The 121,896-nt window shown below is 41.0% G+C and overlaps 1 protein-coding gene across 1 annotated transcript; it reads right to left on the bottom strand.

Annotated features, from left to right (window-relative positions):
* Positions 1–1,400: 1,400 nt before the first annotated feature.
* Positions 1,401–76,467, bottom strand: LOC122865520 (ephrin-A5b-like). Its single transcript, XM_044174051.1, has 5 exons — positions 75,535–76,467; positions 16,608–16,900; positions 8,885–8,950; positions 8,667–8,747; positions 1,401–6,881 (listed from the first exon to the last, which is right to left on the bottom strand). Exons 1-5 carry the CDS (start codon positions 75,657–75,659, stop codon positions 6,757–6,759), a joined length of 690 nt encoding a protein of 229 aa, XP_044029986.1. The 5' UTR covers positions 75,660–76,467; the 3' UTR covers positions 1,401–6,756.
* Between the last annotated feature and the right edge of the window lie 45,429 nt (positions 76,468–121,896).

The raw sequence follows: 121,896 nt of genomic DNA, 5'->3' as shown, positions 1-121,896 counted from the left end.
ATTTGCCTCATTGTTCACAGTGGAAAAATACACTTTTACTCTCTCTACTCCGTGTTCCTCACAGAGCAGAGACATGGCTGCAGGATAATCAAAATATCTAACATCAGTGCTGCAGAGGTGGAAAGGAACTTAAAGTGCCTTTACTCAAGTACTGTCACTGGAGTAGTTTTGAGATTTTGGTATTTTTTTATTTGAAGTTTTTCTCTCTCGTGTTTTTCTTCCTCTACATCTCAGAGAGAAAGTGTTTCTTTCTTTCTTTCTTTCAGCCCACCTGCTTTCACCTGACAGTGAAATTCTTCTCCACTATCAGTACTTTCGCTTTTGATACTGAAGCGCAGTTTTACTCTCATACTTCTCTTCTTTTACTTGAGTAAAATGTCCAGTGAAATTGAAATTTGGTGTTTTTTTACAGTGTGGTACTGATTGTAAGGGACACTCATGACGATCAGTTTACTCATCATGAGCAGTGCTACTCGGCCTGTGAAAACAGCTGTATAATGTCTTCTGCAGCTCTGGAGGAGACTACAGATTTCTAACAGAATGTCAAACTGGGGCTGTGAAGTTTGAAAGGCATTTTTTCCAGTCAGGGAGGGTCTAGTGAAAGATGATTTCAAGTTGCATTAAGGGAAATGTAGGATCCTCCTTTTGAGGGGAAAAAACCCCATTATTTTATCATTCTGTCTGTGGTGAGTCCCTATATTTTATGATGTGCAAATACTACATCATTAAAGTACCCCCTAAGAGTGGAAAGGGTTTCTTCCACCACTGAGAGTTCACGGCTCCAAACCATCCAAGGCAGAACTCAGAGATTTCCACCAGCAGCACCCTTTGATTCAGACACCTCAGCTGCACCTTCATTACTCTTGATAAAACAGGTTGTTCCACTGGACCAAAGAAGGACTCAATGGAAATTTCCCATTGTGTTTGTGACAACACAGTCTGAATGCTATGATAGGATGTCGTAAAGTTTTCGCAGCAGGTTGGTGAAAGGTGGCAAAGTCACCGGAGAGACGAAGGGAGGAAGAGAAAGAGAGAAAGACAGAAAGTGAGAAATTGAAGCAGACAACAGGAGAGGCAGAGCGAAGCGAGGAGCAAAAGACTGTGAGACAAGAGTTTTCTTGGCAGAGCTCCCTGAAGTGCTGCACATTCCCGCAAGATGAACTGAAGCTGTTTCTGTTTTTTCAGTCTGTGAATTACCTCCAGATTATAGAGAAACAGCTGTTCGCCCACTTCTCCCGGACGCAGCCTGTGTGATTATGCATCGAGTGACAACCAAAACAAACATCCAGCACTCGCTCGAGCTACTCCGCCGAAGTCTTCACGCCTTTTTGATGTTCTTTCCATTTCACAAACTGTCACTCGTTTGCATAACGATTAATAAAACAAATCAGACACGATAATTACAACGACAAAGAAATATTTATTAAATCTTTTTTTCTTGTTTGTTTTAGTTAGTCATAGCTGCTCCAACACGTGTATTTACAAAGAAAGAAATGGCCTTTTTGTAGAAAATTCTAGTGAGGGATTGAGCAGGAAACAGACATTAGAATAGTTTAGATGAGTACAGGAGAGGATGGGGCTCATATAGGCACAAGGTACAGTTACTACAATGTTAAAAGAAATGTGCAGTTTTGTGGCACATCCATTTCTAGTTTGGGAAAGAAAAGCACAGTTGTGGCTAAAGTAACAAAAGCCTTCCCAATGCTAGATGCACTGACAAAAGCCCACATCCTTTTTTAAGATACAGAGGATGGAGAACAGACGCTGCAAACCATGGACACAGTGGTGTTAGCTTTAGGCTACATGGTACCAAAATCAGGTGAAGAAGAAGTCCTTATAGCACAGTTTGCTCAATAAAACATGTAACATCAAAATTCGAGGTGGAAAACAGACTTTCTCCCGCTGCCACAAACAAACACATTGAGCTTCTACACCAATAAAAGTCAATCGCATCTCCTGAATTCTCCAAAATCGTCGTCACGGGCGATCTTAACCGCAGTTTGGCTTGGAAACAGCTGGAGGTGAAGATTAGCAAAAGACCACAAACAGAAACAAAGAACATCCTGCACCTTAAAGACAATTTGGATGCAACAATACAATGAACAAGAGCAGTTTTGAAAAAAAAAGGAGGGAAAACAGATTTATCTGTTCTTTCTTCAGGCCCTTTTGATTCATGATTGTAACCTGACCGCACTGCATGTTTGATATGTGCCATGTTTACACACACACATTTAAAGATAGAGGGTGCAATGTTGATCCTGTTCCATATAAAAGACATATAAAATGAAACAAAGCATTTTTTAATATCAAACATTGAACTTTTTTTTTCTTGCTAAGAACATTAATGTGTCCGTTAAATCACCCTTCAAAAGAGGTGTGAAAAAAAGAGAAAGTTTCTAATACAGTATGTTACAACAGACTAATTGTTGGATACACAGTATCCACAGAACTAACTGATTGGTTTTTCTCATCGTGGCGTGGCTAGAGGCAATGATTACAGTGACTGTCAATGTTGGCCGCACTAAAATGCATGGAGGCTGGTAGGTGTGAGGAGGGAAAGATTTTTGATGAAGTGGTAATTTGTGCCCTCAAATTAAAAATTGTACTGAGAATGTGAATGTTCTTGTGAATGTCTGAAACAGAATAGAGAAGAGCATATGAAGCAATCTGAGATTATGTAATACAAATTTAGTGATTCAAAGGAATGAATTCATGTAAGAAATAACACAGAGTATTGAGTGGTAAAGGTAATAATGCTACTAATTTGAAATAAATAAACAGAAATACAGAATTCTGTACTTTTATGGAATTATTTGTAAATTGAGAGCATTAATGACTATTTAAAGGGGCACTCTACCGATTTTACACATCAACTTCAGTTTACTCGTCACAGAGAGTACTACTCAGTCAGTGAAAAAGTTGTATAATGTCTTCTGTGGCTCTGGAGGAACCTTTTTATAAAGTCCTAAAAAATAACCCCGATAATGTCATTAGGCTTGGGTTTAAAAACTGCAAATTTATAACAGGAAGCCTGTGTAACAAACTGGTGGTGTGGAGTTTGAAAGATGTGGGCATTTGCCAGGAAGGAACGGCATTGAGTTGCATTATGGTATTTGTAGGATCCAGAGTTTGTTTGAAAATAAAACACATCATATCTTGGCCTCTGTTACTTAGATTTGACCATTCTTTTTTTAAATCTGTCTCTCTGTGGCCCTTTAAGCGAGTAAAAACGTTCCTCTCTGACCTCAAGCAGTCTCTGTGCTATGATGGGGTATTAGGGCCACTGTTAATATTACTGTTGTAACATTTCAAAGTTCAAGTTCAAACAACATTGTTATGTTGAGCACACAGCTATAATTTTTTCATATTACTTTTTCTTGTAAAATGACAACTTTATTGTCATATTATGACTTTTTATTAAAGTCATTACTTTATTCTCACTATGTTTTGACTTTTTTTTAAATAAAATTACGCTTGACTGATCCTAAGTCCCGCCTCCCTTAGTTACTGTTGCTGGGTCGGACATGCTTGACAAAAAGAAACATGGCAACGCCAGTTCTCTTTAGCCGGGTGCTGCAGTGTGTATTAGTTTCTGGGCGTCAAGTAATATAGCTTCAAGAAGCCAACAGCAAGGACTACGGTATGCGATGGAAGGATATATATTCACGATGTTAACTTTTATGAACAAGGTAAAACGACGCAAATTGAGACTCAGCAACATCTTTTAACCATCTTCAAAATGTGTTTTTCTTTTCAACATAGCATATCTAAGTACAGGAAAGGGGAAAGCTGATTGAGGTTCTGTCGGGTACCTAGCTTGCTCAACTCTCTTAAGGGGCAGGATTAGGATTGGTCAATTATATTCTTGTAATATGACTTGTTCTTGTAAAATTACAACTTTGCTTTCATAATTTCGTGACTTTTCTTAAAAAATTACAATTTTATTCTTGTATTATCATTATTATTCTTAGAGAGTCTTACGACTCAAATTTACTCTTTTTTTTATTCTCCTGAAATCAAAAAATTTTTCTTGTAAAATTACATTTTATTCTACTAATGTTGCCTTTTTTTTTAAAATTATCACTTTCATAATTCTCATTCTCATAATTATGACTGTTTTATGTTTTAATTATGAGTGTTTTCTTACTTTGCAGCATTTTGTCTAAATGCTGTGCATGTGTTTTCAAATTGGTGAAGATGCTTTCTTAATTTGCTTGTGTTTTGTCTATATGCATTTGTTTTCTTAAGTTACAGAGTTGAGCTCTCAGGGCCACCGTACTTTTATCTCAAAATGACAACTTTAATGTCCGTCTCAGATTTTTTTAAATTTCCCCAAGAGTGGCCCTAATACGCCTTCATACCGGGTCAGTGAGCAGGTGCTACAGGTCTTTTTCAGCAGTAAAACTAGCAGGGCTGTGGCTTCATTAGGCAGTGAGTGAATGTGGAGGGTATCAGTGCTGCTGAGAGTGAGGGGTGGAAAATAAGATTGGGCAATCATCTGTTTTTTCATATCGTCATATTGTCATTACTAGAGATCGCTGATAGATAATCTGATCTGACAACCCAGGGGGGGTTCCTTCCCTCCCTCCTTCTCTCAGTTTCTCTAATTACAAACACGAAAAACTAGTTTTGCTGTATATGACTTCAGACATGACTAGCAAATAAAATAATTCAAAACTGATTTAAAGTCAACTGTCAATAATTACAGGCATTTATATACATTCACAAGTGAATTTCACACTTCAGAGACGCGAGCCAGTCCGGCAAAAATAGACCCGGCGCATAAAGATAGAAGAAGAAAGAAGCGGGGAAAAGAGTTTTCGAAATCCCGTGGCTCACGGACCCAGAGGGCGCACACACACACACACACACACATACACTGGCCAGAATGGCAGCAGATCATCTCTGCTGGCCGCAACAGAGCCGGAAAATGATGGATTCGGATGCTATGGACATTGGTGTGCACAGCAAAGCTTTGGTGGGCAGGCATATGGAGAATGGAGATGCGGGGGGGGGGAAACGGCCATCATCTCTTTAATCATCAATAGTGGATTTGGATTTGTGCCAATCGGCACAAGTCTAGTGGAATAGATATGTTTACCGCATGTTCCTGCTTTAAAACTATTGACTATTGATCTCAGCAGGAGAGCTACAAAGCTTCACATCTTCCTCTCCTTCTCTTTCCCCTCTCAGGTCCACTAGAGTTTCAGTTTGCCCCGAGAGAACAGGACACCTCGCTCTGTTTATTCCATCTCTCCTGGTGGTCGATTTTTCATTCCAGAAATAACAGGTACGAGGGTGCCCCCGGTGTATTTTCTGTACAGACGCCACTTTACACGACATCAAAGAGGGCAACTGAACCCACACAACCCCCTGCCCCCCACACACCACTACCAGCTGCTCTGTAACTCAGTCGCTGTCTCACTGAAACATCTTTTTTACCTCATGTTAGGTATGGACACATCCCTGAACTTTGTAGGAAATTCGCCTCTTTGTACAATAGTTATGACAGTGATTCACAAAAGCAATAGTGTAATAGTAAAACTACATTTGTGACATTTTTAATGACAAATTCGAAAACACAAGTATTCTACGATTTCTACACCCTGATAGCACATCAGACTTTTTTTTTCTTCCTGGACTTTGTTAAAAACTATTTAAAAAAACCATCATCAGCGATCAAGCAAAGCAGATACATAAACTGTACTCAGTGTTTTTGTATGATTGTATCAAATAAACTGTGTGTAATATGAACTAACTTAGTAAGTGTAGTTGCTTTTTATTGCCTTTCTACTGTACTTACAGACTCAACCAGAACAGAAAAAAGCACAAGGACTTCACAATAAATAGGAAAATACATTTTTGCCTGGCAAAATACCGTATTGACTCCTACGCTCCGTTCAAATATTTTACTGTACACCCGTGTTGGCTGCTACAATTGAATTACGTGATTTATTAAAAAACAATACATCAATCAATCATTAAGTCGTCCCTATCCAAACACTAACAGATGAGTGCTTCTTTAAATTTTCTTTTTTCACTCTGAACAAGGGTCCTCCACAGTCTGAGACGATGCATCCGACTCCTTTTTAACCTGAGAGGAAGGTTAAGTCATCAAAGACCCGTCCCATACCCCTGCGCCCTTGGCAACAGTCTCCTAGCAACAACATCCTTCTTGTTTTTCTTTCCATTGGCCCATATGTGATGTGTCGCTCCTGGATCTTTTTAGAAACCTCTTCCACTTTGACGTGAGGTTTAATCATGTTACATGTCGGGGGTTACGTGATGTTTTCCTGAACACCAAAAATGTTAAAGTCTGTAAACTTTTGAGGGATCCCGCTGTGCTTCTTTGCCATTCAAGCTAAAGATTGTACTGATTGTGTAGTTTGTGTTGTGTGTATGTATATGTTTAAAAGCATGTATGTGTGCTTATCTTTAACACAAAGAAATGTTTAATATCTGCATACTGTGAATGGTTGCGAGGCGAACAGGTAAGAGACTCCGCCTCTTTCACCTCGAGGCGCCTCGACCATCAGCACCCACCAGAAAGTCAAGAATCACACTAGTTGGCAAGTCAAAAAACAACAAAGGCTTCAGTGTTGAAGTCCCTTCTTCTCTCTTTTAACCTAGAGAGATTGTCAGTGTTTTTTTTTTTTGTTTTTTTAAAAGTGCTCCTTGAGGGGAGGGGTTGCAGGGTAGAGCGGCCTGTGGTCCAATCAGGACAGTCCATTCCTGGGGGATTCCTCAAACCGGGCGCTATAAAGACAAGATGGCAGCCAGGAGTATGAGGGCGGAGCTGAGCAGGAGGACTGAAGTCTGGCACCGACCGACGGAGTTCACATCCCTTCGAGCCGGCTCTGGCGACTCGTGACCGATGCCGTCTGAAGGGAAAGAGATGGAAATGATCATTCACAAGCAAAACAGCTCAAATTTTAAGAAACAAAGTGGTGCTTTTGTTTTCTCTCTGCGTTAAAATGATGAGGAAGTCAGACACTGTGAGCAGGGCTGTTGGTCACACTCTGGTAAATGAATAATGGTTCAGACAGGAATAAATGAACACAAACAAACACAGACAATACAACAAGGCTGGATTACCAACCAGGCAAAACTGGCAACTGCCTCAGGTCCCAGACTTTCAGTGGCCCCATATTAATCTTGTGTCTGTTGGTTTGTGGTAAATTGAATGACGGCAAATTTGCTTGGGCATATGCACCACTAAAGCACAGCATCAACTGAAATGAAAAGGGCCTTAAAGAGCACCTTAACACCCATTATTAAGCTTTAACACTTCACATATTCATTAAATGGATCCAAACCCAAGCCCTGTGTCAAAATTTACATCATGATTATTCCTAAATAACATTTAGTTTAAAGGAATGGTTAAACACTTTGGGGAAATATACTTCTTGCTGGGAGTTAGATGAATAGATCCGATACCAGTTTCATATCTCTTTGTTAAATATGAAGCTATGCCTCAGGAAATGGTTAGCTTAGTTTAGCAGAAAGACTGGAAACAGTAACAAGTTGGGGTTATGTGGGGGCTATTTTTTGGCTGGGCACAGTGACTTCCTGGAGTCTTGTCGTCACAGTGAGGTTGCCAGGCAACCTACTCATAACCCCCCTTAAAACCATAACTTGTTATTTTTTACACTTTGGTTTTTGTACAGATTAAACAACGAGATAACCTGTTTATAAATGAGCTGTAGAAGTGCTCTGTTTCCACTCTTTATGCTAAGCTAACCATCTCTTGGCTGTAGCTTCATATTTAGCATGCAGACATTGGAGTGGCATTGATCGTCTCAACTTCCTCTCAGCAAAAAAAGCAAATAAGTGTATTTCCCAAAATTTCAAACTATTACTTTAACCAAATTACCACAAGGGGTCAACAGGGGCCCAAAGCTAATTTTTGACCCAGGCGCCCTAGTGTGTTAATCCGGCCATGATGTACAAGCATAATCCTACTTACTGTAGACAAAAACAAAAGCCATGGAGACAGAGAAATACAAATGCATACCCACACAGGGGACAGATAATTTATAGGTTTATTGATCTATCAGCTGATAATGACTGAGGCGTGGACTTGTGCTGAGTAGTAGAGATGATTCACCTAGTTGATCCAGGACATGCGATAGCTAAGCACTTATTTATGTATCAGTAAATACAAATGTGTAAGTAATTTTGTCTGCATTTAAGAAATACTGTTCTATTACAGTATTAAAGTTCATGATAACATGATTATATACTAATACAGTATGTGCTCTATACTAAATGTCATTTGTATAACAATAGGAATAGTGTCCATTATCAGCACAATGAAAAATCAGTCCAATTTAGTCTGTATACTTTTCTTTTTCTTTTCATTTTGCCACTGCGAGCACACTAACTACTCAAAACCTGGTTAGATTTAGTATAGAGTATGGAATTGAGACATATCATGACATTTTGGCTATCTAGGCAACAAGTAAAGAAAATAAACTTTCATTATTTGATTCTTAAGTTCATGAACTCTTCTTAATGTGTATTCATGAATCATGATGTACAAAATGAAAGAAAATTCTAAAGGTAATGAAAAGAAAAGGATATTATCAGCAGACGCAGTAGTTATGGGAAGTTCTGTCTCTAATACACACACACACATAAACATTATGTACTGTTTTCCCACCAACCTCTGGGTTCTAGGGAGTTGTGACTGTTGTCGTCAAAATCGACCCCTTCCTGCACGCTCCCAGAGTTTTTCACACAATTGTCTTCGAAAAAAACAAAGAGGAGAGAGGATATGTGAAGATTAGAGAACTCGAACGTCACTCGTCCACAGCCTGAACACAAGCTGGTGCACAGCAGATTGGAAAACTGGGCAGAGTAGACACAACAATCTGCAACTCACTTGGAGGCCTGACGAAGACTTTGAGTCGAAGGCAGCTCCTTCTTCCCTTGTCGTCAGTGATGGAGGCTGTGGAAAAATCAGGCAGAGTTGAGAACAAAACACTTTAAACACATTACCTACACATTTCCATCCAAAATATCCCAAATACCTTCCTTGATCTAATCTGGGGCTGCATGATTATTGTTTAAAATGGCAGTCCTCATTTTGCTCAATAATGAGATCATGAGTCATCCATCCTCGGAAACAAAACAGTTTTGTTTGAACAAATTAAATTAGAACATTTTATTTTCGCAAAATTGCCTTCACTTCCATATTTTACTTTATAAACATACAGTATAAAAGGAATAGCTTTAAATGTACAAGCATTTAAATTTAACTAGGGACACAAATCAAACTTTCTAAAGTGTCAGCATTGCATCTTATCACCTTACCAATGATTCTTATACCTTTTGTAGCCCAAATCCTCGTATTAATTTCATTTTATTTACCTTTTATTTAACCAGGAGAAAGTCTCACTGAGATTAAAATCTCTTTTAAAGAGAGATCGAAATGTGTCCAAAGCAAACTGTAAGTACCGGGAGCTTGCCTACTTGTTCTTTGATCGGATAGCTCCTGATTGAAATCAGTTTAATTTGTATTTTGTATTTTTGCTTTGGCAAAGTTCTTGTACAGCTGCATGTGTTTAGACATTTAACGTTTGAGAACTTAAAAGAAAGGGTTCTTTAAAAAACGAGGTACGGTAAGGTATCAAAATAAAGTGTTGTTTTGGTATTGATACCAAAACTCAGATACGAGTACCAAACAGTGACACCCAGCCCTACCAAGATGTACACAATTACGTGTCCAAAGTCTCTAAAATCTCTCTGATATTTTTGTATGCATCGATAATCCAGAATCACAGGTATTGTTAATTCACTATGTAATAAGATGAACTTGAACTGAACGCAGCTACTGATGGGATCAGACTTCGCGATATTAGCCATAGTGGAAGACAACTGACGCAGTATCTGGGATATTTCACCTTTTTTAGGCCTTTTCTGGCCTAACTTCTTAAATCGGTCCCTGGCACCTCCTTCCCGTTTAACTACAGCATGTATATATAATGTATATAATGCAAGCCTTGAAGGACTGCACACTACTTGTTGAACTCTAAACTGGTGATCGTAGATTGCCATGTCTCTAGGACAAGTCATGGCAAGAATTTATGACACTGTGATCACATAATCTGCAACACGAAAGGCAAAATATTGTTTAGTCTGATTGCAGCATAGGTTTTGTGGTCCTACTTCTGCAAACCCACTCAGCATTCTCCATTCACTTCACAGCTTTACCTGAGACCTCTTCACTCTCTAGAATCTTCCTTAATTCATAAACATCAGCTACGCAGTAGAAACGACCAATCTGACAAGGTCGATTGTTTCTTCATCAGAGGTATTCCACACTTATCTCCTTTAAATACAGTCTGAAGAGCTTTATCTCGCCTTCTGAACTTCGCTCTCATCCTAATGCTCCATATTTTATGATATGAAACAACTCAATGTCACCCTCATATTTCCAAGTCTAATCTGGCCAGGGGCAGTCATTTCTGCAGTTGCGTTGCATGCTGTTATGCTCACCTACAAAATCTAATTTCCTCTGATTCCTGATTGTGAAAGGCTACGATTAAAAAAAACATTTTTTTGTGTGGCTGCTGTGATAGTTTTGCAGAGCCAACAAAACTAATTAGTTTTCAAGTAGTGCTGGGGACCTAGTCGTTAATAGAGTGCTGAGGGTGTCTCCAGCTGTGACGAATGACTTCAACTTCTGTCTGCACTTTTGTCAAGAATATTTTTATGTTTTGTCTGGCTATTTTTCATCCCACAATAGTTTTTCTCTCGTCTTTTTCCGCATGGGCCTCGATACTCTGACCTCTGTCATTTCCTGCTGCCTGCCAAGCCTCTCAAACACACACACAACCTTGAGTGTGTTTGGATATTGATGACCGTGTGTTGGGTATGTATGCATGCATGTATGTAATTATGGTTTTCCCAAGTATGTGCATCTGTGCACAGACGTGTCCATAGTTTGTCCACAGACACTCTTCTATCCTTTCACCCAGACACTCCGTGTGATGGATTCTGTCCCAGCGGTGAATTCTTGATAAAAGTAAACCATGTCAGTGTTTCCACTGTCGCCGATGATTCTGGCTCTTATTTCAAAAGGCACTTTATCAGATACCGTGCGGTTGTGAGAGGAGATAAAAATCATTTTTAAAACTTCAGCATGAGAGGAATATTGGAAGCGAAGCAGCAGAGGGAGGAAATAAACGAGAGAGGAACGGTGTCAATCACGCTGCTTCTGTCTGTGTCAGCGGATATCGAGTAACTTACCTCACACCCTGGCTGGCTGGAACAGACAGGATAACTCACTGTCTCAGTTTTTGTCTCTGAACTCGAGTGGCCAAAACCCTCTTTTTCTCTTTCTTTATGCTCCTTCTGTCTGTTTCCTTGGCTGTCATTATCTCTCTCTAACTTTGTTTGACTCCTATAAAAAGTGTACTTCTGCCCTCTTGCACGAACGTGTTGAGGGACAGATATATCAAGACACATTATAGGAAAAAGGGAGAAACCATTGTCCCAAGTTCCCATCTAGGACGTTTTATTAATCTCATGAAATTATTCGGAATAGGGCTGCAACTAACAATTACTTTGATTATCAAATAATCTCTTGATTATTTCTCAATTAAATGATTAATCGTTTAGTCTATAAAATGTCAGGAAGTAGCGAAAAAGTCCAAGGGGACGTCTTCAAATTGCTTAATTTGTCTGACCAATGGTCCGTGAGCCAAATATATTTAATTTAGACTGATATAAAACAGAGAAAAGCAGCAAATTCTCACACTTCAAAAGGTAGAACTAGCAAATGTTAGGAATTTTGGCTTGATAAATGACTAAATAACTGTTTAATTTTCTGTTTTTTGATTAATCGAATCAGTTGATCATTTCAGCACTAACACAGATCAATTTGTTTTTTGGATGAACATTTCCATTTCTAATGTTTTTTTCTAGAACTATTTTACTGTAGATTCAGCCAGGGAATGTTCTTTTTTTTTTTTTTACCACAGTCTCTAAATCAGTGACCAAGATATATTAAACTGCAGGTAACCATAGCAACAATACATATGCCTCACACTGCACTACAATTTATACAGCTGAAACAGACACTGTAAACTGATTACATATGTTAGATGGAAACCTATTAAAATCGCAGTTTTCAGCCGCTGTGGCAAACAAGCTGTTTTCAATATTTTTTAGGAATAACTCATTGCTCTGAAAGATGGAGTTATCTCTGGAATTTTGGTGAAAGATCAGCGTTGTGTGTAAAATCCTGCTATGCACAATTAAGTTCATTGACAAAAACAGAATTGTAACTTGTCCAAAGTGCAGATTCCAGACTTCCCGTAGGTGCACCACACAAATCTGTTGGCCAATCAGCAGTGGACATCCACAAAAAGGACAAAGAAGTAGCCATACAGCTGAGTGCGTGCTGCAAAAAGAGCCATAATGCATTAGCAGTAACAGTAGCTGCAGTTGTTTTTAGATGGTGAAAAGGCCAAATTAAAAGTATAAAACCCTTGTAAAACTGTAAAAAAAACCTCAGCCGCCAGGAATGCAGCATGTTTTCCTTTGGTCCGAGACCATGGTATAAGCAAGATATATCAGGAGTCCTCGTCTTATGTGTTATGGACAACTTGTTATGGCTTTGATGGGGTATTTTGTGAAGTATTTCATGTGAAGACTGACAATAGTGCTTTAATGTGTTTTTAGTACTTTTGGCTAGTTATTTGTGGTCATTATACATTTTAGTATTTGTCAGGTGACCATTCCTGATGGCCATTCCTGTGATGTTTTTTTAGATCTGAGGAAGATCTTTCATCCCCCAAAATGCTGTCTTGTCTGTTAATAAAATGTCCTAAAACGTGCAGAATCTTTTCTTCCTTCTTTCTGTTTTTCTACTATTTCTCACTCTCATTCTTTATCTTTCTCTGAAATTGTGTCACACTGTCTCTCTCTCATCTCACTTTCTCACCCTCTTTCTCTCCCCATACCACCATCCCTTCGCAGATTCCAACACACGCACAAATACCCAACTGTCTCTCTTCCTTTCTCTCATGTCTGACACTGAGGTCAGAGTCTGGGTTTTCTATCCTCAAGCAACACAGCCGTGCTTCACCGTGACTGTAACTCCAGCTCTGCCTGCAACTCTAAACCCAGCGTTAGTCAGGTCATCCAGCCGCCGCCTCACCATGACAACGGGACGACGGTAAACCTCCCGGTCACGCGCCCAGGCACATGTTATACGTTCAGTCATGTGCTGTGGGACTTGTGATCGTCGCGTTCGCACATTCGGAACTGGCAACACCTTTCAAAGATCCCTCAACAGGCTGGTATGCCGTGTAAGGTCAAGCTTTGGTGTGACTGTGAAGTGAATTAGGCAGAGCCTGATATTAATACTGCGCGATCAGATGTTTTTCTTGTGATGATTGGTTTATCTTGGGGAACAAAGCCTCTTGTCTTTGCTTCAGCCGCGAGAAGCTAAAAGGAAACTGTCGCGGCGCTGTGCTCGCAGGGTTCATGTCATTATCGATGTAGATCTGTGCTGGCTGTACGGAGCGGGACCCGGGCGTTTGAAGCGAGAGGGCTTTACAGGGAGACAGTCATCTCTCTCACACAGGGAGAACCAGACTCTCAACTGTCTCCTCTGAAAATTGGATTTCTATCCCCTGAGATTAGGATCAGGCTTCCCCTGCTCCACTGAGGCTCTATTAGAAAAACATGCCGCCTTCTGAGGCCACGAGAAGCTCGCAGCACAGACCTTGTCGTCATCTCAGTGACCTTTGACCTTCTAGGACCAGCTGCAATACTGATCCCACACCAGGGCGACTTTCCTCTGGGTTTTTGTCTGTCTGCCAGATGGGCAGGCCCTTAGCCAACTGCAGGTGTCATCTTTTTGACATAGCCTCACCCTCTTCCACCCTGCCTGGGGCGAATGATGAGCACCACAAAGGAGGACAAAGGAGTGTCTGTCTTCACTGAGACAAGCAGATATGAACTCACCTTCAATGTGTCATTTACATGGCCACTGAATAGATTCCCAAACCATATTATATGTACAACATGCAATTGGACACTGACACCAGCAGCTGATAAAACAAACTTTACTGTAACGTAACCGGCATTTCTGGTCTGGAAAAATATGTTTTTCATGTATGACAGCAATAGGCTACTTCTTTTCTTACTGATGTCAATATAAGTTTCCAAGGCTTTCCATAAGGCTCCAAGAAAGACTCATGAAGAAAGTCTTTGAGTGAATGAATTATGATATACTGTAAGCATTCAATTAGAAGAAAGACAAACAATTCTTTGTTAGCTGACTGACAGTTGGAGCACCTCGTGGCTTGCATGGACATGAAACTCAAGCACAAAAGATAAGAAACTGCATTAGAAATTACTTTGTACTTTGCTAAAAATAAGTCAAAGGTACAGGCCTGTGGACATCACGATATGAATTACGAATCAATACTTGTATATCAGTATGTCTAAAGTGAAAAGGGGCCACTTGAAATGAGGATCCTACAAATGATTACCACCTACTGTACGGTTCCCCTCAGCTCTTTTGAGCTGATATATATATATATATATATAAACTATTAGCTAAAAGAGACTAAAATGCCTAAAATATCTATATATCAGTATGTCAGTACTATCAATGCTGTGTTTTTAGCTTTTTTTGGCCAAAAACGTCAGTCATTGACTACTGTCAGTGCTGCTTAAAATCATTTGGCTTTCAGAGTAGTCTCTGGTAGTTGAATTCAGCAACTGTGGTGCAGAGGTTTGTTCACAATTGTAACGATGAAGCGTTCTGAATTTGCTACAACTACTGAGTCTGACTAGCTTCTTCTCCACAGCAATGGCAGCTGCGAGTCATGGATGTTGTAGTTTTACGAGCCATCATACCAAGACAGGTGAATCACGTGTTTCTGTGTGGAGGAACAGCATAGCATTTAGCATTTAAATGAGAATTTATCGGTATACTACATAATTCCGGAAGCAGCTCTTTCTGACTACACAACTCCATACAATGTGAGGACAAATATCGGTATTATGTTAAATGTTCTGACTATAGGGCCTTGGTATTTTCCCGGAGGTGTCTTTGTCTTTTCCTATTTCATCCGGTGGAACAAGGATCTGATGGATGAGTCATGAATCTGAGTCAGCGAGAGATAGTCCATATGGCCTGAAACTGCTCGAAGCCATATGGACTGTCTCTCTGCCTTTCTCTCTCTTTCTCTCTCTCTCTCTGGATGATCAGTCATCATCAACGTCTACATGAATCATCTTCATTCAGTTTCACATCAACCAGAGCCAACTAAACAAATGAAGCAGAATTAGGCAATCTATGCTTTTTCTTATCGACATCCAAGGAATTGCAACAACATCAACAATTCTCTGGCACAGCTAACAGTAGACCACAATTTCCCTAAACAATACAGTCACATTTATGCAACAGAGTCGAGAAGACTAGCCAAAGGACACAGAGATCCAACAGAAACATCTAGCTAAGGGTAATACATCACAATGCAAAATACTGCAACAAAACTACAGATTTAGATTTGGTTTAACTCGCATGACGACAATCTTGATGATGTTGGGATCCCAGATGCTCGCTTGTAGCCCAATCCAAGATAAGTAAGGTGAAGACGAAGTTGTTGAAAGACATGAGAACAAATTCTCCAGTAACTGATATTTTATCATCAACCTAACTACTTAATTATAAAAATATCTTCCTTGTGATCTTAAACGCTTCATCTGCATCACAAACCCACCAAACTTCCTTTTAGCTTCTCGTGGAGTGGAGTTTTCAAAGATACAAAATGTGATACAAAAAATTCTAAAGGGGGTTAATCAGTGACCAGCTATCAGATACCAAATCTGATTTGCATTTCAACAGAAAAAAATGTCCTCTGAGATTGGCCAAACTGTGTATTTCTTTAATGAACTCAGACTTTCAGGCAGCATTCCAAAACACCTGCTCTGGGCCTGGAGGCAAGGCTAAAAAGCTGCACCAACACTACCCAGTCACTAGTCTGCTTGTATTTGATATCTGTATTTGAACTTTCTTGAAATGCCAAGATGGTGCTCTCTTTTCACCGCCTCTTGCACTTCATACCATCTCTTCCTCTTAACTACGAAGTTCCTCTGACCGATGTAATGTAAATACCAAAACTCCACCATGGAGAGCATTGTATCACATGTAGTCCCTCTCCTCTGCCCCTGCAGGGCACAGCTGTTTGTTTTGCAGAGTCTTCTCACGTGGAGGAGAAAGCTGACCTCAGCCAGTCAGCAACAAAAGACACTTCAGACAAGAACTCAACAGTAGAGATGTTTTGCTCCCTCTGGCTCATATTTTGGCTTGCCCTTATTCCAATGAGAAACAAAACCCAAACATTGTTGCTGTCTTTTTGAAAGATTTCAAGATGAAATTAATATCGATCTTCTGATATAACTCCCAGTTAAAGCTGGGTGTCATTTTAAATCTTTCTATACTAGTGCTGATACGATACCTGAGTTTCAGTACTGATATCAAAACAATACTTTTTGGGTACCTTATTTGAGAAATATCTAATTATTTTTCTACAAAAGCCTTTTTTTTTCATTTAACTGAAGTTAAAGCGTATACTCACAGATATAATAATACTCTCTGCCAGGGCGAAACTCGAAGCCTAAGGAGAAGGGAGTGAAGAGCTGGAACTTCTCTGAGAACTTCAGCGGTCCGTTCGGCGACAGAGGCCTGTTGCACTCCCAGCGTTTGAAGCCCTTGGCGGTGTGGTCGCAGGAGCTGTAGCCGTCGTAGTTCACCATGTAGAGGACGTAGCGCTCGGCCCGCTCGTCAGAGACCGGGCCGATGTAGTGTGGACAGTAGACATCAAGGTAGTCGTTGATGCAGACATCGATGTGGTAATCACCCCGGTAAAACCTGGAGGAGAGAGAGCGAGAAAATAGGGAAATGTGAGTGGTTTTGTGCAGAAAAACATCAAATCTGCATGAAAATACCAAAGCTGTTTTTAGGTATTTTGGGGCAAGTGTCAAATCTTCATAAGCAATTACAAGCCAGCTGGAAGTCTTTCAGGTCTGTGAATGCTGACTGTTAAAATGAAAGTTAAAACTTGTTAAAAGGTTCTTTTTACACAACTGAGAGCAAGTTACTTCAATACACATGCCTTATAATTAAATATTCTGCCTCTCAGTGTCACTTTTTTTTATTGTTATGGGGTTTTACCAGGTCGAAACTTGCAACTTGACCACTAGTAGCGCTATGGAGCAGTGTTTTTATGTGTGGGTCCCCATTTTGTTTTGCACACACACACACACACACGTGGGTGACACGATACACATTCCTACCAATGGTTTCACACTATTCCACTGATTGACAGGTGGTGGTAACGCGCCAAGAAACGCAGCAATGTGCTAGCAAAAGGCAGGGAAGCAGAAGACTACTAGCAAGGACAGCGTGGATGTAAACAATGCAGGTTTCAAAATGATCAAAAGGAATGGAAAGAAATGAATTCGCATTTGTTAGACCTCAAAGATACAAAGTGCATTTTGGTGAATAACACTGAAAGTAAACAGGGCACCTTTAAGCCTTGAGACTTAAATCCAAATTTCATGTCTGCACCTCTGAAAGATACATTAATAAAATCATGCTTGCATTTACACCAAAGAAGCATGTGAGCACTTATGCTTAACTGGATTTAACTGTGTTTATAATCCACAGTGAGGTTTTTTGGAGTGAGGCAGTTTTTTGTATGTCAGCAATAATATCAATATGTTCTGTTGTTTACATGCGAGCATGATTCCTGCAAGAGCATCATACAAGACCATGTGATCCCTGATCTTGACCTTTTTAATGAACAGAAGATTTGCTGAACATGCATGCTCTCTCTGTTTTGCACACATTTAACATTCGGATCCCCGAAGCAGTGCTTTGCTCAAGGGTACATTGGTAACAGCTGTTTAAATGGGAAGATAGTTACTCATTGATTTGTTTGGGGAGTCTCTCGCCATCATGCTCCTTGATGATGAGTTCTCCAAAGAGTTATAATACTCAAAACAGCTGCTGAAAAGATATGATACTTTTGGTGTCTTAGTGAGGCCACAGCTGAAGAAAAAGTTACCATATGTGCTCGGAAACTGAGGTCGGACTGTAAAAGACACATCCAGGCTAGGGCTCCGGTTTTGTTTACAGAATCTCACCATGTCAGTCTCAATCATCCCGAGCCTCTTGTGAGACTCCACCGAATCCCCCTGCAACACATCTGCCCTGGCAGAAACCTCTTACGACACACGCTAGTCAGTCCTAAGCCATATATCAATGTTAGTGCTCAGCAGCAATAACTTATGCTGGTGCTGAAATTAAAGTCCCCTAGCATTACAGGGCTAATCCCCCTGGTTAGCATGGACCTTTAGCAGCTTTAAGAGGATCCCTCTGTAGAATGAGATTTTCATTAGCCCAATATGACAGCTTGATGTAGGAGGCCCTTGTGGAATCTCAGAGTCTGGGAAAATGAGGCCTGCTCTCAAGCCTTGAAACAGCCCCAAGATTTTTCGCCTGGTGTTTACTGTAAACCGAGTGGACAGGAGAAAGGGAGAAAAAGTGCAGCGGCAAGATATGCCAGGTATTCATTCCTGAGGAGAGTGATTGGAAACCCATATTCCCATAGGCGTCGTATAAGGTTGCATTTCTGAGGCTTTTTGCGGAGACAGATTAGGCTTGGACAGCCGGCTGGTTGCATCTCTATAGCTGCTAATGGCCCGCGGTTCAGTATCACTGACATAGTGCGGATGTCTTCAATACTCCACCTCTGTTCATTGACACAGTGAGGGCCGTCAGGGGAGTCAGGCCAGAGACCGTGTTGGAGCATGCAGCAGGCTGATGATCTGATACGGGTGAACTCACCAGAGCACCGCGGGGTTTTTACCCTGAGGTTTCACAGGGCCTCGCTGCCCACAGATCGGATATTACGCCTACTCCTGCTCCTCGCCGAGGGAATGGGAGTACCAGTCAGCTGATCTGAGGCCAGGTGAGACAGGGAGGGAGGGGTTGAGACGCAGCTGTTGCCGCTGACATGTACATGTTGGGGCTTCGGGAGGCGTGAGTAGCATAAAGGGAGGTGTGTGCTCGCCGTCGGCTTGCTGGGTGTATCAGGTTGTCGTTACACAGATTGTAAATGTGCTGCAGGATTAGTGGCTGTCCTACTGGGTTTGTAGGGGCCACAAATGAGCAGATGTGTGTGTGTGTGTATACGTGATAGTGGGGTGTGTGGGTGTCTTATGGCATCAGCAGTCATATTCAAAGCTTTTTCTCTCTCTAATTATAGTCTGGTCAAACGTGAAACCAAAGCCCTTGTTTTCTCTCCCAGGTTTGTCTTCTTTTCCCCCTTCAGCACCAGCTGAGCGCTTTGGCTCCAGGCAGGCACAGCTTGGCCTCCCTTAGCCTCAGTTTCAGATCTGCTCGCTGATATTATGACTACCAGGGGTCAACCGGCTCCACAGTATCATGTCCTCAGCCAGAAGCACTGTGGGATAGCCTGCTTTGTCCTCCCGTGTCTTTACAAAGCCTTGAATGTTAGCTGCAACCTTGCAAGTGTCAGTGGCTGTCAATCAAACCTGACCCAGGAGTAACAGCTAAGATCAGTCAGGATTAGGAAGACTTTCTAACTAATGCCTTTGTGAGAGAGAGGTGGGAAAAAGTTTGCAAAAGTGATGATGAACCTGTTCAGACCTGGATAGTTGTTTTCAGATACATCCAGATTGTGTCTGGAGTGGGGGCAGCGTTTAGTCCCGGCATCAACAAACATCTCAAAATCAGTCTCCAGTGACCGCTTCTGATTGGATTTCACTTCTGCACTCAATAGAAATCAATACATTCTTCACTACTCAATGCTTCAGTGCAGAAACATCTACAGTAAGTCAGCGGCCATCTTGGCCTCTAGCAGGCAAAACATGTTTAGTTGGAAGTTTCATAATTTTGTTATTGTAGCCATTGTACTTTCTGCCATAGAAATAATTCCTATAAACATTGTTGACATTGAGCTCTGAGGATTATCCAGAGAAGTGGGGGGGGGGTTATGAAAGGACAAGTGGATCTTGAATTTGAAATGTAATTTTTCAACAAAATTCCATACACCGCAGTGTATTGGGGTGGAGGCAAAAATCTGACAGATGAAAATCTTAAAACCTATGCAAACTGACAGTGTGCCATGTGTGGGGACTGCACCCCCTGCCCCCGCTTAGCAGCACGCACGGAAACAATGTGCATCCCTGTCTGCCTGCAAATGTGGTTTGGGTGATCAGTTTCTCATTCTTGCATATTTTTTTTGCTATCCATTTATGATCAGATCACCAGAGAAGGATTTAGATGGCAGTTATGAATAGGGTCAAATGTGACCAAACATGTGCAGCAAACAGGCTGTGTACTAAAATATGGACTGTGAGGTGTTTATTACAAAAGACGATAAAATGCACAGTGAGAGTAGTAAGAGTGCCAACAGATGATCCAGATGTTTGCCAGATGGAGGCTATAAGGAGGTTTTTGAGTGGCAGAAATGAAATATTGACAAGACACAGTCATAGACACACAGCCTGACTCAAGATGTGGTCAAACGGATGACATTTCAGCTCTCAATGTCTTCTGGTTTCTTCGTTTGAGGAAGTTGACCAGATAGTTTCTCCTGCTGATCTCCACTCTGCTCTCTACAATCTCTACCCTGAGACTCTGACGGTATCCGTCACCCATCCCACCCCCCACCCCCACCCCACCCCTTCTGTGGGCTGGACTGAATCGTAAGAAACCTTCATTCATTTACCGAGCTATAAACCTTCGGCAGTATTTGCAATCTTCAGCATCAGGGTTTCTTCACTTTCATTACCAGAAAGATTTATTCATCTGTTTTTCTAAATGACTTTGTTGTTATAGGCTATTTAGTGAGTCATTAAGCCTTCACAGGGCTGATCAAGCCAATTTCAACAGTTGTGTTTTCCTTTTCTCGTTCTGAGCAGCAGGAAGGCTGATGGGTTTGGAGGTTTGATAGTAGGAAAACGGAACAAAAAACCCCAAGCAGCACGGTTTAGCAGTTCAGTGTCAGTTATAAATGTGTCATAATGATCCATTAACAAAATAAAAGCACCTAAATCCATTTGTCTTGGGGATTAATGATCCCTGATTGGCTGAATTACTCACGGCCAGTTGGAGGGGCTTATCAATGAATCAGTAACTGGAGCTCTTAACAAAGCACACACATCGATGGATAATCCCTCTTTTCAGTGAGCTCCCCCACTTGTTTGCTTTCTTTATCCCCTTCTGTTGTGTTATTGTCACTCTGTGGCCTGGCACAGGTAAGGTATGGCAGAGCCAATACAGAGAGAAACAGACAGAGTTTGCTGATGGTAGATTTGTGTCCATTTAGAGTGGTAGACGGAAAGTGAAAAAACTGAGTTAATAAGAAGGAGAGGAGAGAAGAGAGAAGTGTGTAGAGGTGAGAGTGGGAGTACGCAGAAGAAAAAGAGGAGAAGGGAGAGAAAGAGAAGAATGTAGAAGACAAGAGGGTATAAGAAAGTAAAAGGCAGGGAGGGAACTAGAGGAAAGGAGGAGGAAGAAAGGATGGCTGTAGAGTTCAGAAATACTGAATTCAAGGGTCAGAGTCCCCTTTAGACCTCCCCCTTAAATTCATTTTTAAGCATTTTGATTTTCCATATTAAATTTATTCAGTTAGCTGTTCAATTATATTTACTACAAGTTTCTTCGGGTCCTCATATTTCTTCTAATATTTTGTTGCCATTAAAGTAAAATTCAGTCAAGTCAAATTTAAATATTTCTAAAACCACCAAACTTTCAGAAAAAAATACAGAGGACATGACCTCAGTGTGCTCAATGGTATCTGAGAGTGTAACTGAAGAAATGTTAGCTAGTTAGTTATAATGGTGTGGTCCTTTCAGAAATAAAGATAATAAAAACAAATGTTATCAAAAACAAATAGCTTTTAGGTTCTAGGAGCCACCGAGAGCAGAGAGAATGAGAAGAAGAAGGGAGGGAGAAAAGAAAAGAGAAGAAAACAGGAGAGTAAACAGGAGAGTAGAGAATGAACGAAATAGAGAGATGTGAGGAGCAAAGAGAGGAGTGTAGCACACAAGCTGGTAGAAGAAAGTAGAAAAGAGGAGCGGAAAAGAGTTCAGAGGAATGAGGAAGAGGTAGAAGAGAGGAAAGGCTGAGAAAAGAGAATAGTGGAGGAAGAGGAAAGGGGGAGATTAGACAAACAAAAAGAAGAGAAGCAAAACAAGAAGCGAGAAGGAGAGGAGAAGAAGAATCAAAAGAGCAGAGGAGGGAGGGAGAAATGAATGAAGAGAGTAGAACAGAGCAGAGAGGAGAAGTAAGAAGAGGAGCAAAAAAGAGATAGAAGAAGAAGAAGAATGTGGACAAAACAGGAGGGTAGAAGAAAGAAAGCAGAAGGGAGGAAGAAAAGAGGATAAAGCCCTCCTGTTGTTTTCCTCATGAAAGTTGGGTCAGACAAGGGGCAGCTTCCCAGGGTTATTCCACAAAGAAAGAAAAGAGGAGATGCTTACAGCCCTGCAGAAACACATGAAGCTGTCACACACACACACACACACACACACACACACACAAACACACGCACACAGTGATAATGTCTGTACTGAAAGACAAGAGAGCACACAAACCACAGACTGCAGACCTCACGCTGCTTCTATATCAAGTCCCTCAATTTACTCCTCCACAAACTGATGTGTACCTACTCTTTAAACAACACAACGTCGAAATCTGTAGTTCCTGATTACAGCCTCTAGGGGGAACTCTTTATGGGGCCAAAAAAGGGCAATCAGGCCCTGAACATGTGATGTGATGTCACCAGATGGGGTCTGTCCGTCCAGTTGCCCTCGGGGTTGGGAGGTCTCGATCACCCTCCCTCCACCTGTCCCATCATTCATAGCTTTTCGCCGCTGGGAAGTTAAAGCCATTATTACTTTGTTGGCTAATTATATACACACATCTGTCCGTGGACTCACAAACACACACGTACACACTGAATGTATTTAAACACATAATGTGTCTGCCAGGGGGGCTCAGTCCGACTGGGCGTTGACAGCAGAGAGATGGGAAAAATGGAGCCTGTAAAGTAGAGACAGTTTCTGTTTTTTCCTGCTGGGAACAAAACCAAGGGAGGTGAATAATTGGCCTCAGATTGAAAACACATTGCTGCTTGTGGGAAGGCACCTCGGATACTTAAAACATAAAACAGAGGAGCTGGGGAGAGAGAGAGAGACTTGAAGCAGAGACAGGAAGAATGAGAGCGGACGGTCTGTTTGTGGATCCTGGTGGTCCTGACTGTGCCAATCGCTAACTCGTCCTTCAGTGCAGCTGCAGCCACACTGTGCGCCAGGCTAAGTGAGTCCACACAGGCAGAGAATGTGTTATGTAAAGCTCCATGTATATTCTAATCTCTGTTCTTTTTGCAAATTAGGCCCTGTTGTCTTTGTACCTCGTGTGCCAGTGTGAAAAACTGGAAACTGACAAAACCGATGAACAATACTTTTTTCAATAGCTTACTATGAGATATATGTTATGCTATATGTTTTTCTACAAAACCCCTTTTTTTTTCATTTCAACACAAGCAATCTAGGTAAGGCTTTATTTTTTCAGGTCTATAATTTCCTAATTGTTTCTGAGGAAGTATTATAGAAAATAGGAATTTCCTTAAAAGAAGAGGAACTCCAGCGATACAGCATTGCATATAAAGGAGGGGGGACTGGTGAAAAATGAAGCAGCAGAGGCGTAAATATCCTGACTTTTTAATTTCTGGCATGGGTCATGCTCCAAAAACACTGGATCCTGCTTTTACCATAATGCAACCAAATAGTGTCTTTGACCCCCTTTACTCGGTAAATGCCCACTTCTTTCGATGCTCCCGGTTTATACAGTAAGACCTGCAACTGCATACAGCTGTAGTATTACTAACCGTGACAAATAAACTGAGTGGAGTGCCCCTTTAAATCCAAGTAAATATGAATTCATTATTAATTTATTATTGGAAACTTCATCATTCACCATATACAGTATTAAAGTGAATGCTAACCTGTAGACAAATTTTGCATGTCCAGCTGACATGCTGTTCACTGAATAATAGGTTTCTCAGGCTGAGTACTAAAAAGTATTAAAGCTCAGACTAAAGTGGAAGGAAAAAAATGCAAAAAAGTAAAGAGTCCTAGTGAAAACTTACTTACTTTGCGACTATAAAATAACTGATATGTTGATTCACACTGGACTAATATTATCAGCTGACTGCGTATTTCCACAAAACTAAATTTGAGTGACCTGACCCTTTAAGATGAATATTTCTGACTGGGTACAGATAAGTGAGACAAGAGATTCTCTTCTGGATGATTACCGACAACACTATTCTGGTGTCAAGGAGGTCAAAGCAGCAACATCAGCATGGGGTTAGTGTCAGTCAACACACATAAACACACACACACACACACACACATACACAGCAGGGCTCCGTCATTCAGTCAGTGTAAAACCCCAAGGGGCTGACAGAGCGAGTTATAAACCCCCTCTGTGCTAAATTATGGTTGTTCAGGTTGCCATGACGCCAGTTTACAACAACGCAATGTTCCGACCACAGAATCAGCGCTTCTGACAAACACATAGTGTTCATACCTGCATGCGGGCGTGCATATACATGGGCCCCGACACAGGAACACGAACCTCCGCTACCTCCCTTAATGCCACATAACTCCAGGAGGCCCAGAGCGGGTCCTGTTAAAATAACCCCACTAAAATATGTCCCATCAGCACCTGCTGGACATGTGTACTGAGGAACAATCTGCAGGATGCTACAGATCACTGTATACACATGTTGTGATAATTATACAGTATAGTAAATGAACAAATTTTTTATTAAACTTAATGTGGACACTGCTGCAGAGCACACAGCCAGTGTAACCTCTGAGAGCAGCTGAACATCCCGGGATGCCTCCTATCAGACGAGCTGCTCATCGTGCTCGGCTGATATCGATCTGACACCTTAGACTCTGAGCTGAGGTCAGGGGTTAGTGACAGCCCATTATTCAGCCTGAGAGCCAGTGTTTGGTCAGTGTCTGGACCCAGGTGACGGACTGACCTCACTGTCGTCCATCTTAGGAGCTACTGAGGGATGGAAGGTGAAGTTTAAATAGTCTCTTAAAAAAAAAACTCAATTCCCCATGAAATGCTTCATGCTTCATTCACTTCTGTATTTTCTTCTTAAACGTAAACTGGATTCCTACTCTCTCTCTCTGTCTCCCTACTCAGCAGGCATCTCATCATCCTCTTCTTGCTAATTTGCTAAAAGTTATTTGCTGTCTCTACGGTATCTATAAAGTTCTTTGGTTTCAACTTAACTTTCCCCTAGGAATGGGAGTTATGGATTAAGCCTTCCATCGCATATAGGTCATTTTATTTCCCAATATCAATAAATATAGTGATAGCATGGATTTTCTAGAAAATTAGCTTAAAAACTGTTTACGGATAAAATAACCACATGGGGATGTCTGTTTTTGGCTAATCCAGCAAATTAAATACCTGACAAACCAAGATACTTCATCACATTGATGCAAAAATCCAATCAAATACTGCCATAAAACAGTCCCGCTCAGTGATTAGCAACATTACCTACAATGGTCCAATACAACCAGAGATATTAAAGTGAGAGCTATGGAAAAGTCTCTGGCAGTTGACAAATATTGACAAATTATTATCGTCTCATTGCATTGCATCATGTCACCCAACCCTACATTCCCATGCACCAATTCTGATTCCTGTTGCAAGAGATTGTTAACTGCATAGAATAATAATAATAATAATGTTGCAGTCTTTTGGTCTTTCATATTTTTCGTTGCCACTGATAATGTTCAGTTGGCTCTTGCTGTACTGTTGCACACATGTTAAATGAGCACAACTGCATGTTGCTCTGAGTGACTTGAATGCCCTGGTATACTCCAAAACGGACGCAAACACTGGACATGAATGCGGTTGTATTTATACTACATTGTCTGTATAAGTGGACATGTTCACATATGTGTAGTTGCCGGGCACGGTCTGTGTAGACCCCCGTGGACATGGGCTGTTGATGGGCAAACACAAAGTATAATTTGAGCTTTAAGTACATATGGTTGATTGACTGGCTGAAACTGCGGTCACCCTTTCCTCAACTCTTTTCAGGAGGAAAAAGCTAAAAGAAAAGGAAAAAAGATTAAAAAGATGTGTCACAAAAAAAGAATACGAGGAGGAATACATTAACACACAGAGGCAAGACAAATCCCCCCCACACACACACACACACAGAAACCCCGATGCGAGCTAGCCTAAGCTGCAGTGAATTCTACAGGAAGGCCCCACCTGAAGCATGCTTGACTAACATGGCCCTGCTCCTTGGTCAGTAGAGCCGAGAATCCGACCTCTGACCCCCCCCCAGGGGCACTGAGCCCCCCGCACTGCCCTATCACTTTACTGCACCCCAGGGAGCCGTGGCCCCGCCCGCCCCAGGGCCAACACACTATGAACACACAACCGGGGGGGAGGGGACAGCGGTGAAGAGTGGAACACACAACGTCTGGACTGAATCACCCGTCCATGACAAGCTTGCAAAGCGCTCACACACACCACCACTGCATGCACACATTCGCACACACCAACACCAGCACTTATCCACCAGTGAGGTCTCACACACATCAAAGTGCGGTGGAGCTGACTTGGTTGAGTAATAGGCGTTCTGTGGGGAGATGGTGAAATGCTAAAAACTCAGGCTTGGAAAATTTGTTGTGTTCATGGTTCTGAGAAGAGAGGGGGAGAGAGAAAGGGTGAGAGAGGATTATAGTCAAGGTTTGAAAGCGAGAGAGGGGGGAGGGGCAGAAGTGGCAGAGTGAAAGATTGACTAGTGAGAGAAATGTGAAGCCAAAATGATGTGAGAAAATTTGAGGGACGTGAAAGAGGGGAGTGGGAAAGAGCACATCCTTGATTTAAAACTCCCAAAGGTCCTGTATAAGACTTAGGAGGTCTGTGTGTGTGTGTTTGTTTATGTTTGTTTGTGTGTGTGTGTGTGTGCGCGCGAGACAGTTTTTTGTATGGCCCAATATCACATACCAAGTCTTAACGGTTTCTATAGGCCCATAAAATCTACGGCTCCCAACCCAGTACAACCTCTTAAACTTGAAAGACAAAAAAAGAACGGAAACCTTGGTGTCCATTCACGCAGAGAGAGACGTGTCACTCAAGAGAAATGCTGTTCTGTGTATTTCACTGGAAAAATGCAACTCCTAACTTTCAGGCAGCGCTCCAACATGGCAGCACAGGTTGACAACAGGGGGTCTCTGAAGGGTCATGTAACCAAAGCAGGCAGCTAAAGACATCAGCAGGCTACTTGTAATATAGAAAAGTAATAAGTGGAGAAGTGGACATAAAAACTGTCCTTGGAATTCAACATGTAAAACACTGACTACATCTCACATCAAAGGGAAAATAAGAGAAAGGTTTGTTAAACAACCTGTCATGTTTCTCTGTTCTTAAACCTCTATAATTTGTCTATGATTACAATGATTACTATGACTCACACGTCAATGGTGGCCCCTCGAGATTCTCCTGATGAAAACACTTTAACTTCTCAGGAGATGCAGTGTGGACCTCTTGTCAGATCGCCAGCTCGGTGACAACAGATCAGAGAAAACCAAACTGTATTCCCTCCTACTTCTCTGTCCCCCCTCTTATAACGCCCCTAACATCTTATAGCACACCTTGTAGTGTGTCAAAAAAAGATAAGAAGTTATGTCAGCGTAAGCATGTTAATACAGGTACAGGTGATAGGATGACCCTGCTGTGCTGCTCCCACTGAAATGAATGAGGGGGCTTTTATTGGTGGCATACAGCTGACTCCGCTGCTGTTGGAGCCACTTCTGCACCAGAGCTGGTACAAAGACATTACGTTAGGCTGCACCCTGTAACTTTGTTTAATTACAGGTGTTTATGGGGGTAGGGACTGAAGTGGATACTAACCTCCCTCATGGCTCACATTTACTATCAGAGGAAATCACCACGACTTAGCTTAATATGTATTAAAGACACACACTGTAATTTCATAACATATGTTTTCTTGAAACTATAAAAAAAAGAGGGGTCTCTGGAGAGTTTTAGCCCTCAAACTCTCTGCAGCGCATTCATTCAACTGATCATTTCAAGTCAAAAGTCAGGTGAACTCATGTTATAAATGTGTCTGAAAATGAAACTAGAAATCTACAATGAATGAGCTTGAAATTAACAAAACGTGCGTATTTACATTAAGTTCATAAAAAAACATGTGTATTTATGTGTTTACATTAAGTTAATGATACATTCCAGTATGAGGTTTTACAGTGTAGGATTAAAGTGTGACACTTAAGTAAAACTAATACTAATGGTGTAAATCTACGTGCCCATTGTAAAGGGCTACAGTGGGAGAACCACCTAGGAGGCACAGCTCTGTCCCCTTTATATCCCACAACAGGCCCAGAAAAAACAGCACATGTAACATCATGTAAGTGCTAAACATAGAAGCGCCCTCCGAGTGCCCCGCATGCCAGCGCTGAGCGGTACCACCTGGTCCGCTCAATCTGCCCCTGCAGGGCCCCATCACGCCCCCTGCCCCTTCCCCTTGACACAGAATGTCTGTCAAAGTCTCGTCCATCAGCTCGCAAACCAGAGACTATCTCAGATCTGCGCATACCGCCTTAAGAGGGGTCTGGCTCGGATTCACACACGGCGCCTTTAGAAGTCCAGGGCTCAGATTCACGCGCTCCACCTTAAGAGGCTGTATTTCATATTCACACCCGCTGTGGCATTCCAGTGTCAGCGCCGGCGGAAGCCATGTTCCTCATTCACATATTCTGCGCAGTGCAAGGCGTACAGTCAGTGAGGTAATGGCCCATCGTTTGGGACTTCCAGTGGGCAAATTTCAATGCATATAAAACGGTTTCCCACTGCGACAGCGCATTAAATGGATCTGAGAGGTGCTCCAAAATTTCAAGCACATGTGAATATATGCAGAACCTGCAGACACGCACACCCACACAGAGGCAGCAGAAGCTAAAAGTTTAGGAGGGTGGGCTTATGACTGAGATGGTGCTAGTTTGAATCCCTGACTGAATAGGATAATATGTGATATGGAGGAAGAAGAATAAGAGAATAATGCCATCAGCAAGACAGTTAATTCATTTTATTGCATGTGAATCCAGTATTAAATGTAGTTATATAATCTGAATCCTCCTGAATCCCTTTATCCAATCTAGAAGGATGTAATGTTTCAAATATTCAAAGCAAAAAAAGTTAATAATTAAGTTAAATAGCTAAAACTTACAGACATTCAATGTACTAAAACTTGTTTTGCGAGAAAGATTATAAAGTGACTAAATTTTGTAAGTCGCTCATTTTGTACCTCTGTATTTATAGGGACTATTTCTTTGGGAAAAGTTCTAGTCAAATCTGTTCTGTGTGCTCTGTGGATTATCCTGAGTAACTGTGATATTGTTCCTGGAGATTTTCAAATGAAATGTTTTGAGCCTCACAAATAAATTCCATCCACCGCCATTTTATTGGGGTGGAGGCGGACATCACAGGTATCTCAAAACGTGGAGAAACAAAACCAAAACTATCTGTGTGGCTAGATACCACTAGAGGTAAGAAAATAAACATATTTTTGTTATTTGGGTGAACGGACCCTTTAATGAATCAGAGTATTTAGCCAATTTCGAACCAGATCCAAAGTAAACCCACCTCTCAGCACCCAACACTATGTGCAACACTAGAATGTAGTGTAGAAGGTGGTAATGTGGCTAACTTTGTGAGCCTAAAGCAGGGCGTTGCCAAAAAAAAAAGCCTTCCTGGATAAATAAAAGTTAAGAAAAAACACACACATACAAATCCATCCGCTCACATGTACATGCACTTTGCAGCTCATATGATTTTGAGCAAAAGGCCACAGAGAGCAGCAGAAATCTGGTCCGGGAAAAAGCAGACCGGTCCGACAGGGTGGACTGGCCAAAAAAAATATCACCAGCTGTTGTCCAACAGCTGATCAGCATTAAACCAAACCGAGCCCACTCATACAGAAACACGCCTTTCAAATGTTTGAAAAAACTCACATCCAAGAAACATCATGGACACGTCTTCCTCCTAGTATGATTTGCAACACCTGACACACATCTAGTCTATCTGCCGCTCTCTGAACTTCACAACTGACCCCAGATCAGCTATCAGCGCGTTCCTCGCCGCGAGGAGCGTCACCTCGGCTGAATCCAGGCCAGTTGCGAAATCACTAGATAGGAACCACATGTCAGCAGCTGCATGTCAGTTTGAGGAAGGATTTACTGCTTCAATGTGATGATGGAGAGGGCCATAAAGGAGAGATAGAGCCGCTGTTGATAGATCACCTCACTGCGGGCCGGTTTCCATCTCTCTGAGAGCACAAGCAGGCGGCTTCTTTGCCTCCACACCTCGCCGAAGGGAAGGAGACATAAGACAGATGTGTATCTATTTTCTGACAATCTCAGTGTCGGAAACTTCCTTTTCCCCTTTTTTTTTCCATTTGCCGTCTGCCGCATTATGTGTTTTTACATGTACAGCATGTGCCTGGGTTAAAGTAAGCATTTTGCGGCAACCGAATCCTCCCCTCTGCCCGTCATTATTGCTGTGTTTTAGGGAGCAGACTGCAGTGATTAGCCCCAGCCGCTGAACCGTGGGCCACCTCATTTAACACACCACTTGATGTAATTGTTATTGGAGTGGAGATACAGATACTAGCCTGCTGTTCAGACTGCAACGCGCAACAACGCTTCTCCCCTCTCTGTCTCACTCTGACAGTTGCTGGCGACACCTTCACCGCCAGGAAGAAAAAAGAGAAATCAAGATTTGGCAAAGGCGACAGTGCTCTAACAGCATATGAAATGTATGAATGGGGGACAAAAATACAGTTAGAGAGACAATTTGTTGAGCCAAAAACATGGAGAGGGAGAGATCGATACAAGCGACTTGTGTGATTTGTCAAAATGTGTTAAAACGGTTTAAAAGTTTGGTTGAAAAGTTACGTTTTTTTTTAGATGCCTAGGTTACATATATCTGTTATTGTGATACTGATATTATATATTACTATAAGAAAAATACTCAATCAAATAATTGATTTCATTACACTTGCAAATCACCAAATCAGGGCTTCCTGGGCTGGGACGGGTTCAAAGTCAAAGGGAGATATGAGGGTGGAAAAAAAGAGGAAAAAATGAAGGAAGAAAATTGAAAATGAAAGATTTAAAAGAGGAAAGAGAGGAAAGGAAAGAGCTCAAGCAGGGATAGAGACATATTCAGTGGGAGTCAGTGGAGATGGTGGGGTGGAGGGTTGGATAAATATACTCCCTATCGCTGAATGACAGACATTCTCATCTCTCATCTCCCCCCTGGGGAGACAGAAAGAGCGGAGCAGGGCTGGACCTGCCATCTTAACCCTTCCTTTCTGCTCATTTTACACTACTATCTCTTCCTTCATCTCTCTGCCTGCTCTTCTTCCACTCGCGCTCAGGGCTGCCATCTTAACCCTGCATCTAATCCTTTTAATACAACCCCTAACCCTCTGTCTCTTTCTCCCTCTCTCTGTCCCTTCATTGCCATTACTAACCTCTCCCTCCCGTCCTAAATGGCATGTGACCACCATTATCGCCTTGTGGAAAGAGCGGCGTCATCATGTGTGCCATCATTTTCATCCATAACCATTAGGAACATTGTAAAAAGATACGACCACTCACACAGCGTCTTCAAATAATGGACTGTAGGCACACATTTGGACTGTAGCTGCTCACCAACATCAGCAGATGCTGTCATTATTTTTTACGACTTTGAGTACTTTAGCCCTTAATGTACATCCTTCCTGTCCTTCAGAGTTTGAACCTGAAGGGGGAGGGCAGATTAGCGGTGGGAGAGACCGCTCGGTTATCACAACAGGCCACAGGTTCGATCTGTGCACCAATTAGCAGAGCTCTGTTTTTGAGCTGAATCCATGCCGACATTATTTGACCAGGGCGTGGCAGCAATTCAATAAACTGGTGATCATGTTTCAGTAGAATCACATCATGATGTAGTACGGGTGTCAACTTGTCATGATGCATGATTCTCTTGCGGAATTGATATAAATACAAAAGCAATACTGTAAGAAGAGTCCGTATGAATCTTCTACTGTAACGTTATTCATAACATGGAAGTTGGAAATTTTGCAGTGGCACAGAGTTCACTGAATGTGATGGAGCCTGTGGACGTTTGTTACCTTTGTCATCTACTCTTTTTTTAAGGGAGCACCAAAGTTTGGGGAAGTTAAAGTGGGAAGTAAAGGGTTAAGGTGAAAATGAATGTCTGTACCAAATTCCATGACAATAGATCCAGTAGTTGCCCCGCCATTTCACTTAAAACCACAAATGTCAACCTTGAGGTGGTGCTAAGGTAAGTAGCATTCATCCTCTGGGGGCCATGAACGTCGGTACAGAAAAAATCATGTTCATTGTTCCAATTTTGAGATTCTGATTCAGTTTTTGAGATATAGCAGTAGCGACCGACAAGGCCAACTTCTACATCCATAGAGCCACACTGCTAGCATGACTAAAAACAATTAAAATCTGTCACTGTTTTGGAAAACAAGGTAGTGTACCTTTTGTCATCAGTTGCCAAACTTATTACTTCCATTTGAACAGCATAAAACCTCTAAAGACTATTAAAACTTGAGTTTAGGTGTACCTCATATTTCCATCCTGCTCAGTGCAATTACTTAAATTACCTATTATTACATCAGGCACATATCGGCAAATTTTGATGAATGTCAATATCAAAATTATTTTGTGCCCATGGCGCCCAAACATAGCTCTGATCACCGAAGCCTCTGTGAAGCTTTTAATTTTCAGTTTTAGTTCAGTTGCCGAGGTGGGCTGGAATGCCTTTCAAAATAAGGCCCAATAATAAACACCTCAAAAATGTCCTCAAACATCAGCGCAGAGTTAAATCAACATAAGTGAAACACCATTTAAAAATCAGAAAAGTCAAAGATATCCCTGATAAGGAAATACCCAGAAAATACACAGCAAAGTCGAGAAGAACACTCAAACGTATGGAATTAAATGAAAGCAATAATCCTAAAAAGTCAAGAATAACTGTCGCTTTTCCTAGGCTAATATATAAATGCAGCCACATCCCATGTGTTTCTGCTGATTGGTTGACGTTCAGTTACCCAAAACCTCCAAGTGAACTACGACCATTGAAAGAAAACGTCTGTGTGAGACAGTTTAGGTAGGAGGGCCAGAGTTTGAAATCATTCTGAACCAGCATCAGTCAGCACACACACACACACACTGTTGAATACACAGTACACACACTGTACTCAGCACTCACCATGTACACTTGACAGGCTCAGCACTTCTCAGATAGTGTTTACCCTCTGAACAACAGCCAATTACATGGACAGGGAGGCTTTGAGTCTAAACCAGAGCCATTATAATCCCAGAGACGCAAACATTTGGACATATTTCATGTTATTCTACACAATACTGTCTGGGTTAAATTAAATAAAATCAAAGTGAACAACATAACTCAGTGTCTACATAAATACACTGTCAAAAACATTTTTCCACTGAGGCTTACGTACACTTAACTGTTAAACATTCTGAACTCTGTTAGTGTTGTCATTTATCAAATCTACTATTTTCTCGTATTTTTACACAATTTGTAAGGCAATCTGTTGAAAACTATCATACAAACAAGACTGGAATACTGGCCAGCTTAACCTGTGGGGGCTTTGGTGGTGTAGATTCCTAAACAAAATTTCAGTTAAATTAGCACAGACCAGTTGACACACAGTAAACCTGTCGCTTTCAGGGCCCCTGAAGTTCTTGGGTCCTGCGACAGTTGCCTGCTTTGCTCGGTTGGTAATGTAGCCTTAGAGTTTACAAATTACTTTTACACACGTCACTGCAACACTTTAGCTTTAATGCGTTCTTTTATCTGATGGATTTTTTTTTGCAGTTAGTACATTTTTGCTGATGTACTGTAGTTAACTGACAGTTGAAATGATATCCTTTTCTGTGTTGTCAGGTCTCCCGTAAAATGGACAACTGGCAAAGCTAACAAGGGTAATCAGGATCTATTTTGTTGGGGCATTTTATTTTGTGCACTGACTTTCTATGTTATGATAGCACGTAATTGGGGACTTTGGGACCCCTAAAATAAAGTGTTACCTTATGGCCCCATTCACAGATGAATCTCTTAAAATCTAGTTTTCCTGTAATGACTATTGACTAATAGCTCATTCCCCTTAAAGACCATAAAAAAACGACTAATTGTCTGAAGGTTTCTTGGTCGAGCGACGATCCTAATGACTAATTAGTTGAGTAATCGACCAAGAGGAAGCAGCCCTAGAGTTCAGTTTAAATAAACCTCTTTATATTTTTGCTTACATGGGTATAAACTACTTTTTCTACTTATTCTTGAGAAAAGAATCACAAAGGAGGAATTCTGAGTCTTTCCATCACTGCATTCATATCGACTTACTAGTATTACTGCTGTTGCTTGAGGTCATTCACATGGGAAATCAGTTAAGACGTCACCTCGCACATTCAACCGATCACAGAGCCAGGTCATCACAGTTGAGAAGAGGTCTCAGTTTAACACCTACAAGTCACAGAGTGCACCTTTCCTATGTCATTAGGCGCTAGCTGAGCCTAACCCATGGAGTAACCCGAGCCCGGTCTTGCAGGCGGCTAATCCACCTCAACAAAGCCTTTCTGCTGCTCTGACAGCCTGAGCGATCATCAGTCAGGTAAAGCAAACTGCTCCGGCCTGACCACTATACACACAGGTGGCTGTACTAGCCACTCTGTATGTTTGAGTAGGCATATTTGTGTGTGTGCTGGGGTGGTATGAGGTCGCAAGAAACACATTTGATAAACAATGTGTCCCTGCCTAACTGCGTGTGTGTATATGTATGTGTGTGTGTGTGTGTGGGATTCGTTCAGACTGTGTGACATGTCTGGACCTGTTTCACACGACGTGAGACGGCCCGACGCTGCAACCAAGGCTGCAGCCGTCACATGCAGGCAAACTGATTCGGTTGCCTTTTCTCACGGCAGGTAAAGACTCAAATCCCCATAATCCCTCAGATGATTACGCTCAGGTCAGGAATGACAGCAACACACAGGCACTCCAGAAAAAAATTCAGCTTTTTTAATGAGAGCTCATTCGTAATAGAGATGGAAATTTCATGTAAATTAGCATTTAGATCAGCATTTAATGACTACATTGTTTCTAATTGTTTGGCAGGTGTCCATTAAAATTGTATAGGCTTATTGATCAATAGTGTGATCATTCTAAATCATGGTGTAAAGAAACTGCTTTTTGAAAAAAGTATTGATTGTCTGCTGCTGCAAGATGGAAATAAGTCCGAGACTTTATCATTGATCCCTGACAAAGTGTGATATGTTAGATAAATATATTAGAATCTTGTCAATAAACCAAACCAAACCAAAAAAGAGGGGAGATATTAAACTGCAGATCTTCAAGATATGTTACAAGCGAGCCCGATGGCACAGAGGAATAAGCTAATACTTGTTAGTAGGATCAATCAGTTGTTTTTTTTGTCTTTTCGTGGAATATCACCAGCCAATGGTTTAAACAAAGCCTCTCAATTTTCCTTTGATATAAGCTTGAAAATGAACTGTGAGGTGTTCTGATGTAGAATATGACGGGATTCTTAACCTCTACGGCGTCCATTATTTTCTTATGTCGATACACCCTTTTATGCATCATCTCTTACTTTAATTACATTTAGCTAACTGACTACCTAATTAGCAGTCAAAAACTGTACTTCATTTGCTTCTACTTCCATTATTTTTCCTTTAAAAAAGTTAAGTTCATTAAACATCTAGTGTTTTTGACATGAACTAGAGTGACTTTAAACAAGTTGTAAATACTAAAACCCTTCCATAATAAATAATAATTAAGATGCTTAAGGAGGAATTGGCAACAGGGCAACTGGTGTGACATAAAAAGGAAGTGAAAGGCTTTTTCTTAGCAAGCTGGTTGAGATTCTTGACGAGACACAGGTTAGCCAGAGGCAAACAAACTAAGAAAACAACATGAATAGCCTTCAACAAGCTAGTGAGAGCAATTCTTCCATTCTTAACACGTACAGTGAATGAGAGAAACACACACACACACACACACACACACACAGAGTGTCTGCTGCATTCCTGTGTGCCTTCTGGCTCTCGTCCCTCCACACTTGTCACCGGACAGCGCGGCAGGGCCCTGCAGTGTGTGTCGGCCGGCCTGAAGAGGCTCTCACAGGCCTGTTAGCATGCAGATGGTGTCAGGTGACAAGAGCCGGAGCTGCAGGACGCAGGTGGAGGCTGGTGGCTGCCGCAGCCTGAGGACTCAAGAGCTTGTTTCCAAAATGCTGCACCAACATCTTGAGGGGGGGAAACTAAGTCACTTAAACTCAAGATACAACATCACCAGGATCCAGCTCGGGTTTCAAATTGTTTTAAATTAGACAACAAAGGCCTTAACTGAACTTTTGTTCTTTACTAAATAATCTATTTTTGAATTTGAGCTTTAAATTGTTTTGCAATAAAATCGTTGTAGCCGGAGGTGGAAAGTAACTGGGTACATTTACTCAAGTTCTATACCATATCCTGGATTTTTGAGGCCAAAACTGATATCAGTATTTGAGAGTTTAAAAATTGATATTCGTTTTTAACATAACAAAGAAACATTTTTGACGTGGATTCCTTAAATTTGCTTCTTAAATTAAATTATGCACTGAGTGGGACATTTTACAGTTGAAATGCAGGTGAAAATAAACATTAAGAAATCTCTTTTTTTAATATAAAACTGATGTGATTATAAAAGCTTTTAAATCATGAAAAAATGTCCAAAAAACCCCAAAACAACCAGTGCTGTTTTTGTTCACGTGTTGGATTGGGACATTTTTTTAATTCTACAGAAGTGGCTTTAAAGAATAATGTTTTGTAGCATAGTGCTCCTTCAGAAGAAAAAAACTAAATTATGCCCTTCTATTTAAAAGATACAAGGCTTTACAATGACAATAGAGTGTGTAATTGGACGAATAAGTCCTAAATTCAGGGTTTGATCAGGATTTCTGAGCAAAATCTGGCAGTAATAAAAATGTATTCACACTGGGTGGACGAGGACAAAGCCAGACAGACGAACACACAGTGGTCAGCGGCAGCCGTGGTGGTGGTGGTGGTGGTGGTGTGTGTGTTGAAGGGGTCTTAATTGGAAGGAACAACATTGCTCTTTTCAGCTCAGCAGCAGATGTGAAGCAGGTTTCAGACAGACAGCACATGAGGGGAATGTAAATGACCTTTCTGACCTTTTTCACCGATCAGACTGGGATCTCAGTCTCCTCTCTTTTTTAATGGTAGATCATTTTTGAAAAAAAACCAAAACAAAACAAAAAACAAGATTATATTCCCCAAATGATGGTATCAAAACAGACACTGTTTCGCTGTCAGCACTGAATCTCAGGTATTGTACTGGCACAGATACCAAGCCCTTGTTTTCTATACAGTATGATTTTCTGTTAAATCAAAGTCACATCACATATTTAAGAGACCAAACTTCCTCTTGTCGAAATTCTGGCACCTGCACACGAGTGTCTGCCTTCATGTCCAAGTACTGTACTCACTCTCAGATTGTCTCCCCAGCCGAGCCGAGGTACAATCAGAGGAGGAACGGAGAGGGGTTTGGGGGATTTCAGGAGGAGACAGAGACCCTACTGAAGGGTCGCAAACCAGCTGGGCTCACTTGGCTTCATCACTCCTTAGTAGGACAGAATGGGGGCAGACGTAATTGACTTAAGGGTGGTTTATGCACGCAAAAACTTGTCAACTAAAATGTTTACACAATCTGTAATAAGCTCAAAATCCACACTGTTACAGAATATTGAATATTTATATGTAGCAGTGTATGTATAGTCTACTCTGCATGGTACAGTATGTCTTGTCATGTCTTTGTATATTGTATGAGCGATCCTGTTTATAATTTACCATATGTTTCAGTATAAACTGTTGTCAGAAAGGCAGCGTCATTAAGACGAATTCTTGCCTATTTAATGTTTCCTGGTGATTAATTGTTTCTTTAATCATAAAATGCTCTCTTGTCAGACAGTTTGTACGCATTTCATTGTTCTCAAATGTAACACAAATCAAATAAGATAGAAGATCGCGACACAGATGATTAAAACGGGAAAACTACATCTTAATAACTGCTAATGAACCTTTGAGACTATTATGAAATTCTTTCCGGCGATGTCTCATCCTGTATTTGTCTTCATAAAGAGGAATTTCCCCTGTTTGGAATAAATATTCACCTCTCCGCTTCCTCTCTTTGCGGCAATGATCTGACACCGGAGATGAGTGCTCATACTCGTACACACACACACACACACACACACACACACACACACCTTCTGGTTGTTCTGCTTCTCATTAACACTGCTGTGAAGTTCACAGATGTATGCATACAAAGGCACACACATACATTCACACACATCCCGAGACATTTGCATGCACACACACACACTGAAAGCTTGCGAGTCGCAAATGAGGCTTCTTTCAGCAGAATCAGTCAGCGTGCACATCGCCCAATAGTTGACACAATTCTCTGCTTCTGACACACACATCACAGGCGGCTGCGTTCAATCACTCACTAACCTACTCTCACAAACACTCCTGGGCTCTGCCAGCTCTGCCTCTGGGCCTCTCGTCATGACTGAAGCACTCACTGCCTCGCCGTAAATGGATGAGAGCATCGGGGTGGCCCGGCGGTCAGCGGGACCGGCCCACAAATGACATGTCACAGATTTGGTGCCAGCGACGGCCGATATGCGCATCTGTGGCCGTGTTAAGTGGATGGTGTTGACAGTGAACGCTGCACAATAGGATGATATTACAGTCGATGAGTTTTTAAATGGCCCCGAGTGGATTTCTCAGCACAGAGCATCAGTGTTTGTCCGAAGGTTGCTCTGACACCGCGGACAGTGGTAAAAGAACGCACATGTGCCTGAGAGGAACGAACGAACTGAAACAATGAAAACCAATGACGTACTGAAAAGTATCCAAAAACTTAAAGAGGAGGTAATATGGAATTAGAACCATGTGGTGGATTTTAAGATCAAAAGAGCTTTTAGTGCAAGTTCAAGCGGGAAGACAAATATCTGCCTATTTCGTCATTCAATTCAATTTTATTTATATAGCGCCAATTCATAACAGCAGTTATCTCATTGCACTTTTCCTGTAGAGCAGATCTAGACCGTACTCTTTCATGTCATCACACTGAGACTCTACTTCTCAATTGTTATCCAATGATGTCACTGGGTTCTGTGCGTGGGCTTTCCTATCATCCGATGATCACCTTAGCTGAAGAATATTTAAACCACCTTAGCTGTTTTGTCCCTCTCTGCTGTCGTTGCAAATTGAAAATGCAGATGAAAACAAGGAAATGGGAAAAAAAATTCCCCTAAAGGCTGCTAATTCACCAATCTGAATGGTGTAAGTCAAAAAAAAGTCTGAGACACATTTTCTGGGGAGGGGGCAACCGTCTTTAATTTAAGCCATGAAGTGCCAGCTTCCGTTTCCATTCAGCTGAAAATCGGCAGAATGCCAGGCAGAAGGTTTTTAGTCTGACAGCTGCGATGCGTCCTGCTACCCATAAAAGTAAAGAATGGTGGCTGGTTTAAGGCAGAAGAGGTCGGGTGGCTGGGAGGGTAGGAGTCATGGAAGGGGGGCCTCCTTCACTGAGGCTCTAATCCGCCTGGGCTCAGGAGAAGGTGCCAGCGTGAAGAGCAGGCCTGTCAGCACCCAGGGACTCCATCCTTTCCCCTTTATCCTTCCCCTCCCTCCATCCCTCCTTCTCTTCCCCTCCTTCCCTAGCCTCACTGCATTCCCACATTCCACTGATAAAATGGCAGGTAGAGAGGAAGAGGAGGAAGGGAGAAAGTTGAAGGGGCAGCTGTGGCTCAGGGCAGCGGGTAAAGCCCACCACTGAAGCCCTGATAAGCGTATCTCCCTCCCTCATGTGTGCCAGACAAAACCCATTTGTTTCTCATCTGTTCCCCTGATTTGGGCCTGACAGCTCGGGGTGAGCTGTAGAGGACCTGCGACAGAGTGATGGAGCTAGAAGATGGGGGGAAAAAAGACGGGGGGAAAACGAGAACGTGCCTTTCATTTCCCATTCCTTGTTTGGCATGTTGGCAGTGTCTTTTTGTCCGTCCATCACACGCAGTATCAGACACCACTGACAGGACTTAGATAAGGGTAAAAGTCCAGTTTTATGTTGATATGGTGAACTTATTAGCAAACAGTTGCCTATTTACATATCCAGATGTCACCGAGCAGTCGTGTTTCTGGCCACCAAGTGAATGAGGGAAATATCGATCTCTTGAGCTGCTAAATGTTCTACTTTCTTCACCAGCTAGCCGTTGTCTTTTCTGTCGTTTGGTGCTGCGCAGATTTTTGCTTGCTCTTTTTTTGCTGAAAACAGCTGCCACAAAGGCTATGAGAGCAGTGAGACTGAACCAGTAAGCACTAAAGGTACGAACCGGAAAACCAAAACATTGAGCTGAAAGACGCTAAAATGCTCTGTAGAGCTGAAGGGAACTACAGTCAGGGGATTATTCTCTGTCAACACCTTTCACATTACACATTACACACAGTCATTTGATCCATTATTATTATAGACATTTTAAAATACCCTGCTATGAATATTTTGTCCAGTATGTTTTTCCCTACCAAAGAAATATTCAACAAACTGCTGAAAGCTTTCTGAGTCTAAAACTCAGACTTGGTTTTTCACCAAACAGCAGCCCTCCACAGTGTGTACAGTCCACACACACACACAAAAGGCATGTGGTGCAACCGTGACTGAGACAGCTGTCACGAAAAGCAGAATGTTACTCTAATAATTTACAGAAGCGACTGCAGAGAATAAGGGCTAACAAGGAGGAAAGAAGTGTGTGGTCCTGCATAGCTCAACTGGCAGAGCATGGCACCGCCTCCACCAGGGTGGCGGTGGTGAGAGGGGGCGGGTGCTGCATACCCAGTGGAGCCACCAATGCTAAAAATGTATGCACGCATGGCACGGTGAGGCACTTTGGATAAAAGCGCTCGCTAAATGGCGCAGGAGAACAAAAGAGAAGAAGAGACAGGAGGAGAAGACGTCTGCTGTTTGTAAATGGACTCTCTCTCTCTCTCTAGTTCCTCCCTTCATCCTGTTTTGTGTGGATGTAGGTCTCTCATCCCTCATAATCCCTTCCCCAAACACCGATGAGTAAGTCCTGACACACAGCCACATCGCCTGCTGCTGGGGATTTACTACCTAAATAAACACTCCACACACACAGAAACACACACGCCTAAAAAATAAATTGAAGCAATAAATTCACACTGTCATCTGTTACTAGGGCTGGGTATCGTTGGAAATTTTCTGATTATAGTGCCGATACCATCAAGACAATATCAAGACAATACTTTTTGGGATTCCTGCACTCAAGGGATATAAACGTGTTTTTTTTTACAAATCCCTTTTTTTCCAGTTAACTAATGAAGCCAGAGTTCTGAAATGGTAAATGTTCTCCGGACCCGCTAAGCTTTGATGCTGTATTTTATTAGCAAAGAGTGATGTACAAAACATTAATGTGAACAGGATTCTCGATTTTAACGCTAGCTAAAATGAAAAATAGAAACGGCAGCAGATTATATCAGCTGTAGCTAACTAACGTTAATTCTGTATCAGCTAAAATGCAACTTTGAGTGTTGTCTGGTTAATGTGTTTGGAAGGTGCGTTTTTAGTTCAACAAGACCGACAGAGTGCAGACTCTTCACTAGAGCAATGACGTAGCTCAGCACATCGCCTGAATTTTTAGACCTCCGATTATTTGGAACAAGCATTTCATATCTTCTTCTCTTACTGTATCTACTCATTTCCAGGTTGTGAACAAGAATTAGGCTACCAATCAAAACGGCAAAGTTATTTATAGTTCCTTGCATATGTTAAAAGCTAAACCGCATTAGATTTGATAAGAGGATTTGAATTCAATAAGTGGAAATTGATACATGCAAACCCCAATAAAGCCCAATCCTACAAAAAATATGCAAACAAGATTACAAATCTGACTAGACGTGCGATGCCAGCTTTTTGTACTTGACAGTTTTGGATAATTTGTGTCTCAGACACATCTTTCTGAGGTTCAGTACCATCCATTATTCTTACAGATGAAATAGCTGTTGTCAGAAAACCTGCATTCACTCCAGCATCCCTCAGTGTTTAGCAGTCTGCACCTGAGATGTCACATTGCCTGAAAGAATTTAATTAGCATCGGTCTCAGTGGAGATTTTTAGTGGTGCATCAGCTCAATGCGTGTCCAGAGGCCAACATTAATTCTGGGGCGAGACCCAGTCTAAAACAAAGTTAAAATCTCATCTCAGACAATATAAAGTTTTATGTTCCTCCTAATGTGATACACAGAGCCGGAGAAACGAATGGCTCCCAGGAGGTTTAGGTTTCCCTTGCAGTTTGACTTCCTTCTTTCTCCCTCGTCTTTTCTCCTCCCTGTAATAACCGTGCTGCTTGCTGGCACATGGCCCATGTCGATCTCTAACCACCCATCTGGCCTGTATGTGCTATCTGTGTGGGTTTGGGATGAGCCTATGATGAAACTGAAGGTTCACATGAGGAGTGAATGAATGAATGTGCGTGTGTGCATGTGTTTAACGTTTTTCCGGCACACCTGCTCAACGTACAACCGGCGCACGGCCTGTTAGCTCCTCTCAACACTCTGCATTGTGCCGATAGCCAGTGTGGCGTTGCTAATCTGTAATGTTCAGGGTTAGCTGGAGGCTACCAAGCTGCTGTCTTTATACTTGTGTGAATGGGAGAGGAATGTGGCACAGATGTTTGCTGTGTGGACCTGGCTGTTGGACTGCATGTGCACTTGGCTCAGACATGGACTGTCAGTGTACTAACCTGTGTCACCACATTAAAGAGTAATGAATTTCTAACATGGTATTGTTACACTGTCCATTTGTGCTGTGTATGAACAGAAGCCATGATTTCATTGTTAGTTGTGTATCAAGATACACTGTAAAAGTTGTCACTAGGTTTCAGTACTCATGCTACTTCTACAAGTAGCCTGTGTCTGTTGTATCAGCAGTACTAAATGTTTTATCGACTACTTGTTAATGTCTTTAATAATTTATGTTTTAATGAGTTTCTTTGTAATGGTTTAATTTCTATGGAAGATACTGTTCAAACTACTGTCAGCTTATCTACTGTTGCAGTGATCTTTGATAGTAAAGTTTGTTACAATGTATTATTATATCGTAAATATGTTAAGTGTTTAAGAAAAAAAAGAACATTGGCTGATATCATTATCAAATCTTTTACACACGTGTGTACGTCTGGTGAGCTCAGTTTTCCAAAGTCAATCACCTCTCAAAACTTCCTGAAGATCATTTAAACTAACTGCACGACATGGTCAGTTCTTCGCCTTCATTCAATTTATTCAGATATTTACTTCGGTCAATAAATTAGGAAACATTGAATGTTTCTGGAACAGCTGCCATGTTTTTTCCAGCTTGAATTACATGACAGTAAAATACAAGCACCTACTCGTTTCAAATAATAATAATAATAAAACAATGATTATGTTGTTAGTATTCATACGCATTATGTCCCATGACTTAAGGGCAACACACACCAGCAGTATATGACATGAATCTGAACACCAGTGCCTGTTGTTTCTCTGTAAGCCCACTCACCAGGCGCTGTCAACAACTTTATCACATTCGTACTTTGACTACTTCTTCTGTCTGAATGGCACATCTGGTGTGTGCTATGGGCGTCAAATGACATGACACAACGTGACACGGCTGGTGTGTTTTGCCCTTTAGCTACTGGCATGTTGTGAAAGCCTTATGGGAGCTGTAGTTGCTAAATGCTAACGAAATGTTTTTTTCTTGGTTAAAATGACTTGTAATTTTGTGTAATTTTATACTGTAGCAGATACTCAATTTCTTAGAACAGATGCTAGTTGAACAGAGGCTAGCTAGAAGAGATGGAGGGATTTCGACTCTGTAAAAAGAATATTGTTTCTTCTTTGCATATCCCTTGAAAACACACATATTTTCACCAGAGGATTATATTACAGCCAGTTAGTAGGCCCAGTGTCTCCAGTGTCTTGGTCCAGGACACTGACACATTAACACCAGGACACATGAATGGACAGGAATCAAACCACATGATGTGACATTGAAGCCACAGGCCAACAGGCCATCCCAAACCTGCAGCTCCCATGCTTTCCAAGAAGAAAACACACAAACCACTTCAGCAGGAAGACAGTGAGGCAATGACTCTTCCTCCCTGAAAGGATGGTTATTATGACAGCAGGCCCATTAGCTAAATGGAGAAAGAGCATGTGCAGCATGTAGCTCTGGCTATATAAATCTGCATCCCTCACCCTGACCTCTAACACTCGCTCCCTGGAGGAGTCAACCTGGGATAATTCCAGACACCACATGATGGCCTTCCCTGGGTCAGGTCACCGTAAATCTCAGGCTCATCAAGACCAAGTGACACGTGGGAACATCCCTTTTCTCCACAGCAACGCAGTGTCAGCGGTCGTGAGGTATGTCAAGGACTTTGTCATGACCAAAAAGTGCTTAGCTGGACAGCTGGTTGTCAGGAAGCGACCAAAGTCACATGTCCTCACTTTTGGTTTTCCACTCAGGATATTTATGCGTCTCTCGGTAGGCCTTCAGCAAGAAGAGAGAAAGGAATTAACTGTGGCTAATAGCCATGTTAGCTAATGAGTCACACGTGTGTAGGGGTTACAGAATGACTTCCCCTCCGTGCTTTGAAACAGATGAGGGCCATGACCGCACAGTCGCACAGTAAAAAACAGGACGTAAATTAAGGCCTTCTCCTTCTCCTCTGGTGGAGAAGTGTTGGGCGAAAATAACGGTCTTAAATCAAACGCTCCAACAGGCTTCATCCAGCTCTGGGAAGCTAGACCTAAAAAATCCTTAAGTAATGGCACAGAGATTCATACCACAGACATACCAGGTTTATGGACAACACATGCCGGCACAGTGATGATAAGAGCCGATCTGATCAGTTTCTTTTTAAAAAAGTATAGATTTACAAGGGTTTCAGAGGGGAAAAGGCAGTGCTAACATTTGCTCTGACTTTGACTTCTGTACATATGATGTATTTAATATAATTAGGCAGAAATCTTCAGATGTTTGCAGTAAGCTTTAGGGCACAGACCCTTTATTTGCTCAGTGAGCAGAGAGTTGTAACTATTCACTGTAACCATTTAATCAAACAGTGATTTGATTTAAAGTCTCTCAACAAATATTCAAAGAAACATTATACTCATAATGTGATTCAGTTTATTTGTTAAATATTTATTTTGATATTTCTAAAAAAAAGCAAATGTATAACAGGTCTGCAAATGTAAATTGTAAAAAGTAGCTAAACTGGTTCAATGAAGAACATTTGAAAAGTAGGTAAACTTTGTACCAAGGCACTGGAATGACATGTCTGATGACGGCAGCTTAGTTTGTGGTTCTATCTGTCAGGGATGGGAGTTGAACAAGAAAAAGGAAACATGTCAAAGTTAGCAATAAATATAATGATGCATCAGGATGAGCCAATACTTTTTATACACCTATATTCACATTCCTTATCCAGATGATTGATGGTTGCAATCAGGTTTCAGGTTGTCAGTGCAAAACAGCTTTTCATGAGGTGTAACGTGAAATGAAGAAAGATTAAATCAGCCTTTACGTCACCATTACTGTGAAGCATGATGAAACTAACAGCAAATTTGAATAACTACAAAATACCAACGCTGTGTGAAACTTTATGGAATCTAACATGATTTTGCCTGAGCTGCAGATTTTAGCTTCCTGTCTGGCTATAAATACAAAAAGACATCAACGCGTAAACCATCCACTATCATCCACAGCGACACAACACATGTGACTCGTTTTTTTTTTTTTTTTGGATTGACTCGTTGAATACTTGTAGTACTTCACCGATCATGAGTCACATCCAAGATCTAAGATCTTATTATCTCGTAATTTAGATCAGTAAGTCAAACATTTGAAATCCTTTAAATCCAATATTACTATAAATCAGTCCTGCTGATTGATTTGCAACATTGTCCAAAATGTCTTAATACAAGCAGACATATTAAAGGGAGATACACCTCTGTATGTAAAGTTTAACAAAATCTCTGATATCTGAAAAACGTATATTGCCTCACAGTATATAACGCCATATTGCCCAATTCTAGGAGAGATTATGCCTTAATGTACTACTAAGCCTAATGTACCACCCTGAGATGTTGACTGATCTTCCAGTGTGCCCACTGTTATTGTTGTTGTTGTTGACAAGATGTAATATATGTTCGGTAAATGGAAAATGGCTTCAGATGAATCATTTCAAAGCGGGCCTTCACCCTTACATTTGCAGTACAGTACTGACCTGTACAGCACCACAAGACTCTAACAACATACAAACCCAGCACCACTGGGCTCTCCTCTCTGTGTAACCACAGGTCACTGGTGGGACCATCCCACTAACTCCACCATATTGACGTCCAGTGTTTTTATTGATATCAGCTGTCTGGACGGGTCACCACACACTGGCAGGAATCCTGTCCTTTCAAAGAGCGTCACTGACGGATGTATTGAACTGTTTGGAGCATTTCCTCTGATCTGCTTTGTTTGGGTGTGTGTGTGTGTGTGTTTATATTGACAATCTCAAGAGCAGAAGGGGAGGAGGCAGACACACCGTGATAAGGTCAGGCCCCCTTACATCTCTGTGTGCTGATAAAGCAGGGCACACACTCACACGCACTCAGACAGCCAAACCAAAGCATCAAAGACTGATAACACACCTCGGCGTTATCTTCCTGTGGCTTTGTCTCCGGCTACAACACTATACTCCTTTTTTGTTGTTTTTTAAAACCAGAGCAGGGCAGTGCGGGGCTCCAACAGAGCAAAATCCATCTCAAAGCGTTTACAGGAGATCAAACACGTGCTTCATTCTGATGAAAAGCAGAATAATACAGATTACTGATATCAATAGCAGAAGAAAAAAAAAAGATAATGGTGACTTTCTAAGAATTTGAACTCTTCAATTCAATCTGACAATATAAAGAAATACAAAACTATTAGATACATGGCTTGTACCTGACAGCAATGCCCCACCCTGTTGCAGTTTGGAGCCTCTACATGTTGGAAATAATGATTTTCTTCCCCCATATTGGACATTTTGTTTGCAAATGACCTCTTTAAATGCATCCTGTAGTTTAAAACTGCAGCTGATAAAGGAACACCAAGTCAGACTGTTTGGCTCCGTGGTGGAAACCCAGCAACTGAAACACAGACAAGGTAAACTTTCCTTGGGCATTTTGACAAAAGCCCAATCCAGACAATAGTCTTATCCCTCATCCAGTACAAAGCCCATTCAGTCAGCCCTTTCATCTGCACAAACAGGGCAGGGGGGAACAGAAAACATTTGATCAGTCAAAGTTAATCTTCCAACAGTTTGAACTCACCGAGCTTTGTTACAATGGGACCCGGCAAGATTTTGCCTGAAAGTCTGATGAAGAGAAAAAAAGTCTTTTCTGTGTCGTTACCTGGTGTCCCTGGGTGTTGTCTAATGCATTTTTGTGCAGTTTTATATCAAAGTCTCAGCATTTCCTCTTCTTTTCAAGTGTTTAATCTTTCCTTATCAACAGACACATCTTGCACTTGGGGGCTTATAGGAATATTCCATCTATAAAAAATGACATAATAGATTTTGGAGTGATCTAACCAACCTCTCCCATCATACACTGTAAAAATAGTGCAGGTCAATCTTTGAATTTCAAATTTAGGTTCAGGTTTACTGTCATCAAACTACCACATTTATAAGAAGTTGCAAAGAAGTTCAAGAATTATTTATTTTTGCGGTGGTCACATATGTACAGTATGTATGGAGCCCACAGATGTTAGGCCCTTCAGTCCTCTGTTAAGTTGTGAACACATCTCTGTACCTTTGGAAAACAAATTCCTCATGACTCAAACTCCTCTTACTTCCTCTCAACAGCTAAAATTATTTTTCATTCTGAACATGAATGAAACAAGTTTGTACCTGTGAAAATAACTTGTGTTTACAGTTTTCTTATCACCCTTGACTTACAGAAGACTATCTTTAACCCCACTTCGATGGAAAAAAAGAGGGAATGATCAGTGAAAATTGCATTGTAAATTTGTAATAAGTCTTTTGGGTAATACAACTGTTATCTGAGTAACTCAAACACTTTCTTGAATAAAAGTCAAGAGAGACCCTCAGGTACCGTTGGGAAATCCTACCCTCAGCTGCATGATAAAAAAAAAACTGGCCCTGGACCAGTCGATAAGGACATAAACTTTAAGTTATTAAAAGGCATAAAGTAAACAATCGGGCTGAACTCGACTCCTCGGGCCCCTGGCTGGCACACTGGGCAGCAGCGCCACCCGATCCTGGAGCCGTGGGGCCTCGCCACCGTAAATCAAGAGGCATCCGAGACGCTGAGTTCGCGGGTGAGACGAAGACGAGACCGCAACCAGACAGGCAGGAACGCTGATGTGTGTCTCTGATAACACACTCATACGGTCGACACGCATACACACGCACACACACACACACACACACACACACAGATCACTGCATTTCCCTCAGCGTTCCCACTCGGCTCACAATAGAGCCCCACAAACAGTCGAACAAGAGGAGATCACAGGACGACTGACATAGTTGTGTACACACTAATTAGGCACACTGGCACAACCACAATGGGCTTTTTCATAGCAAGCATGCACAAATCACACACTCTCACACACACAGTGGATGGGTATCAGGGTCGGGCTCTCTGCCATGTTTGCTATGATACCCTCTTTGATGTGGGGTGAGAAGTTCTCTGCCCCCGATAATAAAAAAAAGAGAAACGAGACAGCCAGGTTTTTGAGAAGGTGGCAGCGTTTGTTTGGCGTGTTTGACAGTCACAGTGTGAATGGAGGATGCTGCGTTTTGTTCCGGCTCTGTATGAACAGGCGTTTTGTTTGCCAGATGACATTTAGACAATGGCTGCAGGACGGGTGGGAGGAGGGATGGGGGGTGTCGGCGGCAATCATATGAGCGACGTCTGAAGCTTTTGTGGACCGCTGAAGAACAGAGGGTCAGCGGGTCAAGACCGAGTGACCTCTGCTGACATCAAGACACAAAATAACACGGGGAGAGAGGAACCAGTAATGCCTCGATGTTGGTTTTTGCCATCGACCAGCCATATTTCCTGCTGTCACTGCTGCTCTGACCCTCGCAAGACTCACTACTGGTGTGTTGTTAAATGTAAGAAAGTTTGCTGTTCCTGCAGAGTTTTCCGTATTCTAAGTCGTAAGTCTGTACAGGAGCATGAGCTCATGCCTTAAATGTGAACGAAAGTTACAAAACATACATTTGCTGAATTAATAGCGCCATGACATAACAAACTTCCATAACCGGAAATGTATAGAACTTCATTTGCATTTCCATTACATTTTACAAATCAGGTTGCTTTGGAAATAGAAGCCATCAGTGGTCTAGAAAGGCATCAAGTGCATCAAATCACTTTGGTGTTTTGCAAGTCGTTGCCGTCTTTAATTGTTCTATGATCTTGTTAAAAGGAATTGTTCGACATTTTGGGAAATACGCTTTTTGCTTTCGTGTAGGGAGTTAAATGAGAAGAGCTACGCTAGCCTTATGTCTGAACAGTAAACTTGAAGCTAGGAGGCTCGTCGTCGCCGTGAGGTTGCCAGGCAGTCAGCGGCGACTCCAGGAAGTCACTGTGCCTGGCGATGAAACAGTCTAGCACATGCACATAAAATAAAAAAACAACATGTTATTTGTATGGGGGGGGGTTTTTGTATGGATTAAACAAACAAGATAGAAAGTGTTAAGTAGCAAGCTTTAGAAATGCTGATCACCAGATTTTCTTACCTTTGAGCAAAACCAGGCTAGCTGTTTTCCAGTCCTTGAGCCAAGCTAAGCTAACAGCTGCTGGCTGTAGCTTCGTATTTACCATACAGACATGAAAGTGGTATACATTTTCTCATCCAACTCTTGGCAAGAAAGAGGATTAGCACATTTTGCAAAATGTGATATTATTCCTTTTATTTATTTAATCATTTCCTTACAAATTATCATCATGTTGTATATTCACAAAAGTTGCAAATTTCTCTAGTCCACCTTCCAGCTTCCTTTTCTTGTGTCAATTTTATTCATATAACCCGATATCACAATTTGCCCCAAAGGGCTTTACAATCTGTATAGCATGCGACACCCTCTGTCCTTAGACACAAGAGTCAGCCTCCGGCTGTGTGTGTTGACTGACTTCCTGCTGGCTGTTTGTCTTATCTCTGAACCAGAGGCTGATCACTGTGATAAACACGCACAGGGTCACTGCACACACGCACATGTGCAAACATTCAGGTAACTACTATCAGGACAGTTTTGTTGTGTCGAAGTTATTCACCACAGGTGGTGACTCAGGTAGGGCCACCGCTGATATCAACAAATGCACTTCAGTCAGATCTCCCAACACACACACGCACACACACACACACACACAGACACACACAGGCTGAGCAGCTTGGGTGAAGTGGTGGCAGACATGAGATTAGGTCTCGATTCGGTGCACATAGCGGGACCTCGGACTCCCTCCACTGAGAGTGACTCAGCGTCTCAATCGGAATGTTGACAAAGAGACAGAGATGAAGATGAAGATCAGAGTGGATTCACTCTGCTCTGCTATCTCCAGGTGCTGCTCTACCTGTGTCCCTCCTTCCTCTTCCACACCCCCACCATTCCCTCTCTGCTTTCCTTCTCCATGCACCTCTTCATTTCCTCATGTTTAAATGCACGTCAAAACAATGGTTGTCTTTTCGTGTGTGCAACCAAGTGCAACACTATAGAGACACTGTCTGAAAATGTACACCATTGTCCCCATATTTAAACGATTATTGCATCTCACCCTCTATGATGACCGGCTTTTCACCGCACCTTTGAGTGAGGCCGTCCAGAACAACTATAAATCCTTTAGCATTTCATCATGGTCGCACAACACGCCTTATGAACTCTCTATTTCCTTTTCAAAACAGACTGTTGGGGCAGGATATCAGACAATCAAATGGGCAATTAGTTGTGGAGAAAAAGGTAGTTTAGTTTAATCACTTATTTTCTTTCCACATCTGTTCGATCGGGCCATTCTGACGTCTTTATTTCAGGGCTGCAACGATTAGTTGATTAATCAATTAGTTGATCGATAGAAAAAGAATCAGCTGTTATTTTGATAATGGATTGTTTAAGTTATTTCAAGCAAAAATGCTACACATTTAATTCTCAAATGTGAGAAATTGTTACTTTTCCTTGTCCTACATTATAGTAAACTGAATATCTGTTTTGGACAGTTGCTCGGACAAAACAAGACATTTGATGGCATCACCTTGGGCTCTATAAAATGATGAAGTGCATTTTTCACTGAGGTTTCATAGACCAAATTAATTAAGGGGATTAATTAAGAAAACACTTGCCAAATTAACTGAAAATGAAAAGAATTGTAAGTTGTAGCCCTACTTCAATGATTTTACCAGCGCTACATTGTCCTTTCATCCTGCCACACTGGTGTCCCAAGTGGTACTGTCCCTGTCTGGAGCATTTGTCCCCCCGCATGTACCCATGTGAAAACCCCATCAGAAACCTCTCTTTTCCAGTAGAAATGTGACTGCTTTTCACTTGCTCTGACCTCTCTCTTCGGTCTTTCATTCTCCCTAATGGAGAAAAGTTAAATCGAGTCCATCAAGGGTACAGAGAGGCCATCGCAGAGCCCTAAGCTTGGCCTTTATCCCCCCCGATTTAAACACCTCATCAAGCTGGCCTTACACCTCCCTCAGAAATAGACACTTTCTATAGATAGAAAATAAAATAAACAGTTGTGTCTGTCTGCCTCCACTGCTGACTGGCCTGAGAGAAGATTTTTGGGCTATCAGCTGCTCCAGGGCAGCGGTTAAAGGGAATCATATGTTTGGCCTGATATGAAATAGCTCTGTCAAATGAGGAAAAAGAAAGGCATTGAGAAATAAGTGAGAGAGAATAGGAGTGACTGGTTGCACTGGTTACCTTCCAGCCCGACTTCAACTTCCAGCTCTGTAAGCTCTGACCAGATACGTGAGGTAAAGAGAAACAGATCTTTATGGGAGGTTTTACTGTGTGTAAAATATTGGGTGTTGATAAGGCGCCGTGCTGTTCGGAGCCTGAGAAAAGAGCAGAAAAGAAAAGAGCCTCGGTTTTATTTTTGGGGTTAGTTTCCCCATCAATTTCACTTGAGTCTCTAAAAGGTCCATTAAGGCGAGTCAAGTAGAACACTGACAGAGGGCAACCTGACATCCATCACCTCTGCTGCTTCAGAGCCTGGCAACGCACACCCCAAAGGAAGCTAAGGAAAGAAAGTTCATGAAGTTGTGTGTGTTGGTGCGCACACAAGCAAAGCGCCTTCTTTTGTGTACAATCCTATCAATGTCACAAAGGTTACGCTCTCTCAAGATAACCCGCGGAGATCGCTGTGGGCTCCGGTCGAATTTTTTTCACTCCTCTCTTTTTGTGATTAGGTGTCAGCAGAATTTCCTTGGTGTGCAGACGACGGCTTTTATGTCGGGGGTTTCTCATGGTCTCATGGCCTATCGAGCTGCCCATTCAAACACCATGTAAAGCAGCTGCAATGCAAAGTACACAATGTCTGTTTGTATTCTGGCCGCACAAGCATGAATCCATATTTATCTGAGCACAATGACGTTCACTCCTGCCCTTTTTGATGGCGTTTGGCAAACCGCCATCAAAAAGGGCCATAAAGCGCCATAAAGTGTGGACCCTCGGGGTTCTGAAATGTCAAAACTGCAAAAGGTATTTTTCGCATACAGTAGTCACATAACTTGAGAAAGCTGAATTTAAGAGACAATTTAACAGATTAGAGAGAAAAATGTTAAATCATGACCTTAATGCCTTTGAGCTCAAGATCCTCTGATTGAAAACATATCTACATATTTTGTGGAGAGGAATATAGAAGAAATACTTTGAGTAGGCACAGATGTGGCAGAACTGGCAGAGTGGTGTTTGGCAATGACACAGAGTCTCTGGAAACGGGATTTGTTTCTCAGCCACCACTTGGGTGGACTGTGGTTTGGTTGGTATGTACTTTCTTTTTTACATAAACTTGTCATTTAGTGCAGTAAACATCCTGAAAAGACCAGTGCAACTGCAGGGCTCGAGAAACTGGGCTCAGTATGCTTCGTGCTTCCACCTGCACCAGTGATTAAAATCTTGTTAGCTTGTATAGCATTGTGTAGCATTTTTATTTAAGTGAAATTAATTTATTAATTCTATTGTTAGAGACAATTACATTGAAGCTCTCTTAAATCATGAAATAGTTCTTCTACTTATCTCACAAACACTAAGAAAATGATGAAAAAATGACTGTTTCTGTAACTTTCCAGAGTTGTACAATCGTGCCTCAAAGGAGTACAAACAGTTGTAAAATGTGTTGGTGTTTGATATACCTTCAAACTGTACTTCCTGGTTTGTTTTTACACCAGTGTGGGCCGTTATGTTTTTTTTTTAATGCAGTGCCATTGTGGATCTGAACACAGCCTCTCCTCTATAGTATTCGTTGTATTCTGGATGAGGCCTAAAATGGAAATGTGAATGTGATTTACCCTGGGAACTTCACGGCATTCTTCTTGTTTTGGAGGACTGTGAAAGGAACCGTACTTGAGCCAGCTGAAAAGAACAGTGAGGTCTAACAGCCAAGAAGCGGCTGCAGTGAAGCTAAATTGAGAACGGCATATAAATCTTGGCTTTTTAGAGGGCAACACGTAATGATACACACACACACACACACACACACACACACACACACACGCAGATACACGCATGCACAGCAGCTCTGCAGCGACAACTGTTTACAGCTGATATGTGAATGGTTCAACCAAGGCCGGTTTAGTGCCCACACTGGCCTCCGAAAAGTTCTAATGAAGACGAGTTCACAAAACTCGTTTGCACATCTAGGACACAGGAGAAACACTGAAGGGCGTCCTGTAACTGAACACTAGCCTGCCAGCTAGCCAGTGTGTGTGCGAGCATGTGTGAAATGTGTGTGCGCAGCATGTGCAAAAGAGAGAGGAGAGGGAGGTGGTGGTAGACGGTGAGAAACAATGAGTATGAGAGAGAGAGAGAGAGCAGTACGAGTGTCGTCCGAGCGCTAATACGCACCTTGGGCAGAAATGTCAGAGGAAAATGGGGGAGGAAGGAGTACGGTGAACACTGTGGGAGGGTGCTAAGAGCAGTGCAAGGTCCAGGTCCAGAGTGAAAATGGACTGAGCGAGGTGAATAGACTTAACAAGCAGTGGAGGAGACAGCAGAGAGGGAGAGCAGCTAATCTCATGGATGGAGGAGGAGTGTGTAGCAGTGGGTGTCGAGGAGGTGTGTGTGTGTGTGTGTGGGGTACTGGATTGTGGTGACCCATAATTGCCTAGTCCTCCCTGATCCTTATCTCCATCACTCCAGATCGGTCCTGTCTGAATTCAGACAGTCTCTTAGGCCCTGTTTACACCTGACATTAACATGCATCTAAGTGGACAGCTCTAAGTACAGGTGTGAATGCACCCGAGATGCATTGAGGAGGCATTTAGATCTGATCGCTCAGACCACATTCGGAGGAGGTCACATTCTTTTAGCAGTGCGCGTTGAAGGGCCGCCTACTCAACTGACGTCCTCTGCGTAAGCGGAAGTACGTACTCGTTTGCGCGCCAGTGGCTTCATATTAAAGAAGCCACAACAACAACAGGCAAAATGGATTCTCGTTGATAGAATACGCACGAAACACGCTGTCTGCAGCCTCCTCGTTGTAATGACGAGTCAGAGATGCGAGATGAGAGATTTTCCACTCAGCGAAAAACAGCAGGAGTATCAACAAACTGGTGACCAAAATAAAGAAATAAAATCCACTACTAACACTTTCAGTTCAGCACACACTTAGCATCACCGGATGTGCATAAATTGATGCCCATAGCGCACTCCAGACACACTGCACGGACAGAAGAAGTAGTCAAGGTACAGTGGCCGAGATGTGCCGATCTGTGGGGCAGATGTGATAAAATAGCTGCTTTTTTGGAGCACTGACACATGCCGACACTGGGAAATAGGATAGTATCGCATCCTGATGTGTCGATGTGCGTCGAGCCACAGTAGCATGCATCGAGACACTGGGCTTATATAGAAAACAGTGCCCACGGGCATTTTAACGCGTGTCATGTGTTGCCAATGTGTGTTACCTTTAATATAACTGCTAATTAAAAAGGAGCGATTTCATTTTCTCATTTCAGCTACTTTTCCATCTACATGGTGTGACTACAGGTCACTCCCCGCAGAGGTGGGAACCTTCTTGGAATAATGTGTGAAACCAACATACTAAACTCGAACAGAATAAACCTAAGAACAAGCCCAGGTACTTTTGGGACTCATTAAATAGTTTAATGATCTTATACACCCATCATTAAAATATTTGTGTGTTTAGTTCATTGGATCAGCAGAAGGCTGTGTTAGAAACTTCGAGGCTGAAGTAATGGCCAAACACAAACATGTGAAACTCTGTTGCCACTTGTTTATTTATTTCATTCTCTGGGTTTTCCCTCAAGCTCAGGCTCAGTCAGCATATGCTAACTCTAGGCCAAGGCCAAACACCCACAGGGAGCGACCCTGTCCTCGACACCGCTGCCTAACACATCATGCGGCTTCTTTCTGCCTCCCACTTAACCCGCGCCACGCACACAAATATGCTTCCCGCTGCCCAAAGACACAAACTATGCCGAGACCAAATAAACATGCAGAGCTGGTGAGGAAATGCGAATAAATGCTAAGATGTAGAACAAAAATTGTTCGCAGAAGCCAGGCAGGCTGAAGCAATGCTGGCGATGCACCAACACACACACTCAGGTCTGCAGCAGAGCGAGGTGTCAGAGCACGTTAGAGGCCTTTGGCTGGACGCAGCTCCAGAACAAGCTGGACAAAAGCGTTGCCTGTCTCCCCTCATTAAGTGATTTAAGATCCCGTGTTCCCTCGACTTCTTTCATCGCCGTCCAAAGTGAACACACTCAAAAAGCCCAACAAGACTGCCAGGACTTGCTGACATGAATGGGGTGAAGAGAGGCAGGAAAGCCAAGTTCGTGGCGGAGGACCAGGGTCTAAAGCTGAGCTACGCTAGCCATGCCTATTAGCCTGCAACACAGATGGAGGGGGGACATCTAGCTTGAATAAACTGGGGTACGATCGAGGCTTGGCCCCCGGGTGGGAAACAGCAGCCACTTAATCCATTAACAGTTCTTCCTCCACAGAAGAAGCAACCTTTTCCCATGAAGGTTTAGTTTAGCAGAAATGTGCCGTTTCCACATTCCTGGCTGACAAGGCAGCCCTATCTGGGGAGGTGGGAGACGACGGAAAGACATCAGAGCTGGATGGAACATCAGAGCTGCATCCAAAATCAACCTCATAAGAGCTCCGGTTTGGTTGAGTCGTGTCATAATTATGAGTGATTAAAGCAGACGATCATATATCACACAGTTACCAGGATCTGCTATGAAAACTCCCTTACCGCCTGTGGTCCGGGTTGGGTCTGGATTTGTCAGCAGTGGGGAGTGAACCAAAGGTTTTAGCTGCTGCTGCAAAAAAGAATCTCAGTCTTTGCAAGCCCTCTTGTTTATTATTGTATTATTGTTTTGTTCAAAAGATGTTGAAAAAAATCGTGTTGTTTCAACAGTTCTGTAGAAATTAGTATCAGTATCCTGAAACAAGTTAGTAAAAGATAGAAGGGCTATGAGCCAAAGGATTTTGCAGTAGTAGTAGTTTTTTGTCTACTGACCCCTAAAAGTCTTGTTTTGTCAAAACAAGTAAAAGTTCTTGATGTTAATAAAGAATAAAGGAAAATGATACTTGTATATAGCAAATTCAGCTGATTTGTACATGAAACCAGTTATACTCTTTTACTTATTTTAACAAAATAAAGATTGGTAGATGTGTAGGGGTGAATTTATGGGGAAAAGTCAGATACACACACACATATATAAACATACCACACACAGCTTCAATTAACACCTGAAAGGCAGCAGGCTCCTCTGGGTCATCATGTCATCTGTTAGCGTTCAGTTTGAAGCTTTGAGAACGCCTCCACAGAGCCACCACCGCGCATGATCTGCACTTAAGAAACGACTTTCTACTGCCGCTTTGATGAACAGAGAAATGTGTTTGATGTTGGTCAACTCTTTGAGAGATGTGACAAGCAGAGGAGAGCCCCTGACTGAGCTGACGTCAAGAAACCTATAATTCAGACTTGTCTGACACTGCACAGCGCTGCATCAGAGAGATCGTGGCATGGAAGAAATCTTTAACATGTCCGTTAAAAGAAGGTGCCTAATTGGAGAGCGAGTGTGGTCTGAAGTGGACAGTATACAGAATGCAGAAAATGCACTATTTGGATTTGGGGAAAAAAAAGATCCTCTGAGCAGCCAAGGTCCAATTAGTGTGGTATACTATGTGGGATCCAAACATTTGTTTACAAGAGGCTGTTTTTTTCCCTCAGCTCCCTCTCAGCGACGGGGAACCCTGGTCGGATTCCACGGCGGCTCCACAACAGAGTGGGTGTGGCTACACCACACAAACCTCGGGGCCTTTTGACATTACACTGCGCAACCATGAGGTCAGAGGAAGGCTCTTTCTTCCAAGGCACAAAGGAGTGATTTTTCACTCGCCCCGTGAGAACAGCGGCGAATAATGAACTCTCGGGCCCCTGGTATCACGTTCGGTTTCACACGCGTCAACTCCATTCTGGAGCGGAACAAAAGGGCAGTAGGAGAAACATTTGTGGGGAGGGAACAGTGTGCCCAGGGCATGCCATGCAGGGTGAGTTGGATGCAATTTAAGGCATTTTAATGGCAATGATTCTCATGAGACTAGTAGGAAATTGTTTACAGAGAAACCTGCACGATTAAAGCTACCAGGCAGACATATGCAGATATATGTGACGGCGTTGTTGAACCTGCAACTTCTGGCAGCAATACAGTATGAAGTTGCACAAGCGTTTGTCCAACATGTCGCTCTAAGCAAATATCTGGATCCTAACTGTGACTTGACGCTCTGCCAGACGGGGGAGCTTTCAAATCACCGGATAGAAGAAGACTCTGCCTGCGCGGTCTTATCGTAAGTGAGTCCAGCCCTGTGCAGACTCATCTTAGAAATTAAAGAAAGAAAAAGAAACAATTTATTGTAAACAAAAAAAAAAACCTCATGGCTGGAAGGTTAGGCTCGGCGTTTGTGGTTTTTACTGATTTTTCACAAAAACAAAAAAAAAACACCCAGATTTTTATCCGGAACAGAATGCGTTACATCTGATTTTCACCTCAGATCTCCTTACATTATGTCCCCGCGCACCCAAAGTTTATTTCTTCTGCTTCAATATGACGCAGTTTACAATAAAACAACGTCGTCGTAGGCATCCAATGTTCAGTTGGATTTTTGTGGTATTGGTTGTTTTTTTTTCACCCGATTTTCACTCATCTTTTAAAATTCATCAATAAATTCTTGGATTTTTCTTAAAAACAAAGGCTGAAAATAATGAACTAAAGGATGAACATAAAGAGCACACCAATCACTGACCATATGCAAGTGATGATTCGGTGGAGAGCAGCAAACAAAGCCGAGCAAACATTTTGGCAATCCGGACTGCAGCGATTAAAGCCAATGTGGCTCTTTATTTCGATTGCAAACTGAGCAGCTTTCTTTAACCAGCGGGACAAACAGCTAGCAATGTTAGCGACATGTTAGTGTTTTTGGTTCATGTTAGACTGCTGCAGTATATGTGGAGGAAAAGCGGCATAATCAGCCCAATTGATGACGCTGACCAATCAGCTGGCACACCTGGTATTTATTAGCTGCTGTTGTCTCCTCCTGACACCTCTACCAGCTCTGGATGATAGTTTTAAAGTAAAACTGAAAGCTTGAAACAGGAAGCACGCCTCTGCCTGGTTATGGAGTAACTCTACTCTTTCTAAATATGTGTGGATCTTTTGACACTTTTTCTTTCTTACACTGTTTTGTCCCTTTCAGCATCTACGTGAAACAATGTTTCGCAGACTTTAGCCAGGGAATCATTTCCTTTTGGTGTTTTCCTGCTGCAGATCTTTGAAGCTACACACCTGAGACATTTATTATAGACAAAAGAGAGTGCAGATTCCTCATCTAAACTGTCTGAATGTGGAAAAAGTAAAATATCCTCCTAGATACACATTTAATCAGTGGGGCAAGAACTTATCGCGCTCAAGACACGACTGGGACTAAAACCTGCGACTTTCCAGTTCTAAGATATTCTATAACCAGCACCCAGCCGCCCCGCTCTGTGTCATCTGCTCTGCTAAACTATAAAGCATTTGGGAAAGGCCAGACGGATTAGGCTGCAGTTACTCTGACATGAAAAGCTGCACTTAATTCAAAAGCTCTCATGGCTGATTAATCACAATTTATGATCAAACAGCTGACTTACAGGATAAATATGACACCCTGCTCACAAGTGTGTTTGCCTGTTTGTGTAGGCATGCATGGCCTGTGCGTGCATGTGTGTGTGTGTGTGTGTGTGTGTGTGTGTGTGTAAAAGTACGTGTGTGCGCGATCACACTGTCTCCCCAAAGTCTGCAGACTCATTTTCCACAGCAGATTAAATGTGTATCTGCACCCACACAGCACACCGCCAAATTAAAGTCACCAATGCACTGACATTCATCTGTGCAGCATCTGAACCTTTTTAGGTACAGGATCACAACCAAAACGATTTTCTCTAAAAAAAAAAAATAAATGGTCCACATTCACAAAACCGATCTAAATTCTGAAGAAGACTTGAAACATTTGTGTTGTCTGGAGGCTGACTGAACACTTCAGTTCATAAACAAGTACAGAAGAGTTTACACTAATGTCAGCCTACAACGAATGCTCGGTGGTTGCATGTTGCCCACATGGAGGAAGTGAATTCAACTCAAACCTGGCAGAGAGTGAAAGAGTCACCGAGTGGTCAGGAGTGAAGCTGGATTTTTTTTTTTAGGTTGCAGAACAAAGCGTTGAAGTCTGAGACGCTTTAATCGCCCTTCTCATATCAGATAGCAGAGCAGCAGGAGTCAGCAGCTGGATGAAAAACATCTGGACACCAGGGTTAGCAGGGCTGAATCAGGAGGCAGCTCAGGGCACCGCGGCCTGTTTCTGGGTTTCCCTGTTAATTGTTTGTCATTGATAAAATATTTAAAGATAATAATATGAAACATATAGGCTACTGCTTACCTTTTGGTTTACTTTCAGTGGGAGTCTGTGTTACTATAACAAATTTAGGTTTCATACAAATTTTGAATAACAATTTTTGGGGCCCAACCGCAAATATTTAGTGAGTGTACAACAACCAATTTTTACATTTTTGTGGTGCTATAACAAATTTTGTGAGTATCACAGATAACACATTTTTGGGGCACTGCGCCATATTTGGAGATTTGTGTGCACTAAAACATATTTTTCGATCATGACAAGAAATCTTTGACAAATTTTGGACCCCATAAAAACTGCGTTGTATACAACAGTTTTTGGGGTTACTACACTATGTTTTGGAAGTCTGGTGCTTTAACAGGTTTTGGGAGCATCCCAAATAAAAAACGTTGAGAGCATTACTCCAAATTTGGGGGATTTGTGAGTACTACGACATACAGTATTATGGCATTTGGACAGCAATATCTGGGGATGATGAACAGTTTGGGGGGGCACAACACTAGAGTAATAGCATAATAGAGTTTGGGTATTGTGGTGCTATAACAAATTTCATGATCACTATTGTTGGGGGGGCCGAGTTTTGGGGATTTGCGTGTGCTAAAACAAAATCAGGGAGTGTCTAATTAACAGCCTATGTTTTGTATGTAATTGTTGTGTATTGCTATATTAGAAAGACACTGTACAGAACAGGTATTGTTCAAGTTTAAACAGGTAGATTTTATTGTCTTATTTTACGTAGGCTAACTGTTGGGGGATAAACAGGCTTGAGCTTCCTTGAAAGGAAAGGAAGGGGAAAGAGAGAGAGAGAGAGAGAGAGAGAGGAATGAGAAGCACTGGAAGAGATAATGAGCAAGCAAGAAGCATGAAAGGGAGAAAGCAAACTCAGCTCCCTGTAACCTTCTAACATTTATACAGTGGTGGACTCTGCAACAGCGTGTGTGTGTGTGTGTGTGTGTGTGTGTGTGTGTGCGTCCTTGCCACGATGAATAGAGACCATACAGATAGTGATTTATTCAGATAGTTGTTGGCATTTCAGTTTACATCCCCCAGAAATCAGCAGGCTGCTGCAGCATGAATTCAACATGCTGCATTAAGCGCATTGCTCCCTTCAGGCAACAAGAATTCTGGGTTATTTCTACCCTGGTGTATCTGGCACAGTTTTGGTTATCTGTGCTCAACGGGCCAATGAAAGCACAGCTGCTCCACGGCTCATTGGCTGCCGCAGGGTTATGGGTTAATCCTGATTGGCGACTTTCAGAGAGGACACGCCCCTGTTTTGGGTTGGGTTTTTTTGGGGGGGGCTTGGAACAAATTTGCATATTTATCCATTTTTACTGTAGTCTGGAGGATTTGTAACCTCGTTTTTGAAAACATTTTTGGCTCCAAATGACAAAGACGTTATATCACCAAATGTATAAAAAAGACCTCTCAGCTGGTGCTTCGGGCCTCCAGAGTTGCTCTTAAAACTCTTAATTGAACACGGGAATAATTATTTAAACCATTGTAATCATCTCAACACAAACTTTATACTCATGCCGTACTTTAAAAAACTGATCAGAAAATAATGTGATTTCTGATTGGAAAAGTCAAGAGGTGTGTCAAACAGTGGTGCTGCGCCATAGAACCACATTTCCCACTACACTGCCGGGTTGCTGGGCAAAATTTAGAACAGGCCTGCCTCTATACAGGAGTGGCTTGGTGGATGGTAAATGTGTGTGACGTCTTAGTCGGCGTGTTTCTCTAACCCCCCTGTGTATCGCGTGTCTAGACCTCACCAGCACTACTTCTGGAAGGACCATGTGACCCAGAGGAGCAGTCACAGGACTTCAACATCCACAATTAAGGCCCTTTTTTTTTTCTTCTTCTTCGATCAATTCTTCCCTTTTACTCCAGCCTATAATCAGACAGGCTCAAATAAGTGAAAGTGAGGGAAAGTGACAGAAGTGGAACCCAGCGCCAACGACACATGGCTGCATTAAAGCAAGGTTCAAACCCTGCAAATACCAGCTCGCTTATGAAAAGATTTTTTTTTTTTTTCAGTTATTTAGGTACAACGCCAGTCACAAGACTTAATATCAGATTAATTTTCAAAACTATGGCAAGAAACCACGCAAACATTTTATACATTTTTTAAAAATAAATAAATAAAATCACGACGGATGTAAAATTAATAAAATTACTGATTTTTTTATTTTGAAATATTTTTTTCTTAATGTGAAAATGCTGTTGAATTAATAAATTCTGTACATTTTAACACAATATTCAAGATGGAATTCATTTTAGGTTGAACTAAGTGTAACTGTAACGTCAGATTACACACTGAAAAAACATTACAATATTAGATATTCATGCAAATACAGATATGCATAATACAAAGCATACATGTAAAAATAATATATGTATATTTGTACTATATACAACTATATTTTGTGATAAATTAAAAACTATGATTTTGGGTGTGGTGTATTTTCATTCCAAAGAAAAGCATGATCTAAAATTATAACAATTAAATTCAATATTTGTTTTAAACAAATTTTACTTGTATCGTTGTAATGTTTAGAAGTCACTATGAAAATAATACTGTTAAAAATTGTGCATAAGCTATGACATGAATAATAATAGAATGTAGATGCAGGCAAAGATAATCTGATGACATTGATAAAAAGCATACTTTCTGGGGGGGGATTTACGTAACATTGCTGATTTAAATATTAAGCTATAAATTGAAATAAATTCTTCTTGCATTTGAAGGTGATGTAGATATTAGAACACCTGTCATAAAATCCCACTGTATAACAGAGATATTCACTCCAAAGCCTCACATTGCAGTTAAAAAAAAAAAAAAAAGTCCATTAACGAAAAGAAAAAAATAATTAGTGAACTTTTGGTGACCAGGCTTTTGCTACTTACAAAAGTCCACTAAAACTTAATAGTCACCTCCATCCAGAGACAGAAATATGAGCACTGGGCCATAAAGACTTCTGATGGAAACCTAAGCAGCCGGCACACTCAGGAAACAAATAAAACATCTTTATGAGTGGGATTTTATGATCTTAATAGGCACAGTCCCGGTCCAGTGGCCTCTAAGTGCTCTGCTGGACAGGTCGGTGTTTCAGAGTCGACTTCAGACACTGCCACACACAAAACTCTTCACAACTTACTGTTTTCATTACGCTGGCTGGTGGATAATTAAAAGAACACTTTCAGTGCCCGTGAAATTACAATAAATTCCTATTAGCTGGGTCTAATGTACATTTTGCATATTAAGACACAGAAACTAAATGATACACAACAAACACTCTATGCAGGAGTCATATGGTCTGTGTAATATGAGACCAAATGCAATTTTTAAGCATTTTTGTTTGAAGGTGTGGTGATTACAGTGCAAAAAACCTCCACATTTTCCAACTCACTGAATTCCAAAACCACATTTTCTTAAAAACAAGTGAAAATAATCTGATAATGAGGTATAATTATTTCTCGTTCCAGCACAAACGAACATGTTTTAAGCATTTTCTAGATTATAAAGTCATTTTCTTGACTTAATTCTGTGTTATTCCACGATAGTGACTCTTTTTTCCGAAGAAAATTCCTAAATTAAGTGAGCTTTTACTGAAAACAAGTGCTCATCTCACCACCACTGGCATATTTTCTTCTTGTTTTTAGGATTTTGAAGGTTCAGTATATTATATTGTATTAAACAACTGGTTAACATTAGTTTTTCATTTGCTTTTTTTTGCAGCGGTCTGTATTGTAAGTTCTAAGAAATGATTACTACTAAAAAGTGATCAATTCAGTACCAGAGTAATATGAGATTTATTTGGTGCATTAAATCATAAATATTTACATAAAGTACTAACTAATGGGCATTTTTGTTTCTTTTCTTTTCATGTATTATTGTTTTTATATTCTTTGCTTTAAAAAAAATAACCTTATGACATTAAATCAGAGTCAAATTTTGGGCGAGGTTGAGGGATGAAACCCGTCTCTTCTCCTGCATTTTATTTCTCCCCTCGTCTCTTTGAAGCCGGACGGAGCAGGTTATCTGTAACCTTGTCCCTTTTGTTAAACAGACAATACAGGCTTGTTGGGCCATTAGTTTCTCTTTGTAGGTGCTCGTCTAGGTGTGCCATCCACCCTGTCACTGCTGATACCGCAAAGTTGACCTCAGAATCCACTACAGGGATAAAGAATGCCTTCTGAGGCCGAAAAAACCCCGAGGTGATTTACAACATTCCTTTCCAGTCAAAGTGGAATGTCCAGTAAAATCTAATTATCACAATTATACATCAGAATCAACTTGAAGCTTTAATACCACAAATAAGAAGGAATAGAAGAACTCTGAGACGCACTGAATACCGAAGAGTCTCTTGTTCGATTCATGAGAACGTAGTACTCTGCTCAAGTGGAGACATCTGATTGGCGGGGGAGAGGAGAGCTGCGATTGGCTGCGGTGGTGACATATTCTGTGTCGACTCAGCGCTGGGACTTCTTACGCCAGATGCCCTCCTCTCGTCCCCTGCAATGTTTGCAGCCCCACGCACGCGATCCCTCGCTCCGCTTGGCTGCACCCTCTCATCGCATTACTTCTGCTATTCTAACTCCTCCATCAATTATGCACTAGAATAACTCAGGGCCCTGATGGAGCCAAGACATAAAAGGGGATCATCAGCGCGAGCGCTCACAGCGTCTCCCCGCGTGTTCCCACCGTGCTGCTGTTGCGGCCAGTGATATGAGCGCCAACATACCAGCTCGTATAGGGCAGCAGTGATGGCACACACCAACGGGTTTGTGCAGAAACAAACACATCGCAGCTTGTACAGTCATCATTGTGTTAGAAGGTCAATCAGGCTGCGAGACTCACCTCACTGCAAAAAGGCAGAGTCCACCCAGTCACAAAACCTTATTCTAGGATAATCAAATCAGATTTTTTTCTTATCCAAGATAAATAATCTTGTCACGCAAAATTTGCCTTAGATTCTTAAGCTTTTTTCAGGGTAAGTGGTCTTGATTTTTGATTTTTCACAAGAAGAAAAGTCTAAACAGTGAATTGTGTCGTCGCACTCATATCTCAAACATCTGTGAAGAGAGCACTAGACTGGATTTACTTAGTTCAAGAGTCAGACCAATCTCAAGGCTAGACAAGACAAAAACAGTAGCAGCTGTCTCATTAACTACTGAAGTGAGTTGAATTAGAATACGGTGTAGTTTAAAGAACCTTTAGCTTGATTTTCTGAAGTCTGATTGCTCATAAAGTGTTTTTGACTAGTTTTAAGATAAGATTGTCTTTTGTAGTGGCTGGAATTTTATGCTAGTTTCAGGAAATCTTGAAAATGAAATCATTTTGTTTACCTCCCTGGTAGAATTTTTTTTGTTTGATACTAGCAAAACCAGAATATTTTGCTTGTTTGTAGAAGGGGATTTCTTTGCGGTGCTGCCCCTTGCCTGCCCCCAAATTCAGCCTTTATCAGTCAACCTGCACAGATAGTACTAAGTGATAAATGAGGCTGCAAAGTTAGGATGATCCTTTTGATCTTCAGCAATGCAAAATCATATAATTCCCTGCTGTAACTGAGTCTTAAAAACTAAACTTTTCTTCAAACACGTGAAAACTGTCAGCACAGAAAGAATATTTCACCTGTTTCCAATAGAAATCAATAAAAATATCAAGATTTTCTAGAAATGCATCTGTATCTTGAAACTAGAAAGGAGTAAAGCAGGTCACTGCACTAGAATCAAGAAATACATGATATTAAAAAAATACTTAAAATAAGCTGATCTGCATTGATAACAGTTAGTTATATTTTAACTTCACTTACAATTTTCTTCATGTTTTAGGAAAATCTGACTTTAAGAACTCGATAACAAAAATTACTTCTTTTACAGACGTGTAAAATGACTTCATAAGATGGAGATTTTTTTGTAGTAGTTGAGTGTCGGATCAGAAAAGATCAGAAAATTCTCAAGTGACATCCCAGGATTCGTAACCTACTTTTATTCCTTGAATCAAAATGGAGTCGAATTTGGAAAATGGCTGCCTGTGCTCCCCGCTCCGCCACACACCACAGAGAGAAGGCGAAGAGGAGGAGAAGTCGGCCAAGTCTATGGAAAGTGTACAGATCTTGGCAGTCTGAGATTTCAATTAATGACCCTGCAACTCAAGTTGTGTGATGATAAAATACCAAAAACAATTTAATCGCAGTCATTCATCAGCAAAGAAACACAGGCCAGGAAAGAATTTGTGAAAAAGAAAAAGAAAAGCCGACATAATGTCGACCCCTCTATTAAAGTCATGGCAGTGCTGACCTGGATTTCTCCTGGTTGCGTGTGAAGGTTTGACCAGGCTCTATCGTGAGATCACAAACAGCTTTTTTAATATTTCATGGGTCCCAAAGCACCAAGTGTGCTGAAATCCAACAGGAGGAAACACTTTGAGTCTCAGCGGACCATAGAGCCACACGAAAGGTCCACCAAAGTCACACCAAGTTCATGAAACAACAACTGTTCTTCACACGCTGATAAATAACATTTGTTCTTTCAATATTTTTCACCACGGGAGTCTGAAAACGGCGAAACAAAACTTCTTCTCTGTTGTGGTATGTAAAGCACAGCTCCAAACCACCATCAGATAAACCCTCATACCCAAATGATTACATGAGACATTTGAACCGGAGAAACAAAAGCAATTAGACAGCAGCAGTGTCTCCCACTAAAGCATATTTTGCTCCATCAGAGATGTTTGGGTTTGTCTTTGTGGCTGAAAGAAAAACTGGCTATCGTACGTGCCACTCAGAGCGCTTCATCACTTGTGATTCTCAAAACCTCAGCTGGAAAAGTAATGCGCTCACACATCAGCTTTGTCTAATTTCTTCCAAGATATACAAAAAGCTAAAAGTCAGCAGCCATTTAAAAATCAGGAAATATCGCCCTGATGAGGAGGTACACATACTTTTTGTTTCAGGCCTCCCTCCAAAGCCGCAGTGACCTAAATATAGTTCCAGAAACATTTACTTGGAGGTTTGGCCCCTGCTGTCAAAATGATCACATTTGCTTTTTATCAAGCATATATTTCCAGCCAATTTACATTTTAGCTCTGATTGTATATGATTTCAATCTCCTGATGTGCCAATTTTCTCATTACCTCAATTTGTCTTAAACCAGAAGAGACAGCGAAGCCTTCCCTGTCAGGATACCAACGTCATCTAATAAAACTACTGACATCACAGCTAACAAGTCAAAACCACAGTTTTTAGACCAAAATTAAGCTTAATGTTCACTACAAGAGTTATACACTTCTAAATTATCCAAATATCCATCAAGTGAAATCACTCCTGGTACCGCTTTCACTCAGTCCTATTGAATCGATTCATCCTCTATATTTATTCTACTTTGAAGAATGGAGTATAAATGCACCTTAAATACCCTGCAAAAAATCTTCCTATCATCAAGTCATTTTGTCTATTATGACTCCTAAAAGTGTAGTTTTAAAAAGAAAATACCAGTGATGTAACAGTATTCCAACCTGTTTCCAATACAAATCAACTCGTTTCAAGATTGTTCTGGTGAGAAACATAGGATAAGGCCAATTGTTGCACTGGAATCAAGAAACGTCATTGTAGAAAATGCTTGAAACAAGTCGATTTGTGTTGGAAACAGGTTGAAATAATCTTAATGCACTATAAAAAAGAAAATAAGATTTTTTTGATTAAGAATAATACACAAATACGTCTTGGCCAGATGGAGATTTCTACAGTGCAAACATTTAACCGCATAGGACAGAACATAAGAAGCACATTCTTGCAGCTGCAGGGTTCTCAGACAAACATTCACTGTGTTTTTTGGACTAGTTTACACAGCAAGTCTGCATAAACTCATGTTTCATTATTTTTGGTGTTGATCAGACTTTAAAGGGACACTAGGATGGCCAAGCACCCACCCTGCTATCTTTGATACTGTGTGATAGCCTACAAATCCCAATCCCCAATCTGTTAGCAGTTTAGTGGCTCTTTAGGACCTTTTTGGAAGCAGTTTTTAGAAGCTTTGCTGCAGTCATTAGGAGCTAAGGCTGATTAATGTGAATGGTCAGGCAGGGCCTGGCTTTCTAAGAGAAGAACAGAGAGGGGTGAAGGGTCCCACAGGAAGTGTTTTGTGTCTCCACACAAAGGGAGGGCTGACCTCTTAAGCCCCTTAGAGCCTCTTTGCTAATACCCTCACCGGTGCCTACAAAGACACGGGGGATGCCATTTCACCACTCACATTTAAACAGCGTACACAAAAAAAAAAAAAAGCCCCACCAAGATTAAAACGGCAGAAAAGTGAACCTCTGTGCAGCGGAGTGAGACTGTGAGATTAGGCCTGAAGAGTCCCCCCGCTAATCCACTGACTGTCGCGCATATCAAACACAGGATGTCAGACTCCCACAGTATCTGATCTGGACACAGTGAATCTTATCAAGTCATTTTTGTCTACTGTTGAGTCATAAATGTTTTATTTTCTTAAACAAGTGGGGGATACACCCCGCCAGCAGAGGAAGATTATTTCAACCTGTCTCCAATAGCTCTCAACATGTTTAGTGAATTTTCTAGATTCAAGTGTCAATTTCCTTTATTCTATTGCATCTTCTTTCAAGTTAATGACTCAGGATCAATTCTAGAAAAAGTCCTGAAACAAGTTTATCATTGTATTGAAAACAGGTTGAAATAATCATACTGCTGACAGATTTTCTAGATCAAGAAAGGATTCTATTGCTGCGATTCACCTTATTCTGTCTTCTCTCAAGATACTGACACTCAATTCTGGAAAACAAGACGAATTGTATCGGAAACTGGCTGAAATTATCATACTAAGATTTTTTTTCACCTATTTTAAGCTTATTTTAATTTTCTAATTTTCAAGAGGACACTTAGTTCCAGAATATTCTTGGAACAAGTCGATTTGTATTGAAGTTACTGTGCTGCATGGGCAGATTTTTGTCACTTACAAATAGAATTTTCTAGATTTAAGAGTGATTTTTCCTGATTCAAGACAATCAATTCTAGAAAATTTGTGTAACAAGTTGACCTCTATTGAAATCCAGTAAGTTTGCTTCACTGGCAGATTCTTTTCACATATTTTAAGCAACAATTTCTTGATTCGAGTGTGATTTTTCTTGATCCTAGTCCTCTTTCAAGACGTTTAAATTATCATGCTACGTGGGCAGACTTTTTCACTTCTGCTAAGCTTAACTATCTAAATTAAAGTCTGATTTTTCCTGATTCCAGTTCAGCGACCTTATTCAATCTTACTTAAGATACTGAGACTCAGTTCTAGAAAATTCTTGAAACAAGTTGACTTCTATTAGAACCTGGTTGAAGTAATAATGCTGCACTGGCCAATGTGTTGCTCTTATTATAGGAAAACAAGAATTTAGGGACAATGAAAGACTTTTTTAAGATGGAAATTCTTGCGATGAAAAATAAAAATAGCAAAAGAAAAGAAAATCCACCAACTTGCAATACAGTTATTGTAACCACAATGCATTTGCTGTGCCACAATTTGAGAAAAATCTTGCCATAAACCAATAAACCTGCCACACTAGTCACTAGTTCCTGTCAATCACGCCCTGGCAGCCTGAGGGCCTCGCCTTATTAGTCCGGGCGTAAAGGGAGGACTGGGGCAGCTTCTCTCTGCAGGCAGGGTCGTAGAGAGCAGGAGGAATGACGGCCGTCTCCACAGGACGACTGTTACCTCTCTGCAGAAAGCATAGTATATGAAACTCACAGCTTAATTGACCTAAAGGTTCAGTCTTATTACATTCTGTAAGGTAGAACTGATTAAAGTACACCGAGTGGTAGGACACTGACATGATATGAGAAACTGAATAAGGGAGATTTCCTCTCTGTGATGTGACACTCTTTCATTTCATGCACTGAGAGCCTGAAGTGCTGTGAGGACGCTTAATGCTCATGCACTTTGTAATAACATGGAAGGTAAACCTCAGATAAGAAGCCTCTCGTCCTCAGTTTATTGATAGTTTATGAACCTTCTCTGCAGGAAAACACATTTGGTCAGCTCTCTTTGAAGCCTTTTGAGATTGACACTTCCTCAGGGTGGAAACACTGGTTCTGACCCCACCCCGGGACTCCGCGGCCTGGACACTGTTCCCCTGTCGTAGCCTCTGGCCTCTTATGCGGAAGTTCCTCTCACCCCCGCAACTGTGCTGTCCCTCCTGTTTTAATCCCCTTGCCCCACCTCAGATAATTTATGTAGACTCTCCACAACCACCTCTCCCTCTCCCCCTGCGCTCAGTCTGTCTCTCTGCACAGCTAAAAGCCGGCTATGGGCCGCTGAGTACAAGCGGAACAATAGCGGCCTTTCAGGCGCTCTGTGCCGGTGCTGGGAGAGGGCTGCGGTCCTGAGACCCAGTCAATATTTGGACGTGGTTGCCTTTTTGTGTCCGTTTTTAATCCAAGCGGAACCGAGCGGCAGGGAGCCGGGAAAAGGCTGAGAGGGGAAAGCGAGGGTAAACACTGGGAACAATGCAAACGGGGCAACTCACAATGCCACTGGGAAACTATCACAACATCAGCTCGCCACCAAGTGAAAAATGGAGCATTGTTTCTTTAAGTGGAGATTAAAAAGAGAGCAGCGTAAGAAAAACAAATGGCAGAGGTCATTCTGCTATGAGAAGAAATGTGCGCAAGTGTCAAGTCAAAGAGCTTACTCCCATTTCTAAGGTAATACCTCAAACGAAAACAATCAAGTATGTCCAGAAACTGAGAGGGAAAAGGCTATTTAGATAGTCAGAGTGGTCTTTTAAGTCAATAACCACATTTATAACAAACATGAAAGCAGGTCACTGAAAAGATTCTCTCATTGTTTTATGGAGAAATATGTTGCATCTGCTGGGGAAAGCTTTGGATGGGCATTATCAGGGATTAAAGGAAACCCCTGGGGGTGACAGTGCTGGGAATCCCTCTCTCCCCAGCTGTCAGGTCGTTAGTCCCACCCAATGAGGTTCTTTGATGACGAGGGGTATCAGTTTCCATGGCGTCCGAGACACAAACAGCTTGGGAGATTAGGGACGGAACTCGGCCCTGATTCTCCGTTGATCCCACCTATCAGCAACAAATAAACACCTTGGGCTACGGCAACGCCTGCGTGCGGACCATATGGACCCGGGTGGGTTTTAATGAAGCAGCTAAATAGCTGGTGAGCAGGGAATTCACTAATAGCTCCTTGTCAGAGCAGCAGTAAATACCCCACTCATACACTTTATTCCATCATTTGTTACCGACACAGACGACAAAGCTGACAAGGAACATCTGTGGCTCATTTTTCTTACATGAGCTTTTCCACCACAACATGCTACAGTTTATATTTGCTAGGTTTTGATTTCTTGTCTTCACTGGGACGCTTTTGTCTTGATGCCACCTTCTAATGACTTTAATGGTTAATACATGTGTTAATAACACTTTATTGATACTTAATACTATAGATCTTTAACAAGGTATTAATAAGAACTATGTCCTTACCAAAATCCATTTATTAACAATTTAACATTTACAACTTTCTAATGAGGCAAGATTTATAAAGGGTTTAAAAGTTGTAACTAATGTTTAATAATGGTTAATAAATCAGTTATTAATGCTTTATAGATCAGACATTAGCAACTAGCTAATGCCACCACAACCTCTGAGTATTTCTAAATTATTTATTAACCATTTGTTAGAACTTGTTAGCTATCCTACTAATGACAGGGGCTACAGTATAACAGCAGTTACACATTATTCTTCATTATTCTTTAATCACAATATCTGAAACCACAACTAAGTTTGTATTTTGCTACATGCAGAATTTTCTGTTCAATTTCAACATTTTTTTTGCTTTTGATAATAAGTTTCTCACTTTGTAATAAGCAATCAGGTGTGTAATTATAATGTTAGTAAGTCATTAATAAAGGCTACTTCCACTACAATAATCCATCAAGCCTGCAGTTGTAAATGTCAATAAGTTGTTAATAAATGGGGGTTTGATCTACATGTTCTGCAGCCCCTTTTCAGAAGGTAGGAGGTGGAACTGTCCATTGGAGGGTCTACTTTTTCACAACCTGGCAACACAAAAGTTGTTCCGACAAAAGGCTTCTTACTGATTTATAAACATTAGCAAATTATTTATTAACATTAATAAATCCATTAGGAACTACTTATAGTACTACTTATAAGTATGCCTTATTAGAAAGTGGAACCAAGTACTTACTCTCTCTACTACTACTCTAAACTATACTGATACTGCTAATGATACCTTGTCAATATGACCCGCAAATTATAGGACAGCCGCTATGCATTACTCTTCATCATTGTTTTATGACAATGTCTGAAACCACTCTGGGTCTACAACTAGTCACAATAGTGTTTAGCCACTTACTCTTAACAGATTTTTGTTAAAAAAAAAATTCGGCTACATCCAAATTACATCCTCTACACCGAGTGAATTACATTTGACTGATAAATACCAAAATGGCACAATTATCTGAAGCGTTTTTGGTTCTTTTTGGGGGAGATCTGGCATTTTTTTAAAAAACAACCTAGAGTCATTACATCAATTGCGTCTCACCAGTGTCTTTCTAACAAGGCTCCCTGATTCTGGAGTTTCATTTGATTTCATTATGTAGCTTCTACGACCACAGCTACTTGCTGTCACTGTGGAAGCTTTTCAAACTCCAGGCAAAGCCGAACCATCCTCAGGGCTGGAAAACGCTCGTCCAACGCTCAAGAGTCCTGCTCGTCTGAGCCTAATCAGCAACAAGCATCAGTGCAGGAAGATGTTTCCCTGAGATGAAAGCATAGCAGACATGGACGCATGTTTATCTAAATTACAAAAAAAAGGTTCCTTTCAGCCCCTTTGAAACAATAGAAAAACATGAAAATGTCATCGTATTTCTATTTTTCACAACTCACTTCCCATTTCAATTCCAGTGCTCCTGTAGGGGATTTCATGAATGGCTGAGTATGGACTGCTGCTCCGGATGCCATTTTTTCCCACTTTGGTCAAATATGCAGCAGAGAAGGCAGAAGAGGGGGGTAAGAAAGCTCATCTGGAAGTTGGGACTGTACCGCAGCAGGTTCCCAGGGCTGCAATACTGAGTATGGTTACATTAAACAGCAGGGATCCGGGGCCCGCGAGCTTGTATGGAATACTGTTAGGTTCTGCTGCAGGTCAGGGGGCCCCATGCTTTAAGCACGGCCCTCTCTTACATTATACAGCCCGGGTCAGGTTTAGATTAAAGTCATGAATGAGAAAAGGAGACAGTCATTTAGAGTTACTCATTTATTTAGCCTCCATTCGGCAGAGACAAAGCCCAGGCGGGGTGCCATGCCGGGGCCGTCACCAGGCCCCATGGCCGGCGGTACTGCCCCGGTTTTGACCCTGACAACGGTCCCCTCTGTGCTGCTTAACCCGCAACTCGCCTGGTTACTACCAAGTGTGTGACCTCAGCATGTGTGGATCTCTCACAAGACCAAGCACCACGCTGTGCCTTGGCCGCAGCTGAAATACCCCTGTGTACCCCCTTATTGTCTGCCCCAGCGTGGACTGGGAGGGGGTGGGGGAGACACTTGGACGGGGGAGCATGGCAACCAAGAAACTAGACTTGGGAACTGGGAATTGTTTGAAGGCCAAGAGAAAGAAAAAAAAAAACAACCTGCAGCCTGTGAGTGGGACAGAAAGCTGTTATCAGACTCAGATATCTGTCTGTTAGCAGAGCAGGATGTCCATCAGCCTTTGATGTCACCACCACAACATTTGCATTTGTATCATCAACATCATGTCAGTTCAACGCCTCTGAAGCCCAACAAACCAGTTTCTTGTTCCTGAGCAAACGCTGATATAAATTTCTTAATTTTTTGACTCATGCCGAAACTGTAGCCTGCTAATACCAGAGCTAAGTGTAATTATTCCTGTCCAACTGAAACAAAGCGACACACACTCATTATATCACTATGAGCTCAAGTGCCAAGAGTGAGGCACTGAGTCACCAGGGAGGTGCCCTGACACACACACAGGAGCGAGTTTGAGAAGAGAAATGTCACTTTAGTATTTAAACTAGAAGACTCTGGGCTCATATGAAAATACTTTTTGTGCAAACTTGTAATAATTAAAACCAGGAAGCAACCTAAAGTTTTAAACTGCAGGTTTTGAGTCACCCAACAGACTCATTACACTTTATCAGCACTTTCTGAGAAAAGCAGTGTGTCACTGTGATAGTCAGACGAATAATAAACCACATTAACTCTAACTTGACAAAAATATACCCAATGCCTCCTAGGATGAGTCTCCATTTGGCACAAAAAAATAATAATAATTCTGTCAATTGTAATCGATGGCAGCAGACTGGAAGCGACTCAGCATTATTTCAGCGCAGCAGGCGCAGCTCAGCCGAATACGTTTCTCCCAGCGATTGTAACACTCCTCGCGTGTTTCATTTTGACCCGAACGTGGAGCAAACACTGAACATTAATGCGTAATAGCGCGTAATGGCGCGTAATAGCAGACAGCCTGCGTGAAATGCCTTGTTGTTCCTCTGTCAAGTATGATTTATGCTGCTCAGTGTGCACCGTAGATTACAGAGATGATTCAGAGGATTATTAAACTGTAATCATCGCAACAATTCATCAATGAGGACAACAAATAAAGGTTGTAGTAGTAGAGTGAACCTAACAGACACTCAATGTATCACCCTTGTGTGTGTGCCGAAGAAGAGTTCGCAATGGTGGTAATTAATGTTACATCATAATAGGCAGTGTTACAAATTGATGGAGCCTAATAACAGATCACTTTTTACATTTTTGATTTGCTTCTCTAAGTGGATTACTTTGATTTTTTTTTAGCACGTGTGATGTCTGAAATGGGGCTCAGAGTGTACAGACTGTCCATCCATTCACTCAACAATGAAACTACTGTAAACGGGTGAAGTCCGCCGCCTCCTGCGGGCTGAGGGAGCCCCTGTGCGCCGGTGCGTCGCTGCGGGAAAGCGGGCTACTTACTTGGGGTTGGTCCGGTTCCAGTAGACGGCATAGCGGTCAGACACCACCTTGGAAGCCGGGTCCTGGCTGTACACACACATCCCAATGATGAGGATGAGGAAGAGGATCATTTCCACCTGCGGCATATTTGCTCTGGAACCCAGCCGAAGCCAAATTGATTACAGTCCCTCTTCTGGTTCAGGTTTAAAGAGTCTGATGGAGAAGTGTTGTGTTGAGAAGGGATGAGAGTCCACTTCACGCTTTTTATTCCCGCACGAGGTAGCTCCCTCTTCGGTGTTTAGAACTAAATTAAAGCTTAAATGTCTTTCTCTTCTCTGAAAACAGCGGTTTCTTGATAAGTGTGCGTCTCGACAGTCAGATAAATTACTTTGCACCAAACGCTCACTCTTCACTCACTTGGATGAAAACCAGTTCTACTTAAAGAAGTGAATAGACGCTGCAAATCCACAATAATTCTGCCCGAGCCACGAACAGTCTTCCTCACGGAACAGTTTCTCCAACTCGCATTGAATTTCCAAGAGAGGAGGCAACGTTGTGTACGCACTGGGAAAATATCAGCGGATAAATGTTCCACAATGCAAAGATAAAGAGAGCAGGAACGCAGTCCTTGTGCCGTCGCTCTCTCCAGCTCGGGATTTCTCCTCCTGCTCGCTGCGAATCACCAAGACGCCAAAGAGAAGACGCAAACCAGCAGCTTCAGCTCCGGCTGAACCCGCAGCTGCCCGAGCGCTTCTGCCCTGCAGAACAGCAACGCACGCAGCAAATCAAACCTCTCCGCCACGCGCAAACGCACAAAATCTCCGGGTTAAATGTTAAATGTGCCCTGACGCGCGGCACCAGAAGCGGTGTTATCAATGTGGAGGAACCAAACCAAGTCAGCGCTGTGGCTCCTTCGGCCATGCTCTCCCGGACCAACCCCCCCTCCTCCTCCTCCTCCCCAATCTCTCTCTCTCTCTCTCTCTCTCTCTCTCTCTCTCTCTCTCTCTCTCTCTCCAGTCCTCCCTCCTACTGTGCCAGCCGGGGCACACTGCAAAAAAAAAAAAAAAAGTCCCAGAGACTGTTGAATCTGCTGCGGCTCGTTTTCTCAAATTACATGAAGTATTATGCAAATTGTTGGAAAGAGCTCTGCTTTGTTTCCGTGTTGCGATGCTTCACGTTTTCACAGGTTTCAAAAAATATACATATATATTTATCCTTGCATAGCAGATCAGTCCACTCAGTGAGAGGCAATGCAGTCTGACCTGCCTACTCTATCTGTGTAGAAACTGACATATCTGTTGGCTGTCATAATCAACTTCATTCACATGGGAGTGAGCGCAGCCGCCGCAGCACTGTTTGTTTTTGCAGATATTTCTTGCAGTGTACAGTTTCACGGTCGCTCAGTCTCATTGGCTTGGATTTAGAATGACGGGCGTTTCGTTTACAATAACAACGTCCCTCCTCCTGGGGGGGGGGCATGTGCTTCCCAGGCCGGCAGACAGATCCCGGATCATTTCGGAAACGCGCCGCACAACAAGCTCCTTTCACTGAATAGACTTTATTTTCACTTAGTACTCATGATTTCAGTCTGTCCAAGTTTCACTTTCTAACATCTGTCCAGTTAAAATGCTATAAATGAGCTTTTATTCAAATGTGCCATAATCAACGCTAAGCCGCTACTGACATTTATTATCTTGTCAGTAAACGCAGTGCTCTTCTGTCCTGCCCGGGTCCTGCCTCCAGACAGGCCGCAACTGGTTTCAGTTCTCTAACTGGCAACATTGCTTTGAAACCAGTGAAAGTAGCTCAGCTGGCAGAGTTCTTGTTTTTGGGGGAAAACAAAATTTCCATTCAGCAGTAAATAACCAGAGAATAACCACACATTTTATTTTCAGCACAAAAGCAAAACAGTTTTCATTTCATCTATATATATTGGGGGGTACATCTTCAGTGTGCTGTGCAGTGCTTTGGGTTCCTGACTCAGTGCGCCACATACTGGTGGCCATGGGAAAACCACCATGAACTGTCTGAGAATCCACTGCTCATTAAAGAAGGGGACATTTTTTTTAACTGCTTCTCTGTTTGGATGGAAGTATTAAAAGTATTTAGACTACATAAACATCACCAGGTGGAGTTTGCAGATTGTCCATTAGTGAGTCACTGCAGATACAGACAAACTTCAGCCTGCTAGTTGAACTAATCCTGCTCATAACAACAGTGCCACTGAGGAAGCTCTGAGGGCCGCTGGGCTCAGACAGGAGTATTGTAAAGTTTACAAAGACACTGAACAGTCGCCGCCGCTCCTCAAACTGTGGCCTGATTTATTCCACCTGAACAGGCTTGTTGAACTCCACCTCGCCTGGTTCAGAGTTCCTCTCCATCTGTTTAGCCCCCGACGCCACAGTGTGTACACTTATTCAAAAACTACAGAGTTTCTCAGAGCACAAAATGAAATTGCTTCTACAGAAGCAAGAGTTAAATGGCTGTATAGAAACACTTCAATACTTCATGAGGTTTTTTTTATATTTACCAGGACACAAGCTCTGGGGTGATCACCTGCAAAATGAAGTGAATTAGAAAGGGCATTGGGTAAATAACACATCAAATGCTTTATATATGTCATATCAAATGCTTTATATATGTCATATCAAATGCTTTATATATGTCATATCAAATGCTTTATTGCCTGTGATTGAGTGGCACAGTGGCTAACTGGTTCACACTGCTACCTCAGAGCAAAACAACTTCAGTAGGTTTGTATCCAACAGGGACCTTTGTAGATAAAATATACATGTTAGCTTCATGTGTGGCTTTTTCTCCAAGTGCTCCTGTTGCATGGTCGAGGCCTTTAGCTGCTAGATAGTTCGCTAACTCTGTCTGCAGTTTGGTGCTGGGATTGGAAGTGTACAGTTGGTTTATCAGAGCTTCATTAAATGTCAATATGAGAAATAAATAAATAAAAAAAGATCCACCGAGTTTAACAGACACACAAAATGTGTTCTGGTGAGAAACCTTGAAGGTAAAAAATGTTTGTTTACAATGAAAGCCGAGGGGTTAAACTGTTTCAGAAAGCCAAGTTAGAGCGGATGAGATCAGATTAAGTCAAGTCTGGTTTATTTCATGTCTTTGAAACTCAGACCTGAGACATCAATTCACAGTGAAGAAAACTGACATGACATGAGTATAAAGCAAGAAAACAAACAAACAAAACAACAGTGCAATTAACAATGCAAAAGTGAACTTTTAGTGCATGCTGCAGACCAGTGGTGAGCTCAGGCCTTGACACAAGTAGAGGTGAATTCAACCCCACTGATCTCCTCCGTTAGCTCAGTCTGTTGCAGGACTCTGCTTGTAGTCATGACATTGGTGGTCCAAGTCTCGCATGGATGTAGGTGCAAGATGACTTTAGACAGCTTTGATGTACGCAATAGGACTCCAGTCAGGTGATTTATTAGCAAGAAAATAAGATAATTAGCATTTTTCAAGTTCTCCAGTTGGATTGTGCCACTCATATGGTGGCATAACAGCCTCCTGATGGTTTAAATAACTCAGACTGGCCACCTTGTATTTTTAATTAACCAGTTTCAGGGTGTCTGTTTCTTTAATTGTATTTAAGTGACATTTAAAGAGAGAACACATGGTGAAATAGCCATGGGGCTGTTTTGTATTAGCTTTAAAGGTTCTATGAGATTTTGAACATTAATATAGCAGCAAACAACTATTTGCTATGTAAAGATATAGTGGAGTAATAGCGTCCTGAACAGAAAATGACGTCACACTCCCTCTGAGCATGTTGTCGTCCGAGCTTCTCTGTTCTTTGTCATGTGTGTTCCTCCCTGTGAAACTGTTGGCTTTGAGGAGAGCGATGTAATGGCTGGTTCTAATCTAACAGTAAATAAAGAATTTATTTTAACCAAACCAGAGTTGGAGATTTTTGGAACAGTGGAAAGACTAACAAAGACGGTTTTGGTAAGTTTTATTTTGTTTCTGTCCAGTTTGAATAATGTAAAAAGTAACAGGTAAAATGATTGTTTTTATCAATGGAGTCTGGTGGCGAGCGAGAGCGATATAACAGCTGATCTGGTTAAACAAAAGGGATCTTACTCTTTAACAAAAAGGTCTATCTCTATAGTGATCCTTTCCATGATGTTGTCAGACACTTAGAATAACAAACTGAGCCTGTCAGTGGCAAAAACAAGCACTTTTAGTGGACATACTTTGACGGCGCATTTGTCTCCAAAGATTACACTGCAGCCACTGCAGCCCGTTTCGCAGCAACCTTTTCACATCTAACTTGGTGAATTAGGGGGTTTATTTCGACCAAACCAGAGTTGACGATTGTTGGAACAGTCGAATTTCTAACAAAGATGGTTTTTCTGTCCAGTTTGAATGAAGTGTGTTTTCCGATGATCTGCCAGGTAAAATTACTGCTTTTCCCAATGGAGTCTGGTGGGCTGTAGCGCCCATTTGTTTTGGTCTGAGATGCTGGTTCTCTAGTGCGACATTTAATGACAGTGAATGTCGCACACAGCTCCTTGTCTATTTAAAAATCACACATTTGACTCAAATACTGTACAGATACAGTACTTAAGATACAGATTTTTATTGCACACTAAGCCCAGTTCATGTCAAAATGTGATCAACTTGACATGTACTGCAAACTGACTCATGTTCACAGTTAAGCTGTAAAGATGAACCATCAAGGAGGAACTTTGGAAAAACACTGTGTTTCAGTCTGACAGATTGATTGTAACACTGGTTAATCCTGAGGTGAAGCTAAACCTGAAAACCAACCTGACCTGGACCAGGCTAGTCTGGAGGGATACCTTTCTAAGATACTTTAGGTCAGATTTATATAAACCTCCTTTATGAAAGTGGATTTCCTGAAAATGAGCCTTATTGTCCTGAAATAAGCCTGGTTTCACTGGTAATCTGGCTTCATGAAACACCTCTCTGTACCTGTAACTGCCCCCGGAACCCGCCTAAAAAACAACAACAACATGTAAACCACAGTGACATGCACCTGCTGTGCACCATGAATCTTAAAATCAAACTGAACCCAAACTCGACAGCATCACGATTATCTTCCTGTGGGCTTTGTTTACAGTAAATCCACCTCACACTGTGTTTGTTTGGCTGTCGTGGTGAGGTCATTGCATGCGTGTGTGTGTGTGTGTCCTGTAAATACCTGAATGTGTATACACGAAACCTGCAGGTCTGAGTGTTTTGCGTGTGCGCTTGTGAGCTTGAGTGCACACTTCTTTTGTGCGTGTGTGTGTGTGTGCGCGCGCACGTGTGCGTGCACGTCAGACTGATCATCCACCTCACCCAGACTAATCCATGAGCTATAATCACCTCATCTCCCCAGCTAAAGTGCCTGTCCTACTTCATTTACGCCTGATATACATCTGTGTTCCCCAAGACAATGAAGTCATTATAAATTAGGGTCAGTGGGGCTGCCAGCACAACACACAGCAGTGCATCCTAATGTTTCTCATGGCCTTATGAGTCAACTGTCACATACATGGAGGAATGAGATCTCTATATGAAGTATATATCACACACCGTTTTACCGCAGGACACCTAATCACGGACGTGCTCCACGGCGAGCAGAGCGAGGCCAGCGACAAGAGCTGCAGATTGTTCCGATTTTTTTTTTTTCTCCTGTTGTTTATGAATGCAATCTGTAATAAACCAGCGCCATCAAAGTGCCACTGAGTATTTATGTTGTGACACAGGCATTACAGCCCCTCAGTCCTCTTCCATTAGCAGCTGGTAAACAGACTGTAATCACGTTCTGCACGAAAAATCCATTTCAATATTCCCATCTTGTACTGAGAAGTAAATACAATTGTTTCTTTTTCCTTTACACAAGTTACATATCTGCTATAACCACTTGAGTCGTTTATATTTTGTTGATTAATTTATGTTTTGTCAAGATTTCACCATAGATCTTTTAGTGCCACACACACACACACACACACACACACTTGGTATTAATATGATCTTTAGAAAGCATTTTTGTATGAAGACCTACATGAACCCTCGGTCCAGTTGGGGTTGAAGTAGTTAGTTTCAGTTTATTGTAAAAACACAAGGAGGAACCAGAGTGTGGAGGTAATCGCTGTGAGCCGGGGGGCTGGGTGAAGACAGCGGGCTGGCGAGGGACTGGTGAGAGCAGGCAGGCAGAGCGAGGACAGTGGGCTGAGGTGGAGCAGCGGGGGGGAGCCGTGGTGAGATCTCATGGAAATCCAGTGAGTAACTTGGAGGCAGGTGAGAGGAACCTGAACACAGGGAGTCAGAGAGTTAATCAGGGGTTCAGATAACATGAAGGTGAGTCTTCTAGAACGGTACGTCACTTTGGTAAACGGACGATCTGGCAAAGACTGGTGAGAAGAGCCGGGTAGATATACTGCCAGATGGGTAGCAGGTGTGTCAGTCTCTGATTGGAAGTTCACCGGAGGTCGCGCCCTGCAGCACACACACACACACACACACACACACACACACACACACACACACACACACACACACAATCAGACATACAGGAAAAAAAGGGGGAAAAAGCTTTACAGCTTTACTTTAAGCTTTTGTTTACATTTTCATGAGGTTTGTTATAGAAGTTGGGATCGGAATGGGCCTTAAAGGGGCAATATGTAAAATTTGGCCAGAATTTTTGTTTAAAACATAAAAAAAAATGAACTAACTGTTTCAACAGAATGTGAAGAAGTAACAGTTCTGACGTTATGTCAAATACGTCTATGTATTGTGTTGCAGAGATATCTGCTGAAATTAGCATTCTAACCTGCTAGCCCTGGCCCGTCCTGTGTTGTAATACCACTTGTGCCTCAAGGGCCGATAACTAGTCCGATAGTATAGCTCAGGTAGTGCCAGCTGGGAGATGCGTGCGGGTGCCGAGTTCGCTACGTTACACAAGCTCTCTTAGCTCTATTAGTCTAATAAATAAACAAAATAAACTCACAAAACGTCAAGAAAGGAAATATTCTTACACGTATTTTCAAAGAGCAAAATACAACTGTACACCTTCTGAATTCACGTTTCTCTCTTTCACCAAACCACTACCAGCTTAACTGCCTTGTTAACTCATCATAAAACACACTTCATTCAAACTCCAACAAAAACAAAATAAAACTCACCAAAAGTGTTAACTTGGTTAGTCTTTAAACTGTTCCAACAATCACCAACTCTGGTTTGGTCAAAATAAATCTTTTTTAGACGTTAGAACGTTAAAAATATTTACACCCTCGCCCAAAACATAGCTATTCAATAAATTTACAATTAATTTCAATAAAGTGTGCCGAAGCTTATTTTGTTACTTTGACTTAACAGAATTTAAAATTCTATGATAATGCCAGATTTTTTGTTTATTCTCTGGCATTTTATCAAGATTTTCGAATTAAGTGACATTAATTAAATTGGGCCCCATAGAATACTAAATACTGATACTAACTGGAAGAAGACATGTTTGGAGGGGGACTACAGGCGGGGGTAAGTAGGGTGCGAACTACAGGGGAGCCACGGGGAGCTTGGCTCCCCTTAATAAGACATGAGCTCCCCTAAAAACACAATTGGTGAAATTTTGGGGGGGTCTCTAAAATATTAACAATATGCTGTTTTTGCCATGCATTTCTATTTTTCTGTATCTTCATAATCATGGATCATGCGTAAAATTAGGCTATTGATGTATGGTTCATGCATGAGGGGGATTCAACACTAATTAACTCTAATAAAAACACCGGCATGCATGGTATTCTTGTCATCACCATCGAAGCGTGGCGGGCGCAATATCATAAACTTCACTAACTTTAACTCAAAGATAAGGATTTAAGCCAGGCCTCTGTGGTCGCTTCTGTTTTACGGTAAGGGCTATTCCCAGTTAACTGCATTATTCACTGTAACTGTAGCCTATTGTACGTGATGGGTGTTGATGAGGACTGGATCCCTTGTAGGCAGCCTGGACTATTTCTGTTGGTATTTACAATGCTCATGCATGTGTGTGTTGTTATAGGCTGGTTTGTTGATACGTGACCCTCGCATTTGATGTCTTAATTGTACCGAGAAATTATTGTGCTCATCTGTGTGTGATGGTTAACTTTAACCGTTGTTTATAGTACAACACTGCAGAGTAGACCGTGCCCCCCTCCCCCCGAGTAGAAGACGTGAGCTCCCCCCGAAAGCCACAGTATAGTTGGCACACTTTTGGTACACTTGCCCGACCACATCTGAAGGCAAAAGTATTCAGAGATGTTTCGAACGAGAGGGTGGAAAGCCTGCTGTCACAGAGAGGAGCAAGATGCAATAATCCTTCAAATGGGGTGAAGGGTGCACTCTTTAGGAAAATCTTTTCTTAAATTAATTTATAGTGTTGCACTTTTTGTATATTCAAAAGTGGCAGTAGCAGTCGTGTGAAGAATGCAAGAGCACCTGAGAGAGTTTAAACCCTGCCTACTGTCTCACCTCTGCACACTGGGCCAATCAGAGTGTCGCTTTCAGAAAGTGACAGAAAGAAATTGTCGAACGCGGGCCCCCCAATTCCATCATCTGAATCGGGTGGAGGGAGGGGGTTCAAGATGAAGCACACTGATGCCTTTAGTCACATGATATGATTACATACAACAGCATATCTAACCCTGTCTCCTACAGGAGACTTTTATTTGCAACTAAAGCGTGATTAACATTTATTTGGTTCTGTTAAGGAAATTACTAAGGAAGCTCTTGGTCAAGTTTAGGCCAAGGTTTTTGTCCTGGTTAAAAAACTTGGTTGGTTTAAAAGGTCACCACTGTCTTGAACAGTAGGCTATTATTTTCATTAGCGCAAATGTGGGAGAAAAAACCTTCAGCTGGGCCAGATGTCTTCAGGTCTTCTCACACACTGTTTAATTCTTCTTCAATAGAACACTTGAGTCGAATAGAGTCAAATGCAATATACATTTTACTGTAATATCAAAACAAAGTACACGTAAAAACAGAGTTGGTTCATGAAGCAACTGAACAGTCTCAGTTGTGCATTCACTTATATTTTCAAAACATGCTCATCCTGGCAGGTTGTTGGGATGTTCCCTATTGGTCCATAATCAGAACACGGAAATCAATGACAGTCTCTGATTGGTTATGAATTATTGTTCCATTACGCTTTTACCCGCGTAAGGGTGCCATTACACAAGGAAACTTCTGATTAAAGATACGAAAACATGATTACCTCAACTGTCCTTGAATAAATTGGATAAAGATAAAGATACTGTTGTTTTTGAGAAACTGAAACAGGAGGATCCGGGCAGAGAGAGATGACTCCTGGAAAGAGTGTCTTTTTCTGTCTCTTAATTAGACAGAAAGAGTTTATCACAAAACTTCCCAGGCTCTGTTAAGCAAAATACAAACTTTCGTGTGTTGCTTCTGGATCATAAATCCAATGTTTCTTTGATTAAAATGGAGCATATCATAACCCTCCAACCTTTGGTAAAACACATCAAAGCCCACAGCAGTTGGTACTACGAGTGTACAGAGAGCATGCACATTTTCTTCTCTCAACTCTCATTTATGTCCATCAACTGTAAACACTTATTATAATCTATGTTCTAAAATACATTTAAAAAAAAGTAGGAACACAGGGAAGGGGAAGGTCACTCTGCCCTGTTTGCTCCAGAGTGTATACTCAAATAGGAATGTCATTGCACCCTTCCACAGGAATGTAGGTGCAGTACAAGCAGGCCGGTGCTTTCACTTCAGCAACACAACCTGAGTGATTATTGAACTTGATTGTCTATTTGTGTCTAGATCAAGGAAAATATTTTCCACACAAACTATGACAAAAAATATTAGTTTCACAACCTTTTTTCACAATGAAAACAAGACTAAAACTAAATAAAAAGTCACTTTTGAAAACGAGAACTAGGACAAAATGTGGACAAATTAACTAATTATTGTTGCAAAGTCTTCCTGAATGACCTGCATGCATCTACAGAAACACACACTGAAGCCTAGCTCCTGATTGGTAAAACATTACCTTCCACCGCTCCAAAATATCACTTGTTTTCTGAAGTTGATTTAGCCGTTTGACCTGTTGCACTGCTGTTGTGTTATCTGATGTTACCAGTTCTCAATCAACAGATTTATTGACTAAATTCATCTACAATCCCACCGACAATTAGTCAAGAAGCAGGTAAAAAAACAGCTGGGACAAACTATGAAAACATGCAGGCAGCACACCAACATTTATAAAAAGGTAAGCTAACGTAACATTATCAAGTGCTGTGAATGTGGATGTAACGTTAACGTTATAATGTTACTTTCAGTCGGCTATCTTTTGTTCTGCTATAAGAAGAAACAAGTACAAGGATATCTGCTAAAGAAATAGCACTACATTAATGTTATCTGACGTTTTAGCTTCTCCTCTCAAGCTGAACCCAGACAACAAACTGTATTTTAATGAACAATAGAGTGAATCAGCTTCTGAATAATCAGCTGCTCTGCAGTTGAGAGAGAAGGTAGCTGTGGTAATGCAAGAAACGACGGAAAGAGAGAGTGACACACTGGGCTTGAAGCACGAGACAATATTACCAGCCTTACCCAAAGTATTTAGGTAGCCTAAACCTAACCGCATGCAGGACGCAGACACAAACCCCAGTCTCTCGTGTCACCTGCGCCCGCCATCCAGGGAACAGAATTGTTGTCTGGATTTCATTCACTGGCAATGTTTTTTCCAGTGAACTTCATCCATAATCTTCTATTGGCTGATATCACCACTTGTTTTTATAGGTCTTGAAGTTGTAGACACCTAGTGAGCAAAGCAATGTGTGATTCATTACTTCTTCCATTCTGAAATGAACTGCTTTCACGTGTATTACATTAACATATTTTAGTATACAGCCATAATGAGCATCTTTTTACCTACCTCAGCCACTAAATATTGATCTATAAATACATTTATAAATGTGACATTAGTGATAGCCTGGCTATGTTGCAGTTTGTACATATTAAAAAACATCACATCATTTTCACATCATACCCTAAACAAAGTGACAGTTGTACTTTTGGTGGCATAACAATGAATTTCCATTTCCATCTAATAAAAAGGACACCACACCTACTTGGTCAGATTTTTGGGGAGTTAAATATAGTTTAAATGTCAAGGATAGATTAAGGTTACACCTGCTCTGGTTAAGGTTTTACAGGCTAGCAGGCAGTTTTTGGTGCATATCAGATACAAACATTGCAATAATTTTCCTTCAAATGCAATTACTGGAGATCAGGCTGGGTTGCCATTTCAATTTTGGATTTTAAATAAATCAAAGCTTGCTATGCTTCTTCTTCCTTCCTCAGAGCCCACAGTGTGTTCTGGTAATCCGTTTGCATTGAAAATTAATGCCTGGTAATGGTTATGGTCACTTAACATTCGACAAGCCCTTTTAGAAATAACAATATACAGGTCAGCCATTGTTATTGGAATAAACTGTGCATTAGATACAGATCGATGAGTCATGTACTTCCCTTTCTGTCTATCTCTTCTACTCTCACTGTCCATTTGACTTCCTTTTACTTTCACCTCTTTTCTCTTTCGCTCGTTTTCAGACTGCTCGTAATGCTATCGCCATCTCCTCATCGAAAAGTAAATGTTTATCTCTCCCCCAAGGGAGCAGTTTATTCCTCTGTCACTCCTTCTTCATCGCTCTGTCTAAAACTCAAGTGTGAACGTTCCCAGCTGGCCTTGAATGCAGCCCCACACAGGACGTAGATGTTGGAAGAACAGCTTCTAATAAAAGATTTGGCCATGGTGAAAAATATACAAATTAAGGGGCAATAGGAGTTGAGAGAAGAGGGGTGTGAGGAAGATGCACGATGACAGGCTGATTTAGACCCAGAAAGACGTGGGAGGTCTGAGTTATTCCTGTCAAATATGCATTTGTAGGTCTGTGTGTGGCACCTGGTTGAACTCTTTTTGTATACATGACCCCTACAAACACAAATACACAACTCACACTTGCACACAAAAGCCTGAGAGTGTGTGTAGGCTCACACAAAGACAGGCATGCACACACACACACACACCTCACATTTTTATGTAGAAAAAATGTCTCTCCATCGATGTTTTCATAGTGATGTTTCCCTGCATGTAGGTAAGTAATGTCTGTGACCCATGGAGCCTGCCCTGCTTAAAGTCATTCAAACTGAGGGCTGCTGACACTGGAATGCTAGCTATGTTGGTGGGGGGAGGTGCTAACCAGATTTGTACATTGGCGTGCACAGAGATTGGTGGTGGGGTGATGTGCCCCTTTTTTTGTAGCCTTTGTACCTGGCGCATATGTCTTTATCATAATGGGATTGTTTCATGCTGCACTTTGTTTTTGCCCTGTTGTCACACCAAAACTGTACTTGGGTGGTCAACCATAATGTCTCTATAGTTGATTAAAGTGCCACGCAGTGCCTTTGTGGTAAGATCACCTAAACCTGTGCAAGGAAGAAGAGGTGTCCCTTTTTCATTCCCCCTTGGCCCAGTTATGTTTGAATCTTTAGCCATGTTTCCACCAAAGACTTTCAGTATAGTACCCTTGACACCCAAACCAGTACCTACATGTACCTAAATCCTAGATCTGTTTTGCATTTTCACCGTAGACAGTACTCTTAAATGTAGGTGGGGTTGTTACCGCATGGTAATAGCCACGTCATCCACGTAAGTAGAGTGACATCATACCAAGCGCGACACAGTAAACAAAAGGAACACAAGAACACAATGGAGGACATTGAATGTTTCATGTTCTTTCTTCTCTGTATGTGGCTGTTTATTACAACAAGGAGACAAGCTTTGTTTGAGAAAAGACTTTTAAATAAATAAAAATAGTTTGCGTGGAGTGTTTAGAGTCTTCTTCATAATCAATGGGGTATTTAAAAATGGCGGCTTTGGGCATTGAGTCCTTTGCCGCGGAAGAAGTGATGATTCCGTTGACCAACCAACAGACTGCAGTGGTTCTAGCTCCACCTTTAAGTCCCGGGTCAGTGTACTTGGCACCTCAACAGAGGGGTAACGGAAAAAACAAACAAACGGGACAGATTGGAGTGTTCTATTGGTACCATCCACCACTTTTGCCAATGGAAACGCAAAAATAACTGTTCCATTATGTAACAAACTGAATTAAACTGGAATGCTTGGTTGAAACAAAGCTTTAGTCACAGAATCTGTGCACAGCACTGATTCATACCGTTCATGTGGAGGCGACTGTTGCCAACCCAGGATCAGATCTCTTCAACCTCAATCGAGAGCTAGGAAGAGTCACAGCTGTGGGTGACCACCCCAAAGACTAAATGGATGTTATCCGAATCGAAGCCGAACGTGCCTCGGGGAGCCATACACTGTGGAGGCGAAGGTCCAGCGCTCATCTGCTCATTGATCGGCCCTTATTGCCCTTTCAATCAATCCACTTACTCCCATTCTCATAACACAATTTTGTCTGCCTGAAATTCGCTTATTTCTAAAACTGTAGACGTCGAGATTAGATTTGGGGAGAGGAAAAAAGACAGAATGGAAAATTGCTAGAGAAATTTTACATATATTGAGTCGTATTTTGTAGCCAGTGCCCAGGTCTTAGCCCTTCTTGAAAAACAGAAAAACATCCTGTACAGTATGTTGGACCTGTAAACAAAAGCAGAAATCAGCTTGGCAAGAAATGGCCCTTTAAAGTAGCTATTTGAGTTAATCTGATTAATTATACACACAGCACTTGCACCTTTTAGTTTTTCAAATTAAAAGGTCTGGAAATTAGCTTAGCCAGCTTTTATTAATTAGCCTTTGATCTGAGGCATTTCAAGCTGAAGTGGGCACTTCATAACAGGAAATCGGGGATCTGTTAATCTGACTGGTAAAAATCAGTCACTCCAAGCACAGTGAAATTGATCTGAAGCCAATGATCGAAAGGACTCACCAGCTCATGTGTCTCTGCCGGATAAATGAGGCAAGGGGATCATACGTTGGTGGGTCAAGATCCTGACAGGGTCATGGAGGGGAGGGGGGGACCAGGGCTGCAGGGAATACATTGTCTGGCTCTGCTTCCGACATATCTGATCCCCCTCTGGGAAGATCTGTGTGAAAATAAAACAGACACTTTTCAATAAAGCATGTGGCCTTTAATACTGTGGTCAGCCTGGGAAAGAACACCCAAAATCAAAATGGAAACCACTAATAATTTGAAGAGCGATTTCAGGGTAGAGCATGCAAAGACACTCAATAACACAAATAAACTATTGAGATATGGAGTGTTGATATATGTATGTGATACTTTTCATTTAAGTTACTTTAGATTAAAAAATAATCAGGGCAACAATTGGGAAACAAACATATTTTCCCTACAATACTATTCTTAAAGCCCAAGCTGACATATTCAAACAACTTATTTTGTTTGACCAACAGTCCAAAACCCAAAGATATTTGGTTCACTATCATAAAAGATTAAGAAAACTAGAATATATTCTTGATGGTGATTCGTCTTCAAGAATCTGGACACAGCAAATATTCACATTTGAGAAGCTGGAACCTGTGAATTTTTGTCATTTTGTTACTAATTTGTTACACACAGAAACTTTGCACACTGATTTACAGAAACATTGCACAGCTTTTGCAGCTGCTAAACCTGCATAAATAAGATAAAAAGAAACCATGTAATTCTCAAAGCACCCGCAAAGGCTGAACTGCACCTCTAACTGCGCTGCAAGGCAAATAGCGTCTCGGTGTTCCGGTGCTATTTCCAGGTATGTCAATTAGGTAATATGCATACAGTTGGCGCAAAATTGGCCGCTTTCTATGCAAATGAGTCTCATTGCAAAAACAAGTCCAATTCACAAACACCAGCCACACGCAGTTAGAGTGAAATTATTAGCATCTTCAGAGAGTTGGTGGTAACTGAAGCGCATTTATAAGGGGTGTCATGCCCAGACTTTCCAGTGATCAGGGCAGCGGTGATTGTAGCCAGGCGAAGCAATAACACATCACAGTTCATCATATGCGCACAGGTGGCACAGAGACAGTACAATACCTGATATTCACCATGGAATGGTATGGAAGCATATATGGGATGATAATGTAAACTTGAAAATTAAAATGTAATTCCACAATAGCATTTTAATTTGATTTGAGCTAGGCCCCTTAGTTCCAATGACGGAAAATCTTAATTCTACAGTATACAATGATATTTTAGACAACAGTGTTCTTTAAACTTTGTGGCATCAGTTTGGGGAAGGACCTTTCCTGTTTCAACATGACAATGCCCCCATGCACAAAGCCAGCTCCATGAAGAAATGGTTTTCCCAGTTTGGTGTTAAAGAACTTGACTGGCCTGCACAGCAGCTGGCAGTATCATGTACACACACAGTGCATGTTGCCTCAAGAGAAAGTACATCTCCTCCAAGAACGTTGAGATAGTATTGTTTCTGTCATGTAAACTTGCTCAATTGCTCAGTTGCTAAATACATCAGTGCACTACCTCTGAGTGCTAAATGCTTAATGAAGAATAGAAATGCTTGCAGCTATTTTTCCCACAGGACATTATTAAATTTCAACATTTAGACCTAACAAAGACCCTTATGTGGATTGAAACAATATTTAATCAAATCCAAGGAGCAACAAATATGACTTATTAGTGCTACTCTTTCTCATTTATATATCCATGGCTTTCAAAGTTTGGCTCAGGACCAAGAATTTCTGCACAGCATCCTGCAAGCAACCAAATCATCATGAAACTGTCAAACAGCCAACAGGAACCAGCAGCCAGTTGAAGCAGCGATTGGTGGAACATGTGGTAACACTGGTATGTGGGTGACAATGTCACTTCAAAGATCACCTGAGAGCAGTCATCAACATTTACTGACATTTCTCTGCTCTATGGAAAAATATATGGATAACTGGCAGGTGGTTTGTTGAGATGTAGCCTATACCCAGACGTCAAACAAAAACACAGCCTCATAGTGTTAATCTGTACATTTTCACAAATACGAAGAGCTGGATACAAATATGAAACATACTTAAAAAGAAGTATTTGTTTTTGTCTTATACCTGATGGTGCTTGGACCCCTCAAAAATGAACATTATGTGTCATCAATGTCCTTAAATTTCAGCTCAAGTTATTTCCTGGACTGAACTTAAATGTTTAATTTTTACTTTGTGCTTTTTCCATTGGAAGTTATCTCATTTTAGGACAAAACTTTTGATATAACGACATATTTAAACATCCCCTCACTGAGATAAATCTAAAATATCACTGCTCCATGTTGGGCACGCATGCATAACTTGTAGATGTTATTACACCGCAGCTACTTCACAACTCTCTGCTTCTCCTAATTAGCAGAAAGCCTGTGGAGAAGTGTGGGGCTGAGGTGACTCTGCATTGGCTGTGGCTGGTAATGATGGATCACAGGCGTCTGTGCCAGCCCAGCAGAGCGGCACAGCCAGGACTCATTGGAGAGAGAACTGCAAAATATCTGCATGTTAGCCACAGATTCCATCTTGTTGTGAGTTGAGGAATCTCTATCATCTTAGACTTCTCAAAGAGAGTTTTAAAAACTCATTCAATGCAAGATGTGAGTGATGGTGAGAGATTTGACTTGTTGTTTGTAGGCTTCTTGAAACAAGTAAACTGTTGCACCACAATCTAGCGCTGAAAAAGTAGCATATTTAGCCATTTCTTGGCACAGCATCAATTGTTTAGAACATACTGAACATACAGATCATTGGTGCAGTAAAATCTGCTACAGGAGGGGTTTGACAAGTTTTCTATGGATGTTTTGATACCTTATTTTTTGTCATAAATTTGGGTCTGTATTAGAATCCAATTTAAAGCCCTTGTCACACTACAAAGAGGTACAGGGAAGTTAATCTGCATGTTTTTTTTGAAACAGGTGGTATAGAAGCCTGGTGACGTGGTGACTGCTCGCAGGACTAGTTGGTGAACTACTGTACCTGGCCAGCAAATACAGCTACCACACTAGCTAGCTGGGAACATGCTAGTGCTAGTCAGTCACAGTAGCTCTCCAAAGCTGGCTAGCTTGCTACAGTGACCGGCTTGCTAACAAGCTAGCTTGCTTATTCAAGAGACGGTCAGAGATGTCCATGAGTCGCAAAATGCAAGTCCGAGTCCAGTCTGTCTTTGAGTTAGAGTCCAAATCAAGTTTCAAGTCTCTAATTTTTCCAACTTAATGTCTATTCCAAGAGCATTTTCTCATTTTGAACTGTATACAGTGCAATAACTAATAAGGGTTTATAGTGTAGGAACCATAATTACGATATCCTTTAAGCACAATGCCCTAATTCAAATTAAAGAAAAAAAGCAGTTATCTTTAAAGAGAAACTGTATTTTTCACTTAAACAGATACTGGCATCAACTCAAACATTGCCTCATTGAACAGCAAAGGCTTTATGCTAACAACACATATAAACACAACTCTGTTTATCTTGCCTGTTACTTGAGACATTTTAAACAATACTGTCTGTGTAGAATACACAGGTTTCTTATCATTTCAAAAACAAAATAGGCCTATGCAAAATAAAGAATACTGCATGTGCACCTTAACAGTGTTCTGGTCTTTGTTTAGAAGAGAAATACACAGTGTGTTTATCTACAACCCAAAAGATTCCCAATGAGGTGGGATCATTTGTCAAGCAAATGTAATTTAAAGCAATGCAACTTTTCAGGCTTTGGATATATAGTTAAAATAACATTTTTCAGACCTACTACCTCAAATATTTTGAGTGGACTATTTTGTATTGTATCATTTCAACTAAATTTCTTAGTCTAAATGGATTTTCCAGACAAAACTGCAATTCTAAACTCAAAGGCATATTAGTGTGAACTCAAACACTACCTTATGTAAAGATAAAGGCTTGAAGCCAATAAGTAATCACTGAGGGAAAACATCTTGGGTATGGCAATGAAGTTTTGATCACCAGGCTTCTTCATTTCAGTATCTGGCAGGCAAGCAACAAGCTAACGCTGGTGGCATCATACTGTCTATCTGCCTGCTGCTTTCGGGGGACATTCACCAAACAACTCACAGGTGAAATATGGGAATGATGCCAACCGGGTGGTTACTACCCTAACTGTGGGAAGGTGGTGAGAGCTAATGCTAAAGCATTTGCTTGTGATTTTTGTGATATATTTGTTCACATAAAATGTAGAAATATCACATCAAAAACATATGATCTGGCCGTGAGGAGTGACTCTGAAATTCCCCTGGTGTGCAATGCATGCTGCTTGAAGGAAATGTGTCCTGCGGATGTGTTTGACGGTAGCCTACCCTGGAGAATGCGTTGCTCTGAAGAAGGGTCGCTAGATATGTGGAAAGACCCTGGGTCCGGTTGCACAAAGCACCTTAAGTTTTCTCCTTAAGTATTACACTTAACAGACAGAGAGAGGGAGGGGGCCGCATGGTGCTATCAATTATTATCAATTACATTTAATCAATTCTAATTTAAGGTCAATCATGTGCTACAACATTGGCCATTTTATTTTCATGATTGCAAACTAACTTTTCAAAGTTCTGTAAATTGTCCGTGTTGGCTTCAGAGTGTGAAAAGATCTCCCAATCGTGCGTCCTTGATATTGCCGTAAGTGATCACAAAGTAATTTTTTGCACTTAAGATAAGATATCGAAATCACAGATAAATACTGTAAATCACCGTTCTATCAGGTTCAGATGTTCAAAACATTACACAATTGAAGCGATTGAACATAGGCTTTCTGGGAGGAATTGGGCTGATGATGTGGGTAGTAAGGATGTGGATGAGGCTTGGTTTCTTTTTAAAGAGAATTTTATAGCTGCACTTGATGCTGTTGCTCCAAGGAAGGAGACTATAATTAAACAGGGAAGTGCAAATTTGATGACTACAGAGATTTTAGAGTTTATTAGACAGCAAGACTTACATTTTAGAAAGTTTAAGAAGTTAAAATTGTCTACTGATTATGATAAATATATTTATTCCAGAAATCAAGCCAGATATAAGACAGAGAAATCAAAGTCCCAATTTTATGCAGATGCTATTACTGAAAATTCACACCAGCCCAAAAAATTATAGAAAGTACTTAACCAAATGGGCAAAGCAAAATCTCGCAACACTGAACTAGTCATTGGGGAAGTTGTGTTTTGATAAATGGAAGGTTGCTAATTATATTATTTTCATTTTTTTACAACCATTGCTGCTAGTGTGGTTGCTAAATAACCTTGTGGCTCAGGAAGATCATTTGTGATCATTTTTACAAAGACAAAGATGTTGCTCCTCATGTATTTGAGATAAGTCCTGTTTCAGTGGAAAGGATAAGAGGCGTGTCTATCCGCATTACCCACAAACAAAGCAACTGGCTTGGATCTTATTCCAGCCAGATTTCTGAGGCATGGTCCCAGTGTAATTTCTAGTGAAATTACCCATTTAGTAAATCTGTCTATAAGTCAGGGTAAATTCCCATGTGAACTGAAAAGGGCTAGGGTTGTTCCCCTGTTTAAGAAGAATTGTAAATCAGGTGCTGGGAATTACAGGCCAGTATCAATTTTAACAACCATGTCTAAGGTTTTAGAGTATCTTGTGTTTGAGCAGGTTGAGGAGTATTTAGTCAGACAAAATTTGCTTTCAGTCTGGCTTCAGAGCAGCATACTTTTGAAACCTGTCTTATTCATCTGTTTGACTTTGTTAGACAAAACTATGATGAAAGAAAGGATGTTGGCATGATCTTGCTCGATTTGCAAAAAGCTTTTGACAGTCATACTATACTGTTGTCAAAGCTGCAGTGCATGGGTTTTAGCCATGCTGCTGTAAAATGGTTCACTTCTTACCTTACAGGAAGAACTCAAGTCTGTGATGTTGAAAGCGTTATATCAGAACTTCAGGATATTACATGTGTAGTGCCGCAAGGATCTATTCTCGGGCCTCTTTTGTTTCTTATGTATATAAACGATATGTCAGAGGCTGTGAAATGCAAGCTCTTGTTGTATGCTGATGATTCTGCGTTACTGCTATCTGGGAATGATGTCAGTGAGATTGAGAACACGCTTAGTAATGAATTATAAAATGTGAGAGAGTGGCTCACAGATAACAAGCTTTCAATACATTTGGGTAAAACTGAGTCAGTCCTGATTGGAACAAAGAAGAAGCTGTCAAGAACAAATGCGTTGAAAATCTCTTGTAATGGAGCTGAAATCATATCTCAGACAAGTGTCTCATATTTAGGAATAATAAATATCAAATATTAATAAAATATTATTTCCGTGTGCCAGCAAGCTTAAGTTCCTGTTTCGCAGAACAAGGTTTTTCAAATTTTCTGTTAAGAAACTTCTTGTGTCATTTTTGATACAGTGTCATTTCGATTATGCATGTTCTGCTTGGTGCAGTGGTGTGACAGCTAAACTCAGGAACAAACTGCAGGTGATGCAAAATAATATTATTCAGTATTTATTAAATGCATCCCCTTGAACCCATGTTGGTAGTGATGAATTCAGAAGGGTAGGACTGCTGCCAGTACAGCTCAGAGTAAAACAACAGAAGATGCATCATATGTACAATATTATCAGTGGGTATGCTCCTCAATATTTGTCTTCTCAGATAAATATACTCCATACTCAGCATAACTAACTAGCATGTAAAGTGCCTCGAGTGATGTAATCAAGTTTGCTGTTTATTTCATAGTTATCAAAGCTGTGTTCACATTTGTCACTTATTCTATCTCCAGTGTAAGATCCTGTATATCTGTCACAGCTTAGAAGAACAGACTTTTGGGCTGGTCTTTTCTTCATCTTCTAAAAATCCACGCATGTTCTTGTCAGTCAAAATGTCTACTCTATCTACTGTGACAGATACAGTAGCTGCCTTCTCTAAAGTCAACTTTATCTTGGCCTCCTTTCCCATTGCCAGCTCACTTACGCACTTAGTTACTGTGCTCGGACTGACAGGGCTGTATCTCACATCCACAACTGACATGAAAGTTCTGAAACTAAGATTCTCAACCAAAGACAGGGGCAGGTTGCAAGAAATTATGAGGTCCTTTTATTATTGTCTCTGTTATAGCTTTCTGCCTTGGATTACTCAAGATGTAAACCTGCACATTTTTGTCCTGACTCAATAAAGACTCAAAGGTGCTGTGTCCCTCTGAGCTGCCACAGACCACTCTAACTTTGCCCTTGTTGAATTCTGCGACCTTGCAGATAAATATAAAGACTTAATCAAAATATAGTTACTGTATACTTCCAGGGCAAACTGGAGGCAGAATCTGTTAGATACGTCTCTTAGCTTTTTACAACCCTGTCATGTGAAACATGGTTTCTGGAAAGAGACATTACGTTATCAACACCGCATTATTTGACATTGTGCAAGCTAACAGATTTGCATTTACACTCACGGAGTGTGGTAAAGTTACCCTGAAGAACTGCAACTAGTTACATTTCAAAGTTAACAAGTGTAATGCTAGCCAACACACCTGGCATTACATTAACAACACCTATCTGGGTGCGTTTTCAAGTGTCTTATTAAAGGGACAGTTCACCCCAAAATCAAAAATACATATTTTTCTCTTACCTGTAGTGCTATTTATCCATCTAGATTGTTTTAGTGTGAGTTGCTGAGTTTTGGAGATGTATTTTCTTTTTACTGATAGTTCCTACATAAAGTTGCTCACAACAAGGTCTGTGGATTATCTTGAGTAACCAGGTCATGGTTTCTGGAAAGAGACATTGCTGTTGAGTTTTTCAAATGTATTTTTTTGGCACTTTTGATCATCTAATTCCATTATATTCCAAAAAGGCAGACATCTCTACGGCCGATATCTCCAAAACTCGACTACGAGTTGCCAACTCGAGTGCCCATCTCTGCAAGAGACGTATTTTGTACTATCAATTCATCATCATCGTATTTGTGTACCTGTTTTGATTAAGGTTTCGAATTATAAAATGTCAGTGAAACTTTTGAAAAGACACATTATGTATGTTGGCTCCTCTGAATTTTCCATACAATGTAATTATACATTGTATAATAAGCAAGCACTAAGTTCCCCAGTTAGTGCCCTAGCACTAATAGCACTGATTTTCAATTACCTCAAACAGTAGATTAAACCAAATCCAAGTATTATTAGACTATGGATATAATTTTCTGAAGCAAAAAAGCAGACACAGACAGACTTTACTGCCGGTACATTGGCAATCACCGGCTGGTGGGTGCCCCCAAGTTGTGCCTCCAGATATTTCATGAACAAAATTGCCCCGTTAAGACAAAAGCAGACAATTCCAGCTTACTGTGCACCTGTGAGGGACCATTCAAGACAAATCAATGTGGCAGTTGACGGCAGAGTTTCTTATAACACTTTCCACCACAAAAATGAAACACATTTATCTGAGTGAGGCAGGGAAAAAAACATAAGGAGGAGGAAATCACAAAGCAAATTGCTAAACTCCCTAAGGAAACATCTTTTGTGCCTCTACAGTCAACTCTGCTTGGAAAAAACAACATAAAAAAACAACTGCCTTTGAAAAGATGTGATACAAGTAGGTGTGATTGTGAAAAGAAACAAGGATAGAAATGGGGGACAATAGAAGGTAAGAAAGCCAAGGTAACTGTTGCGTTTGCCTTAAGCCTCCAAAATATGTTGGCTCCTTCTAGTAGGGAAGGGCCAAAAACCTTGGCTTTACTTTCTTTAATAGTGTTGGTTCTTCAGATTTATGAAGCCCCTTTTAGACCTGCACCTTGTTACACAAAGACATACACTGATCATTTTCCTCAAGTGATGTCTCTTGAGTCGGCGTCAGTTCGTGCTGAAGACTAGAAGTTTGAAAATGAAAAAATCTGGGGGGATATTTTGGAAATACGCTTATTCTCTTTACCTTCGAGAGTTATATGAGAAGCTCAATACCACTCTCATGTCTGTCCGTTAAATATGAAGCTACAGGCAGCAGCCAGTTAGCTTAGCGGATTTTGGTACCTTTGGGCAGAGCCAGGCTAGCTGTTTCACCCGGTTTCGAGTCTTTCCACTAAGATAACCGGCTGCTGGCTGTAGCGTCATATTTAATGGACAGATATGAGTGTGGTATTGAGCTTCTCATGTAACTCTCCACCAGGAAGCGACTAAGCTTATTTCTCAGAATGTCAAACCTTTGCTCTTCAACAAGAAAATCAGTTTTAAAATCTATGCAGCTTTTTCCTTTATACTTGTACTTTTCAACTAACTGCTGTTTTCCAGCCGTGCCACCGCTTCCTCTCAAGCACCAGGTGCCAGACATCGTGCAAGCTTTGTGGCGCTTTAATTTATTGTCAGAGGATTTCGAGCACTTTGCAAAGCAAAATAAATACTTTATTTTTATGTATTACACAAGAAAGGTCATACGTAACAGAGGAGTGGAGGCTCCTGGCAGCAAATCACAGTTTTTTTCAACTTTTGCTCAAGGACACTTCAACAGTGAGTGACACATTGATTGCTGTAAAGATGAAATGTGTGATTTCGAAGTCACAGGATGCCCTCAGTAGCTCTCAGATCACCCTGCTGTCACAAGTGGACACCTTGGTCTCATTCATTGTCTTTATTTCCCTGCACAGAGGCTCATCCCTCTTCAGTCCCCTTGAAGACAGATTTAGCCTCTGAAGGTGATGTATTTGTTTAATTAATCTCCTTTACAATCCTGTAAGCGCTTGCTGGTGAATTGTCAGCAAGGATTATTGGGTAAATCTTCTAGGGGCTGCTTGAAGTAAAGGCAGGGGTCGCATTTTTGAGGAGGAGACAAAAATCTTTTTTCGACAATTTTGTCTTTCATGTTTCAACTGAATGATTACAGTCAAGAGTAAATTTTCCCCACCTTTGACCTCAAGAAAGCAAGTTGTCGATCTAAAAACACCAATTTTTCCTATTCCCACAGAAAATGACACTTTGACATTGACATTTACCTGACAGCAGGAATACACAAAGTGAGTAAATTCCTCTCAGTCCCTGCTTTGTGTCACGCAATGGATGCAGCTGAAGTGATATAGAAAGGTTGAATGGGAGCTGGCAGTGACAGCTCAAGGTAATCAGCGTTTCACAGCATTGGGGCGCCTGGTTATTGTAACCTTGTCATGAAAAAACAAAAGATTCTCATAATGGACTGACCTGAGCTGGGTTACAGAGAACAGAACTCAATCTATACCATCTCCAAAGTAAGGTTGGTTGTGTGAAGACATCGGAGCGGCAGCGATTTTCAAATTTTTGTGTTTCGAGGTCAAGGCACGATCCAACAGTGATGATGATTATTACACCGACTAAATGAGTCTCTATTGTCACCTTTGTGGAAACAAGGGACAAATTAGTCATCTTTCCTGTTTTCTCCTGTTGCAATTCCCATAAACCACATCTATACGTGTATTGATTGTCTTTGTGCATAAGCTGTGGTACCTTCTTTGTCTGTCGATAATGCGAGAGTACTGTGTCTCCATTATACCCGTTTTTACAGTAAACAAGCTACAGCTGAATGACTATTCGTATTCGGATTGAAATCGCAGTTTCAAAGAGCAGCACTGTCAACCGTATCACAGGGCAGTCAGTCCCGAAACATTGTCGGGCATGACTCACCAGAGGTTTGTCATTATTACCATAACTGGTTAACTATTTTTGGAATCCCAAAGTGTTCAATATTAAATAAAAAGGTATTATGAAATAAATAATCATATGAATGAACTGTGTAAATTATATAAATGAAACAACTGACAAAAACTCGACTCATTTTTATGACATTTTTTTCATCATTCATGTTCATTATAACAGTTTTATTGGATATCACTTTTATTCTGTTATAGACTTTTTATTTCAAAAAGTCACTTTTTAAAATGACACACCTTAATCCCTATGCTGCATTGTGGTATTTAGGGCTGTAACAAATTGTTATTTTCAATATCATATTATATCATATTAATATGTAAAATAACCCAAGGTGATATCTTCAAATAGCTGGTTTTGTCCCGAGCTGTCACCTATTAAGACTGTCCTCACCAGAGAAATGATAGTATCATCATTTGTTCAAACACTTAAAACAACCTATTCCATTTTTTTGAAATGTGCAAATATTGACTGATGTCTTTTAAAAGCGAAGGTGTAAGTAGCTGACGATGTTTTACCAATGCAAAATCTCTTAGAGTGACGTGGAGGTAGTGCCTGACTTTGACACTTTAGACAGTTGTTCACATCCTGTCTCCTACTAACAGTCAACTTTCTTTTAACAATGACAACGATTTTCACTAACCATAACCATAAGTAGTTTTAGATGCCTAAACCTCAGAACCTCAACCATAAAGGTGGCTGATCAGAAAATGCTTATATGAATTGTTTTTTTACAGTCACATGGATCATCTTGGAAGGCAAGTATGAGGACTTGAGCAACTTTTCAGGAGGTAAAGTGCCACACAGTAATACAAGTAATGGTTTGGAATAAGCTTTATGGGCTTGTGGTGTTTATCCAGTATCCAGTAAGACCATGGAAACTTTAAATTTAAGAAAAATGCAGAAATACCCAGGCTGGAGTTCACATCATTTCATCTCTCAGAATAATTATGTGATTTTCTGCAAACATTAAGGCTGGTTCTAAACAATAGTTTGTCCTTGAGAGTCTATTACTGCAGTGAAACAATAAACCCTGCTGTGCTAGCAGAGCCACTAGCTTTGTATTGCCTCTGCCTCTTATTGCCACTTTATGAATATGGTTTGTATTTCATCTGCCAATTTAGTCAATGAATAAAATTACAATATCCCGTTTGTTTGTTTCTCTGCCTCCTGACAAACTGTGATGGAACTCGACTGTTCTGATCTCCATCAGGCTGGGCGATGGTACATGATCACATGATTTATTCTCTAACATTATGGCTTCATCATAGTGTGTGTATGGATGTGGTCATGAATACATACATTCATTGTTACTCAATACATTGACCACTTTGTTTTTGCCTCTGTGACTCCGCAGCACTCAGTGAAGCCTTTTATATTGCCACCTTTTCCTCAACCATCTTCCTGTGTAAGGGCGACAGATAAGAGGGGAGCAGATGAAAGATGATGATGATGATTAAAATAATACCCCTATTATCATGGCACAGAAAGCCTCTCCATGCCCACTGAAGAGGCCCTTTCTGACGGTCGATAATGCCTCTGTGTTAAAAATGAAAAGTATTGATTTCTTTTACCTCAAGTCGCTCAGCTGATTGAGCCTGAGAAAATCTGTATCAGCTGCCAACCCTCACAAGCGGGCCCGAGAATGATAAACCCGACGGAACGCCTCAGTTCATCTGAGGGAGCCACATTTCCTGTCAATATGATTTCAAGGAGGAGAGTTGAGTCACTTGTCCTGTCCAGTCCTGTAAGTCATACTGATAACAGCTTTATCTCTGAGACACCTCTGTCCTCCATCACACCTGGACATCCCCCAGGTTTCAGATAGACCTGCATGTGTTCGGGAGGCCAGACGTGACCCCTTGTTTACATGTCTAACCGGAGCTGGTTTGGTATCTAAATTGAAGCAAATGCCACTCTCTCCCATACTAATCAGTCTGGGAAACAGCCGTGGGCTATCAGAGTCAGCCCAGACACAGTTTGTCATGGAGCAAAAGGTAACGTGGTGACAGACTTAGGTCTGTGTTGTCCAGCACTACAGTCCCTTTCATAAACGCCTGCACACTGTGCTCACAGCTGGATGATTAGATTAGTGTGACCTATAATCGAATGACAGGCTCCGGTGACACACACACACAAACAAACACACCGCAGTGATTTCTGCACATCTCTCCATATCACATGCACATACCAACATACTCAGATATGTTGGATAAATCTCCACAATGAACACAAACATGTATCTCCAGAGTGAATACTTCTCATCACTGTGTCCATATGTGTGTTTGAGAGGCAGAGATCAGCTGCTCCATGCTGATGAGGGACAATTGATCGCAGGATGTTAGTTTCGGTCTGTTAGTGGCTGACTGGCTGGGAGGTTGCATAAATGAGACAACCATTTTAATCAGTGTTGCTGCAATGTAGCTTCTGGCCACCTGTGGCAGCATTGACTGCACTGCTGCTGACTCCACTCGGTGTGCGAGGAAGAACTCCTGCGCTATAGGTGATTTTACATGAGGCCATTCTCCAACCTGCGTTCATCATCAGTCGCAGCCCAAGTACTGTCCCAATTCAAAGTCCGCATTTAGGCAAGAACAAACCAAATGCCTGAAAGTGTTCATTGAAAGAGTACTCTTTGCTCACCTGGTAGAGCATGCGGCCCATGTACTAAGGCTGAGTCCTCACTACAGCGCAGTAAGGTTCAAATCCAGCTCGTGGCCCTTTGCTGCATGTCGTCCCCTTTCCTCTCTATCTTCGGCTGCACTATCAAATAAAGGCAAAAAAGCTTTAAAAAATAACATAAGTTTTATCAAAAGTCATTCAATCACAGCTGACAACTAGTGGTGGGAATAACGGCTCTTTGAAGGGAGCCGGATCTTATGGCTCCGTTCCTTTCCGGCTCTACATTTAGTTCATTTAAGTTCCATTCTTATTTGTTGCAAGAAATAAATATGCAAGATTCTTGCAATACATCCAAATATTCTATCATATTGATGGTTAAAAAGTGGGATATGTCAAGAATAACTATCCTCGTTGTATAACAAAAAGAACACCCTACTAATGAAATAGTATGGTTAATAAACAATTGCACAACTCTATACAGACACATACTTACACAATTTAATTTCTATGATATAATATGAAACAAAAAATATTTCTGCTCTAATCAGCTCTCAGACGGGAGTCGGCTCACAGAGCCTCGTTTACGACCGACACATCACTACTGACAACATCAAGCTACAGTATTTAATATTTTTCTCCATGCACGAAGCCTTCTTCTTGCGGGATGAATGCACACTTGCAGTCCCCAAAAAGTGTTCTCCTCAACCAATATTCCAAGTTCAACAATATTATTTTCCAGACATGTGCAACGTGTCAAAACAGCCCATCACCAGGACTTATTTAGGGGCACTTTATGCAAATCAGATGAACTGCATCTGCATCCCACTAAAAAATTTGAGTGACGCAAAATTTTACGCCCCTGATGGGAATTTGCTACAGGCTTAGTAAATATTCATAACTACCACCTTTGTTGCATGTTCTTACCCCGTCTGTTTTTAAGTAGGTGTTGGCAACAGACACTTAAATGATGACGGAGTGAGCATTAATGTATGTTATCTAATTAAGTAGGAGAAAGACAAGGAGGAAGAAGAGAAGCGGGAGATAAAGGAGAGCAGTTGTGAATGAAAGAAATGAAAGAGACAGAAAGGAGAAATAGAAACAAGAGGACAAAGATATGTAAGAGTGAGAGGAGAACGAGGAACAAGAGAATGAAGAGCAAGAGATAAATGGCAAAAGGAGAGTACTCAAGTAGTAGGAGGCGAAGGAGGGAAGAAAGGAAGGATGAGGAGGAGACAAGTGACAAGAAGTAGGAGGAGTATTTTATTGGCACTGAGGCTCCAGGCTGCATCAGCAGCCCTGCCTGCAGGTCATGGAAGCCACAGCTGAATCCACAGATGTTCCTCAGTCAGGATGCTCTGACGGTGACCTCCTCCCTGAAAGAGGAGCTGATTTATCACAGAGACCATAAATCAGCATGTTTGACCTCCCCTGCACACAGCTCACGCCCCGAACTGTTTACTCTGCCGCCCGGCTATCCATTATGTAGGAACTGTCAGACGCAACAGCAGCAGAAGCAGATACGCTGATGATACACCGGTCAGAGTCGCCCTGCAGAAGGAGACCGCACAACCTGGAAAACCTGGAAGGTTCAACATAAACATGCATTCGAACACAAAAACACATACATGCAGAGAAACCGAACAACACTTACTGTTTTTTTAAGAGATCTTTGAAGCTTCTCTCTTTAAAACCAAAAACTACATGTTAAAAACAAATAACAGCATCATTTGTTTCTTGGCAGTGATGAACAGAAAAAAAGTATCACACAGCTAAACACAACTAAATGATCACTGGTTCAGATAATTGCTTTTGGATGTTGCATTACAAGTTGAATGGAGGTCACCCGTGTGATTTTATGTTAAATACACCTGTAACGACTGGTTGGTCAGGGGTAGAATATTTTGAAGACACAAACCTGTTTCCTAAAAATTACTTTTTAAAATGGTTTTGCCAAATGTGTTTTGGAGGAAACGTAATTGCTGTGTGGATTATGTTCATTGGCAACATTTTTTTCCAGTCCACATCCACGTACCACACAGAATTCGTAGAGAGGTGGCCGGGGTGCGTGGTGAGCGTACAAAGCACAAGACTTTGACACCAGGAACTGGAATTGCATCCTGTGTCCTGTGTGGTTAAGTTTAGGCTGCAAAAACACTTTAGTTAAGGTCAGGGAAAGATCATAGTTTGGTTAAATATTGACAAAGTAAACCACCAATCAACAAGACCACTATCTTACCAAGAGCTGTGAGTTGTCCAAACATAATCATTGAAAATGATAATCATGCTTTAGTTGCAATAAGTGGATAGTGTACGGAAAACAAGTGAAATACATTGTCAGTGAACATTTTGCAGATACGTTCAGTATCAACATTTTGGAACTTTGCAGATACATTAATTTAAAATGTTTTCTTGTGCTGATAAAAAAAAAACAATCTGGATGGCAATATCTATCATTTTACATTTTACATTTTATCTAGAGAACATTAAAAAAAAACTGTTACTGACTGATATTCATTCATTCAGATTTTACCCTACTGTATGTGTTTGAAGCCCTGTGATTGGCTGGACCTGAGCTCCAAGTTAGTGGGACCTGGCCCTATGAAGGGAGGGATGCAATAACAATTTCCAAAGCACCCAATGTCCCAGGGAGTGCAGTAAGATCAATCATAAGGAGAAAAATAGAAGAGAAAAAGAACCAAAATGAACAGCGTAATATAGTTACAGGCCTTCCCAGTGAGTTAAAAAATTGTCCCAACCTGAATATGACATGTTCTATGGACTTGTTTTGTGAGTTTGTTCTGTTCTTGTTTTATACTGTATGCGTTTGCCCACATGTAAATGTGGGCTAACGCAGTACACACACAACAACAGCACACATTTACATGTGTGCTGTTGTGTGTGTACTGTGTGTGTATATGTGTATTACGTTACTGTATGTGAAAGAATTTGGCCCTACAAGTGACAGAAGCAGAAATGACAAAACTAAAACCACTGGAGGATTCCTCTTACTGTCTCGGACTGTCTCTCAGTGTTAGTTTAGATAAGCTAACCTCACACACTTAAACTGATCAACCTTAATTATCTGAAAACTGGAGAATGTAAACATTCACTTATCTCATGGCTGAGGGGGGCAAGTTTGCTTTCAGATTGTGTCTTTGTGTCCCTGCTGTCATCAGTAAACACTCCTCACCTTTCACACAACAGAATAATAAAGATGTTGGCAATCATGTTTCATCCACCAGTGGTTTCCCTCAAGGATTATGGAGGCATTAATATATTAATTTTGTTCCATGGATCAATTTACTACTACTTACAATTTACTTTATTTTGAAATGCCGCCAGTGTAGATTGAATTCAGAGTCATGTGACCCACATACAGATTGGATTGGAATGTTTTTTCATTGTTTCTTGCCTAAAGTTTTTAGTCAAGTTCGCGGCATGGCAAGTTAACATCGTCATTGTGACCATGTTGATATGCTGACGTTAGCATTTAGTTTAAAGCACTGCTGTGCTTAAGTACAGTGTCACTGCTAGCATGGCTGTAGACTTGTTGGCAGACATAAAGCATTTCCACCAGCATTTAATTTAGCATTTATTGTTGTTCTTTACTACAAAGTAAGTTTAAAAACTGTTGACCATTGGCTTTTTTGGGGAAAAAATACAGTGGTTATCTAGCTAAATACATACTGGTGTTTTAATAAGTTACAGTTCCTCTTAAGACAGCTGACTTAAGACTTGTTTGATCATATAGTTCACAATTTCTGAGCCGGGACACTGGTGATTGATCATGACGTGCAACCAGACGTTTTGGTTCGTACAGTATGTTCAACACCAGAAACCATGAGCGTTCATTACGGTCAGACTGCATATCAGTTACTCTTAGTGAAACCTATAAAGTGATGTTTGTGACTTTTAAATTAATCCCCATTGCAAACACTGATACGTTCAAAGGGTCATATTAAGTTTCAAGCCAGTTAGCAGGATTTTTTAACCCCCTTTACAGTATATATCCTTCACATACAATTTTTTCTTAATTTTTTCCCCCTGTGGTTTGGGCACAGATAATTTTGGCCTTTTGAAGCTCTGTTCATTATCTGATGTTTTGAAAACTTTCAGATCAAAGTGCTTTATAAATAGCTGCCACATCACTTTTACAGCTGACAAATGTCCCCAATAAGCATGGAACTTAATATGACTCATCATTGGAGCAGTGTGTGTGATTGTCATTAAGTTAGTTTAGCATTAAAGTGCTTTTTCTATTAGGTGTTAATACTATTTTGCCCCCTGTAAAATGTGGTAGAACATAGAGGAGTTACAGATGTTAGTACACTGTCACAGTTTTCTTAATTTCTTAAATCCATTGAATTAGCATTGATCACAGGATCAATTGATCAGCTACATTCACAGGAAGTATAATTCTGGGTCAAATCTGGGAAAAATCAAAGGCACGTAGATGCCACAAGGATGACCATGCAACACATTCATGCCTCACAGCTCTGATGCTTGATAAAAATCCTCCACTCATGACGTGTGGTATGACACACTAACAGCAGACAGTTTAGGATGGGATTTGTACTCTACATTATATCAAGAAATCAGAGTATTGTTCTCACTTTAGTATCCATAATATCCCTCTTTTCTGTCTGAGCTTTTAAAAACAACAGAGGTCCACTGACTTAAGGAGAGATGACACCACCATTGTCTTCCTATAGACCACGTAGGGAGAAATAGACCCCCATATGAATTGCAGCAACTCATGGGGCCTGAATGTCAACAGCACAGGATGTTGTGAGTTCACAGGATAATGAACTGTAATTAAATAATCACGATGAGATACTTGGAATCCAGTTAGTTCATATCAGCACAGACAGTAGCCACATTCAGACGGAGAAAATTAAATCATAACCACACAAGGTCTGGAACAGTGCATGTGGGTGTGTTTAGCCACGCATGCACTCCCTCTCACACAAATAAATGCACACATAACACATATGCAACACAGACACATATATGAATTGAGTACACTTTGGCACCAGCTTTATGATGTGGTTTTATGATCACCTACTTTACAAATGAGATATTGTCACAACAGAAAAAATCTTAAAATGTCAGCTACCAGTTCATAGAGACTGTAATGCTTATTACACCCCAAAATATAGCAGTGTTTGTACAGAATAATTTTACCATTTGTACAGGGTGGCACCACAGAAAAAGCCATGGAGTTCTTTAAAATCAAAATGGTTTATCACTTTGGAAGGATGGATGTGAGTCATAAATTTCATGGCAATTTTCCTGTTAGATTATTAAATATCTTGGACTTGCTGGTGTGTTTTGGATCATTGTCCTGCTGCAGAACCCAAGTTCGCTTCAGCTTGAGGTCATGAATAGATGGCCGGACATTCTCATTCAGGAGTTTTTGGTAGACAGCAGAATTCATGGTTCCATTTATCACAGCAAGTCTTCCAGGTCCTGAAGCAGCAAAACAGCTCCAGACCATCACACTACCACCACCATATTTTACTGTTGGTATGATGTTCTTTTTCTGAAATGCGGTGTTACTTTTACACCAGATGTAATGGGACACACACCTTCCAAAAAGTTCAGCTTTTGTCTCATCAGTCCACAGAGTATTTTCCCAAAAGTCTTGGGGATCATCAAGATGTCTTCTGGCAAAAATGAGACGAGCCTTAATGTTCTTTTTGCTCAGCAGTGGTTTCCGTCTTGGAACGCTGCCATGCAGGCCATTTTTGCCCAGTCTCTTTCTTATGGTGGAGTCATGAACACTGACCTAACTGAGGCAAGTGTGGCCTGCAGTTCTTTGGATGTTGTTGTGGGGTCTTTTGTGACCTCTTGGATGAGTTGTCGCTGCGCTCTTGGGGTAATTTTGGTCGGCCGGCCACTCCTGGGAAGGTTCACCACTGTTCCATGTTTTAGCCATTTGTGGATAATGGCTCTCACTGTGGTTCGCTGGAGTCCCAAAGCTTTAGAAATGGCTTTATAACCTTTTCCAGACTGATATATCTCAATGACTTTCTTTCTCATTTGTTCCTGAATTTCTTCGGATCTCGGCATGATGTCTAGCTTTTGAAGATCTTTAGGTCTACTTCACTTTGACAGGCAGGTCCTATTTAAGTGATTTCTTGATTGAGAAGGCAGTAATCAGGCCTGGGTGTGGCTAGAGAAATTGAACTCAGGTGTGATAAATCACAGTTAAGTTGTGTTTTAACAGGTGGGGCAATCACTTTTTCACACGGGCCATGTAGGTTTGGATTTTGTTTTCCCTTAATAATAACAACCTTCATTTAAAAACTGCATTTTGTGTTTACTTGTGTTATCTCTGACTAATATTTAAATTTGTTTGATGATCTGAAACATTTAAGTGTGACAAACATGCAAAAAAATAAGAAATCAGGAAGGGGGCAAACACTTTTTCACACCACTGTAACTATAAGAAAGGTCAGAGGGTGACTGTAAGCTGGGAAACATGAATAGCCACACCAAATTTCATGGAAATCTGTCCAGTAGCTGTCAAAATTTACTGCTCTGGAACAAAATGTTTGGACACCTTTGGCCCCACAGCAAAAGAAATTATACTTGATCTTTAACGTGACATAACAAGACATAATTGGTGTCATTTTTGTCTCAACATTATGGTATTACTCCTCACACTCTTTATCTCTGTTTGTAATGAGCTAAATCTGCTACAGCATTCACTGCCAGTCCCACAGTGCCGGCTAAATTCCTAAAATGCAACGTATTGTGTAATGTAATGTCACCTTAACCTACATCATGAGAGCTTGAGGTGCTAACTTCTCCCAGAGCACATGAGGAGTCCACATTCCACAGACCAAGCTTTCCTAGGACATCCAGACAGGGGTCCTCATTAGCAATGACCTCCCTGTTAATAGCTCTTAATTTCACATGAGCATGGTGACCTTTGCACACTAGGGTCAGAGGTCGTGACCTGGCTCTTGTTAGCTACGTGAGAGGACACTGGCTATATTTTATACCCCGGTGATTGAACCCGAAGCTGTGGCTTGTCCCCATTTCAAAAGGGTCTTTTCTCCCTGAGAGTTTACTCAACCCTAACACTCAGCTCTGTTTAGAGCCAAAGAGCTTTTAAAAAACGGGGCGCGACCCCACGCCTAAGCTGGGGTGCTTTAGAGAAGATGACGCACTGCTTTTTTTTTGGTTACTAATTTATTTATTCCTTCTATTAACCCTTTAACACCCACACCCTCACCCTATAGAGATGGCCTGGTTGGTCTGTCCACTAACACTAACTGAACTTTTGATTCAGACTGGAATGTCTTGACAACTGTTGGATGGATGTTAGATGGATGACATTTTGTATGGACATTCATGTCCCCCTCAGCATGAACTGTAAAAACATTGGCGTTCCCCTGACTTTTCATCAAGTACTGCCAACAGGCCAAACTTGAAATTTGTTCAGTTCTTTGCTTTACAGTCTGTGAAAGTTAGTTGCATTGTGCTTGCGTCTCACAAGTGGACCAGTGGGTGGTAAAAGGAGAATGTAACAACATATAAAATGAAAATTAATTTACCCTGCAATATCAATTTATCAGCAGAAACAAGCTGTAAACATAACATTGACCTTTTAAGTCGATATGAACAACTGTCTGAACTAGCAGACAGTTGCCTACACATCCAGCAGATACAGAGCAACAATTCAACTCATTTGGAGTCGAGATTCTGGCCAACTGGCAAGTCTAAGTCCAATATTCACATTCCTTTTAGCTCTTTTTTTGGTCTCCACCAACTTCTGAAGAAAATATATGGCTCATTAGCTGCTAAATGTTCACTAGCTAGTCGCTAAGTTTGTCTGTTTGTTGTTTGTTTTTGGGTAGGTAACGTACAGTGGGTTTTCAGAGCTTCAACTGGAAACAGTGCTTTGAGATGGCTATGAGAGGGTGAAGCAATCAGTAAAGTTGCAGGGCAGAAAACTGAGTGGGAAGATGCTACACAGCCCTGTAGAGCTGAGAGGGAAAAACAGAATTGGCTAGTAATTCTCTGCGGGTTCGTTGCTACGAGTGACAGCTAGTCATTTGATTATAAAAATATTGATTACAGCCGCTTAAATAATAAATTAAGAGTAACTACAATACAAATAATACAATTTTAATGAAAGCAATTTTATTTAAATATTAAAAAGAAAGTAACAATGTGTACATTGTGTACACAGTGTACAAAAATGGGAGAAAAGCCACAAAATTGATACATTTTTACAAATTACTAGTGGTGCAAAACTTGTTCATACATCACTACTTCTTGGGTAAGGGAATCCAGTTTTTCAGTCCATGGGTCTGCGAGTCCAAGTCCGTGAATTAATAGTACTTTACTGCAAATTCACTGCAAAAGAAGGACAGCTTAATCACTGGCTGAGACTTGCTTTATGCAGTTTCTTTTTTTCCAATCAGAAATCATATATTTGGCATAGAGAAAACAGAAATACACCAGCTTGGCTGATAAGTTGCTAACCCTTACCCACAAGAAATGACTACAGTCAAGAACGGATGAAACTGTTTAACCTTTTCTCATCAAGACTAATGAGTCCTCAGGTTTGTTGAGGTACAGTATAAGGTCTGAGGTCCTGCTTGTGTGGCGTAGAAAATCCTGAGAGAGTATTCATTGGATGATACGGTTATTTGGGAAGCTAGTTGGAATTTTTCCACATGATGTCATCTCAAGGCTCATGGGTGTAACAGCAGAATCTGCAAAGGTGGAGATCAGGCCAGACAGAGCTTTTCACATCCAAATAGTACAAAGAATGTAAATGCAAAGATTGAGTTACTGAAAACAAGCAAGCAGCAGGGCACAGGGTTTTGTAAAATAAACCTTTCCCTGGAATTTATTAATGTTTCTGCTGTGATTTGATCAAATAAATGGCAGATAAAGTTCAGCGGGGAGAGAGAAGAAGAGAATGATGAAAGTCAAACTTGATTATAACGCTCCTTTAATAAAGTTTGTCTTTATGGAGCAAGGCAGGACAAGAGACAAAAAGAATATGCATGCTGCTTTATACTTCTACTCCACCACATCTCAGAAGTATTGTACTTTTTGCTCCACTTCTTTTATTTTACAGCTATAGTTGGTAGTTACTTTGTAATTAAGATTTTACATACAAAACATATGATCGCCTTGTAAAAGCTTAGTTTTAATTTCAGTCTTTATTGTCCCACTTGGGAAATTTGGCTTGCAGCATATTAAAACAGAGTCATCCATTAGTAAAACAGAATAAAAATCAGTTATAAAGACACGGTGGCAGTAAAAACAAATTAAAACTGGCAAAACCAATAAATATGTTAAGAAAATAAAACAATAAGACAGGGACTATCTTGCTTGTAACTACAGAGGGTGCAAATTAATTGCTGGAGTGCAAATTAAGTGATTTTATTGCACATAGTAAAAAAGGATGTTTGTATCTATTGCTCCTGGCCCTGGGGAGTCAATGCCTCCAGCTGCTCAAACTATTTATCTAAAGGGTAGTAGGTGTCAGTGGCAATTATGTTTGCCTGTTGCCAAACTTTTCCATCAAAAATGTCAGAGTGTGGGCTGTTGCTCACCGATAATCCTATTAGCTATGGACTGTACGAAAATAATGGGGGTAGGAAGGGGGGCTGAATCTTATATTTAATTATATTTAGAAAAGCAAGACACTCTCACTCGATTGACCGGTAAGCTGTTTTAGGCACAGCCAAGTTGGCTTTTACACACAGTGACCATTGTTACCACATAGCTGAATGAGAGAGATAGGCCAAGACGCCCCGCTACTTATGTTGCCCCACGCACGATAATAAAAATAAATATGAATTGCATCAGACTGTAGCCTGTGTGAGATCAGCTATCCGATCGTCACAAACCAATTACATGATGCCTGAAATGAATTAGCAGACGTATTGGAGACAATGTTGGTCAAAATGTAATAGGGTGCAATTATCTTAAGAGGCAATATTCATGGCATTTTTCCCCCCTTTGTCATAACACAAATTATGTTAGTGTTTATTTTTTGTCTCAAATCAGCACAAGTCAGCAACTGACCCATGAAAAACAGCACAATACTTAAAGAATATATCACAAAACTTCCTAAAATAACACTGATGTTTGAAATGACAAATCTCATTAGCCATCAAGACTGCATCCCCTCCCAGTATAGCGGGAATCCTGCCCACATCATGGGGGTCGCAGGATGAGCACATTGTGCAGAATGTTATAAAAGCTCCTCCCTACCTCTGGGCAGACAGATTGCAGATGTAGACTGTATCATTTTGAAAATCTCCAACAATTTGCAATCTGCTCCTCTCTTTCATTTGCACAAGTCTGTTAAACAAATTTTATTCCATTGTGCGTTAGAAACAGTAAGTTATTAGTTTTGTATTGATGTGATGGTGTGAAAGAGACAGGTATGCAATGCGTGCAGGTCTGAACAATAACTCGGCCAATAGGTTAATTTCCTGAACTATGAAAGTTGTAGTCTGGTCTGCTCCCTGTGAGTGCTGCTGTTGTTGGAGATTTTTGATAGAGCAGACACACTGCAATTTTTGATAAATTATGTATAAATTGATATGCACTACAGTACTGGTGCTGTGTGGGCATTTCCCACATAGCATCATTAGATACGGGACACTTCGATTTGCATAAATCTGTTTACCAAACTGGATCATTTTTGAAACATCTAGGTAACCTCGGCCCCCTGAACTGATCATATTAGTTACGTTCCAAACAGCCACAGCTATTAAGTTTTAATTTGGCTGATCAGAAGAACAAGTGTGTGATGCTGTACGTGCATCACATTATATTCTAACTTTGTAGGACAGGAGCGACTGTACAGGACAGTGAAAAAATGACTTTACTAAATAACTAATAAGATCTGCATGTATTGTACTTTTCAAAACGGACATTAGCTGCATGTTTTGTAGACCTGGGTATTCTGAAATAGAACATGTGCAGTACATCCATATTTAAAGCTCATAAGAGTCTTTGAGAGGCATATAACTGGAGGTAGGACTACCTTAATGCCATACATTATCTAACTACTGACACATGGTTTTTATGCATTCATAACTGGACAAATTTGAAGACAAATTTGATAAGAAAAGAAAAATTTACATGTTAAAATTTGTAATTGTATTGAAAATGTACTGCATTGTACAAGATCTTCAATCAAAATTTAAAAAATAAATTCAAGATGATCAAGTTTACCCTGCAATGTCTTGGGCTTGTGGGAAACTTTTTGGTAAAGGCAGCTAAAGAGAAAAATATGAAATAAACAACAATATTACATAATTTGTTAAATATGTTCCTGTCTAGACCAATGGAGTGAATCATACAACACAATGTTGAGCAACGTTTTTTTGTAAGGCTGGATTTTTAGTTCTTTACCTTATTGCAAATGTCACTGTGATTTTGAAGGTTTTCCTACTTCTGGAACAGAAACCACACGTTCCAGTTAAAATTTGTGTGTCTGTTACTTATAAAATAGAAAAAATAAGTCAAAAGGAGATTGAGAGGGGGTGGGTGGATGATGTCTAACTACAAATGCACACAGATACTAAAACAACATCACAGGAGCAGCTCAGGGCCCGTCAGCAAAGATGTCAACCGGCGCAAACATATTGAGTTGTCTACCAAGGCCTAATGAAACAAAGGCCTACACACACACACACACAGTGAGAATTCATCAGACTGGGAATTGATGCTGACAGTGGATGTGCGTCTCAGCTGGTGGTGTGAGGAGAGACAACACACTGTTCAAAGACTGACAGAGAGCATGGTTTTGCATACTCACTGCAAATATTAGCCGGCGCCTGCTAACACCTCAGCACAGCAGGCAAATAATACCACTAATGATTTTTGCAAATGCAAGTGGAAAAATCATTAAATATTGTGACAAACAATGTTTGTTCTATTTAATGTGTATGCATCAGATATTATCTTATTGTTATTTTCTTTAGGAACTGTTTTCGCCCCAACTGTTTTCAGGATGAGAAAGATAATAGGATCAGATGATTTGTAATTAATGAGATGGCAATAGCAGTTAAATATATGGGATTGGTGATATCTGGCTGATAGTAATGATTAATTTGTAACAGGAAACAAATACATGGGGAAAGGTGAAGACTGCAAAATGGAGAGTCACCTTTTTCATCATGCAGTATCGAAAACTAAGACCGAGAGCTGCAATGATAATTGCTGATGCTTTTCTCTTAGATTAAACTAATGATTCATATTTCTAAAACCACCTGTGTACTTTTTCCTCAGTGATGTAATGATCTTTTGTGTTTGACCCAGTTATGTGTAGGCACTCGCAGCACTTAGATAAAGTTGGGGAGAGATGGTGGTCATAGTTTAATACAGAAAACTGGAAGCACAAAATGTGACATTTTATACGTTCACTAATATTTAACCAAAACCACAACATTTCCCTTACCCTAATTAAAGTACTTTTGTTGCCTAAACCTAACCACACACAGGACTGAGGATGCAAACTCTGGTCTCCAGTGGCAAAGTCCTGCCCACCTCTCTACGACATAAATGTTTCTTTCACTCAGATCTTCTATTGCAGTCACATCTCTTTTGATGCACCCATACACTTATTTATAGTTGCTACATACATATTTTTATGTTTTATCTTGACGTTTTTATATCCTAAGAGAAATTATATTTCCCTCAGCTGTATTTTTTACGGTTGAAATGGCATATAAACTCTAACTTGACAAAATGATAATTGTACAACAGAAAAACAAAAAATCCCAAACAATAATAATGGAAAAGAAGACATGAAGGCAAAAGACCCAAATAAGTAAATTATTTCCATCTGAGACCAATGATTTAACCACCATTGTGTTATAATGATTAAAATTACCCTGTGTCTACTGGTAACACAAAAAAAAACAAAAAACTTTTTTTCTCCTCTTTGTAAGTATTTCCAACCATTATGCAAAATAATGTCATCATATAACTGATTACAGCTGTGCTGCGGGAAATACTTGAGCAAAGGAAAGCAGAAAAGCACATGAGCTCAGGAATTCTTTCAGTAGTAGAACAAAGGCTTTGGGACTTACTTTGGGCACAAAACACCACTGCAAATATATGCTTCTTTACAGGCTATTTAACATAGTTTTGGGTCAAACCATTTTATAAGTAAATTGGGAAAATGGTAATGACATTAGATAATTTCATCTGTTTCTACTATAAATCAGCTGATATTTAAATATGTGAAGCCAACACTGTAGAGGCTTTAGAAAGACGACAGACCAAGCGTGAGATATTTACGAGCTGCATGCAGACACAAGCCACACAGGCACATGGAAAAACACACACACACACACACACACACAAACTAATCAAGCCTTATTGATCGTAAGTCCAACCGAGGCTGCACTCATCTGGACAGCTGTGTGTGTCATGTACAGTATCAAGGTTATTATAGTAAACCAAAACTACAAGGCAAAAGCTAGGTGTCAAAAAACACTGATACACTGAAATACAACATAAATTGCACTTATGAAACAATCATGAGTAAAACCTGTACAATCGTAAAACTGACTTAACATACATGAAATGTTTAAGTGTCATGGAAACATTTCAGGTGAGACTGTGTGTGGTTTGTTGCATGCTTGTGCAAACCTTCTTGCACTGTTTGTTCGCTCACCTGCCTGTAACAAGCACCATCATCACAGTGTAACTAAATGAGCTATTTCACATGCATGTGTGTACATAATGCATGTAAGACTAATGAGCAGGGAGCTACAGGTACATCACACTCCCTTCTGGCTGCAGAAAATATGCTGTATGCATACATCTGTGCATCTCCGTGTGTGCCTGCATATGTGTAATAAATGACCTCCACCTCAAGGCTGTCAGCATATTTTTCTTATTGATAATCCTGCTGATTCTCCTGTGAGCAGGTGCACAGAGATGTAGAGCAGGCTTTGTTAAGTCTGTTCCAATGTTGCTCACATGCCTGGTGTCTGGGAGTATCTTCAGGCTAGCTTGCATGTAAATCAGGGTGGGTATGTGTTTACACTCCATAATCCCTACAGTGCACCCACCCTTGTGCATACCAGCTACAACCAGCTTCAGGAATGTAGGTTTTCAATTTCTTATTATTTATTTAAACTAAACAATATTTTTAGATTTACAATGGATCAAAAGACCATGTGAAAGATAATAGTAACTCGCAGTGACAAAAGAGAATTCTCATCAACTCTGCTTCACTGCTGAGGATTTTAGCCTCTTTTAGCTCATAGTTTAGTTTTTATGGGACACTTATTGTATCCCATAAATCAACATTCACAGCAACATATCAACAGCAGCAGGCAGCTGTTTTCAACAACCACTCGCTGATAAAACCACTGTACGCTACCTGCCCAGCACCAAACAGCAGACAGACAAAGTTAGAGACCAGCTGGTGAAAAAAAGCAGAACATCTTGCAGCTAAAGATCCAGATATTTCTCAGGAGTTGGTGGAATATTAGAGTAACATTCAACAGGTGGACACAAACAGGACTCCAATGGGATGATAATGCTGCTCTTTGTCTGCTGAATGTGTAAATGTGTAACAGTGCTAACATGTGATGCCGTGGTGGCTCTCTATCCATTAGCTGGTTTTATTGTTTGTCTGCCCCCTAATGGCCAAAAACTGATTAATGCAGCTTTAAACAAAAGAAAGTTCTCCTTGCTAAAACTTTAGATCCTGACTTAGACTGCAAATATAATTGCACAGAAGAAAATATGAAAAAATATAATCATAAAAGTTTGCAAACTTTTTGGAGGCTGCTCAAAAATGTATTAAGCGGGTGGCACTGCTGGAATTTGAACTCTGACCTCAGCATTTATAAAATCCTTTGGCCCTGCATATAACATTCACTATAGAAATCCCATGCTACTAATACAGGTTATTTATTTTTGTCTTTTCAGTCAACATTAGTGACTAGCTGCTGACAGATGTTTCTATTATTTTGTCCATCCCATTTATATCAATGAGGGTAGGCTACATAACAGAAACACCTCTCTGTATAATGCAAAACAGTTCAACAGCACCACAAACTACAGTACATCCTCCAAGATGACCATACAGTTAAATCAACACCTCCTTAAAACAGTTTCAACAAAAACTGAACATTTTAACTTTCATAAAGGATTTATTGCAGGACTGTTGTATTAGACTGCATTAGTTTTAGGTGGCACGAGTTGACGAGCACACCCAATCTCAACCAAGCATCTGATTTGACAACAACGAATGAATGCTAATGCTATTCAAAGGCTACTGTTTTCTCGCATGCTAGCCATAACAGTGTTATGGTCAAGGTTAAGGTAAAGGTCTATCAGCTTGTTATGGAGTTCTTTTGATCCCTCATGGCCAAAAAATAAATAAAAGAATGCATCTCTAAAGACGTCTTCTTTCTACCCACCTTATACTGCGGTGGCAGTTCACTATCAGGCACCGCAACAGCTGCAAACGCACTGCTCACCACCCTACACAAACACATAGATACTGTACAAATGTACATATTTAGACTAATATCCACAGTCTCTGGTTCATAAATATATCCTGCACTGCCCTTCTGCACCATGAAATCCTGTTGTCTTTCTACCTTGTGTGTCATTATTGTCTTCTGTGAAGCCCTATTAGGTTTCAGGACTCTGCCAATACAAACTCTTAAGCAGTTATTGGTGGCTGAGGCGATTCTGATCATCATAATATCATGTTCGCTGAGGGAAAACAAAGAGAACTTGATCTTTCATTTTTGGTCTCTTTGTTTTATTATCAGGGGCTCCATTTATTTTGCGAGGCACTAACTGTTAAAACACACACTGTGTACTGAAAGAGATATGTTGGTTAGGGAATTTACTTCTACAGACCCAGAGTCAGACAAACTCCTGACTGCCTTTTCTTGTCTCTGTATTTAGTTTAGAGGTAAAAGATTAGCAATCAGGATGGATGTAGGCTTGGATAGCTGCTCATCTGCTCAAAAATAACACAAAGATGTATTCCTGTATGGACAGTCTAACTAAATTACAGGTATTTCAATTTGCTCATTTCAATGTAATGAAGAAATGTGAATATATGAAAAGTCCAATCCACTTTCTTTATATGCAACCACTGCCAGGGCAGATAAAACAGAAGTTCCAGATGATAATTGCAAAAAATTTTGTGTATGAACCATTTGTTGGTTCGGCTAGTGCTGCTATGAATCTTACTGCTCAACATGTCTTCATACTGCATACAGAGACATGCCAAGAGGCATTTATCAGTTTGTCCAATTTTCATTGGCAAAATAGTAAAACTTCTCCAACAACCGAACTCACATAAGAAAGCCTTTACAAGGTGATGACCCACTGGAAGCAGACAAAAAGCATGACACCGCCTCCTTCCCACTTGTCACTGTGGCAAACATAGTAAATGCTGTAGCAAACACTGTAAATAAGCAACCTGCAACTTTCTCCAACAATTTACGTGACTTTATGAACCATGAACCATCACCACCACCAATGTCTCTGGGATTTTTAACCCGGGACCTTAGACTTTTCTTTAATCCACGATGACCCCTCCAAGATGTATAGTACACATGTAAGAAAACAAAAGAAACAGAAATAAAGTGGACAGCGTATCAAGCAGCATGATCATTTGTGTTGTACCTGTCATCTTGGAAGCAAGGGACATACAAAACAGAGATCCCAGGAACTAATAACCTTCTCCTCCACAGACATTTATCCACACCTGGTAAGGACTAAACTTCCTGGCCCGCCACTGCGTGACCTTTCCTTTGTTTTTCAGGTTTTGAGTTTATGGGATTATACAACTCTGGAAAGTTATTACGGTTGTAATCACTTTAATCCCTGTTTTCACAATTGGCAAGTAAACTGTAGAATTACACCGTATACATTACAAAGTAATCTACCAGGAATGTGCGCTTGCACACATTTCGCCGACTCAGTATGTTGTCGGAGGATGTTGCACTGTGTTGCGGCAAAAGTTGAACAAGGTTCGACTTTTTTTGCCAGATGACCCTGCATTTCTTTGCCAGAGCCCTCTGCATTGGGACACCCACTGTGTCTCATTGAAATGAATGAGGGGTCTGTGTTTTTTCACGTAGTGCTAATGTCAGTCCTAACACAGCTTTAGGTTTTAGTCTAGAAGCCTGCACTGAATCTTTGACAGCATCCATCCACTGTCAACAGGAAACAAGCTAGTTAGCTATCAAACCTTACAGGTAGGTGGCTGCAATGCGAAAACTGCACAAAAACAATTCCAACTCAAAGAAAACAATTACTAAAAGGTCTGTTCTGCTGCCAGAAATGTGACAGTCTATCCCTTTCATTCAATACACACTCTACCTTGTTATACTCCAGTGGGGTCAGCTCAATTGGTGGTTATTCCGCAAAGCCACAGGAACCTGTCCGGATCAGCGTCTTGCTCAAGGGCACTGACAAAGACAGAGTCAACACTGTGATTTTGGAGCAATGGGATGCTCTCTCAAAATACCAGGACACCCTCCTGCACATTTTTGTCTCAATTCTCCACTGCTGCCACTGTGTTCTTGACCCCATGGTCACGTCCTTGTTGATGTTCAGTGTGCGCCATGTTTGCAGTGGTATTTTGTCTTTGTTTTAGAGTGAATACCACTGCATTCACATGTGAAATGACCTTGAGATGATTATTCTCTTTGGCCCTCCATCCCATCCGGTCTTTAGTTCCTTTTTTGCAGCTTTATTCTCTGTCGGGTGCCCCTCCCCTCAATTGTGACTCCACTGGCCTCACTGTCCCAGAAGCCCATGCAAGGAAGGCAATCTAACCCTGCACAGGAAACCAGTCAGCCTGTTATTGCTGGCAGCCAATAGGGCAGCTGTGTTTTAATATTTATCCACCAAACCCCTCGTACCACATAAATCAGGGGTGCAGAGGGGCAATACTAAACCTTACCCACTGTTACAAAAACCACAAACGTCCTTCGACAGGAAGAAAAGGTAAATAGTTGAGCAGATTGGCAGAGAGGAAGGGATCAGCAGTGCCAACATAGAAATTGAGCTGCTACATCGATAAATGAGGAGAGAGAAATTTAGAACTTTCCTGTACGAGGGAAAAGAAAAGAAAGCTGTCCTGTTCTTGATTTAGACTAATCAGAATCGCATTTACTTTAAGGATAATAAATGACAACTGTTTTCCTTCATGACATTGTTGTAGACATACAGACAGCTGACTATACATACAGTACACTGTATGTCATTATTCAACATAATATCTGTCAGTATGTGCATATTTCCTGATATGTCAAGCTAAGAAGGAAAATGTTTTTTTTGGAAATAGTTCTATCTATTCATTTATTTGGGGGATTTTATAGCATTTCAGTTGTCATATGACATACCGCATAACTAATGTGTTTCTGTGTAAATCGCTCTTGTGAGCCTCACATGGTGTACATAATCACATTTCAACAGATGGGCCGGACTGAAAAGGCAGCCAGGAGCAACATTCCCAAAGGAGGCTTGGGATTCTGCTTTTAGTTCACGGAAACTTTGGTTGTTGTTGGAATCAAACCTGTGAACTTTGGGGTATAACAGCTACACAGAGCGATAGCAGAGTAAAGTCGTAGTAGAGTAAAGCTTGGTTAATGAATCATCAATCATTATCTGTGATGCATCCTTACCCAACTCCACCGCATCATCTCCCAGGCTGAAACTGACAGCTGGATTCTGTCCGTCACTTCCAAAGCAAAGGCCAACATCCAGAGTTGTGGCGTAGTTAATCCTACTGGGCTAACTAATTGGCTCTTATCTCTCCTCTGAGGAATCAACTTGTCAGATTTTGCAGATAGTGCTCGTGCAATGAAATGGTACAGTGCACACTGTTTAAACACAGAAAGCCATTAGCATTTCATGTTGGAACTTTGCAGGTCCCTGGGTCCCATAAACCCAGTTTCAGCAGAGCGTAGGGATCAGCAGCCTTGGAAGCATAAACCAGCACCCTGACATGGATCCTGTCACCAGCTAATATGTCAGTCATGTGTTTTTTAATCCTTCACTTAACACGAGGGAAAACACTCAAGCCATTCAGTTCTGACAGACCCTCGAGTCCTTTTTTTGCAGAAACAGCCAGACCTCCAGTTCAGTGTGAGGCCCGCATATCGTAGAATCCCCAGAA

This window comes from Siniperca chuatsi, linkage group LG18 (genome assembly GCF_020085105.1).
Source record: "Siniperca chuatsi isolate FFG_IHB_CAS linkage group LG18, ASM2008510v1, whole genome shotgun sequence".
NCBI classification, from domain to species: domain Eukaryota; kingdom Metazoa; phylum Chordata; class Actinopteri; order Centrarchiformes; family Sinipercidae; genus Siniperca; species Siniperca chuatsi.
The sequence above is the reverse complement of the archived record's forward strand: the minus strand, read 5'-3'. Positions and strand labels throughout refer to the sequence as shown.

Coding starts and splice junctions, on each gene's coding strand:
- LOC122865520 (XM_044174051.1), bottom strand. CDS start 75,659: ATGCCGCAGGTGGAAATGATCCTCTTCCTCATCCTCATCATTGGGATG. Junction 8,951..16,607: donor CAGAGAGTATTATTATATCT/GTGAGTATACGC, acceptor ATTTTTCCACAG/CCTCCATCACTGACGACAAG. Junction 8,748..8,884: donor AGTCTTCGTCAGGCCTCCAA/GTGAGTTGCAGA, acceptor TTTTTTTCGAAG/ACAATTGTGTGAAAAACTCT.